The 137,173-nt window shown below is 36.1% G+C and overlaps 6 protein-coding genes and 1 non-coding gene across 9 annotated transcripts in view; 2 read left to right on the forward strand and 5 right to left on the reverse strand.

The window, feature by feature from the left end:
* The window catches only part of LOC137385804 (calcium uptake protein 1, mitochondrial-like), a 15,619-nt gene extending 10,674 nt beyond the window's left edge, over positions 1–4,945 (forward strand). The window contains exons 6-13 of one of the 3 annotated variants that reach the window (XM_068072367.1): positions 624–641; positions 938–958; positions 1,856–1,958; positions 2,649–2,731; positions 2,850–3,047; positions 3,144–3,293; positions 3,573–3,771; positions 4,629–4,945. In XM_068072367.1, the coding sequence (XP_067928468.1) occupies positions 624–641; positions 938–958; positions 1,856–1,958; positions 2,649–2,731; positions 2,850–3,047; positions 3,144–3,293; positions 3,573–3,771; positions 4,629–4,810 (954 nt within the window). In that variant the 3' untranslated portion in view covers positions 4,811–4,945. The remainder of the gene's footprint in view (positions 1–623; positions 642–937; positions 959–1,855; positions 1,959–2,648; positions 2,732–2,849; positions 3,048–3,143; positions 3,294–3,572; positions 3,772–4,628) is intronic. The other 2 variants (XM_068072368.1, XM_068072369.1) reach the window with 2 other exon arrangements.
* Positions 4,859–12,246, reverse strand: LOC137385805 (heterogeneous nuclear ribonucleoprotein H-like). Its single transcript, XM_068072370.1, has 7 exons — positions 12,124–12,246; positions 11,939–11,984; positions 8,340–8,443; positions 7,948–8,103; positions 6,965–7,080; positions 5,803–5,968; positions 4,859–5,057 (listed from the first exon to the last, which is right to left on the reverse strand). The coding sequence occupies exons 1-7, from the start codon at positions 12,185–12,187 to the stop codon at positions 4,996–4,998; spliced, it is 714 nt and encodes a 237-aa protein (XP_067928471.1). The 5' UTR covers positions 12,188–12,246; the 3' UTR covers positions 4,859–4,995.
* A 4,933-nt stretch (positions 12,247–17,179) lies between these two features.
* Positions 17,180–37,427, reverse strand: LOC137406124 (heterogeneous nuclear ribonucleoprotein F-like). The gene is made up of 12 exons (XM_068092658.1): positions 36,131–37,427; positions 35,976–36,018; positions 35,398–35,528; positions 34,847–35,002; positions 31,049–31,170; positions 29,866–30,016; positions 29,476–29,545; positions 28,476–28,579; positions 27,330–27,485; positions 27,095–27,216; positions 25,509–25,638; positions 17,180–17,893 (listed from the first exon to the last, which is right to left on the reverse strand). The coding sequence occupies exons 1-12, from the start codon at positions 36,237–36,239 to the stop codon at positions 17,814–17,816; spliced, it is 1,374 nt and encodes a 457-aa protein (XP_067948759.1). The 5' UTR covers positions 36,240–37,427; the 3' UTR covers positions 17,180–17,813.
* Positions 37,428–40,331: 2,904 nt separating this feature from the next.
* Positions 40,332–52,285, reverse strand: LOC137385592 (heterogeneous nuclear ribonucleoprotein H3-like). Its single transcript, XM_068072085.1, has 11 exons — positions 52,104–52,285; positions 49,016–49,171; positions 48,763–48,918; positions 47,318–47,458; positions 45,493–45,634; positions 44,833–45,074; positions 44,247–44,422; positions 42,807–42,954; positions 41,970–42,105; positions 41,564–41,814; positions 40,332–40,509 (listed from the first exon to the last, which is right to left on the reverse strand). The coding sequence occupies exons 2-11, from the start codon at positions 49,146–49,148 to the stop codon at positions 40,460–40,462; spliced, it is 1,575 nt and encodes a 524-aa protein (XP_067928186.1). The 5' UTR covers positions 49,149–49,171; positions 52,104–52,285; the 3' UTR covers positions 40,332–40,459.
* An 848-nt stretch (positions 52,286–53,133) lies between these two features.
* LOC137393591 (lipoamide acyltransferase component of branched-chain alpha-keto acid dehydrogenase complex, mitochondrial-like) lies at positions 53,134–66,740 on the reverse strand. Its single transcript, XM_068080220.1, has 12 exons — positions 66,606–66,740; positions 64,252–64,342; positions 64,076–64,151; positions 63,716–63,900; positions 62,684–62,847; positions 61,366–61,453; positions 59,492–59,605; positions 58,699–58,865; positions 58,049–58,123; positions 55,152–55,343; positions 53,834–53,905; positions 53,134–53,736 (listed from the first exon to the last, which is right to left on the reverse strand). The coding sequence occupies exons 1-12, from the start codon at positions 66,729–66,731 to the stop codon at positions 53,569–53,571; spliced, it is 1,518 nt and encodes a 505-aa protein (XP_067936321.1). The 5' UTR covers positions 66,732–66,740; the 3' UTR covers positions 53,134–53,568.
* A 5,253-nt stretch (positions 66,741–71,993) lies between these two features.
* LOC137403837 (uncharacterized) lies at positions 71,994–110,017 on the reverse strand. The gene is made up of 34 exons (XM_068089946.1): positions 109,882–110,017; positions 108,266–108,388; positions 107,135–107,254; positions 106,810–106,953; positions 105,699–105,880; positions 105,410–105,503; positions 103,762–103,934; positions 103,087–103,255; positions 101,894–101,950; positions 101,280–101,440; positions 99,739–99,961; positions 98,107–98,631; positions 96,793–96,929; positions 95,502–95,673; positions 94,139–94,255; positions 93,837–94,002; positions 91,869–92,151; positions 89,986–90,187; positions 89,186–89,305; positions 88,445–88,574; positions 87,786–87,916; positions 84,938–85,075; positions 82,798–83,137; positions 82,443–82,492; positions 80,577–80,625; positions 80,166–80,263; positions 79,194–79,342; positions 77,748–77,916; positions 76,255–76,386; positions 75,270–75,400; positions 75,026–75,111; positions 74,234–74,438; positions 73,295–73,400; positions 71,994–72,327 (listed from the first exon to the last, which is right to left on the reverse strand). The coding sequence occupies exons 1-34, from the start codon at positions 110,015–110,017 to the stop codon at positions 72,191–72,193; spliced, it is 5,355 nt and encodes a 1,784-aa protein (XP_067946047.1). The 3' UTR covers positions 71,994–72,190.
* Positions 110,018–123,311: 13,294 nt separating this feature from the next.
* Positions 123,312–123,418, forward strand: LOC137386124 (U6 spliceosomal RNA). Its single transcript, XR_010977822.1, has one exon. It is a non-coding gene; the product is annotated as a U6 spliceosomal RNA (small nuclear RNA).
* Positions 123,419–137,173: the final 13,755 nt, after the last annotated feature.

Below are 137,173 nucleotides of genomic sequence, written 5' to 3' on the forward strand. Positions count from 1 at the left end.
AAAAAAACATTTGGCAACGTCTAACGCCATCTGTGTGAATACAGCAGTCAATGGTTGGCAGTCTTCTGTGTATTGTTTCTTCCTCTTTGTTGAATGTTTTGTGTGAATATATAAACTGGTATCTCATGTAATGTACTGTAGCTTCGAGTTTGTTCTCTAGTTTAGTTTTGGGATTTTCTTCTTACTCAGATTTATGGAAAATGTGAGGGAACAACTTCAAGAGACTCCATCTACTTCTATTATTACATGTTATGCCACATCTGTTCCATTTAATTAGCTTATAAATCACATGCATAAACTGAGCTAATTTTGTGGGCTGGTCAGTTAGCTAGAACCCATCTGCATTTCAATAATTAAATACTTATTCACAGAAGGTATTATACAGCTTCTCTGCTTGACTGTAAATTAGGTTTGAGTTGGGAGTAGAGGCCTGGTTAACCATTCTAAAAAAGTTTAATGCGGTGCTGGTGTAGGAGTTTCTGAGGGTTTCCAACTGGGATTATGTCTTCGAAGTTAGGATGTTCGTCTTCTATATAAATTTATCATTTTTTCTTTTATTCTCTTCCTGCTGTTTTGCCGTTTCGTGTAAAGCTTTTGTCTAATCTTACGTTTGTAATTTTTAGGTGGACAGTTTGTCATTGGTAAGGTTTGGTGGTTTTTAATTGATTTTGACAGACTTTGCCTTAGTTCACACTTGAGTGCGTTCAATCTTAGTTTAGACTCTGAGATTTCACTTTCTGTTATGTTATAATGAATCACTCTCTTCAACTTTATCGACTTCCCACTACGCCACTGAGTTCTCTATATATTCGCTTGCATTTTTGAGTGGCATGACACCATTTGACAAGTTTGCTAGCAGATGTGCTAGATACGTATTTACGTACAAGTCTGCATTTAGATAGGTCTTTTAGCCAAACATCATTTTTGTTGTTTACAGCTGAAAGAGATGATTTATAAGGTTGTAACTACGTACTGGTATTGTTAACAGCCATAATAGCCTGTATTTTTCTTCCTTAGCTGTATTAGCACGCTTCAGTAATGCCCCCTGATAATTGTGCCCGTCTAGACCAATGCCCAACTTATGCAAAGTGTGCCCACGTGTGGATCACTCCCTGTTTGTGTTATATGCATAACGCTTGACGGCTCGGCTATTGATGTGTCATTGTTACCCTTTATCAGGATATAACTACCAACAGGGCTAGTGTCTTAAGGATTTGGTATCTGCACATGTTACTCTAACTATTTGGGTAACTTATCAATCTGACGGCTGAGGGGCTTGGATAGCTTCGGGCTTAAACTAAACAAATGGTTACACATTTCGCTTTCTCATCTTTAGCAAGCTATGTAGCTGTTAATGCTCAAAAAGTTAGTAGCTAAAAAGCTGCAGCTAGTACATCATGACGTGTGGCATACAGTTGGTTTAGCTACGGTAATCAATGGTACTGGACCAGTTGGTTAGTCACACAAGTTTTATAATACGTGTCAATAATTAGTTTTTACTAGAATATGAAAAATAGTACAGCTGAGTAAGGTATTATGGAGTTATCTACTTCTGGGAAAATGATATACAGCATGTGCTTACTTTCACTTTCATTCTTGCTTGTTCACGCTTATTCTAATGTTTTCAATTATGATTATACGATTTTATGCACAACGACTTTCTGGCATTCTTCATAACAACTATAAGGCGTAGAAGAGAATATCTTATAAGCATGCTCTTTTTGAAATATTTCTGTCGATAGGCTGGTCTTAGCAGCCATAGAATTGTTCAAGTAGCAATACTTGGGTTCTACATGGCAAATGAATTCTGATACATATTTTGACTGATTCCAATCTGGATGTTAACATTTTCAAGGATGACAAAATTGAGCTACGTGAAGGCAGCATATTTTATCATCTGGAGAAACACGGGCTCATCTCTTTCTCAGACTATATTCTGCTTCTTACTCTATTGTCAAGTAAGTACCTCTTTCTCAGACTATACTCTGCTTTTTACTCTATTGTCAAGTAAGTACCTCTTTCTCAGACTATACTCTGCTTCTAACTCTATTGTCAAGTAAGTACCCATGTACTAACCTGTATGTGGGTGATTTATCCTACTTTGATACAGCTGGTTACTAACAGGTTCTCCTAAGGTTTCACTATCACTTTGAGGGACCGTACTGTTGTGAATTCTTGTTATGGAACTTAGAGACGTGTCAATTTTAAGAATTTTCACTTTTAGCTAATGCTTTTATGTTTTGTTTGCTTCAAGATGATCTTTGTTGCATCAGTCAGGAACACAGTCTACCGCCCTCAGTCGGTGTGTTATTAGGCAGTCTCCTTTATTAAAATATGAAGACACACTCGAACTTAGATACAATTTCCTGCAATGAACGTAGATCTAAAGAGGATCTTGAATGATATACTGATTACAAAAGGGTTGAGGTTCACAGTATTCTTTCATTACAAGAATTTGCTGGCACACATCAAACTCAGCGGTCCTGCTTAGGCTGGACTTAACAGAAATGATCAACTTCTAGATTGCTCACTTTTTGGCCCGTTGGTCTAAAAATATTCCCTTACAGTTGATGATGATAACAAGTTTATTGCAGACTGAATTTACTCAGTTTGATTTTTGCAAGTATCGTACCGCTGGATTTTTGCAGCTCCACCAAAGCAGTTTGAATTGGCTTTCAAGATGTTTGATCACAATGGTGATGGCAATTTGGACAGAGCTGAGTATGAGAAGGTAGGTGTTGTGTTCTCATGTCCTGATATTCCGTTGGTTATAATCACCCTATAAGCTGTTAGTCTGTCAACACAACTCCTCTCATATCAGCACAACCAGTAATATGTTGTACACACAGGTTCAGGCTATCATAAGGTCACGCACTACTGTGGGACAGCGACACAGGGACCATGCCAACACTGGAAATGTCATTAAACCTGATGTAGATGGGGCATTGAGTCATTATTTCTTCGGCCCAAATCTTGATGAGAAGTTATCATACCAGAAATTCATCGGCTTTCACAGAGACATTCATGATGAGGTCCTGTGGATAGAGGTAAGAGAGTAAGTCAGTGTTTTTATTCCTCCGGACTTCGGAATAAACCATATTCTCTGTATTAGACATGAAACTATCCATTAGACGCTGTTTCAGTTCCACAAGGTGGCTGAACTCGAAGGTGACGCTCACACTATCAGCGAGAGAGATTTTGCGCACCAAATCCTGATGTATGCCGGATTTTCTGATCAAAAGCGCATCAGTATTTGCAAGCGAATACGTAAAGAGTTCAAGAAAAGTGAGCGGGTAAGTTTTTTTCTGTGAAACTGGTGTTCTGTTATAGGGGCAAATATGACATGGACTATGAGTAGGAGCAGCAGGTCGGTAGTAAATCCAGTAACTGTCAGCTACTTTGCAAGAAGAATAATTATCACAGTGAAATACGAATGAGCGTAAAAGAAAGTTAAACATACCATAAGTTGTTGCCTCTTTTTTACCAAGAGATTTATTTGTAGCGCACTCAACAACTGTGGAAAGAATATATCAGCATGGTCTATCACAAACACTATGTAATTGATTTTGCAGGGCATCACATACAAGGAATACTATGACTTTGCTCAAGTACTGAAGAGTATCAACGAAATCGACACAGCCTTGACCTTTTACCATGTGGCCGGAGCCGCCATCGACAAAACCACATTTAAACATGTGGCTAAAACTGTAGCCAAGGTGCAAATGACAGATCACCTGGTAGATGTGGTCTTCGCCATCTTCGATGAAAACAGTTAGTGCAGTTGCTTAACTATCTATCATTTCATAAAGGCTGTTGTGTATATTAATGTGGGAGAAGCTAAAGCATAAGGAGCAGTGAATAAACTATTTTGTGGTATAGGCAACCTAAACCAAAGTCAGTCACATATACATACTGCGTATGGCTAGATCGCACTTTTAGGTAATGCAAATAATGCTTTCAGTTTATGAAACTGCCACCCATATTTCTCTTCTAATTCAAAATGGTTGTCATGGTGCACTAGAAAAGCACTAATCCTGTGTAATGGTCACTGGGTACGCATTAGTATTAATTTTACTATTGACAAATACTTCCTGCTGTCTACATTACTTGAATTACCATCATGGGCATTCCCACCACTCTAGTTACAATCCACTTCATGCGTATTTACTATTCATAATAACTACATACATGTATGTTGATATATGAATAGTTCAGGCAAGCTATTAGTTAAATTGTTGGATGCCAGCAAAGTCTTTTCTGTCATTAATGAAAGACAAAATGGTAATTAAAGTTATTGCAGATTAATTCTATAGCCTGGTCTGCATTGCTCATGTCGTAGGTGCAAATAAATTAACTTTTTTCAGAGGTTTTACATAGTGGGTTTTCATTACATTTTTTCCAGCGCTGCCCATGCTTTACACTTACACCTTTTTTCTCATGACCCTTGATCATAACTCATGCAAACATATACTTCTGGTTTTACCTGTTGCAATGAGGTCTAGAGAATTTTGTATTTTATAGAGCATGTTACTTCTGAAAATTCATCAGACTCCATTGTATAGCACTGCTGTGAACAATTTCTCACTCGCAATAGCTAATAGGCACATCATTACGTTATTGTGTTTTAGATGATGAGAGACTGAGCAACAAGGAATTCGTATCCGTGATGAAGAGGCGGCTAATGAGGGGCCTGGAGAGGCCTCGAGAAACAGGCTTTGCCAAAATGTTTGCTGCTGTGTCAGTATGCTCAAGAAGCATGGCAAACGAGACATGGCATCGATGGACTAGCAGCCATTCAGGAACTACATGAACCTTTATATTACATATTATTATATTACATATTATATTACATAATAATAACTACATATTTACATGTATATTTCTTTATATTTATTGACACAACACGATTATAAACTTTTAATGTCTGTCATGTTCAGGCAGAATAAATACGTTTGTAGTCACTCCAATGATTCAAACAGTCTCACTATCTGTGGCCTAAGGATAGCAGCTGCATACGCCAGGATATGATAGGAGAAGCAGGGAGGCTCTCCCTCGACCTGTAACATGAAAATGAGGCTAACTTTAGGTCTCGGCTACATGTTGGTGATTGTGATAGGATAGACTGCACTTGTTCGAAAAAAATTGAAATTTAGTTTTACATGCCAATAGTAGAGCAAAGTTGCTATAAAACTATTAGATTATTAGGTGAGAAAGCTGTATCACTCAGTTGTATTTATACTAAATGTGATTAGGGCTGATAATCGTGACTCGCTAACAAATTCTGAGGTCAGTGTTACTTTTCATAAAACTTGAAATGTTGATATTTTTGAAAACATAAGTTTTTTAAATTGCACAACCTCAAGACTGCTGAGGACACTTAGTACGGCAGATAGGTAGCAGTAGGTGCTATATTCTGGTCATCGGATCTGGTGGACTGAGAAATGAGTTGATTTACAAGCAGCTCTATAAACAAAAACCAATGGTGAAAGATATCTCGAATTGACTATTGATTTTGAGTATTTGGCACAGTGGAACCAGCCCCACGATAGAGAGGTAATTTGGCACAGTGGAACCAGCCCCACGATGGAGAGGTAATTTGGCACAGTGGAACCAGTCCCATGATAGAGAGGTAATTTGGCACAGTGAAACCAGCCCATGATAGAGAGGTAATTTGGCACAGTGAAACCAGCCCATGACAGAGAGGTGATTCGGCACAGTGAAACCAGCGCCATGATAGAGAGGTTATTTGGCACAGTGAAACCAGCCCCATGACAGAGAGGTAATTCAGCAATGCCATCTTACCTAATGCTTTACTCTTGTGAAACTTCATGGCTTCCAATGCTTCCGTGTGACTCGAGAAATCAACAAATGCTTTGCGAGTTTCCCACTTCTTTCCATTTGACACTCCTTTTCCAGTTCTAAACTGAATGCTAGCCGGTTTAATTGGAAAGAAAAATTCTGCTATACTCTGAAACATTCAGAAAAGAGTAAAAGTGATGGATTCTTGCTCAAGATTGGTCAATAAATTTTTGCTTTGCTGCTTCTCATAGTTGCCAACATAATCATTAGTACAGACTCTATAACTGAGAAGTTGTAAGTCAATATGCAGAGAAATTGCTTAGCCAGTACCCTTCCTTAAACTCAACGTAAAGTACTGACTAGTCGGTGCTAACAGTCTCTTTAACCGCTAGCCATGTGTCAAGCTTTGACTGCCACTGCAGAGAAGATGCCTTGGGATTCAATCATGGCCTATTGAGAGCAAATGAGAAGCTGAGATGCAATTACAATGGAACCTCTCCTTGCAAAAGCCTCTACATACGAAATTTTTAAGTTATGAAAAGACTTGTGAAAAACTGCTTCCACTTACGAAAGACCTTGCGCACTTTGGCCCATTTGGTTGTTTCGTCCCTTTGACGGTTTACTTCTCGTGAATATGATATAGAACGCGTTTCACTCAGTTTTTTTTGTCAGCGTAAGTCCATAAATAGCAAGCGTTTTATTTTCACTTGTTCTATAATTGGGAGTTATCATATACCCCATATAGGGTAGCACAACTTTTATTTCTAGCAGTTCAAGTTTTGTTTTCCGTATGATTAGTTTTGTAGTTAGTGCCAATGTCTAGACAGCCAACGCCAAAGGCAAATAAACAAACATACTATTTATAGTTTTTATTCGCTGTTTCTTCGACGAATATTTTGGCTATTTATTGGGGTAATATAATTCTAAAATGTAATTGTTACAGGTTTTAACCAATTTATGCAGATGTTATATCTGAGTTTTGTGGAGGCTCATAAGCATTGAGGCTTTCAAATGATAAAATCGGTTTCTACTTTTGAAAAAGTTTCTCGAATGAATTACTTTCATAAATAGAGGTTCCACTGTATTTAATTCTGGATGACACGACACAATGTTCAAGGATCTTAAAAATCTGGTGCTGTTCGAATCAAAGTAAAATATCTGATACCTCTTCATTGGCACTCTTTGGTACAGTAACTACAGTGACAGAATGGCCTGTTTTACTTCTGACAGCCTCCATTGCATGCTGGGAGTTATTAAGTTCGGTCTTTGAGGATCTCATAACTAACGAAACAAGAAGAGAGTAGATGACTAAGATCGACCCGCATCACTAAAGCAGCATGATACTATCCATGTCACAAGAGATGACTGTGAACAGGATGTGCGTTAAAAGTGCTGTCACAAAAACAAATTCTCAATCAGCTTTTCATCCTAAGCTATTGCTGATTGCCCGAGCAGGAGATGAAATTTACTTCTCATCTCATACTATGGGACAAATACATCAAACACACTTTTATAAAGCTTTGGTAATCCAGTAGCAATGAACTGAGTGATATCAGAAATCTTTTCAAAAAACAATTACGGGGTATATTTTTTTCTGAACCAGTTATAGCAATCTACGTACGGCCTTCTTATATCAGATATATAAACGGTATGAAACTAAGGCTTATGCCTACATACAAGGCACCTGCCATGAGTTGTAGACTAGTCTGAGACCAAATGCAAGCGTATGGAAAAGTACATCCTGCATGGCAGTCCTCACTTCATGATTTTTATAAGGGTGAAGTGCTGGCTAAGAAAAATGACCGAGTCTGACAACAAAAGTCAAATATGACTAATAAACCCACACTAAACTTTATCAGATATTTATAAATGCATCTTAAAATTATGTTATAATACGGAGTGCACAAGTTGTTCCCAATAAACAACTTGCATAGGCAATTACAACCTAGTCACTGAATGTACGATGCTAACCAGACCAGCTGACTACCAACTAGACATCGCTGAATGGTACGAATCAGTTTTAAAGATAACAACCTTATAACAGCCAATACTAGTTTTAATCACTTACACACGTATTTAATACAAATGGTTGACAGTAAACCAATTTTTGTACAAAAATAATGCCATTTCATATGAATAGATACTCACCTCCTACAGCCATGTTTAACAAGGTTTCTCCATCAAGGAGTAATGCATTCTCCACATCATCTGCAGCTTCTAAGTTCACAAAGGCTTTACCGGTTCTCAGAGCTGAAGGAGACAGCGTCAATGTGATGCCTTCACTTCCACCAACTATGCGCAGGTCTGCAGCAATATAAAGAAATGATAATTCTGGTCTATCTAATGGAAATGCAAAGGTGAACAACGAGCTTTCAATAATGTCACAATTTACTAGGACTTCATGAACAAGGTATAATCTGGTGAGTTGACTAATCTATTCAACCAACAGACAACGTAAATAACCTCTGTGTTACACAAAAATATTGTGAATGGCTTGACAAAATTCATAAGTTTCTGTGCCAACGAAGTATGACATTTACCTTTGAGGAAATCCACCACATGCTGCTCTGTCACCTTGAAGTCTAATCTGGTCAGCTGAACATAGTGCGCAGTTTCAAAGTCTGAACAGGATGTAAAGTTTTGTCTATGGTAAAGAAGATAAACCTAGCATTAGGTAAAATAATGCTTCCTATGGGATTAAAACTCGTGACCGCCCTGTTTAGCAGCCTGAAGCTCTGACACCTGTGCCAGTCGGCCACCTTAAGGCATTTCCAAATAATTGTGCACACAGTTATACCCCGGAATTTTATCGACACGCATGATGATCTCTCAAGACATACAGGATTGCCAGGATACTAGCAGTGTCGTATAGTTTCACAGAGTCCCGTGACCAAAAGCCGGAAACAAAAACGTCCGATTCCAAACAAACCCGATCGACATACTGATCTCTAATGGAATATTCTTACCTCGCTCTCAACATTTCACTATTTTGCATTTACTTTACTTTATTACAAAAAATCATTGGTCGTTTCTTGTAGAAAATTTTGTCCTTTTTTAAATAGTGTATAATACAATAATCAATTTCAAAGGGACTGCCAATGGGAGTAATTTTTGTTGGTTAGTGTTGCGGCATCTCCATTATAACTTATATAAAACAATAGTGGGCGCGGCTTGTTTGCTTGGAGCCGTGCGAGCTTCGATATGCGCATCCGTTAGCAGCAAAACTCTGTGAAGTTATACAGCTCTGTACTGTCAGAGTCATATAGCTTTAAAAAGCCTCACGACCAAAACCGGAAACAAAAACGTCCGATTCTAAACAAACCCGATCGACATACTGATCTATAATGGAATATTCATACCTCGCTCTCAATACCGCTCTTTTTTGCATTTACTTTACGTTTTTACAAAAACGTTATTAGCACCTTTTTGTAGGAAATTTTGTTTTCTTTCAAATGGTTCATGATACAACAATCAATTTCAAAGTGGCTACTAATGGGAGTAGTTTTTGTTGATTAATGTTGCAACCTCTCCATTATAAGTTATATAAAAATAGTAGGCGTGGCCTGTTTGTTTGGAATCGAGCGAGATCCCGTATACGCTTCTGTTAGTCGCGGGACTCTGTGAAACTATACGGCTCTGGATACTAGGACATATAATTTATACTGAATTACATTAAGATATCGTAAACGAGAGACCCTGTAACGCATTTTTGATGTTGGGGGATTATGCTGAATGCCAGACTCACTGGTATGTTGTGAAAATCACAACACACAATCACTAATGATTTCACACATCAGTTTAAAACTGTTAAACTTCCACACACTATTGTCAGTGCGAAATAAAACACAGTAAGCACATAACAAAGTGCAAAATTCACTGATTGCTTATAGCCTGATAATACTGTGAGAAAGCCGCTTGGAACTTTTCTGAGCAGGGTCCTCAGTCTTTCGACTAATCTAGCAGCTAATTGCGGTTGAATTTCCTTCCTAACGCCACATGAGTGATTCCAACCACTGACTTACTGATCCTGAGTCAGCACTTCAACCACTAAATCACTACTGCTGTATCATGCCAACTCTTCTATTGACCTCCACATGAGTTTCTCACAGTAAGGCATGCTGACCCTATGAACTCATTTATAAACGTCAATGCTAATTAAGTAGGTTTAAATAGATTACATCCGAGCTGTTTCCAAATCACTTTTTCCTTTGTTGAAATCACATCAAATGCAGCATGATTCGATTAAAATCAAATCACTTGTTTGTGTGATTTGGAAATATTTAACAACTTGTTAGGTACAGAAACATCTAAGAAGAAAAGTAGATGTTTTACAAAATAGGCTAGGTTACCATTAGTATTTTTATTTTCATCAGTTGATGAAACTATGGTGTTATATATCATACTGCATACAAGTAATATTGAGGATCAATGATCTATTTCTTTCTTCACGATGTATCCATGGATGTGTTGGGCATATTTCATGTAATTTGATGGGAGAACAACAGTAAGTAAAATAAAATAATAAACAAAATTATTAACAAAGAGAAAATATTTCAAACTTTCATTTTATCCCTCACTTGTCGTAATTCATTACATTTCAAAAAGAAAAACTTTAAAAAAGTTAATCCGGATAGAGAAAACTGTCTTGGATGTAATATAAATACGCTTTTACTAGCCACTTTTTTTAGTGGAGCCAACATTGCTGAAAGAACATTGACTTTGATATGGTCAATGTTCTTTCAGCAATGTCGAACAATAGAACATAATCATTATGTTCTATCAATTTTATAAACAATGGCAAACTTAACAAGTTAGCTGGTAATAACAGAAAAATAAAGCGGTCTCTAGCAAAAAATTCATTTACCAGAACAAAAAAAATTATTTCATCAGTGTACAATAAATTCAGGCTACCGTGAGAATAACCTTGTGAAATTTCAACTGCTTAAAACCATCAGTAATAAGTATTCTCCGACTATTTATTAGTTCAATGCAAGCAAAACAGGCATTCTCATCATTTTAGACATTTTAAATTTGTATTGCTGGGAACTAAACTGGCAACCCAACTGGATTTTTCTATGTAAAAAGGGTGATCTGTCCATCTTGGCAGAACAAAAAAATATCTGCCTCAAAGCCTGTGTTGGGCACCTTTCGAAAGGAGTTTTGGCACCCTTTGAGCTGAAATCAACAAACTGGTTTTCTGGTCATCCACTGCAGCCTACCTGAAGTTATGGCACATCTTGGGTTGACTTTCTTTGCTATACAGCTAGTGTATAATCTAGTTTATACCGAGAGAGTGAATCTAAGAAAGCAGACTAGTTTGGCTTCAAACCTTGCTGGAGAAAGCTATCTATCTTGACCATAACTTGATAGAAAGCTTAGATAGCATTTGTCCTATTTTATCAGCGTGAGGAAATATATCGTATTGTGTCTCATACAGTTTTAGATACAGTAGGCCTATCCCTAAAACCATTATAATAGTATAATAATTTACCAGTAACTATTATATGATGAATACTATATTCTGAGAATAGTTCCAGGGACTAGCTATAAATTGCAAACCAACCAAAGAGTTATTACATAAAAACAGAAATGTTCAAATTAGAGAAAGGTAAGGACATCAAACAATTTCATAAAAAAACAGGCAACTTTCCTACCATTATTGTCTGCCACTTTGCGATTGGTTTTTCTAAGCAACGCATCTGTTGCTTGAATATATCATTGAAAGAGCATGGTAACTCGTATTAGCGTAACTTATTTTACCTGAACTGCCTGCGATGACAATTTCACAAGGATTCGGCTGCTTAGGATATCATAAACATGTATTTCCATTTTATAACCAATGCATTATTCAGCAAAAGATTGCATTAAAACAGGCTGTTAACAATTTGATTTGTTAATCAAATCCAAAATCTAAATCACTTTATTTTTCCAAATCAAATCCCAAATCACTTTTGCCTTTGTCCAAATCTAATGAACAAAAAATTGACTCAAATTACAAGGAAGTTTGTTTCAAATATTCAAATTACCCACGATTTGTACACAGCTCAGTATACACACTCATCACACGAGCTATCCTAAATGACCTCGGAACTGTTAATACTGTGTAGGTTTGGCTAGGTAAATTACAATACAAACTTACCTAAGAAGATTGCAAAGTGGCCAATTTCTTGATATCTTATGGCAACCTGAAAGTGAACACGACAAGTGCTACTATTAGTTGCTAGATGATGTAGAATTAGAAGGTGTATACCAAACCCGGAACACTTAGATAAAACAACAAGTTGAATCATTAAACACAGATATATAGTAGCTCTGTCTACATACACGAAGGTTTAAATGGCCACACAGGAAATGCTGAATGTGAAATGGCCGATAAGCAGCGTTGCATTGGTGTATCTAGCCGAACCTTTAGAACTTAGTCATCCGATTCATCTCCAGGTGCTTTTTCAAAGCTGCCAACAAAAACCAAAGACTATCTTTTACTTTATATTCTGTGACATATACCAGCACTAACATACCAAGGAAATACTATATTTTAAAATTGAATGCCAAATAGGCTAGAGCAATGTGATTTGGGTAGTATACCTCAAGTATGAAAACAGGGAGCCATTCAAGTCGCTTCGTTTTCAAATATTGTTTTTTCATACATTCGTTGTTGAAATTTACTAATTATCAATAAATTCCAAAAATAAATTACACACCTTCCGAGTTCTTGGATATATTAGCTCCATTTGCATTTACAAAACTGTGGGATGTTTATAATAACTACTCAACAAAAAGTGGAAGGAAACTGAGCAGCAACATCCCTACTTTAAAGAAACCGACACTCACCAAAATAGACTTCCGTCTCAAGCGAATTCTAAGTGATGTCTGATTTCAAATGAATTTTATTGATAATTATAAGTTACTATTATATAATCTGTTACCGCGAAGATTTATCTTTGATTATTTTATTTTTCAACTCTGTGGTCTTCATTAACTGGAGATAAAACTTGCACACTGACAACCACTCCTACTCTCTTTAACTCAGCGACATTACATGCTGCTACCAATTTTTTTACACAATCAACTACAAGCAAACTAATGGTGTTAGTGTGGTGTGCTTTGCAAAAGATAAACACGGTATGTTTACTTGAAAAAACTACACCTATATGTCTATTATCTGACTTGAAAACAATGAACACATGTTCTATCAAAAATAAACATGTCTAAAAGCAAATAAAAAAATTTTGTTTCAGATATTTTTTAAAACAAAATATGTGAACATGAACTATAATAATAACTATGCCTACATGAACATACATGCATATTAATGAGATTTACTAAGAACAGTTATATTATATTAATGTAAAACCTCTAATTGAATGCCACGGCGCTCTAATTTCAACCCTTCTTCTGCAGTGGCGGTCAATTGGAGGCGGCGTTCAAATAGAGGCTGGCGGTGTGATTTTCAAATGGCTCGTCATAATTTTGGGAAAATAAATTTAGCTCTTTTGTGGGCATAGCGAATTCCGCCCTATATTTTGCCCTATTTTTCTGGTGGACTGATATTAAACTTTTAGGATGCAATAAATCTGCTAACTTACCCCCAACTTGTCAAAGATCTTCTTCATAAATATGCATTGAGAAACTGAGAAATATCTCTACCAGTTGATATATATTGCTTGCAACTAACCTGCGATGATATTATACCCTGTGCCTTGCATTGAAATTTGCTGGAGCCTTAAAACTTTTATTTTATTCTAAATTTTAAGGCATATTTTTATTTCATAACAATATGTAACAATGTTGCATAAAAGCTCATTGCACTTGTTGATATGTTTGCTACAATTTGCAGCCAAAACTATCTTTGTATGTGCAATAGAAGAGGAGTTACGAGCGTCGATCAATTGTAAGATCAGATTACCGCAATGTTGCTATCAAATAATACGCTATAAATGTGCAAATTTATAAGTTATATAATGATAATCTAGCAAATGCTACCATATATGTATACTCATGAACAAGTGACATAAACTATACTTATATTACATGCAGGAACAAAAACTAACGCTTTTAAAAACAGATATTTGCATCATTTGCTAGGATAGTTGTGTTCTGATTGTTGCTTTCAATGGAACAAACATCTTCTGGTTGTCCAATACCTTCTATAATGTCTTCTGACCTCAAATCTTCTTTTCCACTGCTGAACTAGTCGAAATTAACATCCAAACGGTTTTTTGCAGAGAAAAACTTTTACACATTGCATTTAGAACAAATACAACGCGTAAAAGTTTTGCTCACTAAACGCAACCTTCGGCCAAAAACGTACAAACCGTTTTTATTTACATGTCCTTCGAAGTATCAAGGCCGCGTTAAACAAGGAGCTACTATTAGCCTGAGACAGTTATTAATAATTATTTTTATGACGCTGCTTTCAATGTTTTAACAAAAACAAGGCGACAAGTTTTGAAGTTGGATGACGAGAGAATTGATTGTTATTGATGTAAACGATTCATTATTAAGACGATTTTGTGGACACTTTTCTACTGATCAGTTGATATTATGGGCTCATAAAAATCAAACATAGTCAAAGTGGCGATCAAATGGAGGTGGTGTTCAAATAGAGGGTGGCGCTTTATTTTTCGACCCTTCTCTCATAGTGGCGGTCAAATAGAGGTGGCTTTCAAATAGAGGTGGCGTTCAATTAGAAGTTTAACGGTGTGTTAAATTTGTTATGTACAGTATAGTTATTATGGTTATATACTAGTGAGCTCCAGCAAAAGCAAAACAAAAATGTGATTTTTTTGACGTACCAAGTAAACTTTCTACTAGACAAAGATGAATGGATCAGTGTTCCAATGTTTGCAACTCCCCAACTTTCATTAATGTTACTATCTATCACTTTAGCAGAATAGAAATGTAGATGTAATATAGTGCTAGCTCCATCAGGTTTGACACATTATTCTTGGTGCAGTAAATGCTGGTGGTATTTACTGTCCTGGAAAAAAGGCGTTTGTGGGAAAAAGTATAAATATTTAGTTTGCAAAAAAGAAACATGAGCTATAGTTTGTCAAAATGACTATATTAAAATTTTTTTGATTATAAAACAATTTTATAACTTTATTTCCAGTAATAATATGTATATGTTGTAATAGATATACCAATATATACAAATATATACCTATTGTTCTGCGATCCTCATTGCTGATATTTTTAAATTTGCCTTGTACTGACATACTAGCTATTATAGCATACTCAATATTCAGCTATACTTGATACGGTAAAAGTGGAGTTGCAAATGAGGATTCAGTGGTGATATATGAGCTCAGAAACAGTAATTGTGTAAGACGATTCTATTAATTATTTTCAATCTAAATATAGTTTGATTTATTGTGACGAGCAGACTAACATTTTCAACTAACTAAACTCAGAATTTCTAATCCTATTTGACCATGAATAAATGATACTTCATCTTCTCACAAATTAAGCTAGCCTATCGATTGAAACATATCGGCATTTCTAGCTGACCCAAGATAATTATTACATTGTCTTTGAAACAACTACAAGTATTGGGCTGAACTCAACATAGGTACGTTCACTCATTAATATAGTCTTTGCCCAAAAGGAGCTCAACTCACAGACTATGGTTCAATTTATCTAACTTCTTAATAATCCACACAGAATCTCACACAGAATTGAGCCCAGGCAAGTGTTTTCCTATATAGCAACTCATTTCTAGTCACAATAAACTGTAGGCACAAACCAAATGCACAAACCAAATTGTTGGCAATCAAAAATAATTAACTAATTCTCAATACAGCTCGAGTTTTCTTACTTTTTCCCCAGTATACCACTTTTCCCAGGTTTTTCCTACTTACGCATAGATCTTCTCCCTGCTCTGGGAAAAATGTTTTTCCCATCAAAAATGCCAACCCTGAGCTACATCCTTTAGTGTGACTACTACTAATAGGCTACTGTCATTTTGCTGAATGTAGCAGTCGGTAAAAGCTGATAGATTTAGTTATTGCTGTAGTAGATACATGTAACAATGTACATTTTGCCATAGACCAATATGAAGAATTATTGATGGAATGCTTTATAGCCTGACGAGCTTTTAAATTTATTCCCATTCAGTCTCCTAAAGCACTTTTTTTTAAATTTCTCAATGCTACTTGTGGAGCATCCAAAGACAATACCACCTCAACACTTACACTTGCACATGTAACAGGAATTGTGTTTAACAAACATCAAGTGTATGATATGAGCATTAAAAATTACCCACATTTCGACTGTCGTGACATAGTGCCGGTCTTTGAATTTATGCTGATAGTTACACTTTGATTATATCTAATCTGATCTACTGTTCTCTAATGATAGCAGTTGATCCGTGTTTTTGGCGTACTGCATTGCTTTTGGGATAGTGAAAATAAAAGCAATGAGCACAAGCTTGTATACAGACCTGCCAACCCTGGAGTGGGGAAAGGAGAGAGTCTATTTTGGGGGCAATGAAAACGCGAGGATTTGATAAATGGGGTAAATTTTCATAGCGTATAAAAACACCACAGCGAAAGATAATATAACTCCATATGGAAACTACATGTTGTGGAGGCTATTCATAGATGAGAATGCCACAAATATGTTTATACATAATTGTTTATTAGTCGTAAGTATATGATTATTTGAAGATTGAGGCAAAAAACAGGTTTGCTTGGGTAAAAGGGGCAATTGCGTGACATGGGCGTGAGATGCGTGAGGCATGGGGCAATTGCGTGAGTCTCACGCCGAATGCGTGAGAGTTGACAGGTATGCTTGTATAGACTGTTATATGACATTTTCACACCTCTTTCTCGCACCAGTGCAGCGAATGGCACAAATTATATAGTTTCTGAACTGCAAAACAGGTTAAAGAATAATCAAATCTTTATTATTCAATTGATAAACTAATTGCTAAGACACCAAAACCACAAATGGAATATAATAGAATATCTTGCAGTATAAAGAAAAATTACAAAAATGATTCTTAATTTAAAATATCATGAAAACTAATGCTTGCCCGTATTTTTATTTAACATTATAGTTGAGTTAAAAAGGCAATAGACCGCAATTTTTGATATTGTCATACACTCCTGAACCCCGAAAATACACATACATGTACTGGTATTTACGTGTGCATATAAGAAAAATTTTGACGGGCTAACCTGTCAAAAAGTTCAACACGACGCAAGAAAAGTTTGAAAAGGAGTCGTTAAGCCAAGTCGTTCACAGTGGCCGCTACTCCTTTTGTTTCGCGGAGAAGACAATTGCGCTAGATTGCAGAGATGTCTATGATGTCAATGTTGCTTCAACAGAGACTTGCTACAGCTTGCTAACAGCTTGAGACAGCTACAACTTGCTAACAGAGATGACCTTGCTGGGTTACTATAACATTGGGTAATATTGCATCATGCTAAAAACCTGTTATGTTGCTCTCATACACTTTGTCAGCATTATGAAACGTAAAGATAACACAGAAATGTTGGCACATCAAATACGAACCATTGAACTATACTAGTCTGGGCAATACAAAGAGCTGCTTGAGCATACCTGGACAATATATTCCATTATTACACAACACAAACATAATTTAAATTGCTAAGTCATTTCATAAAATTTAGTCACATAATCAGCCAAGCGCCATATGGCTTCAAAACATTGGCAAATGTTGTCTCACGCAAATTTAGGGTTCTACAATGCAATACATTACTCCCAGTCAACGTATGTAAGAATGTATGTATTATGTAATTACTATGGGTCTTTATGCCCCTCTATGCGACATTTTCGCCTTACGATGTCAACACCTAGTTAGAGATTGGAGACGCTGAAACATTTTAAAATCATCCTTTTAATCAGAGTTCTTCAGATAACCAATAAGTAGTGTCCATTGCCTAAAAAGATTTCCACCGGCCAGTAATGCTTCTGCAGGAATATGAATTCTTGAGAGCACAGCTGTTAGTGATGACAACTCAACAAATGCCCCAGCGCAACTCCTCTTCTCAGCGAGGAGAAGACAGTTGAGGGTAACAGGTTGCCTTTCCAGGATATGAGTGTAAATACATCGCTGTTGGCTCACCATCTGTAACAGTATGGGATGCTTGAGATAAAGCATGGTTGAACAGCACTTATGAGCCAGAAATTATTTTGAGATATATTGATAAATATTTATTAATTAGTATAATTGATAAATATGTTACAGCTAAAAATATGCAAAAGAAATTTTACAAATCACGGCACTTTTCAGGCTTTAGGATGTTAGACACCTTATAATAGATGGCTTTAGGATACCTTATTACGCAGGGTTGGCTCGGTTTAAACCAATGGTTTAAACCGAGTAGTATAAACCCGGTTTAAACCAGCCCAAAAAAACCAGTTTTAATGGTTTTTTCGGTTTTTTCATTATTCATTGTGAAAAACATAATATTTTCAGCGCCTAGTGGTTCATGTGCGGTAGAAATGCAATTATATGTAATTATCAGCTGTGGAAGTTTATTTAGGACACAGTAGTAAATTGATGGCAGAGCTCAAGTTGAAACTACATGAAATCCTAGCACAACAATGAATTAGTGGATTTCATTTTCAATTGGTTTTATCAAGTGATATGATGATCTCTTTACTGATGAAATATAAAAACCATGTGAAATATACTAATCCAATCATCATCTCTAATAATGAATGAATAGTTTCTCAAGTCTGGCCAGTGAGAAAGGATTACTTATAATTAAAAATTAAAACAATAAAATCCTTTTGGGCAAAAGCTTTAAGTTTGCAAACTAATATTTCATTTATTGGGCACTAGCCAAAGTCGTTGGATTGTTAGAACTCAGTTTATCAAGTTTGTTGTGTTTTGAAAGACAAAGGTTTTAAGGCAAAACGTAATAGGTGTGCTGTCGTTATGCGAGGTCACGCAGATAAGCTTAAAGCTCACGTAGCAAAATGTCCAGCTGAAAACACCAATTTAGACAGTGATGCTAAAATTCAGGTGATAGAAGTTGAGTCATCTGCCACTGCTTCAAACACTAGCAATGCATCTACATTATGCTCTGCTCTACACTACCCCACGACTAATCACTGGGATTAAAGTTTCTACTTATACATAGAGCCGTATGTAAAATATTCACTTTATGTGATAAGATTTCTGCTCTGTATTTTATCGATCATGTTTGATTTAAAACTCATTCTGAAATTTCCATATGTTTTCTCTCTTTTTTCCCATAAAACTCCCACAGTACCATCTTTAACAGATGATTCCACATATGTATGTTCAATACTCAATCATGCAGCTATAGTAAGTGATGTTAATTAGACTTAAAATTGCAAAAACCTTGGTAAAATTATAAAAACCGGTTTAAACCATAAAAACCGGGTTAAACAAAAAAAACCTGGTTTTTTCATAAAAACCGTGGTTTTTTCCAACCTGTTATTACGGCAATTTTTTCACCATATGACATCAATAAAATGTCTCTCAAAAATCAAATTTGGCTTTTGGTGTGCTGAATATGTCAGAATCATAAAGATGCTGATATTCTATTCACCAAAATCCCTTCCACAATGCCTGAAAGAGACACAATGCTCACTTTTCCCCCTCAGTTCAGCATTATTCTTGTTTTGTGAATGACCAATTTTATGTAGCAAATTACGAGTGAAACGAAAATTAGTGAAAAGTAAGCGAAAGTGAAAATTTGTTGTGCATTTTAGCATTTAATATAATATTTACTATAAATTTAATTCATTATATGAATATAACTACATATATAATTTTACTTCGTTAACCATGGGTCATAAGTTTGATAAAGATGGTAAGGGAAAAAAATGATTTTATTGCAATAAAAACTTTATTGCAGATCATAACCACTGAATACACTAAAATTAACTATTACGCTAAAATTACACTAAAATAGTAGATAACTATAGCTACTAAGGCTAATATACTATTTTGTTACTAAATTTTAATATGCACAGTATGTATATAAAATTTCAACTTTTTGTACCGGGATATGTTAGCATTAAATAATTACTATGGGTCTTTATGCCCCTCTATGCGACATTTTCGCCTTACGATGTCAACACCGGAACGAATTATTGCTGTATGGCAGGGGTCTACTGTATATATAAAAAACATTAAAACAAAAAGTAAGGCAGACAATACCAAATACATCATACCTTGCAAGATCGATAATTGGCCTACAGAACAAAGTTTGTCAAAATTTGTTTTAAAAAGAAAAGTCATATAGCTTGCTGGGCTGAGTTAAAAACCGACTGAGTTCCGAAGATTTTTATAACGTAGCCAAGTTCTAAGTTAATAATGAAAGTGAATGTCTAAACCTATTCTTATAACAAACAGCTCATTTGAATAAGTGTAATCTACTCTATCAGGCGCATCTATTATATCTAAAACTTTAATAATAATAATAAATAAAAACTTTGATGATTAAAAATAATCTTTCATCGTAATTCACAACTAAAAACTGTTAGTGTGATGTGTATTTCGGTAGATTACATTGATATTTTACATGTATATGATCATTTGGATATTGCTTTGAGCCTGGTAGTTTAAATTTTATTAACAATAGCAAACTGTTAACAAGTTAGTTGGTAATAATAGAAAAGTAAAGCGGTCCATAGTAAATATTCATTTACCAGAACAAAAAAATCACTTCATCAGTGTACAATTAAATTCAGGCTACCGTGAGAATGACCTTGTGAAATTTCAATTGCTTAACCATCAGTAATAAGTATTTTCCGACTATTTATCAGTTCACTACAGGCAAAACAGGCATTCTCATCATTTTAGGCATTTTAAATTTGTATTGCTGGGAACTAAACTGACAACCCAACTGGATTTTTCTATGTGAAAAGGGTGGTCTGTCCATCTTGGCAGAACAAAAAAATATCTGCCTCAAAGCTTGTGTTGGGCACTTTTTGAAAGGAGTTTGTGGCACCCTTAGAGCTGAAATCGTCAAACTGGTTTTCTGGTCAGCTACTGCAGCCTACCTGAAGTTATGGTACATCTTGGGTTGACTTTCTCTGCTATACAGCTAGTATATACTGACAGAGTGAATCTAGGAGAGCAGACTAGTTTGGCTTCAAACCATGCCGGAGAAAGCTCTTGCACAAAGTTCTATAGTAAATATGGTCAAAAGAGGAACACCCCAGGCCAGCTTGAATGTTGCCTGGACAAACAAACTTTACGTCAATCATCTCCCCCTCCGGATGGTAGTAAAAATAAGCTTTGATTGACAGAGCTACATAAACTAGACCTCTGCGACAGATGACCCTGATTGCGAGAGAACTGGGTAGATATGGTTTAGACATAGCTGGCATCACTGGGACCTGTCTATCATGCTATGACAGCTTAGTCGATTATGGCTATACATTTTTTTTCGAATGGCAAAGAGGAACAAGAATGAAGATGATCCAGAGTCAGCTTTGTTATCAAAAACTCCTTGGCTGGGTTGTTAAAGAAGGATCCTTCAACTATTAGTGATAAGATGACCCTTGGAAAAGGAAGGTTACGTTACAATAATAAAAAAAGAATAATTCTTCAGACAATTAAGAGAAGTTTTTTAAGGTTTGGAGAAAAGTTAAGGTGATTATCACTAATAACTTCGACACAAGGTTTGAATATGAACACAATAAGTGGGAGAGTCATCGGACTCCACGGGACCAGAAGTGCAAGCTAAACAGAAAATGTCCTATACCAAAAGTATAGCCCGCTAATAACCAACAATATATTCAAGAATGAAATTATGTGGATGCATCCCTGAACCAAGCACTGACACCTACAAGACTAAGCGATCACTAAAGGGAAGACCTGAATGATGTACTTGATTAGAGTAACGAGAGGCGCAGACTGCAACGAATCACCAGATGGCCAGGTCCAGGATGCCCATTTCAGTTCAGGCTTCACGCTGCTGCACAAAAGGTCGAAACATAAAGCAGACTGGATGTAAGCAAGACTAAGAGCCAAGAAGTCAAGGAAAAGCTAGAAAATGAAATGAAAAAGGCACTGGAGGACTGTATGGAACAGGGATATAAGGAATTGGAGAAGCAGTAAAACATTGGAATTTATGAATCAGCAGGGGGAGTATTTGAGAGGACCAAAAGTAATCATTAACACTGGTTTAATCAAACTGATAAACATCAGGTAGAACCTTTTGACAGATAAAATAATACAACAAACAACATGCTCCAAGAAACACTACGTTTAACAAGAATAGATACACTATAGCAAAGAGAAAACTTCCGCAGTATAATACTAGAGAGTTAAAATCTGACTGGTGGGAGACTGAGGCTGAGAGTCTACTGCAGGCAGCAGATACCAATGATATGAAATATTTTTACGGTAGACTACAGAAGGTGTATTGTCTAGTGGTATTACCCAAATTACAGCTCCAAACGACAGTAAAATATTACAGGAAGGATCAGAGATCCTCAACAAAGTTGTGGATCATTCTGATCAACTTCTCAATTTTTCAGGACAGATTGATAAAAAAGAATTTGTCACTATCAAAGAGAGACCTGAGGTAACATCTCTGTTTGAGCCTCTAGAACTGAAGGACGTAGGGGATGCAATAGGTGCAATATCCCAATAGGGTATTCAAGAAGGACAGTCCTAAAGATTTGCGGAAATTACAGAGGTATATATTTGCTCTCAGTTGCTGGAAAAACACTCTCTTGTGTACGCTTGAATCAAATCAATAAACACAATGCTCCAATCATACTATCAAAGTCGCAGCAGTGTAGATTCTAGGCTAGTAGGGGCCGTGGCGGACATGATCTTCTGCTTGCAGCAGCCCCACAGAAAATAGCTCAAGACTCAAAACATGCCAGTATATGCTGTGCTAATTGATGCTACAAATGTCTACGACACTATTTCTAGGAACAGAATTTGGCAACTCTTCAGCAAATTTAGCTGTCCTGCTAAATTTGCCAATGTTATATGATCACTGCACAGTAGCATGAAGGCATTTGTAGCTCAGGAAGCGACCAATACAAAATGTTTGAGGTATCAAACGGAGTAAATCAAGGATGTGTTCAACCACAGACTTTTCTCGCTTTACCTGTTGGCTATGTTGGAGGTAGCCTTTACAGACAACAAGGATGGAATCTGCATTCAGATTTGACACGATGCAGACTTGTTCAGTGTTGCACATTTTAAGGCTCGCAAGAAACCATGCCAGAAAATTGTAAGGAGAGTGCTATTTGCTGATGACAGCGTGTTGGTTGCCCATGATGCCATGAGCATGCAAAGGATAGCTGACAGATTTTCTTTGGCGCAAGAATAATTCAGCTGGAATATTAACATTAGAAAGCCAGAGTACCATTTCCAAACAGTCAAGAACCTCGCAGTTACGCAAACACCTGCTGTTATACATTTACAAAATGAGAACCTCCTATGGTCAAAAAATTAGCATATTTTGGGAGAAATGATATTATTCCTGACAGCACCAGACTGGACAGCAAGCTCATCTTTCGTGTTGGGAAGGCTCGTGCAGCTTATGCTAAACCGAGGGAGATACTGTAGGAAATTTATCAGGTGTCATTTTAAGACTCCATTTCAGCTCCATTTAAGAGGTGACTGTCCTCTTGTATGGAGCTGTAACACGGACTATTTATATGACTAAGGTCCATAAAGTTCATGCATATATTATGAAGCACTTGAGAGAAATATTGACAATATCGCGGAGAGATAAGGTCACGAATGAAAAAATACATGTGTAGAAGAACAAGCCTTGCACCCATGGCAATACTTGTTGAAAAGAACCTGAGATGGACAGGTTATGTCCGTAGGATTAATTCAGACAGGTTACCTCAACAGCTCTAATTACAGCCCTACTCAAGTTCTAGGAATTAATGGTCCTAATTTCCGTTTTAGGTTTTTAACCTAATTTGGCAAGAAAGCCTGAACAATGATGTTTTTGTAATGAAGTGGATTTTTGTTAGCAGGTTAAGGAAAGTTGTCCGACCTTCTGTTTGAAGTGATCAAAACTCAAACTTTGCTACTGGTTTTAAACGGAAAATATTACCATTTTATACACGAGAATTGCTGAACTAATAGAAATCGGTCGTTTCTCTTTTAGGCATTGTGAAAACATTTTCAGCGAACAGCATTTCAGTGTCTTTGTTATTTTGATGTAAAGTGCACCCTCGAGATACGATTACCCTGACGTACGATTTTTTTACCTTACGAAGTCAAACATTGTGATATCTTCACCTCGCTATACGAATTTTATTTCACCATACGAATTTGAGAAAAGTTTCGCCCGAGTTAAAATTTGGCCGTTGGTGTGCTCATAACACACGTCGAAATAAAAAAGACACCAAAATATAGTTTGCCGAAAACATTCTGAGAACGTTTAGAAGAGACACGATGATCGACTTCTCTCATGTCCGCGTGGAAAATTTCGTGTAAAATACACAAGCGAGAGCAAATATTCATTTGTAGCGTTATTATAGCTTTTACTATAAACTTTTAAGTCAGCATACGTATATAACTACAAGTATCTACATTTAATTCGTTATCTATGGGATCTGAGACCAATACAAATGTTACAAAACGAAGGAAAAATGATTTCTAGGTCAACAAAGTTGGATGTCGTAAATAAGAAGAAGGGACCCGTATTATTAACATTGTCAAGGAATATGATCGCAACCAATCAGCATTTGCAATTATTATTTAAACAAGAACTCCATTAAAGCAAGCACAAGAAAGAGCTTCCGACTGACGATTTGAATGAGCTAGGTCATGCACGCGATCAGCATTCAAAAGGAGCAACCATTTAGTAAAGGCGAGGATGTAGAAGATACAGAAAACCCCACATTCGCAGAAATATTTCAAGTGTTTAATTTACTGATGTGGAATGGTACATTAAAACAATGCATGTATAATATATATTATTTATTTCTTGTGTGGCATTTTTCATATTTTATTCATTTTATTTTTTTCCTTTTGATTTTATGTTTTATTTTCTTGTTTAACCATGTCTTTGCATATGGGCTTGTTATCTTCTACGTGAATACAATTCATCGTATGTATGTAACTCATATAACTAGCTACTCAAGATAGTTGACGCATCCACATTACTTTCTGAAACTTGCTAAAGCCCTGTCCCCCCTAGGGTATAAATACGTACAAACTTTGTATGTATGGTTACATTGATTCATGTGCACATTTCATACAAGACAAACTACTGTACCACATTCTCTGGATCCTTTTACAAGGCCTAGCTAGCAATTTTCTGCATTGCACCACCAATTTTTTTCGTAGAAAAAGTAGAAAAATTGGACAGGAATGGACAGCTTCTTTTAGCCTGCTAAAAAGTTCCAATTCATTACGTTTTAAATTTATTTTCAAGTGTACAGCACCATAACTAGCATTGATACGTTTTTGCCTCTTCTCTGGTTTACTCGCTACATGTACCAGCTAAAGCAAATGATGAGGTGAAAAAATCATTATGTTCCACTTTGTAGGGTGAAAAATCATATATCAGGGTAATCGTATCCTGAGGGCGCACTGCATTAACTTTTTTTTAATTTGCTTGAGTTAGTAAATCTAGTCAACTTAGAAAATCTTTTGCACATTAATCAACAATAAGCTTTAAAACATTCAACTAAGGAAACTATGTGCATTAACAACAAAAGCAAACACCAGGCCTCAATTAGTTGATCTTAAACCAATCTAAACGCCTTACCATGTGTCTCGACTGCTTGCGAAGCTTCGTCATGACTGGAGAAATCTAGAAATACTTTAACAGTTGTCTTCTTCTGGAAGCGAAACTGAATATTTAGCGGTCGCAGTGGCCGGAACAATGACTGAATATCCTACAACAGAATAAGCACTGACTTGCCAAGACAACCTGCAAACTTCAGTAAACAAATCACTAAGGAAGGTAGTGAACCTACTAGTTAATCAGAAAAGAGAGCAATGCAGAAGCATGAATACTGCTTGTGTACACTCAGCTACGGTGTTTGATTAGAACTAGAAAGGCTGAAGGCATTAAGAGCTACAATATTTTTACTGAAAAGATGAAAATAAAAGCTTCATTACAAAATATTAAACACTGTGAGAGTAATTACATGAGAACTGACAACCTAAGTAGTGCTATTTATGAAATCTACCGTACTTTTCGGACTATTAGCTGCAACTTTTTTCTGATGTTTCGAGCCATGCGGCTTATATAAGGGTGTGGCTATTCTGTGGCTTTTTCTTTCACCGCTAGAGCGCATTAACCAGAATCTCCGTTTAGAGTGTCGCTAGCGGAGAAAGAAAAAACGAAACAATGCCTAACGGTACGGTTCCGTTAGACACGAGGTTAAAAAGCGTCAGTTAATACGAAACAGTGCCGTTAGGCACTGGTTAGGCACTGGTTCGGTTAGGCACTGGTACGCGTTAGGCACTGGTTCGTTTTAAACAGCAAAATTGATGCCCTGTTAAAAAGCACCATCCTGAGTTTTGCAGCCTATACAAAGGTGCGGCCTATATATTGTTTTATTATCATTTTTTTGGAAAATAAAGCAGATGCGGCTTATATAGGGCTGCAGTTTATAGTCCAAAAAGTACGGTACCTACCTCGACTCTGACATCATATAATATGGAGTATTACCTACCTCTACTTTGGTATTATATGATATGGAGTACTACCTATCTTGACTCTTGTATCATACTATATGGAGTACTACCTACCTTGACTCTGGTATCATATGATATGGAGTACTGCCTACCTTGACATCATATAATATGGAGTACTACCTACCTTGACTCTGGTATCATATGATAGAGAGTACTACATACCTTAACTCTGATATCATATGATATGGAGTACTACCTACCTTGACTCTGGTATCATATGATATGGAGTACTACCTACCTTGACTCTGGTATCATATGATATGGAGTACTAACTACCTTGACTCTGGCATCATATAATATGGAGTACTACCTACCTTGACTCTGGTATCATATGATAGAGAGTACTACATACCTTAACTCTGATATCATATGATATGGAGTACTACCTACCTTGACTCTGGTATCATATGATATGGAGTACTAACTACCTTGACTCTGGCATCATATAATATGGAGTACTACCTGCATTGCATGATACCTTGACTCTGGTATCATATGATATAGAGTACTACATACCTTAACTCTGATACCATATGATATAGAGTACTACCTACCTTGACTCTGGTATCATATAATATGGAGTACTACCTACCTTGACTCTTATACCATGTGATAAGAACTGCCTTCTTTTGCCTTGACATTGCTTACCTCAACTTTGGTGTCAAATGGCATCTCAGCAAGTTCAACGCTGTGACCAGTAACGCTCATAAATGGGTGTAGTCGAGTGGCCCGAATGGCACTGAGAAACTGATGGCGGGTTGATTGAATAACTACAAGCAGTAAGAATATAAAAATGTAAAAAATACTTATATCGGTCTAACGCGTGTACCGATCTGCAAGACCAGAAAGAGAAGCATTTAATTATGTCAAAAGGACCAATTACCTTCGACATATCGCTCTCCAATACGTTGTTTGTGCAAGTTTAAAGCCACCGGTAGACTCTGCTCAGCAGGTAAGCGTACGAATCCTATCCCAGACTTAATACCAGACTTCCTCAGCATTATATATACATCTCTACTGCCACCTTCCAGAGAAACTCCTGTCAAATCAACCATACGCTAAACACTGAACCATACCAGAAAAAATGACTCAACATGATCACTAGTTCTGAAGGTATTCTTGCAATGAACAATCCGCAAATGGACACCGGAGGAGTTACACACAAATATAATCTTTTGTTCTTCGAATTTTTCTTTATTTTCGATGGCCATTAAATGATCAAATATATGAGAGGCCGCTTTCGAGAACAGCATCGCTCAGTACTTGCCGGCGAGTCAGTTTGAAAATAATCTTCAAAAGGTCAGCTAAAATTTGAGTGTAAGCAGAATAATAAAAAAATGAACAGAAACGGATAATATAAATTAAGACAAAGACAAAACTAAAGTTAAGTTTAATAAAAGATTAAAACTTAATTCATTCAATTTAAATTCAAAGCTTATGTTATGTTACGTAGCGTCACAAATGTCTAGTGTACCGAACGCATTGCTGTCAAGTCTCTCTCACACCGGCGTTAGCCACTACGTCTGTCTAGAAAGTAAGAACTCCATACACGACTGTAGCCTACATAGCATTGTTACACTGCATTACAAATCATAACCATTAAATAAGTAATTGTTTCGTTTTGTGAGCACAGGTACTTCATTACAATAAGTAAAAAGATGTTTTTCCATTGTAATACCTTGTTTTAGGTAGTTTAATTTGTATGTAGCTATTTTATATAGGAAATATTGCATAGAGATACGAGCACATTGACATACGAGCTCAGTCCCAGAATCCTTTAAGCTCGTATGTCGAGGTATGACTGTAGTTTTATTACCAATTGTATAGACAACTCCAATTTTATAAAACGCTTGATATACGGTGTTTGAGTCACACATGAGCAATCTACACGTTTTATAAGAACGGTAATACGTGTATCTTGATGAAATAGTCATCAGTTGATAGGCTAGGCATTACTCAAGGTTCCTGCACTTCTTTACTGTCATGTAAGGAGGCATTGTAACATTTGGTTAGCAAAAGCATTACAGACCTTGGAGAAAGTTTACAATTTCCTGTTCTGTAACGCGATAGGGCAGCCCTAGTAACTTTATGTAATGTCCATCCGTATACGCAGTGTCTTTAGCAATCCCTTGGCTGCAAGCAGGCAATACCAGACAGCTAAATACAGTGAAACATGGATAACTCGGCCACATGGTTAACTTGAACGGTTTCTTTGGTCCGTTCCCACGTAATGATAAATTGCTATAGATAACTCGAACTCAACACTGTTAACTCGAACTGTTTTTTGCCCAACGGCTACCGAAACGATTGTTATCGCTTTAGAAAATCACTTTATTCCAAGCCATAGAGGTGAACCTCAACTTTTCATAAATCATAGGCGTCGTTATTACCACCGTCGGCAAAATATTTTTGTCAACGACTTTTCTAAAGGTTTGGTGAAATTTGATTTATACCAAACATCCGCTTAGTGATCGCCCTTCAGAAGCAAGGTGAAGTGAGATAATCTTTGCATAAACTTCAAGTAAAATCGGCAAAATTGATCGTGGGTAAAACGTTCAAAAGAAAAAGATGTCTTTTCTTTTGAGCATTTCAACAACGATCAAGTTTTGCCAATGTCAATCTAAAAAACGTCCTGGCAATAACATCACCTCAAACAACAAACCAATCTCAAGTTATAGAAAAATCTCTACACTTTTTGATAAAAAAGTTTTAAACTTTACATTAGAAGCATTTAATTTGAAACAAGCCATTTGTGCTTTTGATTTATATTATAGTTTGTATATGTACATGTATCTACTAATAAATAAGTAAATACATGGACTTGTGACAGTGCTCTGATAACTTGAACGCTCTGATAATTCGAACACTTTCGCTCGGTCCCGTGAAGTTCGAGTTATCCATGTTTGACTGTAACTGCTCAAGTAACAAACTTCCATTTATAGTTGTTGCAGACAGCTTAGCATGCATCTGGTCAGAATTTAAGGTAAGTCATGCTTCATGAAAGGAAGATAACAGCTGTTTATACATACGATCCATCCTTGGCATAGCACGTGCAATTGCCTGGATATGATATGAGTGTCATGCTTATCTCATTTCCTCCTGCAACAAAAAATAAGAACTCATTGGCCATCTAAAGCCGCCACCATATTGAGATCAACAACATTGCAAGGTAAAATGCTTTAGACAAGCAAGGTGTACCATACATCTCCTCTGTAGCCCATGATAAACCGTACAGCATCGCTTTAGCAGTACGTATTCAGTGATGCATGATGTTTTCTTGCCATTCTTAAAAAGGTTTAATTAAAAAGGAGGTTGACTATTTATTTTTGGCTGTTGGAAAATATAAAATGCTTCATAAAATGAAAATGATAAAAGAGCAAAGATAGAAAGAGAAAGGCTGCAATACTGCCGGCCCGTACCAAGTTCCGTGGTTTGTTTGGCCATAGCCTTCTTTGCCTCTTGATGAGTAGAAAAGTCAACAAATGCCTTGAAATTCACCCAGTCAAATCCAGAACCTTTTACCACTTCTACAGCGATTGGTTCTAACGGAGCAAAGAACTTTCTTATTTCCTGGCAAATAGGATAGAGAAGAGATGGCAGAAAAAATTAATTAGGTGTGAATGGATAGCGCTTGACTAATGACTGTAACATTACATACTGAGTATAGTGACTGTAACATTACATACTGAATATAATGACTAGTGACTGTAACACTACATACTGAGTATAGTGACTAGTGACTAACACTACATACTGAGTATGGTGACTAGTGACTGTAACATTACATACTGAGTATAGTAACTAGTGACTGTAGCATTACATACTGAGTATAGTGACTAGTGATTGTAACACTACATACTGAGTATGGTGAATAGTGACTGTAACATTACATACTGAGTATAGTGACTAGTGACTGTAACACTACACACTGAGTATAGTGACTAGTAACTGTAGCATTACATACTGAGTATAGTGACTAGTGACTGTAACATTACATACTGAGTATAGTGACTAGTGACTGTAACACTACACACTGAGTATAGTGACTAGTGACTGTAACATTACATACTGAGTATAGTGACTAGTGACTGTAACATTACATACTGAGTATAGTGACTAGTGACTGTAACATAGTCATAGCCTAGAAATCCTAGGAGATAATTTGTCACTGGTTTATTCATCCAAAAAATGACTGAAGCTCTTTGGTATACATAGAGCTGGGTAACTCCAAATAGTCCTGTATACAGTTAAGGTCTAGGTACACCCTTGAATTTTACTGAATCCTTGAACAAACATTTCTGTAGGTTTAGAGTCATCTGGCATCTCTGAGACACCTTACCCACATTGTCATTATTCTTCAATTCACTAACGGTGCTGTTCACTAACACATCGTACATCCAAACGGCATACTACATCAAGTTCATAAAGAATATCGAATATACAGCACTGGGATATACTTCCAGAAATGACGAGGCCAAAGGGTACGCCATAACAACAATAACATAAAAATAGAGTTATATTTATGGTCAGTTGTCATGAGTTCGTTTGTCGGAAACAGAAACATAGAAAGGTATTTCAGTGACAAAAACCTGGCTATGTTACCTGATCTGTGGTAGCCCTCTGAAGATTGCTCATCTGCACAGTGTGGCCGGTTAGACTTTTAAACGGCTCTAACTGTGTGCGTGTAATATCTGCCTTGAACTTCTCTTCTTCTACTTTCCTCACTACACAACGTTAGAAAATGAATAATAAAATAATTTGTGGTCTAATAAAAAGAAACGTTCTTTGACGATTGCTGCCTGTAAAAATGATAACATAAACGTGATCTGTTGCGCTAAGACTCCTAATATAAGATTTCCTGGATGTAGTTTAATTGATAGATTCACACACTATCTCATGAGACGAGCTGTTGACAGGTGAAAATAGATAAATATAAAACAGCAACAAATTATGAACATGTATTTTGAAGTAGAGTTGAGTACTGCTACACACACTCTATAATACAGCTATGTGCCACTACATGTACTCTACAATACAGCTATGTAAGACTACATATATTCTACAATACAGCTATGTAGCGCTACATGCATTCTACAACACATATATGCAACACTAAATGCACTCTACAATACAGCTATGTAGCGCTACATGTACTCTACAATACAGCTACGTAAGACTACATGTACACTACAATACAGCTATGTAATACTACATGCACTCTACAATACAGCTATGTAAGACTACATGTACTCTACAATACAGCTATGTAAGACTACATGCACTCTACAATACAGCTGTGAAGCACTACATGCATTCTACAATACATCTATGCAACACTAAATGCACCCTACAATACAGCTATGTAGCACTACATGTACTCTACAATACAGCTATAAAACACTGTATGTACATTACATGTTCTAAGTATGGTCACATGTTGCCCAACCAAAGCTTTCTCCATTACATTGAAAATATTTTTGGATAGAAAATTGATGGTACATTGTACTTATTAAATAAGACTATAAAGGAGTGTGTGACTATGGTAATACCTATGCATTTGCGCAAATTATTTACAGAACAGAAACCTTTGAACTATTCAAAAGTAATCTATCCATAGCGTAATATTTAACTACAGTGAAACATGGATAACTCGCCCTCGGATATAGCGAACACATGGTTAACTCGACTGGATTTGCTTGGTCCGTTCCCACGCAATGATAAATGGCTCTATATAACTCGAATTCAACACTGTTATAACGAACTGTTTTTTGCCCAATGGCTACCGAAACGGTTGCTATCGCTTTAGAAAATCACTTTATTCCTAGCCATAGAGGTAAACCTCAACTTTTCGTAATTCATAAGCGTCGTTATTACCTCCATCGGCAAAATATTTTTGTCAACGACTGTTCTAAAGGTTTGGTGAAATTTGATTTATACTGCTATACGGTGAATAGAACGGGCTAGCCGGGTCACGGGCGCAAGGATTTTCGCCACGCACATACAAAACAAAAACAGCATGTTGTTTTTGTTTTGTATTTGCGTGGCGAAAATCCTTGAGTGCGTGACCCGGCTAGCCCGTGATGAATAGTTTTCCGACGTTGATTCCGTGTTGAATTAACGTCGGAATGTTGAATGTTTAAAACGTCTTAAGAATTGTGGTAGTCAAACGTATACGTTGTCTTAGCTAAAAAAACTATTCATCGTTTGACCTAAACACAAAATACGTGTGTACATTCAATAAGTATCCATTCAAAAAGCGTGAGTGATATACAATGTACCGTAAAACCTCGTAAAACTTTTAATTGAACTGCCTCGGAGTGTTGCTCTTAACGAATCCCAGGTAAAGTAAGGTAATCTTTCCATAAACTTCAAGAAAGATCGGCAAAATTGATCGTGGGTAAAACGCTCAAAAGAAAAAGATGTCTTTTCTTTGAGCATTTCAGCAACGATCAAGTTTTGCCAATGTCAATCTAAAAAACGTCCTGGCAATAACATCACCTCAAACAACAAACTAATCTCAAGTGATAGAAAAATCTCTATACTTTTTGATAAAAACGTTTTAAACTTTACAAAGAAGCATTTAATTTGAAACAAGCCATTTGTGCTTTTGATTTATATTATAGTTTGTATATGTTCATGTATCTACTAATAAATAAGTAAATACATGGACTTGTGACAGTGCTCTGATAACTTGAACACTCTGATAATTCGAACACTTTTGCTCGGTCCCTTGAAGTTTGAGTTATCCGAGTTTCACTGTATTTGTTAAATGCACACACTTAAAGTTGAGTAGTTGTTTACACTACTGACAAGTAGCAAGTGAGGTAGTGAGTGAACAATGACACGTAAGTGTATGACTACATATACAGCCAACTAATAGAGGGCAGATATTTTCAATTGGCAACAAAACATGCATGTACATTTTATGATGCTAAAGAAGACTAGCTATTTAGATGATTCTATATGAAAGATTCCGCTGTATGACATGACTTTAACATATCACTAGCCGAATGCCCTGAGTTGCTCGGGTAATAACAAACAGCTTATAAACATTACCTTACCTACTACATTAACTTTACACTACCTGTAACTGTTTATAAGATGTTTTTATTATCCATGCAACGCCAGCCATTCAGCTCGTGAGACCAGCTGGTAATCGTTACACGATGTCGTTATATATATTTTTTAACCGGTGTATTGAGTATCTTCACTATTATTCTTCGGTACAGGTAAACACTCAGGTAAACGCATGGTATAATGAGTAAACTCGGCGCCTCCGAAATTGAAGGTTCCGAGATCAAATCCTCTGTGAGACAGATTTTTCGTTACTAAAACTTTATCATTATAAATGGACAACAGACATCGAGATTTAAAACTTTTGAAGGTTTACTTGCAACAAAATTCACATTACAGTTACTTGGTATCAAAAGGTTCACCATGTCTTACTCTGCTGTGTTGTAGGTTCCAAGTAAGTGAAAATGTGATTACAAGCTCTTAAAAGATCAAAAACGAACAGTTGATCGCAGCCATCACAAAAACGCCATGGTTCGGAATCTCTTTATTTCGATGACGTACTCAAACATTGTGGTTATTGTTTTGACACATGATGTTATCACATGAAATGTAAGGCCAATAAAAGGCTCAATATAAAACGTCTCGTAGCACTAGTTAATGACAAACACTTTGGGTTCTACCGAAAAGTCTGTATCAGACATAGATGCTTGCTACTTTACAGTTTTGCTTCAGCCTGGTCTAATCATCTAGTCGTAATCTGATCAAGTGACCCAAACTTCTTGCCAAATGGCGCGAACAATTTCTGCAACATTTTTCGACTATCACAGGTGACCAACAGGCTCGTCATGTTTATCAGAGAATGATATGCACTTCTTCGAGCTAAGGTTAAAAAATTAAACAAATTTTTATGGTAGGTTTTGAGATATCAGTGCTCAAAGTGACAGAGTTACAATGATGATGAGATAGACGCATAAGGATAATAGACATGGTTTTGTTGAATGTGTGAAGTTTATTTGTGAAAATATTTCAACAAATGAAGTTGCATGAAAGTGTAAACAGAAGTCATCGTGTTCAACTACGTCCTATTTGAGCCATTTTGGAAACGAATTCCAATCTACTGCGGTTTTGTGATGGCTGCGATTAACTGTTCGTTTTTAGCTTTTAAAAGCTTGTACTCAAATTCCCACATTTTTTGCACCTTCAACACAGCAGAGTACGACTTGGTAAATCTTTTGATACCAAATAACTGTGATGTGAATTTTGTTGCAAGTCAATCTTTAATATTCAACATTGAGATTTCACATAAGGTCGTATTACATAACATATCATTAATATATTGTTTGAATTGTTTCCCATAACCTTCTCTCAACAACACCTTCAACTAACCCTGTATATATCTGTCATGCAAATAGACACCGTTTAAGGCTTCAGCAGTTTTGACATCGTCAGGTGAAACCACTTGAACATAGGCTGTACCACTCCGAATAGCTGCCCTTTTCAGCATCAAGTCAACTCCTTCGCTGCCCCCAACCACACTCACACCTCCAAAAGAGCAGAGACAACAGCACTTAATTAATACCTCACTATTAGGAGATACAAATCGGAACTCAACAGTGGAATCAGTGTTTGATGAAACAACGATGTGATACAGTGAGTGATAATGATGATTTTATTCCAGCAGTAATATGCTCAAGGTTCATGAAATTTGTATGAAACTTGTATGAAATTTGAGTTAAATTTGGAATATGAAATAGTGGAATAGTCTACAGTATGAAATAGTTACATTAACAACATATAATGACTTACAATGAAAGACAGGTTAATTTCTATGCGTGCAGGAAGCCAGACAGCATGAGAGAGGTTAGACATGGAAGTAATAACCATACTACTAACTATAACTATACAACCAACTATACCTATACTACTACTAACTATACCTTTTAAAAAATCTATAATGTCCTGCTCAGTGGCTGTGTAGGGAACTCCTTTGAGCTCTATAAAGAGCGGCTCAGTGACCCAAGTGCAGTACCATCTTCCCGTGCAGGCACCTACTGGTCCTGGCGCAATCCTACAATTGAGTGATGCTCAGATATGCTCGCTAGCCTTGGAAATGAAGATGTAATCACTCAAGTGATAAAATGGTTTGTAAACGGAAACAATATCTGAAACATTACATTTACTTTGAATGTACGCTATGACCATTTTTATTCAGTTTATACCATATCTTCAGGCCAGCAGGATCGTGTAACCACCATACAGGTGCCTGCAAACAATCCAGGCCAGTAGCAGTTTGTGTTAGAGTTATCTTTATAATTCCTACGCACATACTGATTATCAAGTTCCTTTCAATCCCACACTAAATATGTATATGGTATATATGAATTCTTTCGCTTAAGGCTGTCACCACTTAATTCACTATACAGAGCGTGACAACAAAAGGCATAGAAGTTATGAAACTTGTGAACCACGAGTTACGAGCAAAACTTCAAGGACAAAATCTGAACAAGCGACTCACCTACTGGGAACAGATGACAATGCCGAGAATTCAAATTGAAAATCTACAAAATGAAATATAATACATATTTAGAATACAATAGCATCTAGTCAATGGGCTATAAGTGCATTTATCATAAATTATTCCTGCATCAAAAGAATTGCAAAACTACTAACCTTTTAAAAGATTTCTTGCTGTCAACAGTCGACAGCGTGAATAAGTCGGTGAGCTAGATGCTGATGTCCGAGTCAGCAATCGTCTTGCAACATGTCTTATGAGGCCCATTAGGAATCATAAACATATGGCTCTTAGGATAGAGGTGAATCCTAATAAGTTGGAATGAAAAATTAAGGGTAACGTATTATAGGGTAACTTTATTAACGTACGTACATAGTAACCCTAAATAATGGCATATATCATAGAAGTGCTTGTGGGCTGTCCTCAGCCAAGTTCTAAATATTGCCTTTTAAGCGTTAGCCTGTAGGGGACTCTTAAAACACTCACTGCCATCATGTGAGATAAAGCAGTATTTGTGTGCAGCAGTGAGAACTAATCTATCACTACCTGGATATTCAACTCGGGTAACCACAACAAACTGTCATGAGGCATACATACAAAAGTAAAAATGTATACCTAGCTCCAAAGGATCACTTTATCAAACTATTTCTAATAATTGCTCCTCCCACTTCCCGATGTCTCGATTTATTTGTTTACAAAAAAGCTAGCTGACATAGGGCAAGGTATACATTGACAAACGTCTACTCACTTCCATTGATTAATACACACACAAGACTGTATTTTTAAAAGCTTTATTATCTGTTCTTTTCTTGATTGTTTTTAAACCCAGCAGATGCCCTAAGAAGTTCAGTCAAGCAAACAATTGTATGACTAATAGGTTGCTGAATAGCATTTCAAGGCAAAAGTTAGTTCGATCATATTTTCAAGGAAATGTATAGCAAAAGCTGGTGAGGATTCTCTGTGCTGGAAGGTCTGAAAATATTCTACAAAAACAATTAACATTTGCTATTTAGCATGTCTTAGAAGACTCTATTGGAGAACGAATAGCTCGATTGAAGCATCAATCTTCAGTGGCAAGCCTTAAATCAGAAATTAAATCAAGGTTCACAGAACCACAAGCAGTCAAATAATTGAGCTGTAACTTTTCTACAATGACAATTGAGGAAAAGCCAAAAAGCTCACTTTCACCACAAAAAGAATAGGAAGGTGCATGCGCTGATAATGTTGATCAAAGCACTCATTCTAACTTTTGCAAGGCACACTTTCAAGGAGAGAGGGTGGTAACTGTACAAATGAAAAATTTGACTATAGATCTGGCAAAGTAAACTACATGTACTCCACAACAACAAAAGATTTATTATCTCTTTATAAAAAGGACATTATGGCGAATATTGCCATCACGAAAAAACTAGAATGGCATTCCTTAGTAAAAGCCAGCAAGCTTTAGACTGCTTCTCAAGGGAAAGGAAAAACAACCAGTATTCAAAACAAAGAGATTGAAAATGTGTAGCTATGAGTATATCTACTAGCTAGAAAAACACATATACACTGCTTTCTGTCATTTAGTGGCTGGAAATAAGAAATCACATGATGATCAGACAGCAGAAGTAAAGAGAAAATACTCAATGCTCATGTAATGATTGAATATATAAGTTAGCCAAGTAATTGAATTGATCAAATGTGTAAATCAGAACTACAAATTTAAAAGTTTGTTGTAAATGTCAACCAAATTCATGGGCGTAACTTTCAATATAAAATACTGCATGCAACAGAAAAAACCATTATTTTTGAGAAATTGTGCTTCAGCTGCAAAGCCTGTTATAGCTGTTCCCAAACCATTGTGAATATGAACAAATGTGAGAGGAAAAGTTGATATAGACTAGATCAACTACATCAAGTATATATATGCAATGTCCCATTGGCAAACAATTGGGAAGCTATGTTTAGATTTGCTTGAATATTTTCTGCACACACATGTTATTCAGTGTAAGTATCCATATTGTGTTTCATTGTAAGCTTTCTACATAAATGGCTGTTTTTAGGGAGTGAGCTGCCAAATATTTATTCATAAAGAAATTTCTAGATTATATTAATTATCACATGTAAACTTTGCACCCACAAAGAATAGCATCTGAAGTTGCTACAACAAATTGAAAGCTCAAAACTGAATTTCTACTTCACAATAAACATGGTTAAGCTAAGTAACATAACCCGATTTTATAGTTATCCTGTGTATAATGATGAATATATATAAAATAGCATTACAAAAAGATTATAGTTAATTCAAATGTAAGGGGAAAGAAATGCAGGTGTGAGATGTGTATGGTTAGCTGGCCTGAATGACTGAAGCATATAGATGATGTAGAAAGTTGCAAAGGAGATATTAATTATGTCTGGAGACTTAACACAGGCAAAGTCTGAGTAAAATGCAACATAGCTGACGATATGATGTAGCTATATCACAATTATACATTTCTAGCTTAACAATAAGCTACCTTTATTGTTACCTTTATAGATTAAAACATTGAAATAAAAAAACCCAAAACAAAGTACAGTAGTGATGTTTTGAACGGTGTTGGCACGTGAAAGTTAAACTTTTCGCTGAGCAAGAGTGTCGTTTGCCCAGGCTGTCTATTCCATTTGACTGGCTTCCATGCTTCATGGAATAGCAAACAGTAATACGAGATAGCCTGGGTAAATAGTTAGAGATGGTGAACTTGCTGGCTAGTTACAATGATGTCTTTAACTAGTATTTTTCTGACTTTACAGCTCTGGTTTCTTGACTAGCATCTTTCAGTGTCTCCATCAAATTTTGAGAATCAGATTGAGACTATCCAACCTTTATCTTCATCTGACGAGATTATCCAGCTTTGCTGTAAATATTAAAGCTGTTTTGCTTTGACGTGCTCATCCTCTAGGTTTGAGTAAAGCTTGAACTATGTATGAATGGGTTTTGTTTGCTCTGGGTGGGTTTTAACTGCGTTTCGTCTTTGTTTTTCTATGATAAACGAGATTATACTGAGCATGCCCAGCTCTTTCATAAGGCTCTATCATAATTGGAATTTAGCAAATATTTTATGCAATAATAATTTTAATTAAGCACTGATGCAATTTCTTTTGCACAGGTTTTTACCAATAACTTTACCACCAAACATTATCAACAAGATAGAATGCTAGCAGGAGTTTTACAGCTGCGATAATAAACCAGCAGTAGCATGACCAATAAAACGTCTTAAATTTTTTTTAACTCTATAAGAATGTAAAAAAATGAGGTAAACGCAACCCGCACGAAAATTATGCGAAATGAATAGTGCACTCAGCGAAACATCTTACGAAAATATGACTTGTTACTTTTTTGCATACGCCGTTAAATTATAATAACAAATAATTTTCACATTATTGTAGCTTATTGTTTGGCATGAAAACATTTTTTACAACATAAGAGTAGCAGGTAGCAAAGGAAACGCGCATGTTGGTGCTGCGACTGTTTGCGAACAAGGCCTGCCGTTTTACAAACGGTTTTAGTACAATCGTTACTACCGATAAATACTCAGCTCTCCATATGTCGCTCTAAATAAACGTGGGCACGGGCGTGAAGGCAAATCTAAGAAAACTAGCCGAGTTCACACTCGCCGGCAAATACTCTATTAAAGACGCCTATGCCCAGGAGTTTAACTGCAATGAATGCACTGTAAGCAGGCTACATGTTTAGCAAAAGGACATAGCGATGATTATTACACGTTACATTCAAATAATACTATACGTTCATGCATTGGTGCGACCAATGATATACAGTCCCCATCGGTGCGACTTTGTCAAAATGTACAGGGCAAAGACAACTGCGACCAAATGCTCGACGATACCCAATAATCTTTGTACCTTCAAGCCTAAATTTCACATTTATGATGTCACCTATATGCCAAACTACAAATCAAACACACCTATTTTATTTACATAATGTAAGAAACCTCACAACAGTATTCAAAACTAATGACGGTCATGCATTTCATCCAAACCGTTCTTTGAAGTATTTATAATTGGAGTCGGCTAGAACTTACTCTGCCATTGATGAGACAAGCTGTGAAGTTAACTACGAGGCAAACTGTCAAAAACTTCTCAAACAACATGTTTGAATTAGCCCAAAATCTTAGTGGTCTATTGAAAGCCGAACGCTATCTCTACCGTTTCAACCTGCTGGGTCGGGAGCTGAAGAGAGAAGCTGAAGACCCATTACTTTGTTTACAGCAAAGAGGAATGGGCATTGATATTTTTCAAAATGCACATTAGCAGTGTTGCTGCTACTGACAAACTATGCAAAGCAAAGGAAACCTTAGGTTGACGAGCAATGAGAAATTGTAATGTTATTGATAAACTATATTACATACACGCTATATACATTTACAGTACAATAGAAAATAGGATAAAAAGATTCAGCATGACTTGCACACCATATATATAAACAATATACAAGTCCCGAGATGATGAGTTCAGTAATAGGAATTTCCTTGTGATCCCATGCTGCCAAATCCAAAGATTCCTAGAAGAAAAAAGAATGTGTAAAAATTAAGAACTCACAAAAGCTGCCCTTACAATAGGTCAAAGCAGTATGGCAGCAATGATATACAGCCCAAAAGGATAGCCGACGGCTATCATATGGGCGTGGTTTAATTATGGAGCTCTATTAGGATTGTGCTAGCCTGGGTTTCAAAGCAAACACAACTCTCGCGGGGCGGTCGCGTTGCCTTGTTAGGTTTTAGAAAACACGAATCGCTGTTATCGTTTCATTAGATTATTCAGCCAGTAGACCCCGCGGGTCACAATAGCAAACATTGAATTTCTGCAATGTAGGGGTAATACCTAACCAAAATAATGTATCTAATCAAAATAAAACATTTAAAATTACCTATTTTTAGTAAATTTAAAATTAGTAAAGGTCGTAGTATATGCCTAAAGTTGAATATAATTACCCGAACAACGGCATTTTTTTTCTAGTTTTTGATTAATATTTTGCCACCCCTAATATAAAATGACAAAGTCTTTCATCGGTTTCACATTGTTTTACCTTGCCAATAAGATGGGACAGCAGGCAAAGCTGTGCAGTGTAGTTTTCATACTCAAAATCTAAATGCAAAACCGAATTTGAGCTATTTTACGATTGTGACTATTAATATCACGAATGCTTGTGAATGGCAACTGACTGATCATAACGGTGACAATATTGGGATACTATATTTATTTGACAACAAAATGAATTCAACAGATAAGTAAAATAACCACTATAGTTCATAATATTCGTAAATTTACAAGGTGCTTTATTCAGCATATTTGTTTGTTCGGGTGCCGTGTCCGGGTTAATCCCAACAGAGCTTCATAATTAAACCCCGCCCATATGAGCGCCGTCGGCTATCCTTTGGGGCTGTATATCATTGATGGCAGTCAGCAACAACTTTTCATTAACTGGGTTTGGAGCAAAGTGTTTGCTATAAAATAGTAAATTGACCACATTTGCTTAAACTAGCTGATGAGAGCAATCGTGGGTAATATATTACTTCCGACCTGAACATATTAAATGCACCAATAAACTCCCTTACCTTGAGCAGAGGTTCCATTAGGCAGATTTCCTCCCAGACCACCTCCAAGTCCGCTGCCAACACCTATTCCAACACCATTCATGTTACCAGCTCCAGTGCCCATGCTGCCACCACCCAAATTGCTGGCACCCATACCACCACTGCCCATACCACCACCGCCCATACCACCACCGCCCATACCACCACCGCCCATACCACCACTGCCCATACCACCACCGCCCATACCTCCACCACCCATTCCTCCACCATATCTACAAACAAAATAGAGAACTGAGTCAGACAGAAGGAGATCAAAAGTAAGTACAATGTACATGTAAATAAGAACAAGACTGTGATTAGATATGTACAACACAAGTGTTATCGTATTGCATAATACTTCTGAGTATATGCTATGGTATTTGCTTACGATGATCTGCTAAGTGAAGGACCGGGCAGAGAGGAGGAATAGTCATCTCTGCTCCCAAAACCAATACTTGTGTTATTGTGACTCCTGCTGGTCCCATGTGAAGAGGAGTTAAGGAAAAGCTCAATGTATCTGTGCTCTGTCAAACATAGCAAATCAGCAGTCGGAACAAACCGAACAGTGACACACATAGCCTAAGCGAGTAAACTCAGACCATGCAACAAATAAGCTTACTGCCCCTTAATCATATAATGCAATAACTACAGTTAGTGGAACCTTAGAGAGATAAACCATGTAATATAGTAAATATCTAACCCTTTATTATAGTCATATTTCTATAATGTTATTAAAGAGATGAAGAATAGCAGTAGTGAAATTATTGTGAAGCGTTGAATACAACCTTCGACAATAAATGTACTACTTCCATACAAGCATCGTGAACAATTTTTAAAAATCTACTTCTGAAACCTGTCAAAAGTATTGTGGAGATTGAAACTTTGTTTACAAAACCACTGTTTTAATGAGTTTGTGGTTTTATAAACCCACAAATGCATCCTTAATAGTGCTTGATACCTCACCCTACAGCTATAAATAAAACTGACAACCTTTAGAGCTGAAATTAAATTAACATTCAAATTAAACAGCTCTATTTAATTGGTGATCAATACGGAATAAAGACCACCGTGTTTCTCAACAGCTCAAATATTATGGAAAGTGAGATGGGAGTGCGGGATATGGGAGCGCGGATTATATAGACCAATGCAATGAGTTGATTGTAAAAAGACATGAAACTTACTTGTGAAGGACATTGTAGTGTAGAATAAGGTAAATAAAACCTACCCATATGGGATTTGTCCTTTTTCATAGCTTCACAAGCTTCTTCGTGTGTTTCGAAATCAACATCAGCTTCTCCCGATTTTCTCCCTTCTGAATTGAGCCCCATAACTACTTCAAAAGGCCGCAACGGGGTAAAAAATCTTGCTACATCCTAAAAAAATTGAAGAATTAGTAATACATCGAATGTACTTTTTCAGATTTTTATGTGTTAATGATTACTCGGGCACATACCCACATACAGACATATAACATGGAAATGTTGAAAAATGACATTACATAATTAAAATTAAGTTCACATTAGAATTTAAATCCAAATTATATTGTAACACTAACCCATCTTTCATATCTACCAAAACCACCCATTTGTATTGGAATATATGAAAATTGAATGAATTTATTATAGCTTAGAAATAGTGACTTTTATATTTCCTACTCAAAAACTGACATCAAGTTTTATTCAGTTATAATTTGAAGACAATTGTATAATGAACTTGATTTGTTATTAGGCTTGTCTTGCAGGGAAAGCTATGCAAATATAGTTGTAGTATAATTTCTTTCAAGTTTGTTCAAAGAAGAGATAATATGCGGAGACTTGAACAGAAACAATCCTTGTAATGATTGTAAGATACAGCTACAACAACGTTATTTCTGTTGAATGTTGTTTCATATTAAACATAATAACAAAATACAATGTAGTTGTTCACTAATAACCTAATAATGAAAATCAGCAGTTTTAATTTTTAACTCATATAATGTGTGAGCATATGGATCAGTGTCAACCTGTGAGGATTCCTGAAGGAGGATTCCTGTGAGGTACTGAAGGAAAGGTTCGGCTGTAATTAAAATTATAGTAAGGTTTAAAACACTTTTATTGAAAATGCTCTTCAAAATCATCAATGATAATCTCAAATATTGAGCTTAAATTACGCTATGTTATTTTGTTTCCAATCTTATTCATCAGAGATTATGAAATATTCTGTGATTGATATATAAAATGTTTATATTAAAGCTTATATGTTCCTGACAATATCCCTGATAATTTTGTGTTAAAAGCAATATTTGTAACTACTAGCGAAAAACTAATTAGTCAAAAAAAGATAAAAAGGCTCCTTTGATAATTTGCTAGCTCATCACTTTATGTATGAGCAATTCAATTGATCATGTGACCAGCAAGGTTGTAAGTTTGCCTCTCCAAGCATCGCAGTGGCAGCATTTTAAATGCAGCCAAGTTTTATATTTTACCATTGTACTTTTGCTTGTTTTAAAGTATATTTATTCATGATAAGCCAAGCAAAGGATCGATAGGTTAATTAAACAATAGGTAGTCTGCATACACAAAGCCAAGAGTTGATTTTCCATAAAACGTTAATAACGTAGTATACTTTATGCCGCATCAGCAATGATGATAACATCAGCTATCATTAAAATAGTAGGAATTCTCACCATCTCGTCTGCTGCAAAAGGCAGACCCCTCATATGCACAGAGTGACCGGTACCACTTATGTAGTTGGATCCATTGGCCCCTCCGCCTCTACCTCCTCTGCCTCCTCCCCTTCCTCTCATGCCTCCACGAGAACTTCCTCTACTAGACCCACTGTATCTTTCTCCACTTGTGAGCTCTAGAAAAGCAAAAGCTAATGATACATGTAGATTATAATTATTGGTTACAAGTCTATACATAGCTGTATGAAAATAAGGTTACGATTGTGAAGTTGAAAGAGAGCAAATTCTCAGCGAGCATCAGAACAAAATGAGTGTTCCATAAACATAGTAAAGCTATTGAAGTGAATATCAGGATACAAATGTGTATGTGATACATGTAAAAGCACACACACAAGAAATACACGCTTGACAAAACATCTTACAAGTTCAATCATTTATTCAGAGTTGAATTGTACCCATACCCACAAGTAGAATATACCATTCTTGTTGTGTAGCAAGTCAAAGAAAAAATACAAGAATGTCCTTAATACACTTTGAACTTGGTAAACCAAAACTGCACTTGACATCAAATTGACTCAAATCTCACCTTTAAACCTTCCAGCACCTCCAGCACCTCCGCCAACACCATTGCCAAATCTCTCTCCGCTGAACCGCTCTCTCTGGGGTGGGTAGGAGTCATAACTACCAACTCTGGGACCACCATATCTGTCTGGTCTCTCATACGGTGCTGGCCTCATTGGCCGGTTGCGTCCAGGTGGACCACCAGGCATTCCCCCGTAGGCGGCTTGCTTAGCCTCCATAGATGTACTCCGGAACAACTCTATGTACCTGCATCATGGCGAGTAAACTATAAATGATTCTGGTCTATCTACTATAAATGTCTCAAACAAGGGTACTCCCATATGGGCCATAAGCTAATATTAATAAATCAACTTCTGGAAAAACCCAACCTAGTAAAAGACAGCTAAAGGCTAGCTTAGTGATGACAAAACGGAGGTGTTAAATATAAAAATATGACTAAATTGAATGAAGTTGAATTATCACTAAATATTAGTTTAGATGAACCAGTAGCCAATACAAATACAAACAGAACATGCTTAAAAACTAGCAGCCATGTACAAGCTGCATGAACACATGCATATGTAAAATGAGGGTTAGCTAGCCAACCTCCCGATACGGGCCCACCAATTTCGCGACAGCTTCTTGTCGCTGCCCACTTCCTCCCATCCTCCTTCCTCCCACCAACCTGTGCCCTATTCTCTTCATATGTTTCTCTGTGATCGCATTCTCGGCCACTTCCTGAGAACTGAACTGCACGTACGCATCCCCCGAAGTCCTCCCATGCATATCCACAGTCATCGTAATGCCGTTTGGCACTATTTCATACCCTTCCCAAAATAAAAGCAACAATTTATACGGTGAAGCCACGAGGCAGGCTAAAATGGTTAGCAAGCCAGATGACATTCATTAAGAAGTTCAATGACTCGGCCTACAACACTCACCCCCAACAGCTGCGCAAATCTCAACTAAGGCTAAAATATTGCAAAAAATGATAGCAAAAATAGAACAGCATAGCAACTTAGCTGGCCCGGAAATATCATTAAGCTTGAGCTAAAATTAGCTAAACACAAAATTGGTTTCAAAAACAAGATTTTTTAAAAGGTGACAGACATCCGTATTCACTAACAATTAGGTCAAAGTAGATTTGCAAAGAAAATGACTGCCAACGTGATGCAACTGTTTAAGATGAATATAACAAAATTACGCTTGCAATATACAAAAATGTCATTATTTGTCAGCATCAAAAAAATGGTTTGTCTATCTTATAAGCACAAGGTGACAATGCCATGAGGACAATTTCTATGTGATCAGTTCTACCTACAAGTATAAACTACTATCGCAGTGATAGCATGAAGGTTAGTGTTTGTGGTTATCATGCATAATGGTACATGTAAAGAGGCCCACAAAAGAATAGTTGGCGGGGGTAAATACAGGAACAAGCCTCTGTAAAGTCTCTAGTAACAAGAAAAGTTTATTGGGAGAGCAAGAAAGAGGGCCTGATATACTACGGACTTCGTATGCAACTTGCGCATCACTAAGTGGTGTGTGCAAATGATTAGATGTCAGAGATACTCCTTTTTACAACAGCTCGTACTGATACTAAATACTGAGACACTCATTTGTACAATAGTTTGTACTGCTACTAAATGTTGAGACACTCCTTTGTACAATAGTTTGTACAGCTACTATATACTGAGATACCCCTTTGTACAATAGTTCATACAGCTACTATATACTGAGATACCCCTTTGTGCAATAGTTTGTACAGCTACTAAATACTGAGATACTCCTTTGTACAATAGTTTGTACAGCTACTAAATACTGAGATACCCCTTTGTACAATAGTTTGTACAGCTACTAAAAGTTGAGATACAACAAGGTAAAACTTGCAGATTCCCAAGTGAAACTTGCAGATCCACAGATGATTGGAAATATGTCTGCTCAGGTTACTCTGCCATTATCTCAGTAGAATTGAGCAAATTACCCAACTTAGCAAATATCAACCTTCGTAATATAATAGCTGGTCGACATGCAGCGAAAATGATGATATAAGTCTCATACTATTTTACATTAAAAAAAAACACCACAAAGTAAGACGAACTATAATGGGTAACATTTATAACATTGGGGACACATAAACATGATATCATTTATACGGCCCTTCAGTCATCAAATGTTTAGAATGCAAACCTATTGAACCTACAAGTAAATACTGCATGCATATACGTTAACGCTTTGAGAGAAGACTAGACACTTTCATAAAGCAAAGATATGCCAAAAATGAGGCTTTTAGTGAATGCATTCTTGAGTACAAAGAGCAACTCTCTCACTGCTAGAGTCTCAAAATCGTGGCCATGGTGAATTTTAATTTTAAACTTTGTAAAAGGGATTAAATATAAAACATGCCTAGTATAACTTGTTATAGTACATCATTAGTTGCCTTTCAACTGGTCAAGCGGTTAACTAAGTCTGGCAGCATTGAGTGCAGTTGGCAATACATGACGACTCACCTGTAAAAAATTGTACTATTTCCTCTTTGCTGCACCCAAAAGGGAGGCCTCTCATTCTGAGCACTCCTTCAGTAGAGCTCACAGGATTTGGGCCATTTTTTCTTACAACATACTCCATCTCTTCACGGTTGGCCTCAAACACTGACAACATAAACAACACAAGTACAGTCAAACATGGATAACTCGCCCACGGATAGCTCGAACACATGGTTAATTTGAACGGTTTCTTTGGTCCGTTCCCACGTAATGATAAATTGCTATAGATAACTCGAACTCAACACTGTTAACTCGAACTGTTTTTTGCCCAACGGCTACCGAAACGGTTGTTATCGCTTTAGAAAATCACTTTATTCCAAGCCATAGAGGTAAACCTCATCTTTTTGTAATTCATAAGCGTCGTTATTACCACCATCGGCAAAATATTTTTGTCAACGACTTTTCTAAAGGTTTGGTGAAATTTGATTTATACCAAACATCCTCTTAGCGATCGCCCTTCGGAAGCAAGGAAAGTGGTATTCGTTAAGAGCAACACTCTGAGGCAGTTCAATTAAAAGTTTTACGAGGTTTTACGGTACATTGTATATCACTCACGCTTTTTGAATAGATACTTATTGAACGTACAGTACATGTATTCTGTGTTTAGGTCAAACGATGAATAGTTTTCCGACGTTGATTCCGTGTTGAATCAACGTCGGAATGTTGAATGGTTAAAACGTCTTAAAAATTGTTGTAATTAAACGTATACGTTGTCTTAGCTAAAAAATCTATTCATCGTTTGACCTAAACACAGAATACGTGTGTACATTCAATAAGTATCCATTCAAAAAGCGTGAGTGATATACAATGTACCGTAAAACCTCTAATTGAACTGCCTCGGAGTGTTGCTCTTAACGAATCCCAGGTAAAGTAAGGTAATCTTTGCATAAACTTCAAGAAAAATCGGCAAAATTGACCGTGGGTAAAACGCTCAAAAGAAAAAGATGTCTTTTCTTTTGAGCATTTTAACAACGATCAAGTTTTGCCAATGTCAATCTAAAAACGTCCTGGCAATAACATCACCTAAAACAACAAACCAATCTCAAGCGATAAAAAAATCTCTATACTTTTTGATAAAAACGTTTTAAACTTTACATTAGAAGCCTTTAATTTGAAACAAGCCATTCGTACTTTTGATTTATATTATAGTTTGTATATGTACATGTATCTACTAATAAATAAGTAAATACATGGACTTGTGACAGTGCTCTGATAACTTGAACGCTCTGATAATTCGAACACTTTTGCTCGGTCCCGTGAAGTTCGAGTTATCCATGTTTGACTGTATATATAAATGCATTATCATCTTTTCAACAATCTTCTGAGTTAACCAAACCCATAACTGAACAAAAAGAGCTACACAGTTTATTTGTGCAGTTTGACCAAGCCATGGTAACTGGCAATCCCACCTTCAATGTATCTGTTTCCAATATGCTCCCTATTATGGTTGATAGCAGCAGCCTTGTCATCGGCGCTGGCCACACAAATGTAAGCTTCACCACTCGCTCGACCATCTCTCGTAAAGGTGAAAGTCACACCATTTTCACCACCAACAATGACAACATCTAAAATGAACTTAATCCTTATAATTACTTGGCTATCTTTAACAAATCTAACTAATAAAATATTTGTGAAATAACACCACATGCTACTCAGACTAACCTGAGAAAAAGTCTACTAGCTCAGCAGCTGTGGTTGAGAAGGGTAAACCCCGCACTCTCACAAAAGATTCTTCATTCACCATGCTTGCATTCATTTTACTATCCATGTTCAACAAAGGCTTCACATCGGACATGCCGTGGGATATTTGCTTGTAATCTGTAGACAGCAAGTGAGAACAATGTTATGGTGAACAGGTCAAACCAAGCACATGAGATGTAACATGAATCTGGTGAGACCATAATAAAAATCAATGTTCTTTAAACATATTTGCATGTAAAATGAAATAATCACCAAGTTAGTCTAGGCCTTTTTCAGAGTTGTAGCCAAATCACTGTTTTATTAGAAGTCGAATCAGTTACAAAATGATTCGATTGAAATCAAATCACCTGTTCGTGTCAAACAATATCAATTAATAATGATTTGAAGATCCTTGACAAATTGTTGAGAATCGAAACATCTATGACGCAAAGCAGATATTTTACAAGATTTGGGTAGGTTACTAAAAATTTCCTCTGTTCTTTTCATCAGTTGATTGAAAAATGATATATATCGTATTGCATACAAGTAGGAGTAATAAGTGGATGGTATATGAAATAGTGCTTTCTTTGCCTTTTATCCATAGACGTGTTGGTTTGGGTATACTTCATGTGTTTCGATGTGAGAACCACATAAAGCAAAAATTGAAATAAACAGAATTTTAACTATTGACACAGAGAAAATATTTCAAACTCATTTTATCACTACTTGCAGCTATTACATTTCAGAAACAATAATTTTGAAAAATTGATCCCGATAAATAAGTTAGTCCTGGACGCATTATGAATCCGCTTTTACTAAGAACTTTTTTAGCAGAGCAAACGTTGCAGGGATAGGCAAACCTTGAAGCAAGCTTAGCTAGCATTTGCCTTATTTTGCTTTGCAAGCGTGTGATTTATCAAAACTGTAAAAATAGACATTTGGACAAGTTGGCTAGTGGTCGTGCATTAACCCGTTTCAGTTACAGCGTAACTGAAACGATGCGATGTGAAAAAGCCGGCGCTATGTATCAAAACTATAAAAATAGACATTTGGACAAGTTGGCTAGTGGTCGTGCATTAACCCTTCGTGACGACACTAGTGTTCGTCCTAATCACATCATGTTGAAAGGACGACAAAGGCAAACGTCCTTAGATACCGTAGGTTTATCTTAAAACGGCCGGCTAGTCGTGAAAGCGAAACAAAGGAAAATTAGCTAACCAGCGAAAAACTTCAAACTATGAACGCCGAAGAAATCTTAATTACGTTAAGTTGAAAATGAAAGTTTGCTTTTAGGTTTGCTTCTAAGTTTGTCTTTTAAGACTTTAATAAAAGCCAAATTTATCAAAGTCAGCTGTAGCAATGAAGGTAAGTAGTAGTAAAGTAATATAGTAATCATATCTCCCTCTCTGGCAAATGCTAGCGTTAGCGGCGATTGTATGTATTTAATTTTACATTTTAATTAATCACATTTTCTTGCATTATTTTTTATTCGTTGCTTTTTGAAAGCATGTGGTAAGTTAGGACAATAACTAACATGTTCTTTCTGTTACGATATCTTGTTTTGAGTGATTTATTTGCATTTTTTAAAGTATGGAAACCAATCAATATATATTTAATTGTTTTATATATAAATAAATTGCACCAACATGCGTGCGAGTAAATTGACAGACGAGCTCAGTCTCGGAACGCATTAAGCTCGTAAGTCGAAGTATGACTGTATTTCAATCTTCAAAAATCTTGACAGTGAGATCGCCTAAACAAAAAACAACATCTCAAATGATAGATAACATCGATACTTTAATCAACTAAATTGGCGCAATCACATCTTTAATAGCAGCATCATATCATCCGAACTGCTTTTAATGGTAATTACACAAGAGTTAAGCTGTTTCAAGATAACATATTATTTACTGATCTTCCAAACGATTGCTTAGGAAAATACTCATAAACAATTTGATTCGCTTATTAAAACCAAATCACTTTAGTATTTTGCAATCAAATCCCAAATCACTTTTTATATGTCCCAAATCAAATAAAATTGACTCGCAACATTACAAAAGGGATTTGCCTCAAATATTTGAGTATTTGCTTCAAATACTCAAACTCACCACTGGCTTGGGCATAGCGTGTTTTGCTTCTGTAGAACTGGTTTCCAAGACATAAAATAGTTCGATAAAAAACCGCCATTTTTAACTACATCGAGAGATTGTTCGTCATTTACTAAATTGCACCATGATTTGTGTTATGGTATTAAATGCTACTGCTACTATAGAAATTTGTGCCCAGTATAAATGCAAGCAACAATCATTTATGAGGCATGCTAGATGTATGAATTATGTACCAAGTCATCCTTACATGTTATAACTTTGAAATTCTCATGCTCGTTGAATGAAAATGTCTTGGTGCTAAAAATATCCCATACATCAGAATACGAATGGTTTTTATTAGCTGATATATCTACGATTGAAAATTGTGACAGATAATTATTCACAAAGATTCCCAGAATACTAACACCATACCTGCCAACTCTCACGCATTGGGCGTGAGACTCACGCAATCACCCCAAAGAAAAAATGAAAATGCGTGAGATTTTTGCCCCAATTTCCACAACTTTATATATACTATCATTGATACATCAACTGCCCCAAAACCAAATCTCACGCATTGCCCCACTCTTGGGTTGGCAGGTCTGACTAACACCCTCTAAAGTATAGTGAATATTGGATCTACGAAGATAAAACTCACTTAAATATTAACTGATGTACTATGAGAGCATTCCTTCTACCACACTTAGTCATATCATGTCATAAGGAACAGTCCTAAATAACAATACGGCATAGAAAATACGCAAATAACGCTTGTTTTGTAAAGTTTTTTTTAAACAATGAAATTATCTTGATTATTGATACTGACAAAAATTAAATTCTAGTCAATATTCTAAACGCCACAATACACAATTTTCTATAAACTGCATAATTTCCTGAACACACTAAAACAGTAACAAGTGTAAAAATAAAGTTATGTATCACACTTTCGACTGCACATCAAAATGTTTGATGTTCAAACTTACTTGTTCAACGAACCGGATCGAATGAAAGCGAAGTTGGTGTTTCTAAGTTGATAAACAAATCAATAATGTATTAAATGTTGAGTTTAGAAAGTAGAAACTTTTGACTAAGCAACTTTCCTCTCGTATGTGGAATTTCTGATTTTGATTTCGACTGCAAACTAGCAATCGCGGCCGGAGCGAAGAAAATATGGCGACTAAAATATGAAACCCGAGTGTTCACCAATACGTACATAAAAACGAAGTAGTGAGCCTACCTATATATACGTAATTGTCGCTTCATACCGTAGTTTATAAACCTAATATAACCAATACGTGACTTACAACTTCATCGAAAACAGTTGATGAAGTGGCGACAACTCCCACATCCAAAATATTTCGTATTGTGTACGCATTCAAGTGTTGCCAATTTTTCAGGCTAACAGAAAAGGATAACACGTGAATAAATATATATTTCAATAAAAAGTTGATTATTGCAAAAAATATAATCACCAAAGAAGTTCCCACAATTTGTTGACTTCCATCTCGGTTTATAGCACCGATATGTACTAGCAAATGATTACAAAATAGCCAAGTAGTAAACCACAAGTATCAAATGTTTTAAATCATAAAGTAAATGTATCTTCTTATGCATTATAAATTTATTCAGTGAGATGCGTAATTTTTTGTTTAGATATAATAGAGTATACGAATAGATATCCATGTGGTGAGACAGTTTCTTATGACAATAAGAAGCTCGCTTCACTTTACTGCAGCCAAACGACAGCTGATGGCAATGTAAGTTGGCAGCGAAAATGTTCATTATTGGTGTGTTAAGATGTATTATAGATTTTGTGCTCTATCTTTAAAAATTTATTGTGAGGTACATTGTAGAGCTATTTTCCACCTATTAGCATTTTAGCACCAATTGTAGGAGTGCTTCTTGAACGCGAAGACAAATTCAGAAAATTGAAACTCGAAGTACAGCTACCTATATATGTCCAGAGGTAGCTGTTTAACTGTGCTTTACTTAACTGTTGCACCAAAGAACAAGCCACATAAAAACCATGTATATTAAATAATAGACAGATGGGACATAATATTTTGAGATTCAAAAGCAAACCAATTTGATAGAAGGAAAGCACTTCAGAAATAAAAAGGTGACACTGCCAGACGCTGGTCGCAATTAAATTTTTCATTCACCAGATAAAAGGAGCCAATGTTTTGTAAACCACCAATAACTAGCAACCAAAAATAGGTATGATCCACTTGCGTAGAAATACATTCAACTCTGCAATATGTCAGACATACTACACATTTTAATAGGTTTTAAATACTCTAATAGGTATAGAGATAGGAAGCATCAAAACTGCTAATATAAATATTATGCTATTAACCTTATAGATTTAGCAGTTGAACAAGTGATCTGGCAGAGCGAATGCTTTCATAAAGGTGTTTATATTTGGAAATGTCCTATTACTTGTTCCACCTATTTCATGTTAAGAATCAAGCTAGCAGGGTTCTCTAGGTAAGATTTCCATAAGTTGGAGAAGCGCGCCATCTGGGCCCCCTCTATAATTCTGTGGTCAGCGGACCAGCTGATTGCCATTATATGAGCCTTTATTAAATCATCATTTTCATCGAATCTGGGCAGAGCCTACAAGCAACAATGCATCATTACAATTTTCGTAAAAAGAGCATGGCTCTGGTACTAAGGCTAACTGCAATATATACAGTACTTATGTGATACGCACCTGTATTTTACCTAAAGCCCCAATAGCAGCCTGAGGTGGCAGTATCACTGGTTTAGCATAAGTCCCTCCAATCTACAACAGTGCGCAAAGGTAGTGCTTGCAGTGTAGCATATAGGTACTTGTAACTTGTCATATGTCACATAGAGCAGCCAATGGGAGTGTAACATACAAAAGCGTCAACCTACGGCAGGTGCATCTCAAGCGATTATATGCCAAAAAAAGAAAACTGGTGAAATTACCGTTATTAATATTAACTACATGGGTACATTTAGTAGGTCACTAATGACTGGACTTCAACACGCTGCTATGAACATATGTATTCGAGTATAGCTTCAGCTTACTGCTCCAACGATGTGATGCTTATATGTTTTATCTATAAGTGACTGAGTGTCTGTGTGGTGACACATGGCTGCATTATATACATGTACATATCGGTATAGGAATGTTTAGTTGGGGCCAGCCATAGCTATAATATGTAGTGGTATATGCATGTGTGGTCCAGTCATGGCTATATCATATAGTGGTTTGTATGTGTTTGTATGGGCCAGTCGAGTCCGTATTACATAGTGGTACATGTTTGTGTGGTCCAGTCATTGCTGTATTATATACTATATAGTGGTATGTATGTGTTAGTATGGGCCAGTCGAGGCTGTATTACATAGTGGTACATGTTCGTGTGGTCCAGTCATTGCTGTATTATATACTATATAGTGGTATGTATGTGTTTGTATGGGCCAGTCGAGGCTGTATTACATAGTGGTACATGTTTGTGTGGTCCAGTCATTGCTGTATTATATACTATATAGTGGTATGTATGTGTTTGTATGGGCCAGTCGAGGCTGTATTACATAGTGGTACATGTTTGCGTGGTCCAGTCATTGCTGTATTATATACTATAATAAAATTACAAATAAAACATTAAAGCAATAATGTTTGTTAGTGTTTTCCGATCATTTAAGGGTTTTTAAAGGACAAATCCATAGCTAGACCACCACAGTTAAACTCTCTGAACATCACTGGACTATTGCTTGAATACTGATAAGTTAGAATAGACAGAGTGACATTCAGTGAAACAAGCATAAACTTTGATGCAGGTCAGGATTGCTCCTAAACCCCAAGCAAATGTCATGACCTTGACTCATTCTCAATGAAAGGTGAAATATTGGGTTAGCCAGATAGCGTTGTATTTATTGATGGATACCTGATACCGACCTTGTTGACTGTGTAAACGAAGTTGAAGGAGATGCCTTTAATAACTAAAAGTATTTAGAAATAAGAATAATAAGACATACTGAAGGAAATTGCTGAAGGAACCTACTGAGCCAATGTTAGAAAGGGAAAAGGTGCCGCCTGTGATATCATTCTGGCCCAGTTTTCCCTGTTCACCCAGCTTCATGAGTCTCTGCATCTCTCCTGCGATCTCCAATATCGTGAGATTCTGTACATTCTTTATGTTGGGCACAATGAGTCCATCAGGACTGTCCATTGCAAAACCGATGTTATGAGCTGCCTACAATGACGAGACTCCTTTAAACCTAATTGAATGAGAGCTACAACTGAAGTCCTAACCTCTTAAACCTAATGAATGAGAGCTACAGCTGAAGTCCTAACCTCTTAAACCTAATAAATGAGAGCTACAGCTCCAAGTCCTAACCTCTTAAACCTAATGAATGATAGCTACAGCTGAAGTCCTAACCTCTTAAACCTAATGAATGATAGCTACAGCTGAAGTCCTAACCTCTTAAACCTAATTGAATGAGAGCTACAACTGAAGTCCTAACCTCTTAAACCTAATGAATGAGAGCTACAGCTCCAAGTCCTAACCTCTTAAACCTAATGAATGAGAGCTACAGCTCCAAGTCCTAACCTCTTAAACCTAATGAATGATAGCTACAGCTGAAGTCCTAACCTCTTAAACCTAATGAATGATAGCTACAGCTGAAGTCCTAACCTCTTAAACCTAATGAATGAGAGCTACAGCTCCAAGTCCTAACCTCTTAAACCTAATGAATGATAGCTACAGCTGAAGTCCTAACCTCTTAAACCTAATTGAATGAGAGCTACAGCTGAAGTCCTTACCTCTTAAACCTAATTGAATGAGAGCTACAGCTCAAGTCCTAACCTCTTAAACCTAATGAATGAGAGCTACAGCTGAAGTCCTAACCTCTTAAACTTAATGAATGAGAGCTACAGCTGAAGTCCTAACCTCTTAAACTTAATGAATGAGAGCTACAGCTGAAGTCCTAACCTCTTAAACCTAATGAATGAGAGCTACAGCTCAAGTCCTAACCTCTTAAACCTAATGAATGAGAGCTACAGCTCAAGTCCTAACCTCTTAAACCTAATGAATGAGAGCTACAGCTGAAGTCTTTACCTCTTAAACCTAATGAATGATAGCTACAGCTGAAGTCCTAACCTCTTAAACCTAATGAATGATAGCTACAGCTGAAGTCCTAACCTCTTAAACCTAATGAATGAGAGCTACAGCTCCAAGTCCTAACCTCTTAAACCTAATGAATGATAGCTACAGCTGAAGTCCTAACCTCTTAAACCTAATTGAATGAGAGCTACAGCTGAAGTCCTTACCTCTTAAACCTAATTGAATGAGAGCTACAGCTCAAGTCCTAACCTCTTAAACCTAATGAATGAGAGCTACAGCTGAAGTCCTAACCTCTTAAACCTAATGAATGAGAGCTACAGCTCAAGTCCTAACCTCTTAAACCTAATGAATGAGAGCTACAGCTCAAGTCCTAACCTCTTAAACCTAATGAATGAGAGCTACAGCTCAAGTCCTAACCTCTTAAACCTAATGAATGAGAGCTACAGCTCAAGTCCTAACCTCTTAAACCTAATGAATGATAGCTACAGCTGAAGTCCTAACCTCTTAAACCTAATGAATGAGAGCTACAGCTCCAAGTCCTAACCTCTTAAACCTAATGAATGATAGCTACAGCTGAAGTCCTAACCTCTTAAACCTAATTGAATGAGAGCTACAGCTGAAGTCCTTACCTCTTAAACCTAATTGAATGAGAGCTACAGCTCAAGTCCTAACCTCTTAAACCTAATGAATGAGAGCTACAGCTGAAGTCCTAACCTCTTAAACTTAATGAATGAGAGCTACAGCTGAAGTCCTAACCTCTTAAACTTAATGAATGAGAGCTACAGCTGAAGTCCTAACCTCTTAAACCTAATGAATGAGAGCTACAGCTCAAGTCCTAACCTCTTAAACCTAATGAATGAGAGCTACAGCTCAAGTCCTAACCTCTTAAACCTAATGAATGAGAGCTACAGCTGAAGTCTTTACCTCTTAAACCTAATGAATGATAGCTACAGCTGAAGTCCTAACCTCTTAAACCTAATGAATGATAGCTACAGCTGAAGTCCTTACCTCTTAAACCTAATGAATGAGAGCTACAGCTGAAGTCCTAACCTCTTAAACCTAATGAATGAGAGCTACAGCTGAAGTCCTAACCTCTTAAACCTAATGAATGATAGCTACAGCTGAAGTTCTAACCTCTTAAATCTAATGAATGAGAGCTACAGCTCAAGTCCTAACCTCTTAAACCTAATGAATGATAGCTACAGCTCAAGTCCTAACCTCTTAAACCTAATGAATGAGAGCTACAGCTCAAGTCCTAACCTCTTAAACCTAATGAATGAGAGCTACAGCTCAAGTCCTAACCTCTTAAACCTAATGAATGAGAGCTACAGCTCAAGTCCTAACCTCTTAAACCTAATGAATGAGAGCTACAGCTCAAGTCCTAACCTCTTAAACCTAATGAATGATAGCTACAGCTCAAGTCCTAACCTCTTAAATCTAATTGAATGAGAGCTACAGCTGAAGTCCTAACCTCTTAAACCTAATGAATGATAGCTACAGCTGAAGTCCTAACCTCTTAAACCTAATGAATGATAGCTACAGCTGAAGTCCTAACCTCTTAAACCTAATGAATGAGAGCTACAGCTCAAGTCCTAACCTCTTAAACCTAATGAATGATAGCTACAGCTGAAGTCCTAACCTCTTAAACCTAATTGAATGAGAGCTACAGCTGAAGTCCTAACCTCTTAAACCTAATGAATGATAGCTACAGCTGAAGTCCTAACCTCTTAAACCTAATGAATGAGAACTACAGCTCAAGTCCTAACCTCTTAAACCTAATGAATGAAAACTACCACTCAAGTCATGACCTTTGAACTATCATAAGTAGGCCTTACCTTCAACATAACGCGATCCTCTGACAACAAACTTGAGTTCAACATCGGAAATACGTTTAGAGACAACGATGTTGCCTACAAGAGATGAAAACACAAAATATATGAAAATAACAGAAAACAAAAGTTTGTAGCTTGATTAGTAGAAGCCTTTATAAGGAGCTCACAATGTAATATGACATAAGATTCTAAAGACGAGAAACTGGCACAGACATTGAGGCTGATGAACAGATCAAGGCTCAAACTAAGTATGATCATCGATAGCAACTGCTAAGTCCAATGTCGCAAAAGCACTTTACGCGTTCTTCCATGTGATCAGTGAGAGTTGTGCCTCCTAGTAATATTAAGCGTCAATATATAAAAGTGTAACTTAAAACCAACTTGCCAGAAATTGGCTTATCCAATGCTCTCAGGTAATGATTATAGTAGTTTTCTCCTCTTCCAGTATAAATATATTGAATGTGTTCATGAAGATAATAATAATAATTAAAATTGGTAAGTATTAAACCTCGGCAAAAATGGTGGAAACTAACGCAACATAACAATTCGGCAAGCAATCATAATTTCTAAAGAATCCACAATGCAACTTTGTCGCAGGGATAACATCTGGTGTGACTCGACCAAGCAGGGTGTATAGAGAATGTGAAACACACCTTAATAATAACAGGCATATATGAGAAAGGAATGTCTCCAAGGAGTGCCGAACCTTTCAGCTGCTTTCTCAGAGTAACTAGCTGACTCATGTTCACCTCGTCATAGTAGCCAAAATGTGGAATCTGTAGGGCTTCAGTCATAGACTTGGCCATTGCTTTCCGAATTCCTGGAAATGATAAAAAAGAGATGTGTACAACAGGTAATAAGAATAGAGAGATGTGTACAACAAGTAATAAGAATAGAGAGATGTATACAACAGGTAATAAAAATAGAGAGATGTGTACAACAGGTAATAAGAATACAGAGATGTATACAACAGGTAATAAGAATAGAGAGATGTATATAACAGGTAATAAGAATAGAGAGATGTATACAACAGGTAATAAGAATAGAGAGATGTATATAACAGGTAATAAGAATAGAGAGATGTATATAACAGGTAATAAGAATAGAGAGATGTGTACAACAGGTAATAAGAATAGAGAGATGTATACAACAGGTAATAAGAATAAAGAGATGTATACAACAGGTAATAAGAATAGAGAGATGTATATAACAGGTAATAAGAATAGAGAGATGTGTATAACAGATAATAAGAATAGAGAGATGTATATAACAGGTAATAAGAATAGAGAGATGTATATAACAGCTAACAAGAATAGAGAGATGTATATAACAGGTAATAAGAATAGAGAGATGTGTACAACAGATAAGATAATACAGAAAACGTATGAACGAATGCTAAACTTCCCCGTGACCTGCACAGAGTTTATCCATTGAGCAACAACTGACCTTTTAGGGTGACCACCGTGTCTTCGCCAATAGAACTAGAAGTGGTAGATGATGGTGGTGGAGGCAGTTGATCAGGCGCAGATCGCTGGGGACTTGGAGCAGATGCGGTCTTGCCTAAAAATACACAAATACTAAAGCTGTTCAAAAGCACTAACAGACGAGATGTAAGACATTCATTCCTGTAACTACAGAGGCTCTGATGCTGCAACAGAAGACTGTATATTCCTGATTAGACCGCGACTCGGAATGAATTAAAAACACAGATTATACCTACTATTCAGGCATATTTGAAGCGTGGCAGACTGCCTCATAGTCAGGTTGAAAAGTATAAAATACATTAAAATGCTTCAACTAAATCGGTACAGTAACTAAACCTGATGAGTTAGCTGTTTTTTGCATTTGATTGGTGATTGAAATTTAGGGTTTGGTTTTTATTTCTCTTCTCCGCTCATGCTCCTTTAATTTAAAGACACTTCTGCTTCTAATTGTTGTAATTCTCATTTTACATTAAGCAATCACCAGAAGGAAATTTTACTTCAAAATCTTCTAAGCAAAATCATATCGTATGTAAATTTCCATGTAATTGACACACTAAGACCAGCAGCTTAAGGAATTCAATAGACTTCTTCCTTATCCTTGTAGAACAGAGAATAGAAGTGGAGAAGTAACGCTTGTCATTTTCATTTCCTGCTAAGATAAATTATTACATGAAATGTGTGTGAATAGCAATGGTTACACAGTGTTACAAATCAGAAATGTCCAATCGCTGAAAGACAAACACAAGTCGTTATTGCCCCATCATCTGCAGCCGATCAGATCAACCAGCGGAGCACAATTGCAATTACAAATTGCAAAAGCGTTCAAAATGGCCAACTGTAAACAAATAACTAGAAAGCACTTCAGCTAAGTTAACATAGAAAAATTATGGTTATCCCAAAAAATGGTGAGCACTGCAGCACAATATGTCGGCACTCAATATCAGCTAATAATTGTAAGGTTTGTTTATGACTCAGAAAGACTATCTGCAAAATAGCGATACTGATTCAGATACAGAACCTGACATTCAAAGAATACCACCAACTTATTGATATCTTATGGGAACATCATCAACGAAAGTTACTAGCATCTCCATAACTGTTTTGTTAATGCCTCTTTGACAACATTCTGCAAAACAAACTCTAATAAAAATTCACAAATTATATTATGATGATATTATCAAGTGCTGATACAGACATAAAAAGAGTTTATAAAGTCTGATGAGCAAGCGATGTTTCACATAAAATGAAAAGATTCCAGCAGATTTACGAACTTGAAATGAAGAATTACATCCAACTTATTACTGGTGGTTTAAGAACAGCAAAGCACCTAATAAACTAACTCACAGGCTATGTGCACTCTGCTCACAGGCTATGTGCACTCTGCTCACAGGCTATGTGCACTCTGCTCACAGGCTATGTGCACTCTGCTCACAGGCTATGTGCACTCTGCTCACAGGCTATGTGCACTCTGCTCACAGGCTATGTGCACTCTGCTCACAGGCTATGTGCACTCTGCTCACAGGCTATGTGCACTCTGTCACAAAGGTCAGCACAAGTGAGCTCTGCGGTTTAAAAACCTTGGTAATACACATGGACAAGTGAATAGACCCGTTACAGCCAACAATTTCAAGTTGCTTCATATATGACAAAAAGCTTATCGACTTTCAGTGTCTGTCAGATCATTTACACGTATTAGACAGGTGGATAGTCCGATGAAACTAGCAAATGCATCTCATATAAAGTATTAACAGTTATATTAACATAAGGACCTAACAGGACCACAGTATAGGTTATAGTCTTACTAAACCGTCACTAGAGTGTTAAGTAGAAACTAACCATCAAGTGTATTTGATATGTAAGCCACCACATCTTCTTTTAAGACACGACCATCCTTGCCAGTTCCAACCACATGGCTTAGATTTATCTGAATAAGCAGACAGAATCAACATCATCAATATAATCAAGTACATTGATGTAGACACCCTCATGGTAATCAATTACATAGGTATAGACACTCTCACTATAATCTATTAGATAGATATAGACACCCTCATTTGTAACCCCTTATATAATATAGAGACTCTCATGTTAACCTCTCATTTAGATGTAGACACTCATTATAATCTATTGCATAGACATAAACACTCATTGCAAACCCTTACATAGATGTAAGACCGCTCATTATATCTAATAACTAGATGGAGATACCTTTATTGCAAACCCTTACATAGATGTAAGACCGCTCATTATATCTAATAACTAGATGGAGATACCTTTATTGCAAACCCTTACATAGATGTAAGAACCCTCATGATATCTAATAACTAGATGGAGATATCTTCATTGCAAACCCTTACATAGATGTAAGAACCCTCATTATATCTAATAACTAGATGGAGATACCTTTATTGCAAACCCTTACATAGATGTATGAACCCTCATGATATCTAATAACTAGATGGAGATATCTTCATTGCAAACCCTTACATAGATGTAAGAACCCTCATGATATCTAATAACTAGATGGAGATATCTTCATTGCAAACCCTTACATAGATGTAAGAACCCTCATTATATCTAATAACTAGATGGAGATACCTTTATTGCAAACCCTTACATAGATGTAAGAACCCTCATGATATCTAATAACTAGATGGAGATATCTTCATTGCAAACCCTTACATAGATGTAAGAACCCTCATTATATCTAATAACTAGATCGAGATACCTTTATTGCAAACCCTTACATAGATGTATGAACCCTCATGATATCTAATAACTAGATGGAGATATCTTCATTGCAAACCCTTACATAGATGTAAGAACCCTCATGATATCTAATAACTAGATGGAGATATCTTCATTGCAAACCCTTACATAGATGTAAGAACCCTCATGATATCTAATAACTAGATGGAAATATCTTCATTGCAAACCCTTACATTGATGTAAAAACCCTCATTGTAACATTTTATGTACATTCTGATTAGTATGACAACTCTGGCAAAGTTAGTATGTAACAATCTAGAGACTTCCAGGAGCGCCAAAGGTATCCCCAATCATGGCCACGAACACTTAACTAATGAACCAATCATTTAAAATTTTACAACTTTAAAATTCAGACAGAACATCGTTTATGAGGTGAAATCTCTACCTGATTCTCTCCTGCTATCCGTCTAACAGCAGGAGTAGCTAGCACCTTGGAGTTACTGACACTCGCCAGTGTGGCAGTGGCAGATGCCTCGGCGAGTTCCGGCTCTAGCTCGACAGCAACACTAGATCCTGCTACATCATCAACTTGATCTGCTGCCACAGAATCTGCAACAAAAAAAGAATTATCACACATCTGCAAGACCTTACAAACTCCTGTATTGCCCTGCCATTAATTTTACTCAAATGATGTGATTAGTGTGATTAGGCAATTTCCTAGATCTCATTTCTGTTTAAAGCACAGTCAGGCCTCTACTCATGATCTCCTCAATATATGAACTGGTATATCAATGTAAAACTTGAGCAAATATTTGATTTTACACGTGAAGTGACTTTCGAAACACATAGTTTAAAGTTTTCCAAACTTTAAACTATGTGTGTTGACAATGAAGACCAAAGCAGCATTTGGTCAAAGGGTACCAATATCGACCAAATGAAGTTTTCTAAGAAAACATAAATAGGCTGGTAAAAGTAAAACCAAAACAAATGATATAAAAATGTGTAAGTTATGCTGGTAAAAACTTCAGCTAATCTAAGTTAGTGTAAGCTAGGTCACATATCTCTACCAACACCTAACCTCTCAACCTACCAACACCTAACCTCTCAACTTTACAATAAATTGCACTTCCATTCAAATTTCTCTACATAAAAACAACAATAAAACTCCTCTTTGGATTGTTACATTATTAATTTAGTTTTAGACTTATAATTCAATTTTTTTACATAGTTTTACATAAATTGTTTTAATGCCATGTGTGTGCAGGTTATACAGCGTTACAGAATTACAGCATACTCTTATAGGAGTACGTGCTCCAACGTACAGCGGTTTTGACACAAGAAGCAGAATTGAGATTAAATTAACATTGTATATAAAGATGTGACTGTATTAAAAACATTTGCATCAGTCATGAAAAGAATGAATAAGTGGATGAACAAGTTATGCAATAACCAAGGTCAAACAAGAAAGGGTACAGACCGTGTGCCCCGTCGCTGAGCTCAATATCGACCAAAGGATCCCCAACTAATGCGGTCTCATCCTGCTTATAATATTTCTTGGTAACAACTCCATCATATCTGCTGGTTATAGTTACCGATGCCTTGTCACTTTGTACTTCGCATATTGGATCAAATTGGTTTACATGAGCTCCTTCCGAAACAAACCTATGCATTATAATATCATTATAATATCAACATAATATTGTTATAATATTATAATATCATTATAATACGATATATGATGTACATGATGCAGTTTCAGAGTAGAGAAACAGAGAGTCTGTAGAAGTTTCAGTATTTATAGTTGTGGATAAATTTATGTTTTTCTAGTAATACATACCACTCTTTCACGACCACTTCCCGTATGCCTTCTCCTATGTCAGAGAGTACAAATGGTACCTTCTTACCATATCCACCTAAAATTCACTCCAATCTGTACACATTATATTTTTACAAAACTACAAAATGCATTGATCCGTGTGATGGTAAAATGTAAAGAATGAACTATGCGCTCACGCTGTGTCACATGCAGCCTTCTGTAGTGCCTATAGCGAAGATCATTCTGTAGATTATGTATTCCTTGGTTGTGGTAAGCTCTCTCCAACTTCTACAAATAGTGTAGTGAATGCCTAAGTAGTTATAATATGGTTACTAATCCTTGTTAAATGGTGATCATCTTGTAGCCGTGGTTAACACTGAAGCAGTGGTTGAGGCGGTAATTAAAGTACTTCATAAAAGAATGCTACGTATGGGGCTCAAACTTGTGAAATTCAGCTTTGGATACCGATACTCTACTAACTGCGCCATTCCAACCACCATCCACATCTGCACAATAATCATTACATGTACACGTAGTGCAATACGAGCGGCGCTCCATTATATTAAACAATTCTCACAAGGAGGAGTGAAAAGAGCAGACTGCCAGAGCTCCACACGCGACTTACGGCTTATTTCGTGTAAAAAAGCTGCCCACTCCAAGAAGTGCCTGGCTCAATAGTCAATCTTAAAACTATCGCTTTCTATATAAACTAGCAGAATGCCCAGCGTTGCACGGGTATTAATAAACAGCTTATAATCAGTGGCAGGTAATGTAGTTGCCTGCCACTTGCCGTTAGCCTGGCACATTGCTGATGACTAATTTGAGTAAGTTACTATCAGTATTGCTAAACTTATTAATAAGAGCTGTGAGAGGAAGCTTTAGTGACGTTGCGTAATGCAGAGTGCCATACGTACTTTAACCGACATAATGACCAGGGTTGGCTCGGTTTAAACCCATGGTTTAAACCGAGCGGTTTAAACCAGCCGAAAAAACTGGTTTTTATGGTTTTTCCTTATTTTTTGTGAAAAACATATTTTAAGCTCCTAGTGGTTCGTGTGTGGTAGAAATGCAAATATATGTAATTATCAGCTGTGGAAGTTTATTTAGGACACGGTAGTAAAGTGATGGCAGAGCTCAAGTTGAAACTACATGAAATCTTAGCACAACAATGAATTAGTGAATTTCATTTTCAATTGCTTTTATCAAGTGATATAATGATCTCTTTAATGATGAAATATACATTTAAAACCACGTGAAATATACTAATCCAATCATCGTCTCTAATAATGAATGAATACTTTCTCAAGTCTGGCCAGTGAGAAAGGATTACTTATAACTAAAAATTAAAACAATAAAATCTTTTTGGGCAAAAGCTTAAAGTTTGCAAACTAATATTTTATTTATTGGGCACAAGCCAAAGCAGTTGGATTGTTAGAATTCAGTTTATCAAGTTTTTTGTGTTTTGAAAAGTTGAAGTTGTGCCTCAAATTTTTAACATGCCTCGCAAGCAGGATCCCATTTGGCAGTTTTTCACTCAAACTGCAAAGGCAAAGGTTTTAAGGCAAAATGTAATAGGTGTGCCGTCGTAATGCGAGGTCACGCAGATAGGCTTAAAGCTCACGTAGCAAAATGTCAAGCTGAAAACACCAATTTAGACAGTCATGCTAGTACTCAGGTGATAGAAGTTGAATCATCTGCCACTGCTCCAAACACTAGCAATGCATCTGCATTATGATCTGCTCTACACTACAACACGACTAATCCCTTGGATTAAAATTCCTACTTATACATAGAGCTGATGTAAAATATTCACATTATGTCATAAGATTTCTGCTCTGTATTTCATCAATCATGTTTGATTAAAGACTTATTCCGAAATTTCCATGTTTTCTCTTCTTGTTCCCATAACAACAAGTCCCACAGTACCATCTTTAACAAATGATTCCACATATGTATGTTCAATACTCAATCATGCAGCTATAGTAAGTGATCTTAACTAGACTAAAATTGCAAAAATCTTGGTAAAATTATAAAAACCTTAAAAACCGGTTTAAACCATAAAAACCGGTTTAAACCAAAAAACCTGGTTTTCTCATAAAAACCGTGGTTTTTCCAACCCTAATAACGACTCGTATCACCTAATAAATCCATTGCATTTCGTGCAGCTTAATTTGTTAGATTATCACCTGGTGAACGAAATCAAATCCAGCACAAAGCGGTTATTTCATTCCTAGATTTTAATAGCTATAGCTGGACATACCAAACGACAGACTTTGAAATTTCTATATATAGAAGAAGATGCGCCACGGTCTATCTGATTAGGAACTCAAAATGTGCATTCACAAGTATTAAGGACAATTGCCCTCAATGAACGTGTTCATGTATTGTTGTCGTGAAGCAGTGTAGCATTAGAAAGGAAGGAAGCCCTGAGCTACCCCGTGCTTACTGAGAGTAATATTTAAATATTTCAACAAAATATGTTAACCTGAGCAGTTAACATATTTTAACATAATTAACATAGCTGCAGAAGAGAAGAATTGCGTGTATTTACCTGCTGTCTATAACTGTGACCCACGAGGACAGAGTAACGACACCTGAATCCACCGGTGCAATTCAGCAACCTGAGGGATGCTTCCAGTGGATGTGACAACAGCTGTACCCTTCTGAGAGCAGCCATCTACATGGGCTGATTGGGTTCTATGTAATACAAGATATGTAAAATTATTTGATTTACAGAAATGTTATAAATTTTATCACTATAAAAGAATTCGATTAAAATGAGATTTCTGTCACAATCTGAGGCAGGTTCTATAAGCCAGGTTTTCTGCCAATTATACTTGGAGTCATTAATATTGTTGTACAACGATAATTTTATTACATAATAAAATTAGATATCAGAGCGGTACACAGAAGCTGAGGTATAGCGCTACACAATACTCCTCACGCCTGATTCAAATCAATTTCATGTGTATAATGCACAAAGCACTGCGCCCTACTATGCAAGCTTATGCAGGTACACAATAATGTGAACCAAATAGCTATGAAATTGCAGGATGACGCAACTAAATCCTGCGCCACTCCACAAGAGGATGGTCTTGCGTGGTCACACAATTTATCAGAAACTATTGGTCTGAATCAGGCATTACTCAATTTATTTATCTATGTCTTTGTAGCTTTTAGGGTGTTTTAGGGTTTTGGTGTTTAGGGCTTTATTGTTTTGATGTGAACAAAACAGTAAAGCCTATAGAAAAAGACAGCCTTGTTATATTTTAACGCTTTCATTGTGAAATATTGAGTTTGAAAAAATATCTCCATGTACTTGTATTATTCTACAAAATAAATTAGAACACCCACATTTTCTAGTCAGAGCTGAATACATCGTATAACTTGTGCATAATACTTTGAGTGCGCAGGATATATATGCAACATAATAACCTAAATACAGAGTGCAAGGCTGTGGTAATATTTGTGAAATTTGGTTTTCTACTGCTGTAATTTTATGATACACATGGTTTGTAATTTTATGATACACATGGTTTGTAATTTTATGATACACATGGTTTGTAATTTTATGATACACATGGTTTGTAATTTTATGATACACATGGTTTGTAATTTTATGATACACATGGTTTGTAATTTTATGATACACATGGTTTGTAATTTTATGATACACATGGTTTGTAATTTTATGATACACATGGTTTGTAATTTTATGATACACATGGTTTGTAATTGCGTGAAGCATAGGAAAGAATGGGCCAGCAAAGGCAGCAATAAAGCCAATTAGAAGTTCTCTCATAAACATGAGGTTTGTACAATGAATTGTTAAGGAAAGTAGAATTGAAGAAGTTGGCACAACTGTAAAGGCAGAGGAATAAAATACAGTTGTGATTGGTGTACTAACTAAACAGAAAACATGTTTGAAATAGTATTTAACCAGAATCACGTGAGAGCCGATGGCAGAAAGTTGGATTAATTGTGTGAGACTGAGCTATCTATTAAAAAAAGGCATGCGGATCATTAACTACTACTGTGTATGCCTTAAAAAGGTCAAGTAATTTATTAGGTATCGAATAAATTACAGATTGAATACGTTAGCCATAGCTGGCAACGAAACAAGTTATTTTTTAATCCAGCTTGGTTTTGATAAGGAGATTACTAAAGCATCACCAATGGTAATACAAAACTACCATATGCTTTGACACCTGTTCTAATGAAAAAAGTTGTGGATAAGTGTAGAGTGTAAAGTAATACTCGCAGTAACACTCGCAATGTAAAGTAATACTGAGGAGAATGGCCTTGTTGGTGTGACTGCCATAGGTATGTTGAGATTTACTACTGCCTCTGCATGACATGTTGATTGGTCATCAAGAGAATTACGCGTAGATACTATTGAGCGGTAGGAGTGTGACGATTTCTATGTGATTGTAAGGAAAAGTGATGGCCAGTCATATGCTAGAATGACAGCAGCTTTTGATGCAAGAAATATAACAGGAACTAGTCATTTCTGAAACCGATGGTGTGCACCAGTTCTCAAAAACTGGCTTTAGGTAAAACAGAATATTTGTTGTTATCTGGTCCCTTTAGGAGTTTTTAATGAGAGTAAAGTGAATCCCAATGCCAATATAACAGGTAGTTTCATTGGTGTTTGGCATATAAATGTATTGGTGTGGATTGAGATAGTCGCCTTCCGCTAATGAAGTGCAGTGAGGGGCAGGAAGTGCAAGTCCTGTCTTCAAGGCTTGTAGAGATTTGAAAGTATTTTGAAGCATTTTGTAATCGAGCTAGCAAGTATAGCAAGTATAGCCGTACAGTCCTTGTTATCCTTTATGATTGCAAAATACACATGTTAGACCATAGTTTACTAAGATGCATACACTGGTACTTGATCTGTACAACCATGAAAGATGGTTGAAATTTAGAGCAGAAAAGATGACTGAGCTGCAAATGCTCAGGGCTTCACAAGTCACCTGTGGTTGGTCGCTAAAATTGTCGCACTAAGGTCAAGAGTGCAGCCAGCAGGAATGTTACAGCTAGTGGCAACACCAGATGTGTACAACAGTAAAAATCAACCATGCGTAAACCACTACCAAAATGAGGAGTAGCAACACTAGCAATGCTTATGATGGAAAGGATGCTCATGATTCGAGAGCTGATGATGAGAATGACTGGTTCGAGGTGGATGTTGAGTAAAAAAAAATGAAAAGATCAAGCAAAGGTTTACGAAAATGATAAAGGTGGACGTTTAACCCAGTAAGAGCAGGTGGAGGTACTTTTAACATCCAAGTAGTCAAACTTTTGTGAGGCTATAATTTCAGGAGAGGACAGTCTCATGCACTTGTTCAAGCACTTGGAAACAAAGATAACATAATTGGTGGGCAACCAGATTTAAAGCAGAAAGACAATTAGTAGTATGTTTTCTAAAAAATCTGATCCATGATAAGTTATAAAAAATACCATTCAGTTACGTTTAGTCATATTCGTTTTCCCTTTGAAACCCTTGAACAACAATAAGGCCACACAACAAGGCTCTGTGTTTATGGGCAAGCTCCTGCAGCTTAGATGTTGCTTGAGGTCAGCCAAACTGATTTGAAAAAAGGGCATGTTATTCATGTGTAGGTTCTGGTCATGCATACAGCTGCACTGCCCTGTAGTTCAAGCCGCATCAGTGAGCAATTGACTACGCATTGAAGACAGCTTAAAACAAAAGTTTATAAAAAGGCTTTCAAAGCTGTGCTTGTGAGACAGTGTATCTCTGCTTACCAGAGTGGTGCCTATGTCTGCCTATCTTGTTATAGTACTTATTCTGAACACAATATCTCAAAGGATTTCGACATAAATTCAAGTAGGCTGCAAAAACTTTTGGCTACAATACCGTTGTTATTACTAAACCCGCTGTTACAAAAAGAATGAAACTATTCTGAGTGTCATTTGGCCCAACCTTTTTCGCTTTTAAAACTATAAAAATGCTACATCATTTTGTGGCTTGGATAAACTCATTGCACACTAAAATGATGATAAATTATAATAAAATTTCAATAAAAATCATATCATTAGAACAATGTGAAACAAGCCTGTGTAATAAACTGCTCTAAATTAAGCAAGTAGATACTTCCAATGTATATGAGAAAAGGATGTGAGTACATACAACCACAATCTTTAGACAAAAAACATTTTGACTAACTAGAAAAAAGAAGTTGCCCGTCTAAGAAAGTTTTATATGTTAATACTATTGATCGCAAAGTGTTGTCAATCAGCCAGCAAAAGCAATGTTATAAAAACCAGTTTTTGTCATATTCAGTAATGTTATCAAGTAGTAACTACACGCAAGTTGGATGAATTTATCAAAATTTTTGTGCAATTTAGAGATTTTCATCATTTTAATAAAGAATCACAAAGTGAGCGAAAGAAGTTTATGCCCAGAGAGAAAAATGAGAACTTGGAGTATACAATTATTAACTATGGTGCCTATGGTTTCGTATTGCAACGAAGAACACTATCTATTCATAAATAGTTCAGCGTTATCGTTCATATCAAGAAGTTACATCTTACTTGTCCGGTCGAATTGTTCGCCGTCACGAAGTTAATTCGTCGAAATTTTACGACTGAGGAAATAATGAGCTTAGGTATCTGTGGAGGCGTCGACGGTCAGGCCAATATTTCGGCGTATCCTTAGCGATACTGGTGAAAAGTAGATTTACCCGTAGTAAGTTGTTGAGACGACAACTCCCCACTATCGAGCAAACTCCGCATAGGGCTGTAATACCTAAAGTAAATTCATGAAACCTACTTTCAGAATTCGAGTTTTACAAAAGGAAGTGTAATAATCTAAAAAAATAATTGTAACCACTTGAAAATGTTAAGCTTCTGCAATTCTATGACTTTTCAGTAGAACACAGACAACCTTTTAATTACAGTTAAGCATCTACTGATGAAGATGATCCATTCTGACATTTGCTTCATACGGCAAGACTACCATATACTGCAACAATCATTTCATAGGAATGTATTATTTTATTTCATTTGTTCTACTGTCCAAAAAACTTTTAATAATTACTTCTCAGTCATTTCGCATAATATCAAAGCAAATGTATTATATAGAGCAAAGTAAAAAGCCAAGTTAAAAAAACAGACTTTTATGTCAGAAAGTGAAATGATAAAATAACAATCATGAATAATAATGATGATAAAATAATAAAAACATTTTTTACAGACGCTTTGCATTTACGTTAGAGACCAGAGATCAGAGACAGGTTTAGAGATACAGGAGATAAAGAGATACAGAGCTGATCTAATTTGAACTGCTTAAATTTGAATTGAATAAAATTATTTATACATGTATAATTATATTCAGATTTGGTACTTTTACATTTCATTTGTAGTAATCATCTCTTAACTTCTCACTTTTATTCACTTCAGGCTGTCATGTTGTGCATCTCCTTTAGTTGTTTTTTATACCTACTAGACTGTTCTTAGGCTTGAAAAAATAATCTGAAAATGTTTGCTTGTTTTCTATGATTTGCTGTTTTAATCTAAAACAATCATTGTCTCCTTGCTTTTTTGCACTTGCAATAGTCTTGCTAAAATCTATTATTTAAAACTAAAAAAGGAAGGTAAAAACACTGTTTATTAACACTCGAACAGCGTAGGACAAAACTATATGAAGGGGAACTGAGTATATGCGTTCTGATTTACAAATCTGCCATATTTAAAAAGCTTTGAAAGCCCTATCATAAAAAATTACTTGTAGGGTTACCTATTTCCTCAAATTTTACATTATGTGTTCAACAATTTGTATGTTGAGGTGATCTTAAGTAGAAATTTGACTGTACAGTATACAATTGTAGTATGAGTGATGTTTGGAGTTGTGATCACTTGCATATCACCCAAAACATGAAAAAATAAGCTAGAAATGCACATCATTACAAGATATATGTTGGAGGATAGAATTTTATGTATTGAGTTACAAGTGACATCAAAAAAATTACTGGCCATTATGAGCTACATAGCTATTGCTATATTTAAAGATTGGGTCAAGATAGGACCTATGCATAAATAGCTAAAAGGGCTCTGATTTAGGTTAATCGCAACATGTTGTACTCATGTCACACATGGAGCTACGCTAACAGAGGATCAACTGTTATTAGGTGGCAGCTCTGCACCGCCAAAAGTAACCACTTTTTTACTCCTCGCCTGACTTGAGTTCTGACTGCCAGTATTGGAGTTATCATTTGAGTTCAGCACAGGAAGTGGTCGTTTTACTTTTGTTTCTACAATACAAAACAATAACATGTACAATTACATCAATATCTCTTGATAGAACATAGTAATCTACTAGTATTTACTAACATAAGTGTATACTAGTGCAAATAACTATGCTAATAGTAGCACTAGCAATACTAACAGCAATAGCGTATTGGTACTATGTGTTGTATGTAATAGTAGTATAATGGACGAGAATCGGCAATTTCATTAAAGATAGAACTGCATATATTGAATTAAACTCATTCCAAGTCTGCATTTGCCTATAAAGCCTATATCTACATATGCATATGATGTTGGGATAAAATCATCCCAACAAATGTGGGAACATTTGTTGGAATGATTTTATCCCAACATCATATGCATATGTAGATATAGGCTTTATAGGCAAATGCAGACTTGGAATGAGTTTAATTCAATATATGCAGTTCTATCTTTAATGAAATTGCCGATTCTCATCCATTATACTACTATTACATACAACACATAGTACCAATACGCTATTGCTGTTAGTATTGCTAGTGCTACTATTAGCATAGTTATCCCAACATCATATGCATAATTATATTTGTAAACACATAGCATTTACGCAGACCTACACACACGCACGCACATGCACACATACACACACACATGCACACACGCGCACACACGCACATACGTACACACAATAACAAATTGAGATTGATTAATGTAAATTTTTCTAGTCCTTTTACGGTTAATTTATAAAACTGTAATGCTTTGATAAATCTCAAACATTGTATTCTGGAAATTTAGTTTGTTTGTTAAGAAAAATATTTGTTCAAATTTCAAGCTAGTCAAGGACTGTCTGTACTATAGGAGTTGCTAAGACAGTACACCATACAGCATGTTTGATTATGTGACACTAGCTTACCTTGTGACAGCTAAATAATAGATTTAGTAAAAATAGTAATAACAAATAATAAAAATAATATGAATATAAGTAGAACATACTCGCTCTCTGCTTCTGAAGCTTCGCTTTTCTTCTTAATTTATCTTTATTTTTTGCTTTATCCATAGAGTTGATGAGGTGGAGCTGTGCAGCCCCTTCTTCAGCATCCTACCAACATAGCAGAGGGAATATAGAACTACAACTAGAGAGCTATGAGTGCATTACACTGTATGTGTATAATGATATATATGTTATGCGCATACACAAAAAATTGCAGACTTACCCATGATAAAATATACATGTGCACTTATATAACGGTAAGCGTTTGTATTTGATATATGATATATATGTACACATATTATAATGAGCTTATGTATTTACAACAAAATACACATGTACACTTGAGTTAGGATGAGTGTACAGGTTCACAATAAGATATACATGTACACCCACATTATGACAAGTGTACATATCCACAAATAGATATACATGTGCACCCCTATTATGATGAATGTACAAATCCACAATAAGATAAACATGTACACCCATATTATGACAAGTGTACATATCCACAATAAGATATACATGTACACCCACATTATGATGAATGTACAACTCCACAATAACATATACATGTACAGCCACATTATAATGAATGTACATATCCACAATAAGATATACATGTACACCCACATTATGATGAATGTACAACTCCACAATAACATATACATGTACACCCACATTATAATGAATGTACATATCCACATTAAGATATACATGTACACTCGCATTGTGATTGTGTACATATCTTCACAATGATAAGTGTACATATCCACAATAAGATATAAATGCACACCCATATCATGATGAATGTACATATCCATAAGATATATATATATATATACACCCACATTATGATGAGTGCACATATCCACAATGAGATATAAACATACACTGACAATATGACAAGTGTACATTTCTACAAGAAAGTATAAACTCACACGAGCCTCGGCTGCCTGCTCCGCCAACTGATTCAGAATCTGAAGGTGGTTATTCAGTTCATCTTTTGCATATTTAGCCTCTGAGACTGATTCCTCATCATCACTGGAGGATTCATTCAATTCCATTATCTTTTTACTGCTCTTTCTCCTCTTCTTTGATACAGCGGGCGTCGATGACTTCTTCCGTACTTCTGTAGAGCCCGGACTATTGAAAAAGTTAACATTTTGATTCAGCACATCCGCTCGCCCTTTACCATCTATTTTACACATAAGAAAAAGTTATGTGGATGTCAATGGAGATGCAGAGATAGAGAGAAACAACAATGTAAGACCAATGACGGCTTTTACAGATCTACAAACTTATAACATACGCTAAGTTTTTATGACGCTGTTAATCCGTAAGTAATGACGACAAAATTTTGCAAGTTAAACAAGTCTTGTTACTCGCAAATTTTTAACCGCATGTTTCATGCTTTCGCAAGGTGAAAATGAAACTTGAGAATGATGCGCTCGAGCATGCCGCGCAAGCTATTCCTTTTTAAATATTTTCTACTCTTTAATCGTTCCTATTTTGAAAGTGTCCTGCTAAACTAGACAGCAGTGTGCTGCTATGACCTCTGGCGTAGAACCCCTTATCTTTTTTAAAAAAGCGCCTGTGTTTATCTGCAACATGTGAATGTCTATTGAAACACTTATAGCACAGTAACTCAGTGCACACAATTCCAAATTCATATAATCCGCACAATGGAAACATGGAGAACGATATTAATCTACAGATGAACTTTTATCCACCTTTTATCTGAGTGCTCCGATTGTTTGCTGTCATCATCAGAGCCATTTTTGGAACTTTCAGGAGACTTGCTTTCACCCTTGCCTCCCTAAAAAAGATGCCATTATCTACAAAACTAAGCTCAAAAATAGATTGCTAATGCATACAAATACTTTTAGTTCTCTTTGCTTACCTGACGAGGTACATGAATGGCATAGCATACTCTAAAAAGAAGAATGGCTTCCTAAACTGCTAAATGCGACAAACCTCAATGTCTTTGGAGAGTCGACGCTGAATCCATGTCATCGAGTTTTTGTTGCTGCTGACAGTGTATTTGAGAGTGAAGAAAGCAGTAGCCATAAGCAAACAGGTGAGAGATACAGCCCCCATCACCCAGCCTGCCAAAAGTTCAACAATTAATCATAAGAACATAACACTTAACCACATTAACATATGAAAGCTGGATGCTGCCCTAATGGTCCATTGTAAAAACTGTAAGACCTCTATTTGAACGCTATGGAGCTTTATTTTTCAACCCTTTTCATATCGTGGCGGTCAAATAGAGGTGACGTTCAAATAAAGGTGGCATTCAATTAGAGGTTTTACAGTAAGTTTGAGAGTAAGATATCAAAGAATCACTTTATTCCGGTCTACATGACAACCACCCAGTAATAAAGAACCAAACTTGTTATATATCACCATTCAACATAATAGTTCATGGCATAATAATAGATAATTACAAAGTGAGTGCAGGACAATTAAATAGAATAATAGCATGTCACCACTTAATTAAATATGTCTAGGCAGTGAGATAGATTCCTTTACCCAGAACACGGAAATGACTTATAGTCTATAATTGTTACATCATAGTTCAACGATGACATACAACAATTTTAAATACATACAACTAAGAGAGTAAAAAGCCTAGTTGCGTGTTATGACTCGTCTTAAAAATTTACAGCGGATATACGCCATACCGCCGTATTTCATGAAACTATTTAGTACAGAGTTTCAAAGTCTTCCATTAATTTTTTGTTACAAAGTGAATATGGTAAGTGTGGTGCAAAATTTAAATAAGGAAAATTCTGTTACAATTATATAAATGTTACATTTTTGCCTTTAACAGAATTGCTATAGTATGAAAAAATAAATATAGGGTGCCATTGACAGAATTAATAGACCAATAAAATCAAGTATGTGCTAGAGAAAAGAGTCACATGATGATGTTTACATCTACTCTATAATTACCCACCGATGGTAGAGAAAGGCCCATCTGAGTCCGCAAGCCCAGGATCTACCTGCTCACCCAATTCTCCTGTCCCGTTGTATTTGTCCGTTTCCATGGTGAACGACGCAACTGCTGTAGAAGAGCTCTCTTTGTATGCTACAAGGACAAATCTACCACGGCATGATATTGTGTGCTGTATCTGGTACTACATGTATATATGAGGTCACTCATTACACAAGAGACAACCCTTAAGTGTAAGGTGACTACCACCAAATACGAAGTGAACATCACTGCATAAAAAGTGAATGCTACTATGGAAACGTCACTGTGCATAAGATGAGTATGATTATACATAAGGTGACTATCACTATACATAAGATGACTATGACTATACATGAGGTGACTATGACTATACATATGGTGACTATGATTATACATAAGGTGACTATGACTATACATAAGGTGACTATGATTATGCATAAGGTGACTATCACTATACATAAGATGACTATGACTATACATGAGGTGACTATGACTATACATATGGTGACTATGATTATACATAAGGTGACTATGACTATACATAAGGTGACTATGATTATGCATAAGGTGACTATCACTATACATAAGGTGACTATGACTATACATAAGGTGACTATGACTATATATAAGGTGACTATGACTATACATAAAGTGGCTATGATTATGCATAAGGTGACTATCACTATACATAAGGTGACCATGACTATACATGAGGTGACTATGACTATACATGAGGTGACTATCAATATATATGAGGTGACTATCACTATACATAAGGTGACTATCACTATACATAAGGTGACTATCACTATATATAAAATGACTATCACTATGTGATAGTCACTATCACAAAGTGATTATGACTATATCAGTATATATCAGGTGGCTATTCTTGTTATGTAACGTGAAATACATGAAAGCCTGACTAAATACAATTCTACATGTAGTTTTCGTTTTGACCCTTGATTCTTTTTTAATTTTTTAACTAGTTTAATAGTAAATAGTGCTTTGTTAAGAACTACAATGGTTACACTGTTACCTTCCACAACATTGCTGCTGGGCAAGTTGAGCCAAATGACATGATTTCAGACACCTATTTTAGACCTGTTTACGCTAAGCTTAGGTTTTCATTATCTATTCCAGAAAAATATACTACCGAGTCACCATCATTTCCTATAATCAACATTCATTTTTAAATCCAATTCAAATTAGTGCAACTGAAGTGGGGCTGAAGTGGAGCAAATAATTTGAAATTAGAACAAAATGAAACCCTTTCATAAACATTTGAGAAAGGTTGATATAAAAAGTCACTTGTAACCCTTGAAGAGTAAATCATAAAAGAATAATCATGAGCCACAAAATATCATAACAATAGTTTGCAGATGCGATAAAAGGTCTTAGATAATTTATGGGTTATGAACACAGAAAATGGTGTCAGACAACAGATTGGGAAAACATGTTTTAGGAACGCGCACCTCTGATGTGAGAGTAGACAACCACTTCATGTATGTTTGAGATCAAATAGTTGGTAGTTAATCGTGAATATATTCTCTCTGTTGCATCTGGATCCAGCTCTCTTTCATTGAAGGTTAAGTAGAATATCAAGTCACAATATTGTTCATTCACTTCTTTGCAGGTGACAATCTAAAATGAACATAGATGGAAATATTGCATTTTAGTCAGCAGCTGTCCTATTACTATATAAAAATAGCTTGCTACTGTATCATGGCAATGTCTCACCATAACGATACAAATATTCAAGTTATCAAACCCAGCTTCATTGGCTATACTGAGTGATAAATTAACAGAAGTTTTTTAATAGAGCATTCTAAAAATCTTCTCCTAGTTTAGAGGGTAGGGTCTAGGTTTGACGTTTGGTAAACACATTGGCCAACATTCACCTACTGCAAGAGGTGAAAGGTCATAGTTTTTAAATTTCAAGGCCGCAGTCTTGGTGTTGCCAGCATAAAATCATTAACTGATTGAAAAAGTGTAATGTAAGCAGATCATCTGTGATGATGTTAAAAAGGGAGAAAGTACACTCACTACTAATAGAGTTAGCCGATAAGATAGCAATGATACAAATGTTGTACGCTGTCCAATGCTTATTAGATTGATGATCCAAAGATACAACTAAAATATTGGCCTTGAACCCATGACATTCAGCTTATTAGACTGACGCTCTAACAAATTGAGCTAATTGGCCAAGTTATAAACATTCAGAACAATTGTGCCAATTTTTATTATATGAACTTTATGACAGAAAACAAAACGAACAGCTCAACGAACGGATTGATGAATGGCCAATAATAATATACATACAACTCAATTTAAGTTCAATGATGCCATTTAAAGCAAATTCTAAACACTGCAGAGGAAGGGGAGTTGGTTAGTTTAAATCAATACACAGGCCTTCGGTATATAGCAAGATAAACTAGACACTCATGCCTTTGGTTTTTGTTTCCAGTTCATTCAAGAGACATGTCGAAAAGTAATTTGTTTGAACTCTGAAACATGTTTTTCTTGAAAACAATGTAAATAACTTTGATTCATATTAAAACTAGCAAACAACTATTATTGATGACTTTTACATAAATTTTTGCATCATTAACTGTATACTAAGGCGGTAGGTAACATATAACAGCAGTAAATGTCTCCTAAATAGTGATTAGAGTAGGTGGGATAATGCAACGGCGTATACCCAGTCTCATATCTGTACACTATATCTATAACAACTTGTACCCAGTCTCGTATCTGTACACTATATCTATAACAACTTGTACCTAGTCTCGTATCTGTACACTATATCTATAACAACTTATACCTAGTCTTGTATCTGTAAGCTGTACCTGTAACAACTTGTACCCTAGCCTGTGCATGGAAAAATCGAGAGCGACATAAAAGCCAGAACTGGTGCAGACCTGCAATTGATAGGGGCCATTACTTGCGAATCTTCTCATTCTGTCTACCTTCACTCCTCGAATCTGCAGTGCTGATAAATATAACTCCAGTAGCCTCGTCTCTAGTGCTATCTGTACAGTCTTGATGAACTTCTCATCAGCCTCCACAGCTGATTGCAAAACAAGAGAAAACAATTAACAAGTGTAGATAGTACTATAGCTGGACAGACAGCTCTATGGCTGGACAGACAGCTCTATGGCTGGACAGACACCACTATGGCTGGACAGACACCACTATGACAGACCAGACGACACTGACAGGACATAGAACAGTATTTCTGAACAGACAACAAGGTGGCTGAACAGACAACAAGGTGGCTGAACAGACAACAAGGTGGCTGAACAGACAACAAGGTGGCTGAACAGACAACAAGGTGGCTGAACAGACAACAAGGTGGCTGAGCAGATAACAAGGTGGCTGAACAGACAACAGGGTGGCTGAACAGACAACAAGGTGGCTGAACAGACAACAAGGTGGCTGAACAGACAACAAGGTGGCTGAACAGACAACAAGGTGGCTGAACAGACAACAAGGTGGCTGAGCAGATAACAAGGTGGCTGAACAGACAACAGGGTGGCTGAACAGACAACAAGGTGGCTGAACAGACAACAAGGTGGCTGAACAGACAACAAGGTGGCTGAAAAGACAACAAGGTGGCTGAACAGACAACAAGGTGGCTGAGCAGACAACAAGGTGGCTGAACAGACAACAAAGTGACTGAACAGACAACAAGGTGACTGAACAGACAGCAAGATGGCTGAACAGACAAAAATTTGAGTGTAAAATAATATGCATATATTATCCTGATGAGAGCCTAAACAAAAACTACCATTCCAAAGAAAACAGTGCAAAGGGTGACAATGATGAGGCTTGATGAACTAGCTGAACAACATTTCTCACTGAAATAGATGATAATAAGTGGAGGTACATACTCATAGCGAGCCAGAAGCGGCTGGTAATGGCTCCTAGAGGAAGAGTTGGATGTATTGTGCTGTTGATGCTATTGGTTGATTTGTTGTTGGTGTACTCACTAGAAAAAGCAACACATTACATGACAAGCCGAAGATTAGAAAGATGGGAATTGTGAACCACTCCTTAGACCCAGGCGTGTAGCAGTCAAGTTCTATACCAACATGAGCCAGCTCAGTGCTTAATCCTCACTGAACTGGCATTGGCAGGGTTTATCCTGAACTTATCAAGGGTCAAAACTCCAACAATGTTCAATTGGTTACATTCATACGTACATGTTTACATGCACCAGACTTCACTTATATAGAATATGCATTACAGTATAATATAATCTTTCATAAATATGTCATGAATGTAATAGGGATAATACTTACGTAGTAGTAACGCGTAGGGTTGATAGCGCTGGCTCTGTCGAACTTGTTTCTACAAAAGTTATTAAACTACATGTTAAAGATAGCTTCACAGAAATTAGCTAAATCTTTAAATGGATAGATCACAAGCTAGGAGGAAAAGGAGTGCCATATTTGGAGTGAGTGAAAAGAGATACAGCAAGTACATTGTACATACTATCTTTTAATCATTAAAATCAGGTAATGATTGTATTAGCCTAGAATAGTTTTCATGTGTTTTCATTGCTTGAAAAAAGGTAAAATTCTAATAATCAACAAGGTGTATGATTGCTTCTGCTCTCTCTATTCATAAGCCTTTGTAATTGATAAATGGAGTTGTCCTCCTTGAACAGATTAAAACTTTTATTGTAAGTATGTACAACTTCTTATTCCTTTATTTTTTATTGTAATTCCTACTATTTGAAATCAACTTTATTTGAGATTCGTTCAAGGGGACTCGCAGATTCATCGTTAATAAAAAATGATTTTCAAATCAATGTTAAATTGTCAGAAATTGTGAAGCGCAGTATGGATATATCAAGACCTTTCATTTTTGTGTTACAATAGCGGTTGTTTGCAACGGGCCAATTTTTACTGCAATCACAGCAATAACAAAATTCTGTTTATGCAATTAAAGAAACAACTAAAATATTGGCCAATCTGGGGTTTGAACCCATGATATTCAACTTGTTAAACTGATGCACTAATCAACTGAGCTAATCAGCTGCGCTGTTAACATTCAAAATAATTGTGCTAATCTTTATTCTCTAAACTTAATGACAAAAAAGCGAACAGCTTGACAGACGGATTAATGAAGGACCAATAATAGTATGCAAACAACTCAATTTAAGTTAATTTAAGTTAATTTAAACAACATCTAGTGTAAGCTAGAGTAAGTTAGTGTAAGCTAGAGTAAGTTAGTGTAAGTTAGCGTAAGTTAGTGTAAGTTGGTGTAAGTTAGTGTAAGTAGTGTAAGCTACGGCAAGTTAGAGTAAGTTAGGGTAAGTTAGTACAAGTTAATATAAGTTAGGGTAAGTTAAAGTAGGTTAGAGTAAGTTAGGGTAAGTTAGAGTAAATTATGACAAGCATTTTTACTCTCACTCTACAACTGAACTTATGCATTGCCAAGCTTACAATTCCGTCTACGTGTCTGTAAGGTAATACTGAACCCTCTTTTTACTACGATGGCTTATACAATGAGTTTGGTATATGAAGCAAATATTACAACGGATTAACTTCATATGTTGAAGTTTGATAGTGAACAAAGCCACTCTAACCGGTAAACTACACCAGATATTAACAATAAATCACTTCTGAGAGTTGGTGAATTATTGCACTTGCTATAGATAGTCCCTGTGTGTTAGAGTGAACAATAGTAACAGAAGACTTCTACTTCATTATTGACACGTTCTTAATACTGAGGCAATACATTCAAAAATATATATTATCAATATTTTTAGAAAGTGATTGTGAGATTTCAAAAAAGTTTTATTCACAAAGACAAATTTTTCACAAAATTCCAACATGTAATTTAAAAGATTTTACTCTTGCTGACTTATTTAATTTGTTTAGGCTATCATTGAATGACTGTTTCCCTATATTCGCTCCAACAATAATTAACAAAAGTGGCTGTTGTGATCTTTTGTCAAGGTTTTAGCTTAAAACTTTCAACCCCAGCAACCGCATTAGTGGTTGCTGGTGGCAATAGCAATCATGATTAGTTAACACAGGAGTAGTGAGTTTTAAACACAGACTACAGTTTTAACAGATTAGATATCTAGACAAGGAGAAATACAGCGAATCTGTAAACTCAACAAATAGTCTCAAAATTGGCGTAAGGCTTAAACATACCCCTCTGAGCTGCTGATGAGCTTGACCCCACATCAGGATCTGTCGAGGTTCTGGAAGAAAAATAAGATGAAGTGTCAGACAAGTCAAGTCAGCAGCAGAAACAGATTAGAGACTGGTCACCATTCTCACATTCTCTCTCTGTATAAGAGTATCCAAGTATTTAAGTTAAAGAACTTGCTTAAAGGTCACATGATGGAGGTGTAGTACTAATAGTATGGAAGTTTATGAGTGTATAAAAATATTTATAAGTGAAAAGTATTCACACAGCAGTACATGACCACAAAGAGAGAAATGTATAACCTAGAACATTAGAATTCAGGAGAATAAGACAGTTAATGGTAATATAAAAGTATACTTTTTGTTTCGGCGAGAATGTCTACGGGTTCGTTTGGGTGCCTTTGTAGTATTAGGTACCGTAGTTGGTTTTGTTGTAGTAGTAATAGTAGTGACAGGTGTTGTGGTGGTGGTAGTAGTGGTGGTGGTAGGTGTTGTGGTGGTAGTAGATGTTGTGGTGGTAGTTGTAGTGGTAGATGTTGTGCTGGTAGTTGTAGTAGGGGTTGTTATCGGCGTGGTTGAGCTAGCAGAAGAGATAGGAGTAGTGTGCAGTTTCGAGTGGCTGATGTCCAATGTTGAGAATTCAAGAATTGTGTTACTACCACCCCCATCCTTGTAATCAAATAGATGACTGCAGCTGCCTTTGAAAATAATAAGGATGTGGTACAAGTCTTTATTTCTCACATTTGACACCGTAGCAAGATATGTCGTGAAGAATTGCTAATAATAACATATATATCCATTTTCAGGTTTCAGCAAATCAATTGTACGATGAGGGGTTGAATAGGGAGGGGTTGGGTTGAAAAGGGAGGAGATTGGGGTTGAAAAGGGAGGTGGGCAGCATAGTGTTTTTTCCCTTGTAATGTGATTTGTGACTTCAGGTGTGCCGAGTTCTCTCAAGACATTGACATACAATACAAGGATTGGACTAACAGAGCAGCAAGTATTTGTATACATAAACAAACAGATGCAAGCAGACTTGGCTGTTCACATGGGCTTTACCGGTCAAGCATTTGAGTGAAACACTAAATACAGACTGAATGTGAAACTCAATAAAAGCTATTTACTATCTACTCTTAATTAAAAAGTTTGGTCTGTTTTGATTCACACCAGTTCAGCATGCAAACCATCTACAGATCTTATGAAAACAGCACATAATTCTAGGCATCCAATACAAAGTATAAATACAATCTGACATCCTAAAACATTGAGCCATATAGAATGTATAACAATAGATGTGGATGAGATAAAATATTACATAAGGTGATTTGGTTTTCTTCTCAGCCATATACATGTATTCAGTTTGTATACATAGTATTTAAAAAATTTCAAACTAAACCATGATTTGATTGCTGCTAGGCCTAATATGCAGTAGATAACAGACTAGCACGAGTTTTCATCATAAAACCTACATCTTATGTAAATACATTAAAAAAACTAAACATCTTAGACACTTTGCAAGCCTTAGCATAATCCATAATTATATCTGAGATTTGTTAACAATGTTTATTGTCTATATTAATAAGGCCCATTTTGTCATTGCGTATGTGTGTGTGCATGTGTGTGTGCATGTGTGTGTGTGTGTGTGTGCGCGCGCGTGTGTACATGTGTGCGCTTGCATTCGTGCGTGCATGTGTGTGTGCTTATGTGTGTGTGTGTGTGCGTGCATATGCGTGGGTGTGTGCTTGCATGTGTGTGCATGCATGTGTGCATGCATATGTATGCATGCATGTGTGTGTGTGCATATGTTCGTGCATATATATGTGTGTGTGCATATGTGTGTGTGCGTGCATTTGTGTGCGTGCATGTGCATGCGTATGTGTGCATGCGTATAAGTGCATGCGTATGTGTGCGTGTGTGTGTATGTGCGTGTGTGCATGTGCGTGTGTGCGTGCGTATGTGTGTGTGCATATGTGTGCATGCATATGTGCGCATGCATATGTGTGGCATAAACGATATTTCCACATTTTTGGCTGATTTCATCCAAACTTCACATGCATAAGCTTCGTGTCATCTACCAAGTCGCTAAAAAGATTGTTTATCAAACTCCAGCAAGTGCGTTATATATCCAGCACCTATATATATAGGTGTTTAACAGGCTGGTTCTTGAGAACCAGCCTGTTAAACTACCACCTGCTGGACTGTCTGATTTAAAATGAAAGAAATCCTGGGCTTTGCCAGGCTTACTGCTAGTTCATTATTACAATGAAAGATGCATCAGGCACTTATGACTCTCTCTAATGGATAGCAGGTAGCTTATAACCTACATAAAATGTTGCTACTTTTACCTACCTTGAGCAACTCACTGTTAGCTCTGAAACTACGAGTAGATTGCTGTGACACACACTCACCACCAGCATTTCTGCCTCACTATGAACGAATAAAGAAATATACACAGTTGATGCAATAATATTGATGGGTTAAGGTCAAACGGATCGTACCAGCAAGATGACTGTAGCTTTGATGAGGCGCTGCTCCATAAAGGTGAAGGTAAAATGTCATCGAAGGATTCTCATGGTGCAAGCTGTACACACCAGGCAATAGTTTGAGAGCCGCTATAACAATTAGTGGAGCAGTACCTGCAAGAGAGGAAAAAGTTAGAGAATCCTATTTCAACTACTTCAGTATATACATGAGAAAGTAACTTCTGCACATGTTACTCCAACGTTTCAGAGAATAAGGCAAGATCTTGTAGAAAGTTAAAGACTGGTGTAAAAATAGACAAGTTAATTAGTGGCTGTGTAGCAACTTTAAACCATTTTAGAATAATCACTCGATATACTAGGATGGCTCAGTTAGAATGACCTATAAGTTGGGACAACTCCACATGATTAGCACCTTTTCACACGTCACTACTGATGCTATTGCATAATACATTAACAAAGTCCATAACCATCTGAGATGTTGGATAAAAAAGCTCATATTATCGCAATACTACTGTAAGATAGGTGAGTCTAACGCATAAAATATAAGAAGTGATCATTCGTGTTGATTTAACCATTTAACCATTCTCTAGCAATCTGCAGTTTTTTCCAAAAGAATAACTCTATAACTCTATTTGATCAAATATTCAAATATATAAACAAGGTTTTGAGGTGATCATCTCTCTCAGAGTAAATAAAAAAGATTTTACAAAATTATTGTGTAACTACACGAGTTTATTTAATATGTTACATGTTTAAAGAATAGAGAAAGCATAATATTATTATGCTTTATTAGTTATCTTGAGGTGTTGACTGATGTTCTAAAAAAAGAATCAAGGAGATTGACCCACTAGAAGCTGAGATATAGCCAGCCAAACACAGGTCTACCTAATAAAGAATCAGAGGAAAACCCTTCGAAAATCCCGAAAACTGTGACGTATAAAATCGACTTAATGTTCATGTGCCGGAGTGGTTAGCCTGTCTTGACAAGCTGTTGTTTTGCGTAGTTGTCCCCCCGTCGAGCGGCGAGCAACAACAGCTTGTCACAAGACGTACCCCGCACCTGATGAATCGGCTGCACTTTAAAGGAGTTGTTCTTTTCCGTCTACGCGGCTTGGCCGCGATGTTATGTCGGTCGCTCCATTGGTAATCATAATGGATTTCACGCAAAAATTTATGTAGAAAAATTAAGATAAGGACGTTTAACTGGCGACCCCTCTCTGCAGTAAACTTTATTAGACTTGGAGAACTTAGGCAACAACAGCGACTAAACATGTTGTTATTTGTGCGCTCAGTCAGTTTTATTTCTATTTTTTGCATCAGTCAGTTTTATTTGTTCTTATGGATTTTATTTTGAGTTTATTTTATTTTTAAGTTTTACTAAAATTTATCACAGAAACTGGTCTTTGGTTAAACGTTGTAATCTTGTTTTTTTTCTACATAAATTTTTGCGTGAAATTCCGTTATGATTACTAATGGAGTGACCGACATAACATCGCGGCCAAGCCGCGTAGACGGAAGAGAACAACTCCCTATAAGTGCAGCTGATGCATCAGGTGCAGTACGTCTTGTGACAAGCTGATGTTGCTCGTCGCTCGACGGGGGGGGGGACAACTACGCAAAAACAACAGCTTGTCAAGACAGGCTACGGAGTGGTGCACCCATTGAACTTAAAACCCCTTTAAGGGGTTTTAAGTTCAATGGGGGGTTTTAGGGGTTTTAAGTTCAATGGGTGCACCCTTACCGCCGTTACGTATAATGATTGTTTCGGCTACGAGATGTGAAACGCTTCTCGCGATAGTAATTAATTTACAGACTAGCTCTGGTTTCTCAGGAAAATCAAGCAAACATTGTGTGGTAAAGGCATTTGCCCACAACCCCTCGCCGTGATTTTTCAAAACAGAAGAGCAGATTTTGACTATTGTGCTTCAAATTTTAACTCGATCTCCACGGATATGCTCCGAAGATCCTCTGTTCAACGAACGGCGCTTGTATAGTCTATATGCGACATCTGCGATTTCGTTTAGAATAAGAAATGAGAATGTGAATTTTTGTTCATTCATCATTTTTCTATTGTGTATCTACTGCAGCATTTAGTTGATTTTCATGATTATCGTCACTATTAACAGACTGTAAGTTCACTACAGCCATAATCTTAAAAAGAATAACTTGACCGTGCTGCTCTTGCTGTTAGAAAAGAAAACGATAACTTTTGATTTGATTTTTCTATTGATCTATTATCTTATCTATGATTATTTTTATGATTAATATAATAATCATAATGCATATTATACAAAATAATAATATAACTGCGTATAGAATAAATGATGTAACTAATATAATTTGTAGAAAGTGATAGCAGAACGTTGCGAAATAATAGATGCGTGTAATTATTTTATTCTAAAACTAATCAACACGTCAGAGGGACTGGTTCGGAATTCTCAGAGCAATGTTTGTTAGGCCCAATTTGATTGTTCTATACTTCTAGGGATTAAACCAATTAAAACGCCGTGATTGTTATAGGAGAGCGCATTAGTTGACTTAATTGACCAATGGCACACAAGTCGATTTCATACGTCATATATTGATGACTACCAAAACACTTATGTTTTTTGGTAGACCTGTGTTTGGCTGGCTATATCTCAGCTTCTGGTTGGTCAATCTCCTTGATTCTTTTTTTAGAACATCAGTCAACACTTCAAGATAAATAATACAGCATAAAAATATTATGCTTTCTCTATTCTAGAAGCTATTCTAGCTCTATTCTAGGAGCTTTTCTAAAAATCTAGAACATAAGATGAAGCGTCGTGAAATACGATGCACGACGAAGAGGTATACAAAAAATGTATGCTGATTTGTTACAGACCAGCAACTGGCAGCCAATCCTTAGAAGTGATGCGCTTGTTATTTAGTCTTAGACCTTCATATTCGGGATCTTCAATAGCCAATCTCACCGAATGCACCAGCTGATCCTGGGCAGGCAGCGTGAACCGGTATCTGAAGCAGACGATGAATAGACTGTCAAACGAAGGGCTAACCATTAGAGGCAGCAATAAATGTCAAAAGTTCAAAACATCAAATATTGTTCGCTGCTGATAAATAAACAAAATTATAAATCTAATAACTAGCAGTTACATTTATAAGTTCATACGAGACCCTAGTATATGATTTATATACAGTGATATAAGCAGCTCACTACATGTATGACTGCATATCTACCTGCTGTAGTACCTTGACATACCTGCATATCTACCTGCAGGGGTACCTTGACATGACTGCATATCTACCTGCTGTGGTACCTTGACATGACTGCATATCTGCCTGCTGTGGTACTTTGACATAACTGCATGTCTACCTGCTGTGGTACCTTGACATAACTGCATATCTACCTGCTGTGGTACCTTGACATAACTGCATATCTACCTGCTGTGGTACCTTGACATAACTGCATATTTACCTACTGTGGTACTTAGACATAACTGAATATCTACCTGCTGTGGTACTTAGACATGACTGCATATCTACCTGCTGTGGTACCTTGACATGGGTGAAACTAAGGACATGCTCGGATCTCCTAAACTGCTCTCCATATCTACACCGGCACTGTATGAGAACTGTGCCATTATGATGGGCTTGTTAGAGAACATGAAGTGACCTGAAAATTATATGATATAGACGTTATATAATATAGAAATTATATAATATAGAAATATTAGTTGAATGCCTGGAATAAAATAATTACCCAATGAATTTTAGTAATTTAAGCTAGTAACTTGAGCTCATCTAAATCTTTACTATAATGAGAGCCCTGTCCATCCTCTATCTGAAACCAGCTTGTATTTATGAGTGTGCTTATAATCATTACATTACCCATAATGATCTCAATCAATCATGATCTCCAATCATGTTAGTAGTAACCAATAGCATTTTTGCAAGCGCTTTAAGCATGTGTAATTTAACCGATGTAATAAGTATGCATACAATTATTCCTTAGTAAGGTCATTTGGACGCGTAATGTAATGGATAGTACGCCTGTCTGCAGAACTGGAGGTTCCGAGTTCAATTCCATTGCGAAGTGAGTTTTTCATTCCTAAAACTTTAGTGCTATAACTGGACATAAGAATGGTGACAGACATACACTTAGATTTATATAGATTTAAAAATATGTAGAGCGATTTGGATTAGCCTTCCTTTATCCAATGAAACAGTACAATACTAATTTACCTTTCCATTATATGAGCAAAAAGTATTGATATTGGTATTTACCTTCATTTCCAAAGTCTTCACTGCCAATAGGAAAAGAAAGTGTTTCAGTATCACCCGCCCTGTCGAGCCTTATGTCTTGCTCTCGGGAAGGGTCGTACACAACTGTCTCGTTCTCAATAGCTATAACAAACCAAAAGCAATACATACTAATTTCTTCATGAGTTGATGAGAAAATAATTAAGATCTGGTTCTATAAGCCATTTCAAATAACTAATTATCCTAATGTTAGACCAAGCTAATCAGTACACTTTCAGGGACGAGTTGTCCACTCACTTTTAGATCTACCACCACAATGTAAGAACTACACATAACTTGTTTCAAGACCGTGTTAAGGCGTAGCCACTTAGGAATTGAACAAAAGCTTGCAAAGTGTACATATCACAACCAAGACAACAGAAGTTTGTAAGGAGTGGTGACATGGGTCCCAAAAAAACTCAAGATATCAACATCATTCCAGGTGTCGCATCATCAATTGTCACATTTCGGATCACTACTGAGTTACTACCTTTAGCAACGAAATTAAGCAAATATTGCAATAAAAGCTGTCTAATCCAAGATAGGTTTCGGTTTTACCTGTCCAATCAAAAATGAGCCTGACTGACGCCTTCAAGTTGGGCTACAATTATTTCTACTGCTTCTTCCAACTAAAGTTTGCGATACCACAAAAACTTCAGTTGGGTTGTCGTATGGCCATCCCTTATCTCCTAAAACACCTTGAGCTATGCATCCCATACTTAAATCTATATGCTACTAGCAACGAATTACTTGACAATGAGAAGCCTGGCTGCATACAGACTCACCGAGTACTTTGATAAGGCTGCCTTGACTCAGTCCCTCGGAGTAAGTAATAAAAATGAAGCTCTTTCCAAGATACTCATCAGGCACAAGCTGGTCAGCTATGTGGTCGCGGGACTTGCCTTTGATGTTGGTACAGATGTTACCGCTGTAAGCGGCTAAGGGTTTGTCTGACAAAATCCTTGTTCCACTCAGATCTACCATGCTCTGTATATACAGTGTGTTTGCCTTTCTAACAAGGGGTATGAGTTTACAAACTCACTATGTTTCCATGACGAGCTTGATCCACATATTTGAGTCAATCCGTAAGTTAACCGCATTGTGGAAACGGCATAAATCTGCAAGCTAAGCGAGTTTTGTGATTTGCCAAAACTTTATCGCATGCATCGTGCTTGTGAATAATGGAAACCGCACTTGCGAATGATGCGCATTAAAATACCGCGCCAGCTATTCAATTTTAACATTTTCAATACTTCTGTTGTTCTTTCCCAATCGAGTTTCACGTGTTTATGTCACTAATACGCGCTTTGCTAATTATTAACTTATAGCGTACAATTCCTTACCTTTTTTCAACAAAGCACCGGAGTCAATCCATACCATGCTAATGTCCATAGCAACACTCAATTAACACGATAACACAATTTACACACAACTCCAAATCTACATGATGCTAGTCATGCGTGTCATGGAAACATAGTGACTAACTTCCTCTACATAGAAATGTGAATAGTCTGCTAAACAATACTCATAACGATCATGTTCACATGTACCTGACAATAAACTGCCTAAGATGCTACAATATCGAATATATATGCTGCATATCGATGTACAACCAGTATTCTTTAGTTTAACCTGGCTAAACATATTATTTGTGGAATTGTCTCCTCACAATACAGTGTTGCTGATAAAGACCTGATCTAGTATTATTTCCAGTTAGTACCCTGGCAGTATCAAGTGTCATGAGAGATTTTCAGGTGTGCCAATAAAGCAACAGAGTTAGGATATGCACAACTGCAAGAGCCCAGGTGTAAGAGTGTTGGTCTAGCAAGTCGAATGTAGCGAGATCAAGTCCCGTACGGTGCTTTATTTTTCCCAACCTCCAACTATTGTTACAGACAAATCGAAGAACAGTGCTTTTATTGTAGCAAAGATTGATTCTAACCTGTGTACTTGCATAGACACGTAGTAGTAAAGCTAATAAAACCATGTCAAGTAAACCATATTCAAATATTGACGCAGCTTAAGTTCAAGTCATACAAAAGGTCATATTTGATGTCTTACAAATTTCTTCATCACTCATTAGCTATGCTACCAAGATGATCAGTACATTTTATCATGAGAGAACTAGTAACAGTTAGGACTATACCAAAATATATAAATACTCACTAAGTCTTGCTCTAAAATACAGTATTTCACAGCTTGAGAAAGAGCATATTACATTGATCTCACAGTTGTTTTGTCATGCTTATGTTATGACCAGTCAAATAGATTGCAGAGAAACAATTTATAAATTATTGTCTGTTGGAGGTTAGTAAGTAGTCTACTTGTACAAGTATGAAAACCAGTTCAAAAAGAAGACAGAAATACTTTTTTCCGAAAAAATAATAAAAGGTATCCAAGACACTTTGCAATCCGTTCAGGTGAATCTTGGAACATTTTTTGACGCATAACACTACACGGAAGTCTACTTTTGCTAGACTTTTGTGTGATGTTAGTGATGCTTCTATGTGTTTTTACTACAGTAATCACGCAATGACAATCACTGTGGTGAGACAGTATAGACAAAAACAACAAAACAAAGACACATGAAAACATGAACGCTCACTATTTACTGTTCATAAACTTCTAAGCCTTTGCCAATACTCACTCCATGCAAAAGTGAACCAACCTGTATCTGTAGGCTCTCATATCGCTTCATGATGATTTCACGCCCAGAATCTATTGGATCTCCATTCAACCTAGGAAGGTCTGTGAACCTGCTAAGCTCTACAATCACTTTAGTATTGTCCTGTATGGCAACAAGAGCTAGCTGAGAGTGCAGGCTAGATGGCCAGTATGACATAACGTGGTACCGCTTGCCTAATCTTGGCACAGGTAACACTGAGTAACCATCCTGAGATAAGTATTCCTGGTTGTAGGCGGTAACCAAGATGTCTGTGTCAGAAGAGATTCTGAAAAAAATACAATATCATAATTATGGATAATATAACCTAGACACCTAATAAAGTTTATGTGAACTGAATGTAACCAATAGAATAACAGCTACATGTAATCATAAGCAGACCAACAATATATCAATTTGTTTTGACACTTGTGGCATTCTGGTGAAGGTGCTTATTGAGACAAGTGATGACACAGAGCAGCCACATAGGGCAAAATATTGTATGTGATTGAATGTAAAGGCAATATTATTGCGGTAAATGTTCTGACTGAAAACACTGTACAGGCTAAACACACACGCCTCAATCTGCTTGAGGTAAAACAGGCATAACTGTGTTTTTTATGAAATGGAAAAGATTTGTGGAGGACACACAGGTCTGCCATGAATCATTAATGGCACATATATATAGATTAAAATTTATCATAAGTAGAACTAAAACCTCAGTGCTCAACATAGAATAGAAAAGTATAAATTAGTAGAGAACTAGATAATGTACATAACTTTTGTCAGCTACTGTCAGTTTTGTGCCTGCGCAGTCATCAGGCTGTAGATCTCAACTGAGGTTGAGATCTACAGCTAATATGTATATACATGTATATTTATAAAGTTACTTAATTTGTTAATAATTAACTTAACAAACAGAAAGGTACACTGAACTATTGTAAAAGTAAATGGGACGTAGTAAGACATTCTGAAGAGAGCTACTGTACTTGTGTACTCTTATGTCCCTACTACGTCTCTTTGGTTTCCACATTATCTCTGCAATATATGTATATCATGCATTATTATTAAATATCAATATAAACCTATTTAGATCAACTCAAAGTTCTCATCTAAATACTTTACCTATAACATAGATCAACAAAGACTTGTTTGAAATTGAGAACTAAATCAACCTTGTGGTGTTTCAATCCAACTGCGAAACTTTTCTATTGTTTTTGTGGATCTTTCAAGTCTGTTTCAAGTTTGATTTATAAAACAATTTAGCGTTTTAACTTTTAACGTCTCATTTTAACTTTTAACTAGACGTTAAATATTTTATACATTTTGTGATATCTTTTATTAAATTCCGTTAGTCAGTCTGAGTAAAAATGGACACTTTTTTATAAAAATTTGCAGGTTTTAGCAAAACGCATAAGTAAAAAATCGTTAGTTTGACTCCATAGGATCTGTAAACCTTCCAGATATTTCTACAGTGGACTCCCACCATTGTTATTTGGCCACCACTGTACTAAAGCACTAAATAACTAAATGCTAAACTTTGCAATGACTGACCCGAGAGATTTGTGAGCCCTCTCCATGCCTAGTAACATTAGACTGGGAGACACAATGACTGTTGACTGACCTGAGAGATTTGTGAGCCCTTTCTGTGCCTAGTAACATTAGACTGGGAGACAAAATGACTGTTGACTGACCTGAGAGATTTGTGAGCCCTTTCTGTGCCTAGTAACATTAGACTGGGAGACAAAATGACTGTTGACTGACCTGAGAGATTTGTGAGCCCTTTCTGTGCCTAGTAACATTAGACTGGGAGACAAAATGACTGTTGACTGACCTGAGAGATTTGTGAGCCCTTTCTGTGCCTAGTAACATTAGACTGGGAGACAAAATGACTGTTGACTGACCTGAGAGATTTGTGAGCCCTTTCTGTGCCTAGTAACATTAGACTGGGAGACAAAATGACTGTTGACTGACCTGAGAGATTTGTGAGCCCTTTCTGTGCCTAGTAACATTAGACTGGGAGACACAATGACTGTGGTAGGTTGGCTAGGATGTAGGACTACGGTCCTTCGCTGAACGTAGGTTACTCTAGTCTCCAATACCACTTTGGCAGGAGCATTTCCACATGTTGTCATGACAACTATACCAACAGAAAAACAGTATCACGTGTTTAATTGTTGTTCTCCAGCTCGTAAGGTAACATTTTACTATACACCAAAAAGTAAATGACAATAACGCCGGCGTTTAGCCATGGTAGTCTGCAGCTTCATGCCCACCTTTTAGGGAAGTCTTATTGTTCAACGTCTCAACATAATTTTCTAGGAAAGCAACCAAAAACTCTTTGCCACTTGATACCTCTAGTTGAGATGAAGAGCTGTGGTCCTGTCCATAAACTAAAATAAAATAAATATTTTCTGGCAATAATGTAACATACATATACAGTAATTGCCATAATGAAAGTAACTCACTATAGTCAGTGGTACAAAGAGTATTTACATTCTGATGTTCTTGGAGACTTTCTGCAGTTATCACCTAATGACAGCAGATCTATGTCTGCTTGAAACAGATCTGTAGTGATTAACTAACAGCTAAGTGCTCTTTATGTTTTATATTATACTATACATGTCTTTATATATCTACAGATATATCTATCGTATATTTGTATATATTAAAGTTAAAACAATAATCATCAATTTATATAAACTAACTGAATGGATTAAACGCTAGTGCCATTAAATTATTCAAAAGTTTATGATAGAGCTCTGTAAAGTTTAATTTTAACCCTATAATAATGGCGAACAGGTCTGCGTGTTGTCTCTTAGTTTCAGTCTAAAAACAAAGGAAAGACAAACCTTATGTTCTGATTACCTATTACCTGCTCCTAGTACTTCAGCTAGTAGTTACCCTCAAACTAGTAAAACATTAAGAGTTCTGAATAATTGACATGAATCTGCAAGAAAACAATAAAATCTTAATTTGTCTATTTATAGTGTAACCATTAGAATAACTTATCTTGGTTAATAGGAACCAGAACTTATCACAAAAAGTTAAAAAAGTTGTGTCAACACGCAACTGCTCACATGTATTAAATCAGTCCAAGCTAAGAAGTTGTGATCAAGTTTGTGTAAAAAAATAAACCACATCGAAGTTCTTGGTTAATCGTGTTGCTTTACCTGAAAACAATGATCTACACTAATTTACTCATTCACCTTTTCACATTTTAAACAGTACAGAAATACATCGATGAGATCGTATGGCCAAAGCAGTTAATGTGAATTATCTGCCCCTGCACAGCTTTAACTAATCCAGTAATGTTTGTTTCCGCAATCTAGTTTTTAATCAAAAAGACTCTTATGCTAATATCTTTCGTTTTTGGCCAGAATCGTTGATTGTTGAATTGTATATTGACCCCCGCAGCTTCCCTATGCGTGAAACTCTATAGAAATATGTATAGCTATTGAAAAATCCTTGATGCATTGAAGAACTGAGGTGTGAAGTAGTAATAGATAACTGTATTCGATGACACAAGCTCTTCAAATTATTCTTCAAGTAATATCACATTAAAGTACCACGAGAATAACTAAGAAATGGCCTGTCTACTAATATTAGCGGAAAAAAACAAAGCAAGATAAGATTTACCCTCAGCCTTGATGTATATGACCTGAGAGAGAGCGACAGCCAGCTCTTGCACTTCATAGCCTTGGAGTAAGCGCACAAGCGTAACTGCTCGCACGGGCTGGCCATTCATCAGCGCATAATATATTATTTCTGTAAGACCGCTGGTTGAATTCACTCTGGCTATTCTCTCAATCTAAAAATTTGAGAACACCATAACAGAACAATCAAATCTGTGTTGGCTGTGTTCTGTAGAGTATAACTCAAACATAAGATAAGACAGCAAGCTTATGTGGCATTTCTATTAAGATTCCATTATTGCCAGCTGTCAAACTAAGGCTATAAAACACTCCAAACTTTCAGAGGATTAAAGGCACATTAAGTGTGAAACACTAAGTGTTTCAAGTGTGAAGTGCTAGAGTCAGCCTTGCATCAAGCACTCTGCGAAGCACACAGGATTCATTACACAATAGAGTAATAATCTGTTGCCCTTTACTCTAATGCAGATCAATTTAAACTATGAACTCTGTAATCTAAATTGTATATTTCCCTAGTGCTCATTTTAACAAACTTCATGTTTAAAATATTTCAGATTTTGAATGACATAATATTATTTTAAAGCGATTGAATTTTTATTATAAATCAGAATACTTTTTATGCGTGCATTTTGGGCTTAATTTTAAAACAATACTCCTTGACAATCAAGCAGCTATTCATGATGCGCCAACCTCATAAAATCACTTGTTTGCTTGAGTTATTATGTTAGACTAGTACCCTGGCAGCCTCGAAGGCCGTAAGAAATCATCTGGTGTGTCAATAAAGCGCAGGGAATAAATATGTGCACAATAATTCTAAATAAACCTGCAAGGCAAATTATTGGCACAGGTGGTAGCATGCTAGGTGGCAAAGGCGAATGTCACAGGTTCATAACCCGTATAATGCAATCTCTTTCCCAAACTCCGACTGGATTTGTACAGATGGGTGGACAGATACGGGTCTTATTATAGTAAAGATTATCACAGACATCTGTAAGTATTAGTGTGCATAACTGAGTGTGCAATGCAATGGGGGAAAGTATCCACTTATATTCAGAGGGCTTGATAGCAAACTGGCTTTAATATCTTTAAGAAAAGCAGCAGCACCATAAAAGCGTGTTAAAAGCTATAATGAAGTATATATAACGCTTTTACATGCGTAATAATGTTTATATGTTTTATGCAGTCAATTCTTGTATTCTAACACTTTAGAAGTATTGAGACATCTGGAAATGTGTAGGAATGCACTGAAGTAGGTAGGTATAGCGAATACATTGTACCTTGGCACAGATTAACAGGTTTCGTTCTTCCTGCCTCTGCCTAGCAAAGGCTTGGCTAAGAAGGCTTGTCAATCGCTTATTGGTATCCTTGAAGAAATTCTTGTCTTCAACAGACTGTTCTAGGGGCACCCTTGTCACTGCAGGTAGTCATATCAACTCATTAATATATTGGCAACTAGTAGTCGTTAGCTAAAATAAGCATTAACTGGCAAGCAAAATGACAAAACTCAATTCAAATTCAAAATTCAAAATGACAGCTATCTGTCCCCTTGCTTTTGTCAATTACTATGAGTCCACCAGAGAGTCTTAGCTAATCAAAATGTGTTTATCTAAAAACTGAAGCGAACACTTTTCAGAAACAAAGTTCGGGATTTGTTAAATGTTTCTAGTAATTCCTTGGGCATGAAAAGTTTTTCTGCCCAAGCGCTACATTTGCAGTGCTTGTCGGAAGCTAGCAAATTAACTATTGATATAGCAGCAGAAATTTAGTCATGAAGGACAATGGCATTTAGCAATAAAAATATAAATCTACTTGACTACAACATGGTTCAACCACAGGTGAAGTGCATATGACAGAAGCATTCAAGCACACTGGCTATTTCCACATTTCCATGTGTCCGAACCAACCAAATCCACAAACTATGCGTATATTGTTGAACTAATTAAGTACTCAGGCTAGGTACATGTTTCTGAGCCAATCAAGTCTTTATATATGTATATACATATATTGTACGTACATATATATATATATATATATATGTATATTTGTTCTATATACATATATATATATATATATATATATATATGTGTGTATACGCATATATACACACATATATATGTATAATTTATATGGATATACCTTTGTGGGCAGGACTAGCCAAATGCACAAGCTATATTTATATGACAGGGCTGATGAAGTTCACAGAATAAGTGCAGATGACAGGAGCAATTAAGTCCACAGGCTATGTAAATATGATAGAGCAACCAAATCCACATACTATATAAATATGATAAAGCAAATCAAGTTCACAGGCTATGTAAATATGATAGAGCAATCAAGTCCATAGACTATGTAAATATGATCAAGCAATCAAGTCCACAGGCTTTGTAAATATGATAGAGCAATCAAGTCCACAGACTATGTAAATATGATAGAGCAATCAAGTCCATAGACTATGTAAATATGATAGAGCAATCAAGTCCACAGACTATGTAAATATGATAGAGCAATCTAGTCCATAGACTATGTAAATATGATAGAGCAATCAAGTCCATAGACTATGTAAATATGATAAGGCAAATCAAGAAGCAAACCTGTTCGAATCCAGTATCTTTTGCTGTGTGAAGGATATGGAGAGCGGTAGTGATCTTGACAAAATGATCCAACCATTACGTAATCAGATGAAGAGAAAATCTCTAATGACACAACAGATAGTGGTTCTTCGCTAGTTGGAGATGGAGCGAGTCTCTGAGGAATAGTGGTGAGAGAGGGAACAGGAGTGCTTATAGTGGTACGAGTAGTAGTAGTACCAGTTGATGCGGTAGAAGGGGTGCTAGTAGAACTAGTGGTTGAAGTGGTAGTAAACGTAGCAGTAGCTGTTGAAAAAGCGGTAATTGGAGTTGTTATGGGAGTGATAGCAGGATTGCTGGTAGATCTGATAGTCACATGAGCAATCTTAGAAGGAATGGTGGAGGTAGAAGCGGTGGAATCACTGGTAGGTTGGGTTGCGAACAGGTGGTGCTGCAATACTGCAGAGGAAATAACAGCAGCATGTAGGTAATTGGTAACAATTGCATATTGGCAAAAATCATCAGATTTTGGGCTATGATGTAGTTGGACTAATCGTAAATATCACTAAAAAGTCCACTTTCAGAACTTCAGCCAAATCCCTACTTATAAATGCCTTGATATACCAACATATGAGATGTAGAATTAAAGCCAATATTAGACTCGACAGCTGAAATGGTATCCAGCACATGCTGTTCAAAGTTTCTCTAATCATCACAGTTTTGTGAGCAAAAGTGGAGGTTAAAAAATGAAAACGAAATATTTTAGGTTAGTTTAGTTATAAAGATCACAGTCTAAAATGAACAAAGTTACACTGCAAATCTCTTATTACCACCACTTCTACCTGTGCACTGTTCACTCATCCATCACGAGGACTAAACCTTCATTTGTCTGCATCTCTTGTAAAGCTTAAGTGATGACAACAACCTCTTTTTATTACTACATATTTTATTAATTTAGTCTGTTACATAGATTTTACATAATGTATTTGTTTTAATACTATACATAGTCTCTTGCAATATTTGTTGGTGAGTTATCATCGATTATTAAGCAAAGAAGCAAATAGAGTGAATTACGGTGTATTCTTATAGGAATATTTGATCCAACATACAAAGGTTTAAACATACAAAGCAGGTCGTGGAATGAATTACATTCACATGTAAGGGTTAAACTGTGTATAGGTACATGTATTTAAACGAGTCATTTGATCAGTGTGATTCACCAGAGTATACTGGCCATAAGTAAGCTTGCTCAAGGTAAATATAATCTGAGATGATACTAGTAAACTTGGTTTTGCTTAACAAATTCTAAAGATTTTCATTCCTTGTTTGCTATTTTCTACTGGTAATTCTAGATATTATTTTACTGGAGTTGTCTTACCGATGTTAAAAAAAAGCTTTTTATGTTATGTTATTCTTCAACAACTCTAAAACTAAGTATCTCAACTAGCATCTTTCGATCTTACTAGAGTATCATACACTAGTCACAGTCAACTTTGTTTACGCATTCAGCTAACTAACCCTTCATTTGAACTGGTTTCAAGTCATCACATATAAAGAAGATAATTGAAGATTTCAGACATGTTTAGGATTTGAAATCACTAAATAGCACTAATTAAAAAAATAAATCATAGGTTTTGAAGCCAAGAGCAATAAAACAAAATGCCAAGTTGGTTGAATGTAACAGTATAGTTGAAAAGGACCAACCATAAGCAACAGTAGTGCGGTTGATGATAGTCCTAAGGTGGATGGCTATCTCTTGGTCATCTGTAGCCCGTAGGAGCTCTACCATGTCATAGGGATTAAGAAAGTCATCTTGCTTCTTGGTGTGTAAGACCAAATTTACTGTAGAACTCATGTTGACCCTTTCTATTTTCATGAGCTGTTGAAGGTTATTAAAGGAATTTGAACACAGCAGGAAAATATTACATGTACTATGACAGGAACTGTGAGATAAACTCAAAGTTGATAGCATAAAGGAACAAAATACAATGGCTATTATTAACATAAGCATTGTGTGTCTATGATAAATTGTAATATGACATTTTTTAGGAAGTTATTGCTGTCTTTAAGTGTATTTTAATATACAAGCTAGTTATTTTAAAGCATGAGATAAGCATTTTAATATGTGAGTTAGGTATTTTAATATAAGGGTTTGGTATTTAAATACATGTATAAGAGTTAGGTATTTAAATATAAGAGTTAGGTATTTAAATATAAGAGTTAGGTATTTAAATATAAGAATTAGGTATTTTAATATAAAAGTTAGGTATTTTAATATAAGAGTTAGGTATTGTAATATAAGAGTTAGGTATTTTAATATAAGAGTTAGGTATTTTAATATAAGAGGTAGGTATTTTAATATAAGAGTTAGGTATTTAAATATAAGAGTTAAGTATTTTAATATGCGAGTTAGGTATTTAAATATAAGAGTTAGGTATTTAAATATAAGAGTTAGGTATTTTAATATAAGAATTAGGTATTTTAATATAAGAGTTAGGTATTTTAATATAAGAGTTAGGTATTTTAATATAAGAGGTAGGTATTTTAATATAAGAGTTAGGTATTTAAATATAAGAGTTAGGTATTTTAATATGCGAGTTAGGTATTTAAATATAAGAGTTAGGTATTTTAATATAAGAATTAGGTATTTTAATATAAGAGTTAGGTATTTTAATATAAGAGTTAGGTATTTTAATATAAGAGTTAGGTATTTTTATATAAGAGTTAGGTATTTTAATATAAGAGTTAGGTATTTAAATATAAGAGTTAGGTATTTTAATATACGAGTTAGGTATTTTAACAGATGAACTAGATAGCTTGATATATAAGCTAGATAGTTTAAACATAATCTAGAGGATGATGGATTAGTCAAGTATGTTTAAGCATGAAATAGTTACTTTATTTCATGCACTAGATAATTGAAGATCTCAACTAGGTTGCCAAAACACAATTGACACCTTTTAGTATTATGATTACTTGCTAAAGCATGGATTTTGTAAAAATGCACTAATTTGGTTGCAAAAATAGTTAAGAGGAAGTAAGATTATCTGAGCGTGATGTCTGATTTGTTGTTTGTGAGTTTATAAATCAGTACCTCTTTCCTCTGCAAGAGTTTTTATAAATAATGATCTAAAACAAGATGTTTTCATGTGTTCCATAAAGAGGATTCTCAAAAATACCATAATAAACTAACTCACCTTACATGTAATAAGATTTGATGAAGGCGAATGTATTTCACTGTCTGAACTGGGTAGGTCATTGCTGTTCAGAATATAAACCATCAACTTGGTGAGTCTTTCCTCCATGTTTTTCCAAAAGCTAATAGTCATTATGTTGATTGTCTCTGACATTTCTGTAACTACACACCATTAAACCTTCTTTGAGGCAGTGTATCAAGACCTTATTGTATAACAAGGAGAACGTGTAGAAGCAACCCATTCGCTCCACTAAAGAATATTGTGAACAGCTATGAAAAAAGCAATGGAAACAATTTACAAGCAGCAAGTTCAAAAAGCTCACAAGCGATTTTTAAAAATAGATCAGCAGAAAGATTTTTAAAAACATTCCAGGCTGAAGCTACAATTCATTGCACCAGAAATGCTCTGTATTTACGCAACACACAACAGACAGACAAGGGTATAGCTAGACAAGGGTATAGCTAGACAAGGGTATAGCTAGACAAGGGTATAGCTAGACATATCTTACTAGCTGTCACTTGAAGTACGTTATTAGGCAGTCTTCCCTTTGCACCCACTAAAGTTTTACTAAGTTAAACTCAAAGCATTTCTGCTGCCAAGTAGCGATTACTTACTAATGACAAATGCATGCGCATACTCTTCCTCTGTGAATAACTCTGTCTGGTTGTATGCTACAACACAAACACAAGAAAACATAACTCCACGAGTTAATATGAAACACATTAAAAAAACCTGTAAACTTGAATGAAACCAATTAGTGATATACTTAGTTGCAAAGACAAAGAAAAAACGACCTAATTGAAACTTTTTTAATTGGGTCATTTAGTTTTAAATTAAAAAAATTGATTTAAATTAATTTTTCTTAATTTGAAAAAATGTAAGCCGACTAGTTCTAGATACACTAAATTACTTCTGGTTATGAATGACAGCGCCAAGCAGCCCAACAAAACTGAATATAGGATGGTTATATACGTCTCTTTGTCGCTATCGTGTTATGACATATCTTAGAGCAAAGTTGATAACACCAACGGTAAGTTTGGTGAGTCAGTGTATGGTCACTACATTTATAACAACAGCATAGATGTTTCCATTAGTAAAAAGTAACGGCATGCTTCTGTCATGTAGTAACGATGTTTGGAAGTGTTCTCATGTTCCCTAGTAAAGAAACACACCGCCAGGACTAGTTTTTTATAAGCTACTTTCGGTGATCCTAACACTTGTCAAGGGCTTCTTCTGGAACTGTCAGATTAACCCAAAGGGATGCATTTTGCAACACCTCTAGTCTGACAGATCCAGGTAGCCATTTAACTTGCCCAATGTGCGAAGGGCAGAGGTGGATATTTAAAGTGCCCGCGTAGTCCGTGTGGTACACGGTGCCTCCAAATTATGGTCTAAATTCAAAAGACCCAGCAATTTAGGGTTGAAATCTTGCCGAGAGCTTTTTGTCAGATAGGCATTAATCAGGACTCGAACCACCAACCATTGACAGTCAAAGGCGCTACCACTAAGCTACCCCATACCTATCCTGTGTTGTTTCTATTACAGGATAGGTATAATGAGAAGTATTTTTCTATTCATACAACTGATGTTGGTAACTCTATGACAACACACAGCAGTGCTTACAAGGCAAGCCGCCTATTTCAATCACGTATACAAGCACAGTAAATTTTTAAATATTAAAATAATTGAAGGTTCAAGTGACACTTCATTTTAAATGTTTGAATTTTGTTTCTCTGTAAGCAGATGAAATTGTACCCCCACATAATCATGGATACCAAAAGAAGTGTTGCTAACTGGGCCGACTTACGCTCCGCTAGAATGACAGGTTGTTCCAATGTGTGATGAGTAAACTGCTTCACACCTATCCTGCTAATGAGAGCACTCATCTCTTTGGCAGAAAAGCAGCTCCCATCAATTGCAGCGTAGTATATGACTTCAAGCGTTTCATTGCCTTGGAACGTTTTCAAAGCCAGAACCTAAACACACCGGAGTAGATGAGCTAGCTATGGCTTACTTTGATACTTTAAAAGAGATATGACAGTACCGAGGTCTACGCATCTTTCGAGACTCATTTTGGTTGAGATAACGTAATTTTAATTGGAAGTAACTTCTTAAATTAGGCCTAAGGTGCTTCAGGTCAGATCTCAGGCTAACTTTGTTAGAACGCTTGCAAACATGTTACACAAGCCATGCTGAGTTCGCTTCTTCATAAAGGTGTAATCTGACATAGAATAACACAAATAGTGATGTTTTCTAAGACTTGTACTTTCTTTGGCTTCATTGAACAACAAAAGGAGATTCATAACAATCAAAGACAAGAACTGAGGTTGTTGTTTCTCACGACAACAGCAGGAACACCATAGCATGCTAATACATCCCTTTATATGGTCAACTATCATTACATTCTAGTGTGTTTCAGCATTACAAGATGCTATGTTGGCTAACATAGAGAAATATGGTTAGGTAACAATGAACAGCTTACCTTGACAGAGACATTTCGATAGGCCCCCTTTGGAGTTATCTTCACGTCACTCGAGTCATACAAACTTTGTTCATAAATAAGCAAAGCAGCTGCAACAGCTCTGGCCAAGCGATACTCCAGAGATGTTTCTAGAACCTTTCCAGTCAGATGTGACCTTTGATTGTTGCTGAGAACTGCAATAATGAAATACGCTTGCAACTCTGTATAGTGTGAGAGATCGTAATGAGTAATCACTAATCAGCATGTGTATAATTAATTCCTGCGGTTGGAAATTGGCTGAGTGGTGTAGTGGTTAGAGTGCTGCACTGTAAATCCAGTGGTTAGCGTGCTGCACTGTAAATCCAGGTACCTGAGTCCAAGTCCTGTGTGAAGCAATTTTTTTTCTAACGTTCTTAGCGTGGCTTCAGACAAACGAACAGACAGATGGACATTGCTCTTATTATAGTAAAGATTGTTCGTAACATCTCAGTCTATTAAAATCTGCAGATATGTGTTCGCCGTAAAACCTGCTGCTAGGCAACATCTCAGATTAGTATGACTCAGGACTAGCCCACTTACATTCGCATGTCACTAGCTAATGCAACATATTGTTTAAGTACCGCATTTACTCAAGTAGAATGGAAACTCATGTATAACAAGAACGCTTAATTTTTGAATAAAAACTTTCTTTCTCCTTTTTCCTTTCAGACCTAGAATAGAAAGTGACTACTACTGCTGAAGACAATTTTCAGCTTTTAAAAGAGGCAGAACTTTTTGTAGCATGACCTAAAGTTGCTATGTCTGGTTTATTCCAATAAGAAGATTGCTCGTGAAGGCAAGGTAGCACGCTTGTAAAAACAAACGTGTGCGAAATAGAGTTCGCGCAATTGTGATTGTGTACACAATAAAATGGTATTATCTGTGTGTAAAGTTATTACAAAAAATATGTTTGTACATTTTGTGTTGATGACTGCATTGCCTGCTGTAGCAATGATAAGTATTTATTAGTAGCAAATTTTGTATCACTCTAGCATTCTTGTGAATATTCAATCAACCCAATTTATTTTCTAAAAACAAAAATAAATAATAATAAAGTCAAACCTTAGTCTGTGATCCAACTTACTTTCATGCTTTTTAATGTTTGACATGAAGTGAGCAAATATTTGTCTTGTCATATGAAATATTTTCAAAATACTTTTCAAAATTTTTTCTATTAATTACAGGTTTACTGTATAAGAAAAAGTAAAAAGCTAGTAGAAATACAAAATAAAATGTAATAAAAAAACGCTCATAATGAAATCAATTAAAACCACATCTAGTGTAAGTTGAAATAAATTATGCCACATCTTTCTATCACTCTTTCTACTATCATGACCATGCATTGTTAAGCCTACACTTACGTTTCCATTCCTCAAAAGTAAAATAATTTTCATTTGCTCCTATTTTTTACTAATTGTTATTTTATAATTTAGGTTTTTACATTTAGTTTTGCGCATGATTTTCTCTAATGCGCTTTGTTTTAATGCTGTATGCAATTACATGGTATATTTGCTGTAATTTTATGCTGTGAAATACATTATAATCTTATAAAAATCTTTGGTGCAACATTCAAAGGTCTCAACATGATCAAATAGGAGAAGTGATGATATCAGAGTAGAAGCACATTTACCGGAGCGCATCCAACAAAGATGGTCGCTGCCCGGAGTATGGCTGGCTACCGATGGCATGGCGGAGACTTTGTGTTGAAGGCGGAAGGCGAGCTCCTGAGGATCCAAGAGAGAATAAAGGACCTGCACCACTACTGGTTCTTGGAGAATTGAGTTCCGTCTGATGGTAAAGGGTACAATCACGCGCTCATCTTGCCTCGTTACACGATCTAACTGAAATATACACTACTCAAATGAATTATTTGCTGTAACTAGTGCCATAAGAACTAACAGAGAGACTAAATCACATACCTGAACAGTCCAATTGCCATATGACTGAATGGTTGCCATTCTTTTACTGCGGAGTCGCACACACTCTGTCCTTAGACTGCGATTCCGGCAGTAGGCAAACTCTACAGCTGATGCCAATCCTTTACCAATTGTCGAGCGAAAACCTTCATCATGAACTGGTGTCTCTAGCTTCACCTCCAACTCTGCAAAACACACAAATAATGTGTATAGCTACTAATCTTGGCAGAAGAACAGTGTGTATAGCTACTAAAGGAGGTCAACTAAATAACTTGCATGACCATGACAAAAATTCTTTCAAATGTTCAAAAGGAAGTTTATGTAAAACATTCCAAAAAGAAGAAACAAAAAGAGAATAACTCAACACTAACACAATACAACGTTTAGTGGAGATGTTTGACAATAAACTAATAAAAAACTTCAGATTATAGAATATTTTATGAAAAATTGAAGCGTTGCTTTCTGTCCTTCAGATCACGGACAAACCTGCGCATCTGTAAAAGAGTTAGAGGTGTTTAAAGGTGCTGAAGCTAGGTTTATCTGAATGTACTGTTCTGTCTATAGCTTCAAAACAATTTTTGAGTAAGACTTTTGTTTTAACTATTTTCTATTTGAAAATAATAAACTCAACTTTGTTATTGTTGTGGCAGCCAATTATTGTAATCAAGCATTTTTTTAATTTAAAAAACAACGCTAAGCAGATATGCAGCAGGCAGCACCTGCAGCAGATTACACCACCTGCAGCAGACTATATCCCCTGCAGTAGACTACATCACCTGTAGCAGACTACATCACCTGCAGTAGACTACACTACCTATATACCTGCAACAGACTACACCACCTGCAGCAGACTACACCACCTGTAGTAGACTATATCACCTGCAGTAGACGACACTACCTGTAGTAGACTACATCACCTGCAGTAGACGACACTACCTGTAGCAGACTACATCACCTGCAGTAGACAACATCACCTGCAGTAGACTACACTACCTATATACCTACAGCAGACTATACCATCTTTACTCTGACTGGATTGATAAGTCTTTGCTAAAAGTGTTGCTATTTGGTGTATTTGTGATTTTGTGAAAGGAACTGTATTAGAGCTACTGACCAACTTGCACGAGGTCACGTAGAGCGATCGGAGCCACAACTTGACAGTTGGAACCAATGTAGCCTCTCAAACACAGGCAAGCACCGTAATTCTCCAGATTCTGACATGTACCACCATTTTTACATTCTTTTGATCGACAGTGGTCTAAAATAGGCAGCCTAAATGAACAGCAAAGTTGATATATAACCATAAATCTAGAATTATCCTGATAGGGAATATAAATAGTAACTTTTAGAACCGTTTACAAAAGAAGGTTTGTTCAATTTTTTCTTTTTGTCATGAGTTACTCAACTGTAGGCAAATGAGTATGATATGCTATACATACCTGTTGAAATGTGACATTCCCTGCCAGCAAATAGTTCAGGACATTCACACCGGTAACGGCCAATGTGGTTTATGCAGGTGCCATTGTTCTGACAGGGAGTGGAAGCACAGTCATCTACATCTACGATGAAATCAAAAAAGGTTATAATTTAAATAAATTTGAGATATTATAGCCAAATACTAGTGAAGCAATTTTATTAACAGTATAACTTCTGGTCGGCTACAGGTCGACTACCAAGTCGACCCTCCGACCGACGGGGGATCTTAACCAAACCATAAGTGTATATAAGGAGCCCGCAAAAGCGACAGAAGGCAGAGCACCTGGAAGTCTCACACTGTGCTGTTACTTGTTCATTGCATTTAAACTGTACTCATATATATTTGCAAAATATAAATTTGTTCAAAAATCACCTTTTAGTATTGACAAATATGAGAGTCTTCTTAAGCAAACCTCAAATGAATTACAATGGTAATTTTAATCTGTCCAATAAGGACAACTAATTTCAATGAATCAAATATATATATTTGCAAAATATATGTATACACTCATTGCCTAGTACTCAAGTGATTTGATTTTTGGGGAGTGAATAGAAGAACTCAGTCGGTTTTTTTGCATTAGCAAAGCGGAACACATTGCGCCGCCACAAAGCTCTTTGCCAAGAAAAAAAATTTGGCTTTAAAAGCACTTCCACTCTCAATTTTAAATTGCTATTTTCCAGCCTGTTAGCCAACAGCACACAAAACTTTTTTTGATGCTTTTGAGAAAAGAGAGAGTAATTTTATGGCAAGTTTATTTGCCTAGATTTTGGCAGCGGAATTCAACTGGCCATATAAGAGCCAATTGTCTATTATAGTAATGGGCTGTTTTTTAGAATGACTGCTATTGGCTACTGATCTTGTTTAATCTAATCAAGTTATCAGAAACCTAGAAGTGTGCTTTGGGCAACAAATTTTCCAAACAAATATCAATGTTATCTTATAAACTAACAATCTATATAAATTATAGGGAGCATGATAAATAAACTTATGGAATGGCCTACTTACATGTAAATGTATGAACAATGGGAGAATGTACGATGGCTCATGAATGAATAAGAACAAGCGTAATTAAGAGATACTGTAATTGTCTTACCTTGACATACTTCTCGTATCTTATTGTATTCATACGCTGCCGCACAAGAGCAGATGAAATTATCACAGACAGCATTTCCATCATAACAGTCTTCTGATCTTTCGCATCTCTCTCCCCACAAGGCTGTCATAGCAGAGAGTATGAGTTGAAGTGAAACGATTGGCCAGTCATATTTTGTGCTTTCAGCGTGTGAAGGACGATCAACGCAGAATTTTAGTCTCAATAAATTGGGATTTAGAAAAATCAAATATTGCTGCCGACAATGCTGAATGGCTACGGCAATATTGAATATCACTAGTAATGTTGAGTGCTAGTCAAGCTCCATAAGTGATACTTAACTGCTATTGTTATCCCGTAAGCCCAATATCTATTAACAATTCCACTGATTTAATCTCACAGCAAAGTAGTGAAAAGTTTTTGATAACTCCACAAAACCTGTAACAGAACCTGGACAAACAATCAGTCATATAAACATGACAGTCTTTAAATAACTATAAACTATAAATAAATAATAAATAACTATAACTAATTATAAATAACTATAATTATAAATAACTAGCACTATTGGAGATATAAGATACTAAACTGAACGAATTTAATTAGGAGATACATTTGTAGCATTTATTACACAGCCTGCTCGTAGGCGAGCTCGTGTGGCATCCTAGAGCGAGCTAGGCCATGGCTCGCCTCCAAAAGGGCGCGACACTAGTAGATGCTAAAAAGGAAAAGTGGTGAACAAGTTTGCTCATCACTTGGTGGCCTGGGATCTGCAAGTTAATACTGCCTGACCTAAAACATCCTTTTTAAATTGTTAATTGGCCCAGGAAAGTCAACATTGAGTTTGGATATAGCATCGCTAAATGGGCAATACTAAAAAAACAATGCAGTATAAACATATGGTTTAATCCATCAGTTGCACAGCGCATTGTGACCTGAACTGTCCACACAACTAATAGTTTGGTCTCACATGTCTTTTAGTATTTGATGTGACATTGTTTTATAACAAGTTAATCAACCTGCGTAATGTTTGTAATAGACTATGTAAATTTTGGCAGCGAGAGCTGCAGGCTCACTTTACCTCAATAATCTTATTTTTAAGTTTGGAAACTTCGAATGAACCCTTTGATGACCTGTTTTGCTGATATACTAATAGCCTTGACCAATAACTAGCATCTGGTAAATCTAACACATCGAGGTTGATAAAAGTTTGTTGAATATACCGCATTGCTTGACTGACAATTTTGAAGCAGCAGCAAATAGATCTTGCAAAAATAAGATAGCTTCATGTCTATCTTTAGAAAGCAGAATGAACGGTTGTCATTCTTGAAACCTCAGAAAAAGCTTTACACACAAGACTACCAAGCACCAAATGTCACAAACAGGATGTTGTGTTCTCATAAGACGTATAAGAATGAGTTGGCTTTTCCATTGGCAAAAAAATCAGATCGATTGAATTTAGATACAATATAAAATTAAAATAATTATATAATATAATAATATACTATTATAGAATTATTATATAATTCTATAATAATTCTAGAATAATTTTACAATAATTATTATATAATTATATAATAAGTATAAACTTCTCATTTACACTGATTCTCTAGACTTACCTTTGCACCCTGCGCCCTTCGGTTTCTCCATGAACTGAAAACCACTGGCACAGCCACACCGCCTGTCATCATTGCACTTGCCTGATGCGCAGTCACCTCCAGTTGAGCAGCTTGTCCCATAGGAAGCTAGAAACATAACTCCTGTGGTGGTCAGTATGAACAAACCTGGCTGAAGCATACATTGTCCAGCTTAATGTCGAGTAACTAATGTATAAGGTTGGTTGAAGGTGAGAGCACCTGCAATTAAGTGGCAGACGCACCGAGACACTTGGTTGATGTGTGCAATTTGACAGGTTCATAGTCCATCCTGCACTGGCAAGTTTCCATTGTGCATTCTACATTCTCTCCATAGCAGTCATCAGAGATCTTGCAGGCAATGCCGACAGCAGCTGGACAAGTGAAATTAATTATTGGTAATAATAAATACTACGATATTACATCTAATACAGTAACATTAGGATTTCTAAAAATTTGGATAGAGATGGGTTAGTAATAATCCTACAACTCTCTGTTGTCAGAGGCATGAATTGCAAAAAACTGACAGACCTGAATTAAGAATGCATTTAAAGCTGACGCTTAGTGGAGCGCTTCTGGGCTCTCTCTGTGTAGGAGGTAGGCAATTGATGGGTACATAGGCTATGTGGCATTCAAATTCCTATTGTCTAATCTCACAATTTTGGGAGATACAATGGTAGTTTTCACCTTGATTGGGGTAAGCAAGGGCGTGGGATAAGTGAGTTGTTTAGGGTTCACTGGCCAGAGTATGCATCTTTGTCGATGATTTAATGATTTTAAGCTATTTTGGAGCCTATTGTCCTACACATACCCATAATTTTGAAGTAATCCAAATGATATACTTTCAAATGATATATATTTGCGTCTAAGACATTGAGCTAGCCTGGGCATCCAAACATACTCAATCCCAGAGTTAAGATGTTTTCAGGTTCCCTACACATCGGAGTACATAGGTGAGGTATAAGTATGGCCTTTGAATTCTAATCACATATCCTGACATTTTAGAATAATAATGGTAGTATTTAGTATTGATCAGAGTAAAAGGGAGAGGTAACAACTGAGTCCAGTAGAGATCACTATAAGTTAATCAGTGTACCCTTGTTGATCCCTCATTAAAAACCATAGCTCGAGATCTTTATAAATAATTAATGATTGTAGTCTAAGATGTTTTCTAGGCTTGATGTGTTACAAATGCGGTTGTTAAAAATGTTTTTAACGGGCTCACTTGTGGATCATCTTTTCATCCATACATTAATTTATGCGTAGTTCAAATTTCATTTAAAGCGACTTGAAGAAGTAGAAATGATCTTAACAAATACTGATGGCATTGCAGATTGCATCCCCTTCAGGGATAGATATATATGTTGTTTAATATTTCATCATACAAACCCTTTGAGTAAGTAGGGCATGCAATAGTGCCCATTATTACCTCACAGCCTCTCACTAGCTTTATGGTGATAGAAGAATTGAAACTGAACCAACCTCTACAGTTCTTGTCAGAAAGTGAACTGTGATAACCCTCATGGCATTCACACATTCCATGGTTACAGTAAGACTGGCGATCCAAACATCGGCTATTATGGTGACATTCAGCACCAATAACTCCTTAAGAAAGACAAAACATGCATAAACTATCTGTTCCAGCAACATAAACACTTTAAATGAAATTCGATTAAAAAAACAGATCATTAAGTAGTGCCAGCAATAATGCTTGCAGAAAGTTTTAGGTATTAAAATTTAATAAAAAAATGTAAGACAATATCGAATATTAAATTCCCAGGCTAAAACATTGAAAGAACACCATCAGGTGGCAGCTCAGTGCATAAAAAAGAGCTTAAGTTGCATGATTGGTGTAAAAAGTTAAACTTCAGGAGCCAATGTTGAGCATATACCGGCGACCTTACAAAGATAGGTTACATGAGCTGACAGTGCTGTTAGCCAGGCAAAACAATGTATGAAAAGAGAGTTGTGTCATCAAGGAAGAGCGATGGTACCCAATATGGCTGGCCACCTTATACTTCCGGTGCCATTACTCCCCTCACACACTGCGCTGTGGGGCTGGAGTAAAATGTAACAATGATAAAATATCTACCTTTATCAAATTATACAGCAAAGACTAGTCCAGCTTGAGCAGCTTGCGCTTCTAACGTACACTTAGTCTATGTCACAGTGAAGTACAAGAGAGTTATGTCACCAGAAGTATAAGAGCACCATGCTGGTTCCATTTGCTCTACCTCAGTAATATTACACTCTCTGTATATTACTCTGGGTCAAGCTATTTTTTAAAGAAGTTATATATGCCCATAGATATATATACCTACATAGATATATATACCCATAGGTATATATATCTATGTATATGCCTGAGAGTGTGTATAAAGAGGATAACTTAATTTTAAGATAAAATGCAATACTTATTTATGCATGTTCTCCCACCCCACCTTGAACCTACAAAATCTAGGACTGGAAGACTAATTTTATAAATCGCTCTGTTACTAAAATACACAACTATATTAAAATACATAATTTTAATACAAAACAAATGAAATAATTCTTTTAATTTCTGAAAGAAATTCTCGGATAGGATAGAAGACCATGATGGTTGATTACTATCGATATTGTGGAAAATAAGGCTCAATTGATCAATACAAGCCATCTATGCTCTGTCATCAATAGGGGCAATATGCAATATCATACAATTGATCTCTACAAAAAGGCTTACACTAAAGGTGTAAAATAAAATAAGCATGCAGTATAAACATGGACAATGAAAGCCATAGCAGAACAGTAAAGCTACATTATGTACGCTTTAACCGGCACCCTGCTAATAAGCTGAATGATAAAATTAAAATAGAAAAGATTACCCCAAGTATTCTACTTTATTACCATTATTCATATTAAATTATAGCTACTACTCTTTCTCCATTTATAAGCCTTTGTAATTGCTGAATGAGAAATAATTCATAATTATATATATTTGATTCATTGTAATTAGTGGTCCTCAATGGACAGATTAAAACTTCCATTGTAATTCATTTGAGATTTGTTTAAGAAGACCCACAGTATTGTCGATAATGAAAGGTGATTTTTGAACATATATCTGATAAATTTCTGACAAATGTATATTTGTCAGATATGGATATTAAATAAAGCCTTTTATTTTGGTGTTACAATAGTGAATCACAAAATTCTGCATTTGCAATTAATGAAGCAACTAAAATGTCGACCAATGCGGAGCTCAAACCAAGGCCGGTCAGTTTATTAAATTGACACTCTAATCAACTGAGCTAATCAGCCTCCTAGAGCTTCAGAATAATTTTGTCAATTTATATATCTAATTCTCAAAGTTTGTCTATATGTCCTTCGGTATGTCCGGCTATAGCTATTAAAATCTTGAAATGAAAGGCCCACATTATGCTGAATTTGAACTCATGAAGATTGCAACTGCAAGTTTCAAACCATGCATTTAGCCACCAAGCTGCGCTGTTCTTGAATTTCTACCGCCCTTATCACACATCCTATGCACACACTTAGTGTGTAATTTTGATTAACTACTATTACCTTTTGCATTTGTTATCTTTTGAAATTATTTAAAAACTAAATTTTTTGTTACCATTACCTAATTTTTTAATTTGTATTTTTTAAGTGTGCCGTTTCAATTTCAAATGTGCCGTTACACTTCTATTTCCGGTTTTTCGTAAAGTTCGATTGCTAAACCAGTTAAGGCTAATACTTTTTATGCGGACAAAAGTATTAGCTTGAGTAGAAATTGCCTCTACATTCTCTCTCCGATAGGTCAGACAAAGTACCAGACAAAGACAGTCCGATATCTCATTTTTACAGTTGTACCAGTATCGAGAGATATCAGTATTGTCGTATTCAACGTTTTGATAGATATATTCTGGTGGAACAATAACTTTTTTTATACACCCACACTTTTATGCACGAATTGTTATTATTAATTCATGTTGTTTATATAGTTTGAATATTCAGTTTATTGACAGAAACTTTATTAGCTGCGTTCATCTTAACAGTTGGGAACAAAAGAGAAAACTCTATATGAAAAAGCTAGGGGTACCAATTAGCAACAAGCTTTCAGAAAGCACAATTAGAAAGCACTATTAAAACCATGAAACTGCTGTTATTGCAATAATTCAACTGCCGGTATTAAGAATTTTTATTTATTTTTTTCAGCTTATATTATTGTATGATTACCAAATCATCTTTTATTGTAATCATAGAAAAACAGACTTAATTCAGCCATTGCTTGCTAATTATTTCATATTAGGCTTACATTTAAACATTTTTAATGTTGTTTTATTTTGTTTCTTAATTTATTTGACCTGCACAAAACATTTCTCTCCTGATATGAAATTTGAAAGGTACAGTTGTTTGACAAAGTTTGAAAGCCTTTACATTTGTTTTATTTTTTCTCCTAATTTATTTAAACTGCACTAAACACTTTTCTGATAATATGAAGTTTAAAAGTTAGAATGGTAACTGTTATTATATGTTAAATAAAAATAAATTTTCTGTGCAAAAACTTTTATTACCCGGACAACGCCAAGCATTCAACTAGTCTATATATGTAAATTAAAGTGTGTGTTTAAAATTTGTCTAAAGTTTGTGTAAAATATACACGCATGCAGTTCCAGTGCGCGTGAGATATCATGATGTGTAATGATTATATGCACAATTATCCCAAGGCGCTGCAAGGTGGCTGCAAGGTATAATGATAGTGCGCTTGAATTCACATCCGTGCACCCGAAAATGCAAGTTTAATTCCTGTGAAGTGGAACTCTTTTTCTAACACTCTCAGTTAGCTTCGGAAAAACTTATTATCTTAAAAATCTTCAGAAAAAATCTTATTAAAGTAAAAATTAGAATATTAGCTCAAGTTACTAGCTACTTAAGTTACTTAAGTTCATAAGAAAAAAACTTAGCCGATGACAATTGGATTACCTGCCACTTTTTACAAACTATTTTATATCTTCTCCAAGTTGTAGCATAAGAAATAAGAAATGTTTTTCAACGGTCTGTTTTAGCTTTGCCTCGAGCTTTCAAATATTTGAATTATGCATTGGCCGGACACACACAGAAATAAACAAACACCTTAATTTAAAAGTTAAAATGGTAAATGTTGTATATGTTGATTAAAAATAAATTTTCCATGCAAAAACTTTTTTTATTACTCGTGCAACGCCGGACATTCAGGTAGTCAGAGAATAAAGACTGCTCTGTGCCAGAAAAAGTAGACAGACGAATGGACAGTGGCTAATAGTTATACAAATAGATTGTAGCTAATTTCTGGGTGAACTATTTTGAAATGTGAGGCCAGTGACATATTTGTGAAAAAAGTGACTCTGATTTACTAACAAGACTAAAATGCAAACGATATGCTTTACGCACATTAATTTCCTTCATTTTGATTGGCTATGAGAACATTTAGCTTGGAGCAATTATTTTGGTCCAATTTAAAGGTTAAAAACATACGGTTTTATTTGAATGTCATTCGTAATATACCCTTTTAGTTCTAGCTAAAGATTTAACAAGTTTCATACCTTTTCTTACATACAGACGGTTCCCAACCTACGAACGAGTTACGTTCCGAACGATTGTTCGTAAGGTGAATTTGTTCGTAAGTTGCTTCAGTGCTATATTAGTAGGGTAACCAATAAAGTAAAGGCCGGCAAATTCCTTTACAATACGTACAGTAAAAATAAAAAAGTTCTTTACGCACTGGAGATACATTCACGCACTTACGCGCTGCAACGAACTGGGCAGAGAAAGGTGGATGCTGGATTGGGCTTCTGAGTAGTGCCTATTTCCGCCGCTAATACGTCGGTAATACCGTCGGTATTAGCGGCGGACATACGCGCAGACCTGTTCGTATGTACGGGTTGTTCGTAACTCGAATGTTCGTAAGTAGGGAACCGTCTGTATTTGTTCAAAACCTTTCAGCTTGGCCAGTTATTTGCATTTCATGAATTTCATATAAAAGCTGGAAAAAGCAGCCAATTTTAGTTGGAGCCATTTTTTATCAGCAAAATAAAAAAATATTTTAATACATCGACATAAAATTAAACTTTGGTATATTTGTGTTAGAAGTTGCTGTTATTTTTTAAACACAAAAATCCATAATAACAGCTCAATAAAAATCTAGATAATGGTACTTATAGTTACATAGCCAAGATAACTTATCATTTCAAATTGTTGAGTAACTTTTTGTAGTTTTTAGTGTAAAATAACTCTGCCCTGAGCAAAATACCTTTGATTTACTTGTAACCAAAGTGTTTACTAACATTAAAGAGGTTGAATGAATTACAATAGATATTTGGGATAATAAAGATCCAGCAAACTTTTTGTCACCTTACGATAACATATCTGCAATCACAAAGTTCCACTATTAAATGTGTTTCAAAATGAAACTGGTTATTGATAAATGAAAGCATACTCGCTGGTCGTTGTACTGTTTTTTGATTGGTTATCATAATGATCAGCTGTCTCATACTTCAATACAAACAAACTGGATGTCGACCCGATGAGTTAGTAAAATCCTGATTGACCGATAATGAATAGCTTTGAATGATTGGCCAGTTTTTTAGTAAAACCTGTCAGATTTTTTACTCATGTATACACAGTTTCAGTAGAAAACAACATGAGCCACACTCATACCAATATAGCCTAGGTAGTTACAAACACAAGTTGGTACCTTTGCATAGGCCATTAGATCCAATAAAATTTGACTTGCAAGAACAGGTACGGTTAGAGCAGATAGCCTTAGAGATACAGGAAGCAGTATTCTCACAAGCAGAGCTCTCAGCTAGACGACAAGAACCAATGAAGGGGTCAAAAGCTTGTTGATCCATACACTGACAGGTCCTTTCCGAGCAGATTAAGGAGTCACTGCAATCGGTGCTCAGCGCGCAGTGACCAAGAAAGCCAGCTAAAAGAGTCATTTATATGTGACAGTCAGATAAACAAACAAACAAACAGACCAACCAATAAAAACAAACAAGATGCTCTGACATTTGATAAGTGAATCGGTTTATCATTAAAGAGATCAGATACAACTGACCTTGACATGAGCCCCATAGCAACATACAACATAGGGTAAGTTGGGTTCAACTTTAAGCACCAACCTTTGCAATCGCCATCGTTAGAGTTGGTATAACCAGGTAGGCAGGAGCAGATACCTTCGCTACACTCGCTGCTGTTAGCGTAACACTCAGCATCATTCTTGCAGGAAACGCCCACATTTGCTGATAAGCAAGAAGAGAAGTCGCTAAGAGCTTGTGGAACGAGGAAACAACATCAACTAGAGCTGTAAAGAATTGGGAGGCAAGACTCATATTTACATACCCTGGCAGGTTTGCTGGCTCCCCAAGGTGTACCCATCTTCACAAATGCAGGTTCCATTTTGATGACAAAAGCTGCTGGGATCCAGGCACTCAGAGTCAGCTGAGCAAAGGCGACCATTCAATGCTAAATGATATAGCAATGGAATGTATGAAAGATTTAAACTTTTGCGATAAAGAACACAGTAGAACCCTGCATACTTGTATGTGAATCATACAGCCAAGATGTCTGAAGGCATTAGTATAACCTGTTAACAGTTGTCATTCACGCTTACAATCTTAGTAGATGACAGGTATGTTTACCATCTATCAACATAATTCATTGCTTACCACTCTCAACTTACAAATGCTGGTGAAGAGTGGATAAAAAAACACCATAAAAATTTTTGAATACCGTGCATGGAATTCTTACCTCGACACACAAATTCTTCTTTAGGGGCATACCTGTAGCCATCTTCACACATGCACTGGAAATCTTCATCACAAACAGTACGTAGATTTAAGCAATCGTTTGCTGAAGCACATTCCGTACCATATTTAGCTAAAATGATTGTACATATTTTACTGTCAGCTGTAGGTGAAGGTGTGCTGCATGTAGATTCATAATATACTCAGCTGTAGTTTAGATGAAGTGTAAATCAAATGAGAAGGAATCGAGATGGCCAATCACCTTTGCATATGCCGCTGACACTGTCATACTGGTAACCCCGCCCACACTCGCATTTTCCTTTACAAACCATAAATGTTGAGAGACATTGCAACTTGCTGTAACAAATTGAGCCATGCTTTCCTGCAAACATTAAACAGATGACATCCTTCTAATCAGAGACATTATCTCATGATGTAAGAAATGCTGGGTGAATATGTAAGCTACTCTGTCTGTCAGCTTGAACTATTCGTCCATAGACATCTTGCTGTCGTGATTATTAACCAGATTTTTAAAAAAACAGCAAGTTCACATTCTCTTTTTTAAATTTCTACCCCATGAGAGGTTTTATGACCGTAAAAAGCTGCTAAAACATCAGGCAAAAATCCACCAAGTCTATTGCAGAGAAATACAGATCCATTAGTTGCAAACTAATACACAACTACAAACCTGGTCTGAATAACTGGTAAAATACGTTTCTCTATTATTTTCTTGTATGTTTCCTACTACTTTTTACTACGAAAAAGTATATATACTACATGTATATACTTTTGCCGTAGAGAATACTTTATAAAGGAATCTGCAAAAAACTTACCCTTACAACCATTGTTTTCAAACTCATATCCGTTTTTGCATACACATTTGTGATCTGAGCAAGTGTTGAACTGATCGAAACATTCTTCTGAGTCGGCACACGTTACTCCGTATCGTGCTGCAACAGACATGTGGTAGAGACACAAATATACCTTCGCTGATCTTATAATGTCGTCACAGAGATTACCAATACCTTTCGGCAAGCTGTGGAGCCCAGAAATATGTACTAACTAGTTAATATTAGTCTCGCTATAAATTACTTTTTAGCTTACTAACGTTGACAACGGTTTCCATTTAGACGATAATTCTCTTGGCACTCGCAACGATCATCAGTGTGATTACATGTTGCTCGAAAATTAATGCAGGAACTCTTCTGGCAAGGGTAGCCCATAGTAGCTGGCAAGAACAAACACGATATTGTAAAAAAGATGAATATATTAAATACAGAAATATGTCAAGATAATATCATAAAAATTAAACAATATAATATACAAAATAATATGTAAAAACAATATTGTAAAAATGATATAAATATGTTAATTTATAAAGATTGATATTGTAAAAATATAAATATAATAATATATAAAGATGATATTGTAAAAAGTAGGACACATATTTTGTCTCTATTTATTTATTACCGAGTGATTTAATCTCTCAAAGCATGCCTACTGCATAAGCGGTAGGAAATATTCTACAACTGATTTGTCAAAACATTCTACATAAAGCCGACATAGGTACGAGTCAATCTAGTCATTAGCTAATAACAACAAATGGTGACCGGTTAGCCTCCCAGTGATTTAGTGAAATCGTAATGGAAAAGTTAGTTTAAATCAAAAGGTGACACCATGCGACGAAAATAATCAAGCTATTTACTCATTCTTTCATTTATAACAAATATATATATAAATATGTTATATATTTATATATATGTATATATATGCATATATATTTCTATATATATATAAACATATATAAATATACATGTATATATTGTGGGCAAACGTTGTCATGTCATTAATTCACAAGACATTCTCAGTACCTTTGCACTGCTTGTCATCTCTCTGATAGCCGGGTTTGCAGGAGCAAGTACGACCTCTGTTGTTTCTCTCACACTGAGTGTATGGACTGATGCAGAAATCATGGTCGGAACAAGCTGTGCCTAGCAAACCTAAGACAGACATATTTATGCAGTGTCAATACAGAGGCCAGCTGATATCAGGCAAAACAAAAAGACAAACTGTTTCGTTATCTGTCCAGTTAAACATCTACTTATGACCACCTCTACAAACAAATTTTCCAACATTCTCTGTGAAGTTTGATTTTTAATTGATTTTCGTCAACAATAGTAATTACACAAAAGAAAAAAAGCTGGAAGAGTGATGAAGCTCATAAATGAGTCATAATACACATTAGTATAGCTAGTCATGGCGTGGGGCTTGTTGTCATCGTGTAATCAAGATCAATTTTTATGAGTAATTAGGTTTTATTCACTGTTCAAAGATGTAATTCAAGTTTTTTCTTGAAACTGGCCACCTTCTCTATGCTTTTTATAGTGTTAGAGAGTTGGTTCCAAAAAATGGCCTGTTGGTAATCCACCCTGCGTTGGCCTTCACCGGAAGAAGATTGTGGGAGATTTAGACAGAAATTTGATAATTGAGTTTGATATATTGTGCGAGAGATGTAATTACAATAAAATTCATGATGGGCTAAAAGTATAATGCGGTATGAATATAGTGAACTGATAGGTAGTAGGTAGAGGTTTGGTGTGGGTGAGGCGAGGTTGGAGCAAATGTTTGACTCCCATTCCTAATTCATTTCTAACGGACACTATTTGAAGTTAGTTGAAGCACTGCGTATTACTAAGTGAAAAGGAATAGACAGATGAATATTGAACACATAGACCTATTAACTATACTAGACTGGACAATGCAAAACCATGATGCAAAACCTACATAATATCCAACATGTTCTACATAAATTCTTTGTGACGCACAGTCTTTGCTTTGTTCACTTTCGGCTAGTCAGGCAAGTAAGTAATCATTGTTTACATTGAAAGAATACAGAGACATTATTGTTGGTACATGTAATTTGACATAACTACCAAAGTACACAAGCTATTGGTTTCAAGTTTTAGATACAAAGCTTATACACTATGTATTTGCTACCCTGCAAATTTTTAAACATAAAGTTGAATATTTCGATTGTAAAGTGTGAATAGAAATGTATATCCATCCATTCCAAAAGTATTTCAAAATTATTAATGTTGCCCTCTGCTATGGGCTAACATGTCAGGTAGCTAGGTGTACAAACTGATTTCAAATGCATACACACTGGTAAATGGTACACTGATTGCAGTCTGTAATGAATATAAATGTTGGGTCTGGGTGTTACGCAAACAGCATCAGAAAAATCATAGAAAACAGGTGACATATGGTACACTTTACTATACATATTGTGAATGTATTTATTCTAAACATGACTAAAGATGACCAGTCAGCTGAGCCTTGATCTGAGATTATTCTTGTCAACAGCTACCTTTGTAGCCTCCTGGTGAATTCTAATCCTGACATACCTGGAGGTGATAGTTTTAACTAACGCTGTGCTGTGGATTGAGCATGAAAATTCCTGATGCAAATCGCTTTGTAAGACCAATGAAAGAGTCTTAGTGACCACCAACTTGTGTATGTCTGCAGTGATTCTCTGTAAGTCGACACACTACCGTATGATCTGTTCTGAGCCTAGACATATCTTTGTGATGACAGGATGAGGTGTAAACAGACAATTTGTGTACCTGGTTTCTTCAGAGTGGTGATGTTAGCTTGTGTGCCATCGCAAGTTACGTTTATAATCCTGATTCCATGTTCGGCGGTAAGGCGTAGTCACTGCTGTATCAGTTGAGACTGCAAATCGCTGTGAATCTTTTTTACATAGAAGTAGCCGATTGGATGTTGTACTAGAATGAGTACATCACCGGAATGAGAAGAAATACCAGGGACTCGTTGGCTAACTTAGTTTTGTCCCCAATGGTAACATGGCCCTGCGCAGAGTTGGTCGACTTCTCCAGACTAAGCTGCTTTCAGATCGCCATACTCTCCATCACGAGACTGTATACATTGATTGCGCATGTCTTTTTACTGATGATCTTAATGATGTCTGTTAGAAAGCCAGGATCACATTCTACAGACTCGAGCCAGCGTCTTAGAGTTCGTGCGTTGGGAAGTGTGAACAACGTTCTGAGATAGGCAATGCTTTTGGAAAATAGTAGTACATGGTGATAGCAAACTCTTTGATTTTTTGACGGTAGACCATTTTGGTTTTGAACTTTTGTCTTTGGCTTCATTTTCTATTAGCTCTTGCGGGCAACCATCTATTGAGTCAAGCTTAGCGCTTTGGATTTTGTTTGCAGTAATGCAAGCAAATTCTTCTGATTACGTTTGGTATTTTGAAGCCTTTTAAAGCTCGTGGTTAAACGTGTTGACTTTGTTTAAAAGATTCGGTATAGGTATCTCTGGTGCAATCTTTAGTCTACCTAGTGGTCGCTTATGTAGAGGGTCGGGGGTGGCCTCTTCAGATTGCTTGGCAGCTGTTGGCTCTTCAGAGCAAAGTGAAAGTTCCATGGCTGGCTCATCTCGGTCCGGTGTAGATAATGTAGATGGTGCTGGTCGGCATAGCAGTTGTCTATGCTTAGGTTGAGTCGGTTGTAAGTATTTTGGCAAATAATCAAATATACTTGGTACAGGGGTAGGCTTTAGTATGGCAGCCATCTTCGTACCAGGAGGTCTACGATAGGTGTCTGTTGTAAAATGATCTCTGCAGAGCACAGAGTATTTGGAAGGCATCCAGTCCTTACGTTTCACAGCGTATATCCACTCGCTATGTCTGGCTAGGTGTTTTTCTTCCGATGGAAAAGTATGGAAACTGAGTTTACTGTCCTGTGCTGGAGTATTAGAACACCCAAATGCACAGCAAAAATTTCTACACCCTTTGCCCTGCAAAATAATCAGTAAATGCTTACATTCTTATGAGACCATCATAGAGTAAAAATATTTCTGGTTGGGTTTAGCTAGACTCTTAAACATAGCACAGCCACCACCATACTCATTTACTAGCCTATGTCCACTTGCAATGGTGATAAAAAAACTTCATAAAAGGGGCAACACACACTACGCACTTGGCACCTCTTTGTGCGAAACAACTTTTTACATTGTTGTACCTGCAATGAACTTTAAAAAAGCATTTTGGAAAAACCATTATTTGTATGCATATCTCGAAACAATCTACAAGATTCCTTTCTCTATATATCTAGATACCTCTCACAGCCACACTTGAAGACAATTGGAGTAAAATTTACCTTTGAATCCTTTCCAGTGCTGGTATTTACTCCACTCTCCATGGCTTCCTACTTAGAACTATGGCCTGGACTAGGTAAAGTGAACAAAGCAATGACGTTGCCTCACAAAGAATGTGACTATTTAAGTGGGACACAATGCTGAGCTGCGATGCATTAGATTGCCCAGTCTAGTATAGTTAATAGGTCTATTGAGCAAACAATAACGCTAACCACAAATCTTTAATATTAAGCGCACTATTACGTAAATAGATAAAACGCCAAATGTTTGTAGCAATTTAAAATATAACTAAGAGTATAACATTCAGAAATGTGGTAATATAATAACTAAGTTTAAAATTACTATTTCTTTCGAATATGATAAAGTGCCAAAAAAGAACCAAGTAAGTATTGAGTTTTTTATAATTGACACTCAATGCTTTATGTTATAGCTTTACGCTATATATACATTGCTATACTGACATGTAGTGTACTCTCTTAGGAGGTACATATACTAAAATTGGAACGATACAGAGAAGATTAGCATGGCCCCTGCGCAAGGATGACACGCAAATTCGTGAAGCGTTCCATATTTTTATTCTGTTAATTTACAAGTTTCATACACAATATCAACAATATGCCTGTTTTAATACTTTCAAAGTGTAACTTGAAAATTAAAATTGAATTAACTTTAAATTGAATGAAGCAGCTGGAATATAATAGTTAAATTGCCTTGAGGTAGTTTTGAAAGCAATCTACATTTATTTAAACACCATCTCCACTAAGCTTCATAATGACAATGCGTTTAGTAATGTTTCAACAGTTTACTGCTTGACCAATATGATATGAGACAATTATTTTAATAATAGCTTGGTGTCTCACGGGTCCTTATGACTTCCTTACAAAAGCGAAGCAACTTTAAGGGGTTTAGTGACTTCTCTAAATAAATGCTCATCAAAATTTGGAATAGCAAACAGAAATGTCTAAAGTTGAATCCGTGTATTTAACTATTTGGATAGAAAGGTACAACTTACACAGCAGTGAATAATTCTAAGTAAATTTGTCTTCAACAATTGTAGCAGAACTCCCTAACACAAGACATATTCATGTCAACAATTACCTTTCCTATACTCTAGTCCTCTAGTTTTGAGTTCTACATAACAACAACAGCTGCCAGTTTTTTCATAGATCACTGAAGTTACATCAGAAACAGCAAATAATATCCTATTTACTACTTGAGAATTTGTGAGAAAAATGTTTCAGCCACTTGTGACCTCATTTTGTACATTGAGGTTATTTACAAATAGAATTATATAACTTCCATAAACATTCAAGAAATAACAATAAGTATATTGAATTATACTTGACATATACCTTCATCTTAATCCATTAAGGTACATGTAGTTTGATGCTTACTATATAACAGTGTGCATTGTATAGATAACTCCTAACTAGTGTCAGCACAGGTCTAACCCAATGCTACCGATTATAATAATAGCTTTCATGATAAATTATTAGTTCTCATCGAGATTATGAATTGACCATTGGCATCACATGTTTTTGTGCAGTATGAAGACCCTAAAATTGAATAGGGCAGCCTATATGTAAGCACATGTTTTGTTGCTGTTGGTTACAGTGTAAACAGTGCTTTAAATTGACTCCGTGAAAGTTTGCCTAGGTTCTCCAATTAGCTACATCTTACACCATGTGTTTCGCAGTTGATATTCTTCACAGTGGCACACATTTTAATTACGACAGAAAATATAGAGCAGATTTATTGAAATAAGTAAAGAAAAATGGAGACCATTTTCTAAAAAAACATACAAATATATATAGCAGGCAATAGCACAATGGCATTGCTGCCATGAGAAATATCACAACCATTGAAATACCAAAATAAGTTGGTTATGTGTACAAAACTCCAACTATAAATTTGAGCTGGGAGAAATCACTTTGAACAGAATTAGCATTTTTTTCTGGATTTTGGCAAACAAGTGAAGCTAAAGATTATCACAGGAGAGAAGACACATATTGTTTTAAGAGTTATATAATAAAGATTATCACAGGAGAGAGGACACATATTGTTTTAAGAGTTATACAATAAAAGTATATAAGTGTTATGTCCACCTGCCATGGTGAAAAAAAACCTTCATAAAATGGGCAACACTCTGTTTACTACGCACTTGGCACCTCTTTGTGCGAAACAACTTTTTACATTGTAGCACCTGCAATGACCTTTACAAAAAACACTTTGGAAAAACCATTATTTGGATGCATATCTCAAAGCAATCCATAAGATTCCTTGCTCTATATATCTAGATACCTCTCACAGCCACTCTTGAAAACAATTGGAACAAAATTTACCTTTGAATCCTTTCCAGTGCTGGTATTTATTCCACTCTCCATGGCTTCCTACTTAGAACTATGGCCTGGACTAGGTAAAGTGAACAAAGCAATGACGTTGCGTCGCAAAGAATGTGACTATTTAAGTGGGACACAATGCTGAGCTGCGATGCATTAGATTGCCCAGTCTAGTATAGTTAATAGGTCTATGATTGAACGTAAGACTAGAAAAATGCAAAACTGACAAAAACATGTAAGCTGAGGTAGTCTAAACTTTACCCAGACTAAGTTATAGTATATTATGCCTCATACTTCTATAACTTCACCATATGCATTGCTGAGCATACACTTCTTTCATACTTCTCAAAGATAAAATAACAATAAAAACCTCCTTTTTGAAATTAATACTCGATTCAGTTTTGTCTTACATGTGATTTAGTTTGTTACAATAATTTTATATAATGCATTTTATTTTAAATCTATTCATAATTTACGATTTATTGTAAAGTTCTAGACTGTGAAACTAAATTAAAATTAGAATATTAATCTTTAATACTAATACTCGAAGCTATTTTACCCCAACATATGACAGTTTTAACATATTAACGAATCAATATCCCATTCAGTAGAAGTTTACATTGAAATAGAAGCTAGCCTAATTGGACTAAGCAGAAATAGATACATAGTTGGTGAGAAACACTATCACTAGCACTAACACTCGACCCACCTTTACAACTTTGTGTACTATTATCATAGACATAGCCGCTAGCGCATACGCAAACACCTCTTTGACAGACAGTGTGATCGTCAGCACATTCTGAGTTTATGGAACATTCCCCATTGTACCGAGCTGTAAATAATGAAAAACATATTACGATACAAGTGATTAATTCAAGATGGCTACAATACTATTAGAGAGAGTCATGGTAAATAGGATAATTTTAATTTATTAGGATTTGATTAGCAACAAATGAATTTGAAGGTTGACTTGCAACAAAATTCACATTACAGTTATTTGATATCAAAAGATTCCCCATGTCTTACTCTGCTGTGTTGTAGGTGCAAAATATGTGGAAATTTGATTACAAGCTCTTAAAAGCTCAAAAATGAACAGTTAATTGCTGCCATCACAAAACCGCCCCGTAGATTAGAATCTCTTTCCAAAATGGCTCAAATGGGACGTAGTTGTACAAGATGGCTTCTGTTTACACTTTCACGCAACCTCATTCGTCGAAATATTTTCACAAATATACTTCACAAATATGCAGTCAATAAAACCATGTTTATTGTTATTACTCGTTTATTTGTTCGTCATTGTAATACTGTCACTTTCAGCACTGATATCTTATAACCTACCGTGAAAATTCGTTTAATTTTTAACCTTAGCTCGAAGGGGTACATATAATTGTCTGATAAACATGACGAGCCTGTTGGTCACCTGTGGTAATCGAAAAATGCTGCAGAAACTATTCGCTAAGTATGGGTCACATGATCAGATTACGACCAGATGATTAGACCAAGCCGAAACAAAATTGTAAAGTAGCGAGCATCTATATTTGATAACTATTAACTAGTGCTACAAGAAGTTTTATATTGAGCTTTTTATTGGCCTTTCAATTCACGGGGGAACATCCCATGACAAAACAAATGTAATGAATACGTCAGAGAAGTAAACTGATTCTGATCTACGACGGTTTTGTATTGGCTGCAATCAACTGTTCGTTTTTGAGCTTTCAAAAGCTTGTAATCACATTTCCACATATTTTGCACCTACAACACAGCAGAGTAAAACATGGTGAATCTTTTGATACCAAATGACTGTAATGTGAATTTTGTTGCAAGTCAATCTTTAAAATTGTCCCAATTTGAAATAATAAAGGATTAAGCTTAACATCAGAAGTCAAGTACAGAATCAACTACCAACAATGTTGAAACGACGCTTTGGCAATTTTAGGACAAACTATAAAATATTTATCTTAATTAAAGGCCCAAAACTTTCAAGTGTGAGTGAAATAGTTAAATTAAACTAAACTGAACACGATGTCACTTTTTAAAGTAGATTAAAGTTTATGTCTGCGAGCACGACAGCATGCTTTTTATAAGCTTCTGCTGCAGTTGTTTTCACATTCGTAGAGTAAGTAAGAAGTTTTCTCTGACTAATAAAGCATTTACTCAAAACTTTTGAATACAGCACAACAAATTATATTTACGAATCACTGGATTGCATTATGCAGGCCTAAAAAAATTAGTGCTCTAACCAAGAGATTGATAATCGATTTCTTAGTAGCAAAAACTTTAAAAAGCTATGTTTGTTTGACAGCCATCTCGTGGCGGCTAAAGCAATTTTTACTATAATAAGAGCCGTGTACGTCTGTCCAAAGTCACGTTAAAGCCTGGTACCCATTTACGCCGCAAGCACTGGTGGCAGGATCGCAGGCCTAAAGGCAGTAAAATGGGAACCTAGGCACCGAGTACTACCAGTAGTTGGCGGCGGTCAACGCAAGAGTTGAGCGCTGTTCAACTTTTGCAAGGAGTCACAGGCAAAACCTTTCGAAATGCACTGTATATGTGAAGGTCAGCACTTTCGAAACGGCATGGTGAGCAGCCATTTTTATGCAGTAATCAGCGATGCAGTTTTATATGAACATGAGCTGCCGAGCCTAGCGCTGCAAGTATCTTGATGCGCCAGATTGCTGCCAGGTCTCGCAGCCGATATGGGAACCACACTTGAGAATGTTAAAAAAAAAGATTGCACCGTATGGGAATTGAACTCCAATGTTTGGATTCTGAGAAAAGCAAGTTACTAACTGTACCACTAGACCACATTGCCGCATCTAACAATAACTATGCACATACTTATTACACTTGACGATCTCTCACAGCGCGGGGGACTGCCAGGTACTAGTTACACATAAAAACGAATTAACAAACTAGAATGAATAGCCACTGCTGGCAATTACAAGAGAAATCAAGATATCTCTCTCGTGTCTGTCATTTGGCATCATTTGTCTCATATGTATTTTGAATTCTGCGCGTCAGAACGAGACCAGTGTGTGAGTAAGGTTTCGTCATTCAAACAGTGAAGACTTGTTTTAAAAAAGTCCTCCAACTCGACTATCATTCAACCAAATTTCAAAGACATGTTCAGCAATTTTACGTGAATACTAAATACCATAAAGACAACTCTCAGCCCTGACTGGTACTCAGTTGATGATAACTTGCACTGGCCCTCCATCTTGCTAATAAAAGCATCTTAAAAATAATATATTTTAAAAGTCTGATCCAACTCCACACTTTTCTGTTACAGTCCGACTTTTTTCGTTGCCAAATCAGATACACCCATACATAGTGTTATGAGTGGCTTGTTTCTCTACCAAACACGTGCCCAAAGGCTAGTTTTAGTAAAGCAGCTTTCACATACCATAATCTTTCACATACCTTTCACATACCATAATCTTTCACATACCTTTCACATACCATAATCTTTCAATTAAGTGTATTTACAAAATATTTTAAATACTTTAGTAGAAACAAGTTGTAGTAGTTATGAAGTCTTGCTGAACTGCTCACTTATCTTCCTTTTTAGTCCTTCCGTTTTTAGTCACACCTTTTTAATACTTGGAACAAGATAAATGCAAAACAATGTGAAATATAGAAGTGGCAATATTAAAAACATTTTGCACACAAGACAACTATATTTTAAAGGTTAACTGACAGCTCAAATTTTGATCGCATTAAAATACTGGACTAGATAACTTTACATATTGGTGTTGGAATGCTTTTCAATACCAGATTTTATCAACAGTTTCAAGTCATAAAAATAAACAGAAAGCTTCATGGTTTGTGACAAATATCGACAAAAAATGGCTGCGATGCTACAAAATTATATCAAAACTTAGTTTTGATATAATTATACAAAGTTTTTTAACTAGATTATCTAAAAATTGTCTGTTCAATATACTAATTCATAAAAACAGAGCCTGCATTAATAGGTTTTGAGTAGATGAGTTCTGAGAATAGCTAAATTTTACTGACAGTTTTTCAAATTTTCAATTTGTTTGAAAGAAGAATTTCTTGCTAGCCACACTCCACAAACTGATTGGTGTAATTCTATAATCATCACTCAAAAGCTAACGCAGAAGGTATAAATGCGGCACACTTTTTGGGTATTTATGGAATCTGCATTGACCTTGTGTTATAACTACATTTGTATCTACTATTTTGGGTAACCAAAACATGGGCCGAAAGTGTATTAGAATGGCGGTCAATGGAAGCACATTTGTCTCGCATTCAAGCATTGGCTAATCGCTGACATCGACATCGCATATCATGTGCCTATGTTTTGGTGAAAAAATGACCTCTTCATGTTACAACTTGGAGCCTGCATCCCGAGAGGTTTTTTTCCCAAAAACTAGTTTTTGTTCTTCTAACAACAAAATCACTAGTGAAAAATGATATACCATGATTGTGTTAGTATAGATGGATGCAATTAACAAATGGTGCCAGTCAGCCTTAAAAGCCTTAAAGTTTCTTGCAATGCAAGCACCAAAAGAAGTACGAATGTGTTTGACATGTGCTTCCAATGGCATTAGCTTCATGTCCAATATTTTGGTGTTGGTCCAAAGTTTTGAAATTCACTCAGGTCTCTTCAGCTAAATCAGTCTGGGTGGACAAAACAACTTTTTGCATTTTAAATTTGCTAAAACTGATAGTCCGGACAGTAAATAAGATTCTTTCACATACAATAAAATCAAGAGATCATCGAGAAATACACAACCACACAAACACCAAGCTGCTATGCAGATCACCAAAAAGATAACATTGGCTTTGCTTCGAGCATTGTTGCAAACATGTGTCACTGTGTTGCTATAAGAATTCTGTTGACAATATGCTCAGTTTTATGCAATAACTACGACATAATATAATTATTAGAATACAGTATTGCTGCAATTATTATGTGAAGTTTAGGTGAATGCCTGGTGTTGCATGGGTATTAAAATACAGCTTATAAACAGTTGCTTATAAACAGGTAGTTGCCTGCCGCTTGCCATTAGCCTGGCACATTGCCAATGGCTAATTTGAATAAGCTAGTATTGCAAAACGTATTAATAAGAACCGTGAGACCAAGCATAAAATGACGTTGCGCTGTAATGTTTAGCGGTATGCGTATTTTCAGCCACATAGCGACAAATATCGCCTCATGCATCTACTATTCTTGCGTAGCTCAATGGTTTAGCATATGGTCCGGTTACTGGAAGATTCCGAGGTCTAGTCTTCTGCGATACGGATTCCTTATTCCAAGATTTTAATAGCTATAGCTGGACAGACAGACATTCGAACAGATGACAAACTTTGATAATTATATATATAGATTAATCACAATAATCTAATTACTTAGTGAAAATAAGCCAGTTTAAGTCGTTTTAGTGATCAGCGATAATTTACTTTGAGCATTGAGTATTATAACAAATAGTTATCGTTTCTTCTTAATAAAAGTCCTAAGAAGCTATTTTTTAATAAAATTCCACTCCAAGCTGTTTAATTTGAAAAAATACACTGTTTGAAAGAATTTGGTATGGGAATAGGAATTACTCAAAAATTTCATTATAATATATGCATGTACAACCAATTGCATGAAACTAAGGCTGTTTGCAGATCACATGCTTTAATTAGCATTCATAATATTGTTTAGTATAATTACTATATATAATCATATGACATTCAAGAACCAAGTGCATAGATGCAGTAAATGTTTTGTTTAGTGTGCAGAGGATTCAGTTTTCAAAAACCTTCAAATGTTAAAAGCTAAGTAGTAATATTGCAAAGTTTAATGTGTTGCTATATTTCTGCAATCATAAACAGTTGCATACCTTTGCATGCGCTGCCTGAAAATACGTATCCAGTTGAACACCGGCAGACCCATTTTCCATCTTTCTCCTGGTCACAAGTATTATATGCCTCAGCACAACCAAGCTCGCCAGAACAATCTCTTCCATACATGGCTAGCGTAAAGCAAGATAGCGAAGATCAATATGAGAAAAAGAGATACATGCTAGTCGTCTAGAACAAACACATTTAATGTTTAATAGTAAATGCATCAGATATACCTTGGCAAAGTAAAAGGCTTTCTGTGTAGCTATAACCAGCTTCACAAAGACACTTGTCTGAGCGGCACTCTGTCAGGTGTGTTATGCACTGTACTGTGTTCACACAGTTAAAGCCGTGTGTTGCTACAACATGAAGTCATCAATGAAACAGGGTAAAATGGCTCTTACCAAGCACTAGAAACTACAAGTTAGCTTCTAAAAAGACATCAAATTTTAGTCATATTGTTTTACAGTTCTCAAAGTTCAATGCTCAGAGCAATGCTGCCTTGCAGCATTGCTCTTTAAACTTTTTGCTGGGAGGGAGAAAACTATACACTAGAAAAACTGCTTAAAGTTTAAAAGAAATTTAAAAGAAATCAGAGTACGAAAGAATTTGGATTGATTTATCGTGCATGTAAAAACAAGTCATAATGAAGGCAAAATGTGACCTGAATAACGAAAAAAATTGCTTTCGGTACGGTACGATACTGCTAAAATACTGCTGACAAGGCACTGCGGGAACAATACCGAAACAAGTCTAGTAACATATCCATATTGTTTAGAGTACTAGTTTTGTGTGATTTCGCATCATAATGCTTTAAACTTATGAACGTTAAACAAGCCAAACATAACTATTCATACCTTTAGTTAAATGCAAAGATTAAAGATTTTGTCTGTAAGCCAACTGCTCATAATGAATGTTTTATCAGCAGAAATACTAACAGCACAAGCAATAAGTAAATGAATGGTGTGTACTCAGATGCTTACTGTCAAGGATATTATACATGTATACAAAAAAACGAACAAACTCATACATGAAAACCACATGTAATATGAGTAAAAGAGTGATGATAGAATATATAAGTTTAACCACATGTAATGTGACAAACAATACAACACATTAACAGCTGTTTATTAGTATACTGTTGCCATAAAATGCTTGCAAAACTGTTACAAAAAAACAAGACTATTGTATGGTAGCACTTCTGAGAAGGACAGAAAAGCTTTACAAATACCATGCATCATACTACAAGAATTTGATCAAATATTATGAGAGTTTGGAGTTTTTGCAACAATACACAAAAATAGAATAACGCAGTCGAATATATTGTGTACACTGCATGAGGCTTTATACAAAGGCATTGCCCTTGTATAAAGGTGGCATCGAATGCATTGTCATATAACCCTTGCTCATCGCAGAGAATATAGCCAAACTATATTTTCGTGAATTTTTGTAAATACTGACAGAAAAATGAAATATTAAAATACCTTAGCTCTTAGCAATAGCTCAAACACAGTTTTTAAAACATTAGCTAGAGAGTTTTATTAGCCGATGCCTACAATGTTATTGCAATGCTACATGATAAAAAAATGATTTCAATCTATTTTGATTTGACTAACAACAAATGAATTTAAAACTATTCCAATTTGAAGCAATAAAGGATTAAGCTCACCATCAGAGGATATGTACAGAATCAACTAACAACAATGTTTAAATAACGCTTTTGCAATTTTAAAAATAAACCATATTCTTCTACCCAGAGGTTGGCTGGGAGTAACATCGACTCTTACAATTACTTATGTGTGAGATTTCACCTGACTAGCCAATTAACAGGGTTTATGAAACAACAGTTTTTGGCTAATATTTCAATTGCAAAAACATAGGTTTCAATATACTATGTAGCCAACTTTCTAATAAATACATTATATAGGATCGCAAATGGTTAATCTTTTAAAGTTAAATCTACACTGCCAGTTTTTTTTGTCTAGGGAAGGACTTTACAATCTGTTTCAACTAGAGTACAGTTACTGTCCTAGTTCAATAACTTGTATAAGAGAAAGCATCATTGGCTAAAATTATATCATGTGATGTGTTGCTGTTTATCTACTGCAAACATTAATTATGTGCAGCCAGCATGCTAAACAATCTTTCTCCGTCATTACATGACTGTTATAGTGTTTGTGTGGAGCGAGACACTTACCTTTGCATGTTTCACTTTGATTGTGATAAATGTAGCCGGTCTGACAGGTGCACTTGCTGTCCTCACAGTCATAGCCTATTCCCAAAGCTGAACATTCACCAAAAGATGAACAGTTCTTCCCACGAAAATCTGCCAAAATGCATGAAAACCTTATACAGCTCAAAGTATGATCATAAAACCATAGTGAGCACCATACAATAGTACAAGTTAGTTATTTACAAAAATCTTATGCCAAAAAACTCTGTAAGAACATTTTGCTAGCTTTACAGCTTTCTCGCATGTTTTTGTTTTTGCGTTTACGACACCACATGGCAATACTTTTCTGTTTATGCATGCATATGTATTTTTGGCGGCACTGCATGTAAAATATTTTTTCTATGAAAATGACTGCTGACTGCTCAATAAAAGTATACATATACGTGTATATAAGAACTGACACAAATCTTACCACTCCAAAAATAAAAATGAAATGCAATAGTAGGCATCTATATAGAGATGAACTGGTAGTTGTGATTCAGAGATCACAACGAGCCTCTTTTTTAATCTGAGCAAGCTTAGCTTTTGCGGAATAGCTACTCCACTTACCTTGCAAATAAGAGATTTGTACTACTGCACTAAATATCAAAGCGCCAAACCAACAACTGGGAAGTATAGCCATTCTCTAGTGAAGAATTAGCCTAACCAAATGAAACTGATAATCTTCAGGACCTTCTGTAATACAATTGTATTGACAGCAGTACTCTGTGACGTACATGATGTCAGCCTGAACTTGTTAGTAAGGCAGCCTAAATAGTATGTAGAGGCATACACAGAGAGCTGAGCAAATATGATAAGCAGGTGTGACAATTGAATTTAAAAGTGAAATGTTGATCACTTTCCCTCTTAAATTCAATTGCAGTTTTGCTGGAGTCTATGCAACGCTTCATATGACCCTACATGGCAAAGATAATAAATGGTTTGGCATTGACAAATTGTGGTAAAACCTAAACTGTTTTACTACTAATGTCTATTTATAGACATGTTGAACATCTGTTGTGTAGCAGCAGCAACAGGTGTTTAAAGTTGTTGAACCTTCAAAATGATATTTCAAGACAGATTTTAGGTGGACATGAACTTTATCTCAAGGACAATTGCCAGTCAAGATAGCAAGTTAGTTTAAAGGAATAACAACAGCGCATCGCATAAAAAAACAAGGAAAAATCACTTAACATTTAAATGACAGTCTATCAAAACTATATACATATCTATATATCTAGATATATATATCATATATATCTAGATATATATATATATATCTATATATAACTATATCTATATCTATTTTAATATCTGAAACATAGCCAAGCGTGTCAATTCACATAAGCATATTGCATGCGCTATAGCATTAAATTTTTTACCTATTCCAGAAATCGGGTGAGCAAGAAAAAGAGTAGGAATTACATTCTCTTATGAAGTTGTTTTTTACTTTATGGTTGAGCGAACTCAGATTGTTCCAATGAGCAACAATCTGTTATAATCTTTACTATAATAAGAGTTGAGTTTGTCTGTCCGAAGCCACGGTAACAGCATTTGCGAAAACAGTTCCCTCACATGGGAATTCAACTCGGACCCTCTGCATTACTGACCGGCGCATTAACTACTACACTACTCAGCCGCCTAACCACTTCGCAGGATAATTATGCACATACTAATTAATCATGACGATCTCCCATGGTGCATGGGACTGCCAAGGGTACTAGTTAATATTATTTATTTACTTGACCTGTAAAGTAAAAGACTAACAACAATGAGCAAGCATGAACACAAAAGTAATTCCAATTTGCATTAATTTATGAGTTTCTTCATCGGTTAGAGTGAGTAGAGATTTTTTGCTCAGCATCCCGAAATATTTTTGCATAAATAACAATAACCTTTATGTCATGCAAGTGCCAAGTATTATTGGTACTTTGCCAACAAACATTATGCTTATTAGCTAAAGCTTTATACAAGCTAATATTATATAGTACTGTAGCTATTAATAATGCTTGTAGCTTTTTACAAAGCTTTTCTATGACCAAACATATAAATACTTGGGTTTTCTGTTATCAAATCAGTTGTCTCTGGAGTGTGCAATAAACCACATTTCTCTAATTTAATACTCTATTTGATTGCTTCTGTGCAGAAACATAACAGAAGCTAATTGGCGACAAGGATTTCTCTTTTGAACAGTTACAAAGAGTTTTGTTCAGATTTTATCATTGATAAAATCGATACAAAGAGTTCTAGTTTATTACAGAAGTAACGGTTCAAAATTGCACCACTACAATGGCAGAAGTAGCAGACCTGATCAAGCTAATGCAGAAGCAGCAGGAGGACCAGAGACAGCAGCAAGAGGAATACAGACGTCAGCAAGAAGAGCATAGACAACAGCAGCATGAGGAGTTCAAGCAGCAACAGGAGGAATACAGACGTCAGCAAGATGAAAGAATGGAGGAGAATAAGAAACTGATAGAGCTACTACTACAAAACCTACAACGGAAACAAGAAACAGCTGCAACCGCTGTTCCAGCCTTCCCAGGTTTTGACCCAACAGCAGAGCTACTAACAGATTACATAGACAGATTCAACACCTTCATTGTAGCAAATTCTATTCATCAAGACAAGATTGCTGGCACTTTTCTCACCAACCAACAGCCTACACTCTACAAGCAGCTTAGTAATATGGCAGCTCAGCTTTCAACACCCAAGCAGATCAACGACCTCAACATGGATGAAATACTGGAATTTCTCAAAGACCAGTATGACCCTAAGCGCTTCATTGTTAGAGAGCGTTACAAGTATTGGAGTGACATGCAGAGGAAACCTGGAGAAACTATTCAAGAGTTAGCTGCCAGAATTCGTCAAGATGCAACTACATGTGCCTTCATAGACATTACAGATCCATTAGATGAGGCTCTCAGAACAAGATTTATCTGCTCTGTAAACAATGAAGCAGTTCTCAAATCTCTCTTCAAGGTCAAGGACAATGAACTCAACTTCAACAAAGCTATACAGGTAGCACAGGAAACAGAAGAAGCAGCTAAAGTTGCCAAAGAGACAGTTTATGGAAACTCGTCTAAAGTCAACAAGGTTGCTCAACAGAAATCAAGATACAAACCACTCCAGAAAAACAACTCTACACCTGACAAGCAGAAGGAAGGAAAGCTATGCTACAGATGTGACCGAACTAACCATACAGCGGATGACTGCAGATTCAAAGCAGCCACCTGCAACTTTTGTTCTAAACAAGGTCACATAGAAAGAGCATGCAAGAAAAAGAAATCATCTGCAGCAGGAAAACCAGTAAAGATGATAGAATGCACATCAACCAAGATGGTGAAACTTGCTGAAAACATCAAACTGGAGGGAGACAACTTCACACTTGAACTGGACACTGGAGCTTGTGACAACTTCATCTGTAAATCAATATGGGAGAAGCTAGGAAAGCCAAACCTAAAACCTACTACAGTTAACTACAAATCAGCCTCAGGACATCTCATAGAGACGCTTGGCAGATGTGAGCTAACTGCCCAATTGGATGCACAGAAAGAAGTCAGACTACCATTTGTGATTAGTGCTGTACAAGATCTCAACCTACTAGGAAGAACTGCTATACAGCAACTAGGCATCTCTATTGATGACAAGCTACAACAGAACCTTGTATCAACAATCACAGAGAACCAGCCAGATGGGAGGTTACAAATCAAGTGTAAGGAGATGTGCAAAGAATTTCCAGAAATATTCAAAGACGAGCTAGGATGTCTCAAGAACTTTGAACTAGAGATAAACTTCAAACCTTCAACAAAGCCAGTCTTCTGCCGACCCAGACCAGTTCCTATTGCCTTGACAGAAGAGCTCAACCAAGCATACGAAGCAGGTGTAGCTAAAGGCATATGGAAACCAACTCAATTCAACCAGTATGG

Source organism: Watersipora subatra, chromosome 1 (genome assembly GCF_963576615.1).
Source record: "Watersipora subatra chromosome 1, tzWatSuba1.1, whole genome shotgun sequence".
Taxonomy (NCBI): domain Eukaryota; kingdom Metazoa; phylum Bryozoa; class Gymnolaemata; order Cheilostomatida; family Watersiporidae; genus Watersipora; species Watersipora subatra.

Bases quoted from the DNA above. Each gene is read 5' to 3' on its own strand.
- LOC137385805 (XM_068072370.1), bottom strand. From the start codon at position 12,187: ATGCAACGCTGCTTATCGGCCATTTCACATTCAGCATTTCCTGTGTGG. The intron at 7,081-7,947 runs GTGAGTATCTAT...TTGTTTCGTTAG, and splicing joins GTTAAACATGGCTGTAGGAG to TTATGAGATCCTCAAAGACC. The intron at 5,058-5,802 runs GTAAGATGGCAT...TTCATGTTACAG, and splicing joins TCACAAGAGTAAAGCATTAG to GTCGAGGGAGAGCCTCCCTG.
- LOC137406124 (XM_068092658.1), bottom strand. From the start codon at position 36,239: ATGGGCCTCATAAGACATGTTGCAAGACGATTGCTGACTCGGACATCA. The intron at 27,486-28,475 runs GTCTGTAATGCT...TTGATTTGACAG, and splicing joins AATTGTAAACTTTCTCCAAG to GAGTTTCTCTGGAAGGTGGC. The intron at 25,639-27,094 runs GTAAGCAATGTC...ATTCTGTTGTAG, and splicing joins CATTTGACACCAAAGTTGAG to GATATTCAGTCATTGTTCCG.
- LOC137385592 (XM_068072085.1), bottom strand. From the start codon at position 49,148: ATGTCCGATGTGAAGCCTTTGTTGAACATGGATAGTAAAATGAATGCA. The intron at 42,106-42,806 runs GTAGGTTTTATT...TATGTTTGACAG, and splicing joins AAAGGACAAATCCCATATGG to AGCACAGATACATTGAGCTT. The intron at 41,815-41,969 runs GTAAGCAAATAC...TTTTGTTTGTAG, and splicing joins CCTTCACTTAGCAGATCATC to ATATGGTGGAGGAATGGGTG.
- LOC137393591 (XM_068080220.1), bottom strand. From the start codon at position 66,731: ATGGCTGCTCTCAGAAGGGTACAGCTGTTGTCACATCCACTGGAAGCA. The intron at 64,343-66,605 runs GTAAATACACGC...CACTATTTGTAG, and splicing joins GTCACAGTTATAGACAGCAG to AAGTTGGAGAGAGCTTACCA. The intron at 59,606-61,365 runs GTTAGTTTCTAC...GTGTATTTTTAG, and splicing joins CATATCAAATACACTTGATG to GCAAGACCGCATCTGCTCCA.
- LOC137403837 (XM_068089946.1), bottom strand. From the start codon at position 110,017: ATGTTTCTAGCTTCCTATGGGACAAGCTGCTCAACTGGAGGTGACTGC. The intron at 79,343-80,165 runs GTATGTACCTCC...TTTTGCAATCAG, and splicing joins CCGCTTCTGGCTCGCTATGA to CTGTGGAGGCTGATGAGAAG. The intron at 75,401-76,254 runs GTGGGTAATTAT...AACTTTTGGCAG, and splicing joins TGGGCCTTTCTCTACCATCG to GCTGGGTGATGGGGGCTGTA.